The following is a 110,920-nucleotide window of genomic DNA, read 5'->3' as shown; positions in this document are numbered from 1 at the left end:
AATCGAGCTCCGTCTGTGTAAATCTAACTGCCTGCGCGCTGAGCAGGCATGTGTGTGGACATGAGTTTCGACAAACACACTGGGGCTTGTGGGTTCTGACAGCCCCCATGCTGCGAAGGCATGTGTGTCGCTAGATTCAGATCTTTCCAGTATTCAAAGTATCGATATTACTGGCTACCCTATACCTTCATTTGAGTTACACTTTCTGTGTCATGGCAGCCATATCACAAACTGTAGACCTTGATGTTGCTCAAATATGCAGGGACTTCCTCAAATCAAAATGAGAAAGGAAGAAACAAAAAAAGAATAAAGAGACAAACTGAAAAACCTATGTTGTTAAATGGTACACTTCAACATTCCTCATGTAAATGCTCACTGAAACAGCATTAAAGAGGATGAACTCCATGTCACTTAATTGAACAAAGTAGGAAATACATAGAAGGCAACCATAGGGATATTAATAAACAAAATTAAGCTTGCGCGCCATAGAACAAATGACACTCATGCCAGGAACCTGCCCTGCTTGTGCAGTGTGATGATCTATCATAAGCAACAGCGCAATGAGAGAAAAGAGAAACTGTAACAACCCTTGACAGACGACCTTAGATGGAACTATAGAGCACTCGTGATACTGTCCTGTGTGTGGATTCCGCATGATTCATTAGATGCATCTTGCTTTTGAGTTCGACACCGCAAATATTGCATTTGATCGTCTTGCCTTCTGGCCAAGGAGGGTTCAGATGCTTCCGACGAAGATGTCTGCTCAGAGATCCCAGCATATTATATACCTGTGTCCGCTCCGTCACTGGGAGTCTGGTGTCTCCAACGCAGAGGAAGCAAATCTTCAGTCTTTGGCGAGGTGAGCCAACCCGGACAGATGCAATTGCCTGGCGGAGAGCGATTGTATCCTCGTCCTCCTGTGAGCACTCTTGCCTCTTCGCATGGGGTGCGACGGCATCGGTTGTGGGACGCTTTCAGGACGGGCCAGGCTGTGTTGGGGCGCCCTCCATCACATCACAGAATGCAATTACTGCATTGATTGCTGCAATCCAACGCTGATATTCAGCTTCGATCATGGCACCCGGAATGGTCAGGATGGTGTTGATCAGCATCATATGCTGTGGTGTCATATACCCTGTTTGCTGCAACGCCCCGATCACCTCCTCATCTACCATCTTTCCAGAGAGCTGCCGTTCGCTGTCGATCACTGGTTGCTTGTTTTTATACCGCTCCAGGTTCTCCCGCACCAGGCGGTTGCATTGCCGCTGCTTCTCATTCCGCAGCTCACAGAGGGCCCGTTGATATTTCTGATCCACGCGGTCGTACTTATCCTGATACCGTTCCAGGTTCTGTCGCAGCAGTTCCTGTTGTTTCTCGTTTCGCTGTTCACAGAGGGCCTGTTCGTATCTTCCCTCTGCATGTTTGTATTTATCACTGCACCAATCCCGAGCCTGCTTACGCTTCTGAACCAGCTCCTGCAAGGCACACACACAAGGGAGCTCATTGATAGAACTGGAGTCTTCTGCAGACAGCTTATAGGGTCGCCAGGGATCGATCGACCGGCTCATGGAGCATGCGAAACGCATCAATCGTTTCTCTTGTGGCAGCCCCTAGATAATTGCCTGTGCATCGACATGGATGCCCACGCTATAGTGCTGAACAAAGGTGCTGATGCTGGCATGCTGCAACATCATGTTCTGGAGCTCATCTGTCACGTCCGCTGTTTAACCAGACATCCCTGTCAGCAACACTTGCCAAGATGGAAAGAGATAGCGGAGGGGGGAGGGGAGGGGGGAATGGGAAGGGCGATGGAGCTTACAGCTGTCATTGAATGCCTTGGCTGCTCTGTATCGAAGGCAGCACGGCTTCGTGACTTGTTCAAAGCCTGTGATTTCACCTTCCTGTTTCATCCGGTATCGGACGGTCGCCGACGACAGTTGCTGATCAAGAGCAATCCGAACCCCATCTGCTTCCTGAATCGCCTGGCAGAACACAAATTGATCCAATATTTCATCCTTCAACTTCAATTCCTGCTGGTTAAGCCCATCTAAAATGCCGAGGCTGTACAAGTTCTCTGGGCAGTTCACGACTGGGCCGTCCATGGATATATTCTTGAAGGCTCCGATCCGGAATAACATGCCTAGGAGGAAGACATGGGGGCTGAGGACCAAGGTCGGGTCATAGATGATCTCAGGGATCGGGAAAGTATTCCTGTTCAGTACAGTCAGCCCAGGGTTTGCACAGGAGACCTCCCCTTCTTTTCTCAATACTGCTCAGAAGAGCAAGATAGTGAACGAATAGATATTTAGCCGACTCATAGGGGGCAGCAAGGAGACCATTGCAAAAATATCAGAAACGACAAAAAAAAGGAAGAGAAGGAGGAGGAGGGTAACTCACAGCTCCTTCTTGCCCAGGAACGTCTTTGTAAACTCCAGTGTCAGGTAAATGAACAGTCGAGGACGCTCTCCATCTGGATCACAGATCAGGTTCAACCGGAGGTGCCGATAGCGAAGGTCCAACAGCGCCTACAGACGGCTACCAGTAATGGCTGCCAGCTGGCAAAAGAGCAGCAGCTTAATCTGGAGCCAGCTGCAGGTAAATGTCATCTCAGTAGTTGCAAGAAGAACTTGGGCAAACTCTGCCACATCTTTGATATATATGACTGCTTTCGGTCAGTGCTCGAGGAGGAGATTCTTTTCTGCTGCAACAATCGCAAGCACCTACAGATCATCAGCCAGGGCCTAGTGTGTCAGGAGACAGAAACTGTTACTCACATCCTCCACCTGTACGATAGTCACCTTGTCGAGCCCGTGCCCGACTTCGCGCTTGTAGACTAGATGCCAACACTTCCAGAAGGTCTCCAAGGAGCTCTTATACTTGATTCCAGGAGTCCTGTGTCCATTCTTGCCCCGTCGTTGGTCGCAACGCCAGCTGAAAAGCCTTTAAGGTATCGGACAGTCTCCTCAGGCTCAGAGAGCGAGTGGAAGCACTCTACCGGATCACGACTCTGGAATCGACAGAATCTGGCCGGACACAAGGTAGACAATGTTAGCTTCAATGAAGCATGATGCTGAGGTTGTGCTTCTTACCGGTCCCAATAGTCCCTCGTCTCCTCCAGCTTCTTCCGAGTCTTGGAGGTTGCTGTCAGAGCTGAGAGACATCCAGACGGTCTGCTTCCGCAAGGTAATACTCTGGGGGATGCTGCTCTTCATCGTTGAAGAGGGCGTCATCATCTGAATCATCGTCTGAATCGTCCTCCGAATCGCCATCCGAATCGTCACTGTCTGGCTCCATATCACTGCCGGAGGTACCTTCAGAAGGGTCGTTCGAGAAGATGTCTGGGAGGTCAGCACTGGCATCGCTCTTGTCATCGGAGAGAGTGACATGCTCATCGGACTCAAAGCGACGAGGCATAATCGTCATGAAGCCTTTCAATGCCAGGGTGCTGAAGGGGAAGGACAAAGAGTGAATGCACCACGAGAGCAAGTGAGACAAGAAACAAAAGTCTCAAAAGATAAGGCAAATTCTGTCCGACTAGTTATATGGGGGGAAGGCTGTGTGGATAAGTGACAAGAAGTGTGTATCCAGCAATCAGGGACTGGAGGAAGAGGATCCTTCGTTCCTCCAGAGCTGGGACAAGCACTCTTAAATAGGGGGAGGCGTAGTGCTCAAAAGAGGCACGCAGAATCGCAGCGAATGATTGTGTTGAGGAGGGAAGCCAGTTCTGGCTCCCCTCCCCTCAGAAAATGTGGTCATCGCTGGGGCAGCGCTGCGGCAGGCAATGGCAGGGTGAGTGTGAGGTGAGTAGATGAAATGGATGAACGGGTCCCGAGGGAGCAGCCGCGCGCGAGCAAGCGCGGGCTGGGCCAGGCACTAAGGGGCAGCCAATGGGTCACGTGATGGGGTGAGGGTGCGTGGCAGGAAGAGGGAATGGGCGTGGTGGGAACGGGCGGTTAGAGTGACGCGAAAAATGGCGTCGAATGTCGCCGTTTCCGGCAGCTGGCTAACCGTCTCATTGATTTATGAAGTTGCGGTGTGAATGCTGATGAAAAACTAACCAAAAAAATGAAGCTCTTAGTTGTATTTTTTAACCTCTAGATAAGGCCTCTAGGCCTTATAGTCTAAAAAGCTAAAATAATAGACTTAAAAAAAATTTTTAAATAAGTACTCGACGAGATGGCAAGCAGGGCTCCAGAATCTGCTTTACTGCCTGCCAGCTTGGGAGGTGATGTTACTGGAAGCAATTCGAGGGTGACAGTTGGGCTGGCTATTATCTTGCTGCTTGTAGATTGTTTACTGAAACCCCGGGGTGTGTGAATGTGACTTCTCCTCAGGTCCTGGGGATTCTGCGTCGTACCAACCATACAGGCGGGAGAACAATTCGGCTTCCATTCTTTGTGCTGCTTGGGGCCCTTGACGAATTTCGCCCATCATGTCCGTTCCAGGCGGGAAATCGAATTCAAATGAGGCTTCACCAGCACCACGCATATTGCATAGAACTGCCTGTTCAAAATGCCAACGCAAAAGGGCATCAATGACCCTTTGCGGATGGCCAGGCTGCCGACAGGTAGGATGCAGGACATTATTATGGTATTTCCATGCGTTTGGTCGAAAACTTTGGACCCTATAGCCATCATTTGGATTGACCGCAATGGAATAGTCATCCCATAACTTATGAATGTCTGAGCGAAGTAGAAGACCGTTTTGAGGAGAATTGACACCTGGTGGGTGGTTATGTGTCATGAAGTGCGCATATCCGTGATCAACGAAAATTTGGTCAAGTGCAAGCGGAAAGATATGAGCAACCTCGAAGCCAGCCCATCTATTATCAACAGCTTCATAGTTCTCATCGCCAGTAATGACACATCGTCTGTCACGTTGTCTGACTTGATCACGGAACGCAGTTTCTCTATTTGTACTTGACAACGATAGGGTGCGGGGATAAAAGTGTTCATCATTGATATGGATCTGTTCTCCTGGTGTTATTGGAGACAGGATGTAACGGCCATGTTGAAGGACTTGATTGGTAGCAGCTAAGGGAATAGCTGAGCCATACCGGCATGTATGGAAACCACCTCTTGCTGTAAATATCACATTGAGCATCTCAAGGAACTGAGTCTTAGTAAGGTTATTTGCAGCACACAGTCCTGCCTGGATATTACCAGGAGCTGAAGCAAACTCAATCCAAACATTTCGAGAGCCTGAACGATTGGGCGCCATTCTAGTGACCTAAAATGTGACTTTATACGTTAGGTAAAGGCGTTCTTTTCCCTGGAACCAGAGCTATTTTGGATATGGTGGCTCACATTAGAGGGTCAGAGGGGTAAGAACAGAGGTCAGATGAGAATGCCTCGAACAAACCCGCAAATTCGCAGGGTTTAGCTTCAAAATATAGGAAGAAGCGACTCAGTCACAGGCTTGGGGACCCAATCAGACAATCTTGCACTTTCATTCTGTCTCTCCAATCTACAAGATCGAGTAGTAGTGAGAGCTGATAGTGATTGTGTTCCTATGGTAATACTGAATTCAATGCAAGACGCAGGAACGATCGATACAAGAAGTTAGATTTGCCGAATCAGTGTGAAAGGCCAAACTCTTTGCAATGCCAGCATCCTAGGACTAGGATGCTGTGGCCTGTGTATGCATCTTTTATTTTTGATTTTGATGTTTTTATCCTTGTTACTTAACTTTTTATCAAGATATATTTCACGATGGCATCATCGGCCGAAAGTGATCACGTGGGGTCGATCCATTAAAGAAAAGCGGGAAAGACGGCACTTAACCTATTTTAGGTAATCACATGACCATCAAACCTGAAACGGTAACCTCTCACTTACAGTATACTGCAACTCCCAGGAAAAAAAAAATAACTGGCATATTGGCTAGATAGCAAGCCCATATCACACTCATGCAAGTCTTGAAGATTCTCTCGTGCATGAACAGCCACAGCGCTGTCGGAGGTGAAGGTGAGACGACTAGTGTCTGATGTTGCCTATTACTCCTTTCTTCAAGCCAAGGCGTGGAATCAGGAGTTTGTTAAAGTGTCGCCGGCAAAAAAAAATTAATTGGGCGGAGGATCGTTAGAATTCCCTTTTTCCTGGTGTCAGAAGGCTGCGGCTCGCTGCGGTCAGACCACCGCTTAGTCGGTTTGAAGGTCTCACCTTTGTTTAAGAACTTCAACTCCTTGAAAGGAGCGTATCAGGCACGAGCGATAAAGAAAATATAGAATGTGAGGCATAGGTCGATACTCATAGTTTCGCCAGCTATTACCCAACTATGAGATACAGATGTATCATATTAATAGTTTCAGGTTTGCTCTGCTCGAGGCAATACAAAATATATTCGTATAGCTAATGCCTTTTTTTTCATCATGTTCACATGCTAAATGTATAGCCATGCCGAAGGGAATTCATTGAGCCCTCGCGCTGCACGCACTCGTCAAAATGGAAGCTATCGGCCAACTCATCCAGCTTTTCTCGTCCATCCCCTCGAACAGCGCCGCAAACTCGTCCGCGAAAGACGCCGCCAAAAACGTCTGGAACACAGCCCGTAACATAACACATGCTGCTCCGTCGCCAAGGGCGTCAAATACGTCGCCTTTGCTGCCGGACTGGACTGACGGTATCAATCCACCGGACGAGCGGTTTGAGCACCGCATCCACCTCTGCTGACGGTCGGGTTCCCCATACATCTAGCCACAGCAGCTTCTGCTTCTTCTTCTTCTTCTTCTTCTTCTTCTTCTTCTTCTTCTTCAGGAGAAAAGGCTGGATAATAGTCCGGTTCCACTTGCTGTCCGGACTGGTGTGGATCATCCCCTGCAGCCCACAATGTCCTTGTACAGTACAGTACAGCCAGATGGACCAGTGGATCTGGTCCTTGTCGTAGATGCGCAGCTGCTCTCCGAGAAGGTTGTATCGCTCCTGGTTGATGGTCTCAGCGGCGGGTCTGCGTAGACAGGACCGAATTCGCCGTTCCAGACCGGCGTGCCGTGCTCCTTCATGAAAGTCGCCTTGCGGAGATATTGCCGTTCAAAGACCTCCTCCTGCTCCGCTGTGCCTTCCACTCCATAGCAAACGTATTCCCGTCAAGGAACAAAATATGATCCAGATCAACCCGTCTGATCGCCTTTTTCGATGCGCTCGTAAAAGGCAGGCAGTCGCACATGATCCAGGTCGCAGGGCTCGTTGAGAGGATTGTATCCGGCCACCCACCAGGGGTTTCCCCTATACCGAGCGGCAATCTGCTGCCATAGCCACACTGTGCGGTCCTGGTGATCTTTGTAGTCCCAGAGTGCAGCATATTTGGTAGGGTTATCCGAATGCCAGTCGGGGTCCTGGCCTCCAGGGACGGTGTGCATGTCCAGAATAGTATATAATTTCTCTTTTGCACACTATCCAGAGCAGCAATAAGTCAGATTCGCTCCACAAAAGAAAGGTTCATTATCGTCCTTGGCCAGGCTGGCGACAAACCAAATCAATAACCCGGTCCAAATGCTTGAACCCAGATTCCTTCAGTACCTTCGGATTCATATCATCTTCGAAATGGCGGTAGTTAAAAAAAAAACGGAATCCGGATGCAATTCAGGCCCAGTCCCGCAAAGAACTTTGCATCCGCCTCGGTGAAGAAGTTACTCGAGCCCATCTGTCGAGGAAGAATTCGTATCGTTCCGGACCGAGGGCTTTAACGCATTGCGGCGCGATGCTCGGATTCGTACGAGGCCGGTGAAGCCGGTGATGAAATTCACCATGCTGTATACAACAGATTCTAGGATTAGCAATTTGATAACCAAGACGATATCGATATCGTCTTATGCACAACACAATGATATAGTAGTAGAGAGAATAATGGGATTTTTTTTTACTTCAGCCATCCTCCAATCGCCGCCCCGCGAAGGATGACAGTGTCGCCATCCCCGTCGACAATCTTGTCACCTTTCACCTTCAGAATCCCTGAAGTCATGCTGTCTTCCTCTGTCGCTGTTGATGCAGAAGGAGCAATGAAATCACTGTCACTGGTAAACTGCGTCCCAAGTTAAAATACTGAGGTACTTATCAGCCTTGGAAATTCGAGGAGAAGAAGAGCAACCATGCCTAAATAAATAAATGTCTTCCCTTGCCCCTCCACAACGACAAATGCTCCATTTTATCCAGACAGCTTGGCGATGCTGCCATTGCGGACCCCGCAGCGATACAATTGGCGGGGAAAATTCCCCGTCAAGTCAAGAAAAAGGTACCTAAATAGGTAATAATAATAATACTCCGGGCGGTGCTCATCAACAAATCTGAAGTTTGGAAGGGAAGCTGCAGGACCACTTGCGTCCATGTGAGAGTTAAATTTAGGCTAATGTGTTGTTGGTCGTGCTGTTGGAGAAGTCAGCTCCAATACGTACCGAGTAATAGTCGCAAGTGAGAACGGTATCCCGTGATCTATCTAGTAGTTGGACTTGTATTTACTGTCCACAACCGTGCTCGAGGCTGAATAGCTACGTGCAGAACAGCAGTAAATAGAGACAGTCCACGTTCATAACTGAAACAGCAGTTTTACACAGACAGTACATCCACCGTCAAATACAATGCGTTGGGGTATCTGCCACACATGACCCGAAAAATGCGAACACATCGCAATAGCCGCGAAACGCCTCATGATGCTAGCTCGTCATGTCAGTCACCATAAACCCGCTCGTCCGGACGGAAATCAAACGATGGATAAAGCAACAAATGCCCGATCATCGACTTCTACCAATCCTGCCCGCGGTCTCTCATCAGAATCTCGATCGCCTCGTCTTCCGGAACAGGGTTGTCGTTCAATTCCTTCACACACTCGGTCAAGCCTTCCGCCGCTTCATCCACCTGTTCGGCTGTCCATCCCGTGCAAGCCATCACCACACGACGGTAGTTCTCCCCCAGCACAACGTTCCGAGACTTGAGACGCTCCACCTCCTCCAAAACCTCGCGGTTGTGCTCCTGATAACACTTGAGGCGCGATTCCAAGACGGCCACCGACGGCAAGGCGGAGAGGAACGCAGTCTGCTCGGATGTCATTCCAGCCGAAGGGTCGAATGACTCGGGGAAGAGGTTGTCAAATTCCGTCACATCAACCCCAGAATCCTTGTCAGCGTCGCCGATGACAGCCAGTTTTGATTCGTCAAAAGACTCTCCATGCATCCCCTTCAGCGTGGCCAGCAGCTCTTCAGAATCTCGCTCTAGATTCTTGATCCTCCTGTCCAGCTCCGCGCGCTCGGCCTTCTTCCGCTTCAACTCGTCAAGTTGGTTCTGCTCGATCTGCCTGGCTCTCGCACTTTCACGGATCTTCGCGTGCCAGTGATCAAATTCCGCCTGCTTCTTGCTCAACTCGGATGTTAGATCCCTGTCAATCCCTCCGAGAGTTTCCTCCACCAGAGCTCCTATCTGCGACAGGGTTGCTAGTCTATCGTCAGTAACAATCAGTCACTAAGGAGAGAACGCTTCTCTTACCGTCTAGGATCTCCTTCTTCGTTTTAGCGAGTTGGTCGATGAATGAATCTTTCTTCCCGTTCTGCTGTGGCTGAGAGCTTTCATTCACCATGTCAACACCCACACCGTAGTCGGCGGGACGAAGACCAGTATGGTTAGGAATGTATGGATCGGCTCCAAGCTCAAGGAGCTGAGGGACAAGCACCGACCGCGCACGTCCAGCCAAATTCAGCGCCGTGTCACCCTGGTCGTCTCGCAGGTTGACAATCTCGGAAATGAATTTGCCCAATCCAATGATTTCATACTTTGGTCCTTCCCCGTTGCCATTCACACCATTGGGGAGACTGGCGGGGGTGCCTCCATGACGAACAATAAACTCCAACAGCGACTCCAGGTAGTGCTTCGCCGACACATGCCCTCCACCGCCGGTCGCGGCCATGACTGCAATATGGTGAAGTATACTACGCCCGCTATTGTCAACCATGTCGATGGTTGGGGCCAGCACTTGCAACAGCTTTGGGAAACTCCGGTAGTCGAGATTATTCCTCGTCCCCACAGCCTTCTGAAGAGCCGTCTCACCGGCCAGATTCACACGAAAAATACTGACACCTCTCTCAACAAGGGCATAAACCAAGGGCAACCGTGCGAGCATCGCTGCCCAGTGCAAAGCGCTGTTGCGATATTCGTCCAACGGAATCTCAAGATCTTCACCGGACAACTGCACAAGCGCAGGGTGATTCGAGAAGTCCTTGGTGCGTTTATCGAGGAATAGCGTCATGATCAACTTCATCTTCTGGAATCTTTCCGGAGTAGTGGCCGGAGGAAGCGGCTCGAGACCGCGCTTTGTTCCATCCACGGCAGACACCGGCCCCTCAATGTGCTGATAGAAGGAGTCATTTGGCTCGGTTGGCGGTGGTTCGGAGAGCGTACTGTCTGCCCCGAAAGAACGTCCTTGATTCGAAGAAGATCGGACCCGTTTGCGCGGCGGCTCCGCGGAGTCTTCCTGATCAAGTCCAGAAGGATCGTGACCAGTGAGGTGACCACTATTTAGAGCATGGCTTGCAAACCCACTATCCGACGTCATGCTGTGCGTGCTCTGGCTGTTTGGGAGGCCGTTTGAGAGGCCGTGAGATTCCTGGCTGCTCATCTGATGAGATGGCTTTCTCATCCCGCTGGACTGCCGGCCGTCGGCGCCTCTTGCTGAAGGGGAATCAAAGCGGGCCTTGCTGATCGCATTCACGGCACTGGCGGCGGTGCGAGAGATGTTTTGGAAGAAAGTGCCCTGGGGAGGTTGGCCAACGCCTCTGGATTCGGCATTGTACAGGCGCTTTCGCTGAAGAGCCATGGCTTGCTCCTTTGTAGGGGTCTCGAGTGAGCCCTGTCCCGAATTGCCAGACCCGTCGTTATCGTATTCGAGGAGTGGTCTGAGCAAGTCTTCAACGTGATATTCCCGACACAGCTCTACACCTCTTTGGAAGTTCACCCAGGTGCCCTGGTACTTGCCGTAGCCTCCCTGAACTTTCTCGTGTTCGCCAGCAGCGATCTCCTTCTCCAGCGTCTTGGTGCGTCTGGCCTTGACGACACCAGCGACTTTCAGAATCTGGGTCGCATTCAACCAGGAATCAGAAATGCGTTTCATGACTGCGATCCCGTTGACTTCCATTTCATAGACTGAGACATTTGAATACACCGCCTAGGAGAAAAGAAGTTAACATCTGAGTTGTTCAGACTGATGACGAATGCCTACTTTGTAGATCTGAGGCTCCTGATATGGCACCATTGCCCCGTAGCCGTTCGCATCCTCATAACCCCCGAAGCTGGATCGGGAAATTGAGTTGTGGGGGAGGCCATTAGGCATACTGAAGGACATAGAATGTTGCGAACTCCGCGGGGGAGTGGCAGCCGGGGTGGACGCGACCGACTGGGAGGCATTGAAGGAACCCATGTGGGATTGAGAGGTGGGCAACCCATTGGCAGACCCAATGCTGCTCTGGGAGTATGACATGGTGATGCTGGGGTGCTGGTTGTGATGGCTGTTGGAAGCCATCGCGCCAGCGGATGCACGCAGGGAGGATGGTCAAGAGGCGTTGATGCGAGATCTGGAGGTGGTGAAACGCACATTGTCAGCAGCAGGCGCAGATAGGCAAAGGAACTAGATCCACAGCACGAAGATCGCAGCCAAGGGGGGTTGGGCTCACAGAGCATGCACCTGGAAAGCGTGGAAGAAAGGGCGGCACAGTGGCGCGTAGCGTAGCCCACGGATCGCGAAAAGGACACGGGTGGTCACGACGGTGGCTCAGCACGATGCTGCAGGCTGCCCACGCTCGGAGAAATTCGCAGCAGACAAGAAGCGGGTAAAGTATGATTCGCAGAGATAGAAGGGGTCGTGGAAATGGGGCAGAACAGCCAGAAACAGCCGGAGTTGGCGACAGGCAGGCGTGAGGCTTGGAGGATGCGTGTTGAGTCGCGGGGGTTTGCTCGCGTTCTGCTTGGCGCGCCCAACTATTGCCTGTTTGGGAGCCTGGCCCGTGCAGCAAGCCCGACACTGCAACTTCGATCTCGACGTTATCAGATCGATTCAGAGAAAGCTGCTCTCGCTGACATCTAGGACCCTCCATGCCCCGTCACATCCTCGTTCCGCCCGAACAATGGCGACACCTGCTCCGAGCCCTGCTGCGCGAATGCTCCTATCTCCCCGATCCCATTGCTCGCAAATACATGCACGATCATGTGATGCTCCGCTATCGCGACTACGCTGACAAGCACCGCGAGTATCTTGACAAGTGCCGCAAGTACACGGAAAAGTACCATCGGCCCCCGTCGTTCCCTCCGCCCAAAGCCCTCAGCATTCTACGGCAGGCCCGTCTGCGGAGGGCGGCAAAGCAGACACTCTCGCTGCTGGTGCGAGCGAATGAAGGATACCCCAGGCCCCTGGAGAGAGTCTTGCTCCTGTCATACGGCCGGATTGGGAGACGGAGGCATCGACTACTGGAAGCCCTGCTGGATTCAGAAGAGGTGCCCTCAAACACGGATGCGGTGGCGGAGGCAGTCAAGAAACCGCGGATATGGGACGACGGATGGAAACCTCCCAGGATCTTGGTGGAGCTTCTGAAAGCGCAAAACCACGCTGCCATTGTTGCTCAGTCCAACGTACGAAATCAGGTCAAGACCTTCGAACCCAAAATACCGGCAGAGAACAGCTGGGGAAGGCCGGTGCCGTTGTGCCGTCGTCGGAATATCAGGAGGAAGTGGTACACAGCGGCGCTGAACAGTGCTCTTCCCCCGATCCCAGAGGACGAGCTGAAGTTATTACAAGGCTTGGTGTCTGGAACACACTCCTGGGCGCCGGTGCGACGGAGAAAGGCACCGGCCCAGCCGGCTCCCTCGCAGACATCGTCGCTTGATGCGAGGTTTCTGGCCGAGGGACCGAAGAAGGGTCTTACTTTCAGGAATTTCACCGACGGCCGGCCGCACAAGATAACGCGGCGGTTGATGGAGAGGCTCTGGGACCGGATCCACTGTCTCATCCCCCGGTTTACGATGAATCCGGCGCGCAAGAAACCGACGTTTGAATTCCCATTGCCTCGGTATCGCCGCGAGGCGGCCCTCTCTGTGGACGAGCAGAAGGTGCCTGATTTGTTTGGCGGCCTTGACGAGCAGGGACGGAAGCCCAAAACGGAGCCAAAGGAAGTACAACCGAATGTAACATAAAAGCGTTAGAATATAGATTTCAATGTACAGTACGGAGTAATTCTGGGTGACGGTGGAAAGCGTATGGACAGGTCGTGGTGTTTGAAGCCAATTTCGTGGCATTTCCGTATTCTAAAATTTCAATGAATGATAATCTCTATTGATTCTTCGAAAAACGTCGGCGCAAACGATAAAGATGATCAATTTAATTAACTAGACGAAAGAGCTGGACAACTAGACTAAGCGACCATGGTTCACAGTGATGGAAGAAGATGAGAATCTAGGGAGAATCTAGAAGACAGATTATTAGTATGTCCCAATCATTGAGGTCCACCGGCCTCCATGTCCTTGTCTCTGCGTCCTGTCTCGTATAACCGTTTGCAAACTTCGTGGGTGAGATGGCCTTTTTTTCCCCAAACTCCCAGAATCTGAAACAAAAACCAAGACCGCTAGAGGTTATCTTCCAACGTGGTTGCCTAGTCATTTCACACTGACAAGAAATGTTCTCGCTCTATTCCTTGATCACTTTTCTCCTTCATTTTGAGGGGACATGTTGGCAGTCACTGCCTGAGGCTAGGTAGACTGCCTGACCTGCCCATGTGACCCGCAGACATCAAAGGCTGCCTCTGCCTCTCAGATAGAGAAACCAAGCATCTTCATGCCGCCTCACTCCCCTGACTGCTGAGAGGATTTTTTTTTTCGATTGAAGGCCTTATTCGTTAACCAGTTAGTATGGCTACTTCACCACCATCCGAACCGTCACAGCCAAGATACCACCCAAGATAAAAAGCTCTTGACTGTCGAAATATGTCATCTGTGGAAGCGAGTCCACGAGACAGTCCGGAAGAGACTGAGGAGCAGATGCTTGCCAGAGGCTGCCTAAGAGACTGGAAAAGCCTTAATCTGGAGCTCTTTGAGCCAGTTTAGATGTCTGGGGAAGAATATCCTGGGGAACTACCGGATGAGATCAAAGAGATTCTAGGAGACAATTTCCGTGAGTATCGCATGAGCCATACTATAGAGTATCATCTGACCCAGTTCAATAGGAGGCATTGAAATGCTTGGCCTTCAAGAACAATCTTCTGGCTGTGCGGATATGACGACCTTATCGAGATGATTGATGATCCAGGGTACACCTTGGAAGACGAAATGGTCATTATTCCTCCTGGTGTTCACCCAGGCGCTTTCCTCGTCGATAGATACCATGATGAGCAAAAAAATTCCCAGTCACATTGTTCTTGAACGCTTGGGCTACGAATCAGCCAAGCCACCTCTACCTAGAATCTGGGCTACTACGTTCATCATGCCCTCGCAAGTTACGACCAATGTCTCACAGTACCATATTGCTGACCTTTATCCTCTGAGTCAGTCGCAATGTTTTCCTGACACTGTGAGGTGTGTTAAGATCGAAAACAACAACAACACCACCACCGACAAGTTTTACGCAGCTGCAAGAAACGCATTTGGAGATGGCCTCATTGACAGCCCTAACCTCATTTTCCGAGGCTTGTCGCTTACTGCGCTAGAACTGTCGATGACATATTTCATTCCAGTGATAGACACAAAGTCCATTGACAAGGATTCTGCACCAGGGATCTATGCCACAGACAGTTTTGCGATGGCCAAAAGCTATGCGCAATCTAACGGTGCTATTATGGTGTTCAAGGATACGGACTACTACCGTGATATGACGGTGTGGAGGCCTGACCAAGACGAATGGAAGCACCTGACTGCCGCATGGCTGCTCCGACTTCCGCTAAACGATGTCTCTGTTTCATCGAAATACAAAACGGCAGACACCATCATTGGACCAGCGTCGAAAACTCGCGGAGGACAAAAGGCTTTCCAGAACAAGGCTCGGAGAACCAGATGGTGTTTGTTAGCTACAAGGGATGTGAACGCTTAGCGCAGTCACTGGTGGCAATCATTTATGTGGCTGACTAGCTGTCTGTGATTCCGATATGTTGTTAAAAAAAAAGAAGAAAAAATATAGGTAGCAAAACAGTAAATAATATTTTACTTTCTTCGCAGTGAAGCCAGCGCTCTTTCCCACTTGTTAACCCTTTCTTCAGCGGGACAATGTTGACGGATAGCATTTCCAATCCCTGCGGGTTGGGAATCCGCTGGAATCACGTGATTCTCGAATAAGCTCTTCTGGATCTGTGGAAAGTGGTGGAGACCGTAACCCTCGTACCAGCCATCTCATCTAGACGGGGCGATCTGGCGATGGTTTTTTGCTGGCTGTGTAAGGGTGGATCAATGCAATCGACAAACCATACTCCGTCCTTCCTTTTGTCCTCGGGAGTATATTTTTTTTTGCAGGATCCGGTTCGGTCCAAGTTCCAACTGCACCAAGTACCTAGTTGCTGATGCCGAAAACCTGACTGAAAAACTGACTGCATCCCGAGATCGGACGGTTAAAAAGGCCGTTCTTTTTTTTTGCAGTTGCTCCACCATCCTTCCTTCGGTCAACCCATCACACCGGCAGGTTGAAAAAGGAAAATCTTTTCACAGCAATGCGTCGACTTCTCCATCCACACTCGGTATTATTGTGATTTCGTAATGCCGACCACGGCCAGCCAGTGGCATCGCAGTCAGGCAGGAAGCGATTGCCCAATGTCAAGCTGGCATTCGAGCATGGCCAAGACGCTGCATGCAATCCAATCGGTCAATCTCCGAACGCTTTTCTCCACGCGAGTCGACGGCTGAACGGAGAATTTCAGTCATGTGACCGGAGGAGCCGATGACGTGCAGCGATTCGCTGGGACGAGTCGATGACTAAACGCGCCCGCGATCGGCGGCGTCTAAGCCGGGGTGTGGGCAGGCCGGGGAAGCGCACGGCAGAATGCAATCTGGAGTCTGCACGGAGAGCTCGTATTATTAATATTCGTCTTTTGCAGAGATAGGATTCTGTAGAAATAGGACGAGTCAAACGTAAGCCTCAAGTCCAAAGAGTAGTTTGCTGGCCTTGTTCAGCAGCTCGTCGAATTCCACCTTCCTGTCTTGGCTCCCCAGATTCTCCCCGCATTTTCGACCGTGCTTGGCTGGGCCTTAGCTGCGGCCACAACGTGCTCGTGCTGATGAAAATTTCCGACATGACCCGGCATGGAACAGACGATGAGCTTTTTTCTCTGTGCGCATGGCTGACAGCCCGTTCCTTGCCCATACTAAGGCAGTTGCCACCTGCGCAGCTGCAGAGCCTGGAGCGGGCAGCCGCTGCGTCGTCGGTGGTGCCTTCCGTCCCCCACCAACCAGCGACGCGGCTAATCGCTTCCCAGCTTCTCGCCCGAGCGCTTTGTCGCTTTGTCTTCAGCGGGGGTTGCAGTCGAGCTAACAGAACGCCCTTCTCAGACTAGTCCGCGTCAGAGCTCTGTCGTCCAGCTATTTATTATTTCTCCGTGCTTCCCTGTCTCTCGCCTCCCCAGCTCCTGTCTCGTCCCTGCGGCACCACTTGCCTGATCCTCCGCTGCCTGTCTCACCCTCTGCTGGCCAAGGATTGATTCGGGAGCTGCACTGCGCTGCAACATGGCCGACTCGCACGAGGGAAAGCCTCACGCCGTCGAGGTCAGCTCTCCGGCCCCAGAAGAGCATACCAGCATCGGCCGCTACCTCGTCACGCGCGTCACCTCGCTGGTGCCGCCCATGAACCGCGCCCCCAACCCCATCAAGGCCCTGATGCTGCTCAATCGCCAGAACTGGCTCTTCTTCCTGGTAGGCTGTCCGCCGTCCTTGCTGCCCTCCGCCTGCTGACCTGTTCCAGATCGCCTTCCTCGGCTGGACATGGGACTCGTTCGATTTCTTCTCCGTCTCCATCTCTGTCACCAGCCTGGCCAAGTACTTTGGCAAGTCCAACTCCGACATCACCTGGGGCATCACCCTCGTGCTGATGCTCCGCTCCGTCGGGGCCATCATCTTTGGTATCGCGTCGGATCGCTACGGTCGAAAATGGCCGTTCGTGGTCAATAACATCCTGTTCATCGTCCTGGAGCTGGGCACCGGCTTCGCGCAGACCTACCAAGGCTTCCTGGCCTGCCGCGCCCTGTTTGGAATCGCCATGGGCGGTTTGTACGGCAACGTTGCTGCCACCGCCCTGGAGGACTGTCCCGAAGAAGCCCGTGGAATCGTGTCCGGCATGCTGCAGCAAGGCTATGCCTTTGGATATCTGTTGGTCACGGCCTTTGCCCGTGGTCTGGTCGACACCACCCCGCATGGCTGGCGACCCCTCTTCTGGTTCGGTGCTTGCCCGCCCGTGCTGTTCATCATCTTCCGTCTCTGTCTGCCCGAGACCAAGGCGTATCAGAGCCGCGAAAGGGTGCGGAAGGGATTGACCGGCGGCGTCACCTCGACATTCCTGTCCGAAGGCAAAGTGGCCGTCAAGCATCATTGGCTTCTGCTGATCTATCTGGTCCTCCTGATGACGGGCTTTAACTTCATGGTGAGTAGCATCATTTGTCTTTCGGGTCTTGCGACGTAAACTAACGGGTTTCTCTCAGTCCCATGGCTCTCAGGATCTGTACCCAACCCTCCTCCAGGCGCAATTCAACTTCTCTTCCAATGCCGTGACGGTAACGCAGGTCGTTGCGAATTTGGGCGCCATGGCTGGTGGCACGCTCTGCGGGTGGGCGAGCCAGATCTTTGGCCGACGCTTTTCGATCATTGCCATCTGCATTGTCGGCGGCGCTCTGCTGTACCCCTACACGTTCGTGACCTCGACCTCGGTCATGGCGGCGGCCTTCTTCGAACAGTTCTGTGTCCAGGGCGCCTGGGGGGTCATTCCCATCCATCTGATGGAACTGGCTCCGGGTCCGATCCGGACATTCGTCGTCGGTACCGCGTACCAGCTCGGCAATCTCGTCTCCTCCGCCAGCTCCACCATTGAATCGACCATTGGCGAGCGCTTTCCGCTGCCGCCTACCAAGTCCGTGCCGCACCGGTACGAGTACGGCAAGGTCATCTGCATCTTCATGGGCTGTGTGTACGCATATACGATCATCGTCACCTTCATTGGACCGGAACGACTGGGGAGGGAGTTTGATGCCCAGCATGACAGCGATTTGGCCGAGGTGGCCCAGAAAAGGACGGCACACGCAGATGACATCGACCCGGAAAAGGCGACTAGCACGCAGCAAGCATGAGAAACGAAGTAATTTCTGCGGAGCGATTACTATGCTTGCGACTCTAGTTTGGAACGATTCTACGCTGTAATGCCATTCAACGGATGTGGATAAAATTCGCTGTTCGGATTACTCTTGCAATAAGGTTATGAGTTTGGATACTGAAATCTGAAATGGATCTATCTGGTGGGATTTTGTGGTGACTCGGGCAGGGGCCTGTCACAACGCATCATACATAGTTCGGGGGAGGGGGGCGCATATGATCTCCCGTTTTGCTTGTATTTTCTTTTTTTTTCTTTTGTTCATAGCTTTATAGTCGACCTCCTGTAGCGAAAGGAGGACACGAAAATGAAGATACCCATGGAGACACCACTTGCTATCGTAAACACGTGCCAACTACGGTTCTGCTACTATGTATAGAATTTTGATGGGTAGTTCACAGCCTGGAATACTCTGTAATCACAGGCTGATCGAATTGAGAGCATGATCGCTTCGATGACGTCCATGCTGCCATCCTACGGGAGCAAGGATGAGACCTGGCCTATCATATCGATGGATCTGCGGGGAAGAAGACATGATCACATACCTACAGACATGACATGTACTTAACAGGATTAATTAATAATCAACTGTATGGGAAAGCTCTGCAGATAATTGTCCTCCTGATAGATAGGTGGGGGTTTATGTCGAAATTATTAACGCATATTTTATTAATTGTCCTAGACTTTACTAGAACTAACACTTTATGCAAATGAGTAATCCCCCATTCCCACTTATGTAGCTTTATCAAAGTCGTAGTACGGTAAAAGCGTTCAAGTTATGCTGTTGTAACTGGCTCCTACTTTTTTTTTCTGCTAAAAATAATTATTTACACATACATAAGGAAGGTACACACGGCGAGAATTAGGGCAAAATTTATGGAAAGGAATAATAAAATGGTTAGGAAAGACTGTACATTGATAGATTCATGCTCAATCGATATGCTAATCAATATCCTTCGATAGACTAATCGATTAAATTATTGATATGCTGATACTTCGCTGAATCTCCAGCTAGCGCGGTCACCTGACCTGCGTCCGCTCCCCTTCCGGCGTGCAGCATGAGGTCAATTGCAGTAATCGAAGTGCTGCACACGCATCGACACCACCGCGAGCGCCGTCCAGGTGCAAAGACTCGCCTCTGGCCATTGAGTCCCTGTCGTTGACCGTCGCCAGCCCGGCTCTCCGCGCATAGCAGCTGCTCGTGCGCCGTCGCTCGGTGGACTGTTGGGGAAAGGCGCCCTCCAGGAGAAGCTTCTGCCAGCCGCCAATCGCCGCGTCTCCTTCTCCCTGCACTGGCACCCCGACTGTCCTGCTCCCAGCTTCACCTTCACCTTCGCCGTCGACCTCGACCTTTCGCGGCGCCCCCTTGCTTCCTCGCTCGCTCGCTCGCTCCCTTCGCATTCCGGCTGCGGCCCTCTCCCCCAGCATCCCCTCAGTTCGACCGTGGTGCCGTGCTGGATGACTGCTCTCCCCGCCGCTTCAAATGCACAGGCGCTCGTCCGGCTTCTCGGTCCAGGACGAGGCTGAAGATCCCTTGGTCTCGCGCGTCTCGACGGATGATGGCCATGGAGCCAGCGCCCCCGTCGTCTCCGAAGCATTGCGGTCGCCCGTAACCGCGCCCGCCGGCTGCGTCGACCTGCGCCCCGATCCCCATTCCTCCACGCCGCGATCAAGGAATTCCAGCGCCTTCAGGACCCCGTCGTCGTCGTCCTCCTCCTCGCATGCTCCCTCCTCCTTATCCTCCTCCTCCTTCTCCTCCTCCGCGACAAAATCCTCGGCCGCCATGATGCCATTGGGGTCTCGGCAGCTCTCCCTCGAGGGCTCGCCAGAGACCCTGCGCGGTCGACAATCCCGCTTCCGCAGCCCGTGGTCGTGCTCGCTGCTGACCCTGTCCGTCGCCCTGTCCGGCCTGGGCTTGCTGCTCTTCATCCTGCACGCCTTTATCCACCGCCCGGTCGGTGCCGATGGCTGTGACGTCCCCGTCATGAGTCCGACGTACATCCGCATGGTCGAGTTCGACGCCGAGCACACGCGGTTCGCCAGCAAATACAATCTCTTTCTCTACCGGGAAGAGGGTGTCGATCCCTACACGCAAGACAATATCGGGGTATGTCTCGCTGCACTGTAATGCTCCTGCTCTGTCCATGCTGCTAACGCCTTATCCAGCTCAATGGTGCGCCAGTCCTTTTCCTTCCCGGAAACGCCGGGAGCTACAAGCAGGTCCGATCCTTGGCCGCAGAAGCCTCGAGGTATTATCGGGAGGTGGTGCAGCATGATCAGGAACGCCTGAAGGCCGGAACGCGCAGTTTGGATTTCTTCATGATCGACTTTAATGAGGACATGGCGGCGTTCCATGGCCAGACACTCTTGGACCAGGCAGAGTACGTCAACGAAGCATTGGCCTATATTCTGTCGCTGTACCACGACCCGCGCCGGTCACGACGAGACCCCAACCTTCCCGACCCGAGCTCGGTGATCTTGATCGGACACTCGATGGGCGGCATTGTCGCGCGCACGGCGTTGACCATGTCCAACTACCAAGCCAATTCGGTCAATACCATCATCACCATGTCCGCGCCGCACGCCAAGCCTCCCGTCTCCTTTGACTCGGACGTCGTGCACACCTACAAGCAGATCAACGACTACTGGCGAGCGGCCTACTCGCAGGAGTGGGCCAACAACAATCCCCTGTGGCATGTCACCCTGATTTCCATTGCGGGCGGAGCACGAGATACCATCGTCGCATCCGACTATGCCAGTCTCGCGTCGCTCGTTCCGGAGACGCACGGCTTCACCGTCTTTACGTCGACCATCCCGGACGTTTGGATCGGCATGGACCACCTCTCGATCACCTGGTGCGATCAGTTCCGCAAGACGATCATCAAGTCCCTCTTCGACATTGTGGACGTGCGGCGCCCCAGTCAGACGCGGCCTCGAGCGGAACGGATGCGCATTTTCAAGAAATGGTATCTTACGGGCTTGGAGCCTGTCGCGGAGAGAACGCTTCCTCACAAAGGTACGGAGGATGTCGACCCCAGAGAAGAATATATAATGCTAACTATCCTAAGAACCCAATACTCTCCTCACTCTGGAAGCAAACACGAACAAGATCCTGGCCCAAGGTGAAAGACTGGTTCTGCGCGGACTCGGCAATCATAAGGAGCCTGAGGCGTATCTTCTTCCCATTCCCCCCCAGGGCGTGCCGGGAAAGAAGTTCACTCTCCTTACCGACCAGCCGTTCGATCAATCCAATGGCAATGGCAATCTGGAGGTCCTTTTCTGCAGCGTCTTCCCTCTGCAGGCCGGCCACACCACTGCTCTATTCTCCATGAACATGGACCTCTCCCGAGGCGGCTCGGGTTCGACCCGTCTGGCATGCAAGAACGCCGCCGAAGACGGCATCCATCTCCCCGCATCGACCCCCTCGTCCAAGCACCCATTCGACCGGGTTCGTCCCTTCTCGTACCTCCAGTACGATCTGGAGGATCTTGCGGAGCACCAATTCGTGGCTGTGGTGGACAAGGCTGACTCGCCCAGCGGCGGATGGGTCATTGCCGAGTTCTCCGACAGCTCGGACGCGGTGATTCCCACTCGAGTCGGCTTGGGTCGTCTTCTCAGCGCGGGCCTCCATATGAAACTGCCGGCCAACCGTCCCATGCTCACCGAAGTGAAAATCCCTTCGCTGCATTCCAGCTTGCTTGCGTACAAGCTGTCGGTGCGGACCAAAGGATGCCAGGAACATCCGGCGCTCTTCGCGCCGCTCTTGCGGCAGTCGATGCCCGAGCCTCATGAATCGAAATTCTTCGTCAATGTCAAGGACGTCAATGTGAACCTGCACGGGGTCGCTCCGTTCATGCCGCCGCCGCTCCGGGAGCAAGCCACGTACGGCGGTGTATCGTTCCAACTGTGGTCCGATCCAACGTGCGGCTCCGGGGTGGATCTGTCGTTGACGGTGGATATCCCCAACAGTCTCGGAGAGCTGGTGATGCGGTATCGAACGGTTTTCGCGGCGTTCCCTCTTCTGGTCATTGCGCTCGTTCTGCGCAAGCAGTTCAAGGTGTACGACGAGACGGGCTACTTCATCCCGTTCATGGAAGGGCTGAATCTGTGCCTGCGGTCGTCGTTCCCATTGTTGCTGCTGGCCTTGTCGCTGTTCGCGTCGTCGCTTGCGTCGTCGAGACGACTCCCACCGAGCGATGACCCGTTCCACTGGCGGACCAATGCCACGGAGACGGTGATTGATTTCACGAAAAACGATCTGTTGCTGGGCGCGCAAGACGCCTTTTTCTGGTTCCTGGTCCCTCTGTTCGGTCTGATTAGTGTCGGGGTGTGCGTCCTGGTCAACTATGCCAGTCTGACCATCCTGTCCATCTTTTCCTTTTGCTACGGGCTGTTCCGGACCAAGACGGGCTACATTCGACGCGACGAGAAGGGGTGGGTTACTTCGCTGGCTCTAACCAGTTCGTTGCTGACGTTTCACAGGAACCCGCCAGTATTTTCGATCCCGACGCCGAGACGACGGATCATCAACACTGCTATTCTGCTGCTCCTCGTCGCGACGGTCATCCCGTATCAGTTTGCATATTTGGTTGCGTGTATCGTGCAGATTGCGACTTGTGTGCGGGCGCAGTGGCATGTCAAGGAGACGGTACGATCCTTCTTTCTTCTTTCCTTCCTTCCTTCCTTCTTTCTTTCATTCTTTTTACTAACGTCAAGCAGAGACTGGCGGCGCATTCAAGCTTCTTCAACTATGCGCACTCGATCCTCTCCCTCATGCTGTGGGTGCTTCCGATTAATATTCTGGTGCTGGCGGTCTGGGTGCACAACCTGACGGTGCACTGGTTGACGCCTTTTTCGTCACATCACAATGTGTTATCTATAATGCCATTTCTCCTTCTTGTCGAGACCATGACGAGCGGTCTGATGATTCCGAGAGTCCATTCACGGTAAGTTGGCCGAACCTGCGGGCGGGAACCTCTGGCCGGGGACGGGACAGCGCTGACGACTGCAGATTTAAACATGTCACGTACATCCTTCTCTTCTTCCTCGCCGCGTATTCTGCCATCTACGGCGTGTCGTACGCCTACCTTCTGCACCATCTCGCTAATATCCTTGCGGCCTGGCTAGTGGGCATCTACCTCAGCAGTGGGGGTTTTTCGTTGCGCCGTCTGTTGAGGATCTTGGAGGGAGACGATGGCAATGGCTCGGAGAGTAGCGAGCGCCAGAAGAAGAAGCCATAGAAAGCCATAGCCTTTGATTTGTACAGCATTATTAGTTTTATAGTTGAGCATGGAACGGCGATTGATTTTCTTTCTTCCATTGTTTCACTTCATTCTTACTGTGTCCTTTTTGTCCTTTTTTGTGTCCTTTTTAAGGATATGCATTTTATTGCCTTTTCTTTTTTTTTTGTTATGTTACCTTTCTCGATATACATGTTAGCGGTTTGGAGTTTATATAGGTACATTACATGGTACATTGTTTCAATGCCCGGAATCGCCATACATACATAGGTCTAGACATGTTTCTATGTTCTTTTCCGTTGGCAGCGAGTGAGGGTGCATCTGATAGAGTGGTGAATGTAGAGCGAGCTGGAATTAATAAGCTGGCAGCCATTGGACTGATCTATAGATGGGCTGGTAGGAACGTAACGAAGGTATCAAGCAAGAACTAGCATCCAAAAACAAAAGAAAGAAAGAGAGACGTCATCTGCAGTATAAATCAAATCAAATCTTCTACAGAGTATAACCAATATCCTTATCGAAAGAGACAGATTCAATTTTAATCAAGCCAGCGTCACCTTCTCCCCAAACCACCTCTTCCCCCCCGTCTTGATAACCTCCTCAAAAATCCACTCTCCGACATCCGCCCGATCAACCGTGTACCCGAGAGCAGGTTTCCTGGCCGTGCCAACCCTGAGCTTCTGCCGGCCCTTCTTTTTACCGGCGGTGCTTTTTCCATCACCAGTCAACAGCGTCGGCCTCACGATGACCGTCCCAGCAAACAGGTCTCGATTCGCATCAATAACGGCCTCCATCTTCCTCTTGTCCTTGTGCGGCTCTGCCAGGAGCGTGTGGTACATAGCCCGCATGAGGAAGGGCACGTCGGGAGGCTCGTTGTCGTCGGTGAGGCCTGTCGTGGAGATGCACGCCAGAACAGGCTTGTCCTGGTCGTGGTTGTTGAGCTTTCTCTCAGAGTAGATTTCTTGCAAAGCAGATACCAGTGCTGAAGCAGTCTTCTCTGTGATATGCGGATTGTCGAGCTTCACCGTGGGCACGAACAAGCACTTCCTCATGTCCATATTCAGTGACGGCGTCCCGCCGATTCCAGAGACGATGATGTCGACAAGACTGCCACCCTCATTACTTCCAGATAATAATATCGTCTTCTTGATAGAAGCAACATCCATCGCATCCCCCCTAACAATCCGCAACTGCGACGCGAGAATCTCCTCCGTGATGCCGTCTTGCTGCAGCAGTAGACTTGTTAACTTGCTTGGTGTTCGTGCCAGGGCGATTGCATGGTAGCCGGCTTTCAAGGTGTGTGCAAGACAGGCGTTTGTGCAGCCGCCGGTGGCGCCGAGGAAGGCTATTGTTTTTGGTGACATTTCGTTGGTTTTTGGTTGGTTTTTGGTTGAAGATTGTTTGGTTTGAATGGGTTTGAATGGGCTTTATTTCGAGTGTTGCGATGTTCGATGCGCGGGAGAATTAATTGTTTGCTTGGCAGATATCGAGGATACTCAAGCCAAAAAAAAAAGAAGGCAGTTGTATAAATAGAGATAGATATAGAGGTAGAAATAGGGAATAAACAAAGAATCGGGACTTGTTTGTTGCAAAAAGATATTTGTTAAGTTGTTAAGCTTGTGCTTGATCAAGCAAAGCAATGTTGTTCTGTTTCTTGTTCTGATTCTGTGTCTTGTTCTGGTGGTGATGATTCCATCCCTTTTATATTTATATATATTCTATATCTATATCCTCTATCAAGGCGGGCATTGTCCTTCCATTGGAAGTCGCTACAGTACATATTTCTCCCATCCCGATGGCCGTCGGGGATATGACACAGAGTGGTCGGCTCCCGGGTTTTCTATATGGAGCACGGAGTACGGAGCGTAGAGTACGCTGGCACCAATTCAATTCAGCTCAACTCAATTCACTCCAATCATATGAATATTACTATTATTATTACTATTAGACAGACAGCAAGAATATACTCCGTATGGGAGGAATGGAACAATTCTTTCCAAATCGGGTATAGTACTCTTTTCTAGCGGAGGAATATCCCTCCGCGTCGGAGGAACAGAATTTGCGCTGCTGAGTGTGAGGGAGGTGATTGGTTGGGGACGGGGTAAAGGAAACTTGTCTGTCAGCTGTCTATAGGTACACTAATAGGTATAGGTACTTAGTGCCTTGGAGTCTGTCTGTAGGTACCTATTATTAGGGAGTGTCTAATATAGGTAATGGCTTGGCGTTGATTTCTAGAGCATACTCTGTACTCCGTAGGGCTATATTGGTAGGTAGGGTTACTAGGGTAGGTAGCCTGGATAGAATGTAATACACGATATTGTCAAACAAACTGGGGCACAAAAGAAAACCTAGGTTATCTAGTGAACCCCTAGTACGATTGATAGCTGCCGGTTGACAGATATATATACCATTCGGCAATCATGATTCCTGCTGGTGGATTATTGATAAACTGTCTGTACTGTACAGCACGAGTAGCCAGAATTGACTAGCTTATACTGTTGATGTTACCTAGGTACCCATATGCTTAGTTCTGTATGGTCAACGTACTGGACAAGGAACAACTTCCAGATCTCTCTCCAACACGGCATATTGGATATATGCCATATCTTGTACTTTTCATCCCCTTCGTCTCTTGTGTGTTAATATAAAAAAAGGACTGCTGCTGGCTAGTATTTTCCATCTTTCCTATGACCTGTCCAATCAAGTTGAAAAACAAAACAAAAGCAAAAAAAAAAGAAAGAAAAGAAAAAGAAGAGAAATTTCATTCACGCCGTCGATGATGACAGCTTGCTTGACATAATCCAGCTGTATAATAATACTTCGTTACATATCTCCCCTGTCTTGTATGTACTGTATGTACAGTACAGCTGTCACACATTATTTATTTATTTATTAAGGATTGTTTGATCGAATTCACTCTTCCCACAAATAAACAAAAATAAACCAAATAAGCTACTGCTGCAAGGCTGTTTCCAGATTTTCTCTGTTCTAATTCATTGTTAGTTATAATATAAAAGGCTCTTTGGCGTGTGTCATATTGTGTCAGCTTCCTAAGTTCAGGCAAGAAATCTTTTTATTACAGCAAGTGATAGATAGGAGATACATTGTATATGGCCTGATTGCAATCAGATTCCTTATACATTTTGAGGCAGCACAGAAGATGGATACATCTCTGTGAGCCACAGTGCCTAGCTGTATGGTTGCAGCAAGCTTAATTCTAGCAGTCTTCAAAGCCCACTGTAATAAGATACAGCTCTGATTTTGGCAAAGTCCCTCTCTTTCACACCAGCCCCCTAGAGGCATTTACAGCTGACTTTCAACCAATCCTGTTGCTGGAATTATTGTGTTATGTGTGGTTAATACTTGTTCATACCTTGGAATCTGTCAACCCTATTCATACAAGCGTCTATGCCCAGAGCACACTCCATCTATATTGCAACAGTTTCAAAAAGTAGAAGATCAGCCATCTAGGCAACTCTCACCTAACCCCTATATTTCAGGACAACTTATCCAGAACTGGCTATCCAAGGGCATATTATAAGAATTGACCAAGAAATGCTCAGCAGCACCCTCAGACAATAGAGGGCAAGGAATGGAATTGGCAGCCACTCAGCTAGCTGATGACGTTTACCCATTGCATACTGGGTTGTTTGGAGATATTAGGTTCCTCTCCTGACATGGTAGTCTAGATCTGTTACCTAGACCTAAGATGTATCCGCACGGGATCCCTGGGGTTTTGAACTACCGTCAATCGACAGTGTATCGACCGTATGAAAAAAAAAAAGTCAGACATCTTAAAAAAATATAACCTTGGATTGTTTCTTGAGGAAAAACTTAGATACTTCCATACACCCATAGCGAATCCTAAATAGCACGGAATAACAGAGCAAGAAAATATCCATGTCGTTTCTACTCGATATGCATACACTGTCACAAGCAAAATATCACTCAACATTGAGTACAGTCATCCCATGATAGTCTCCAACTTCCGCTCCAGCATGACATCCAACCAAAACACCTCCAAGCCCGAGTCCGCTCTCTCCCAAGTCTCGCGCACAATGTCCGAAATCCTCTGAATGGGAAGCTTTGGCAGAATCTGCATCAACTCGGAGAGCCTCGTGCTGATCCAGCGCCTGGCCTGGGCTATCTCCACGTCCAGCGCATTCAGGCTCGTTAACGCGTTTGCTGCAACGCCAATGAGGGATCCCATGGAGAACACGAGATCGCTTGCAATACTTGCAAGGAGGACAAGCTGCATGCACCGCGTGCCGGATGTTGTGGGCAGCTGATCGAGAAGGGATACGATGTGCAAGGCTAATGAATGGCGCCCGTCTCGGACGGTAGGTGAAGTGGAATTAAATGTTATCTGGAAGAGACGATAGAATAGGTCAGGTACATCATTTTCCGATGAGAGACTAAGTCGAAACCGCTGGGCCAAGATATCAGGGAAGATGTGATAAATCTGCAACAGCGCAACGCAGCGGTACGCTTCTGCCAATGTGACAAAACGGGATGGCGGAGTGTTCTCGTCCCCCGCTGCGACTAATAGTCCAGAATATGATGATAATAAATCCAGTGAGAGCAATTCCTCTTCGAGTTGTTCGGCCTTGAGCCTAAGCTCCATCTCATTGACGAGATGGCGAGATCAAGCGTAGAGAAATCCAGGTGGAATGTGATGTCCGTGTAGCCCGAATCAGTCTCGCTGTCCTGTAGAATACACCCAGCACCTTCGACAGAGAACCCGTCCAGGGATGAGAAAGCAATTGGCCATTGACAAAGTAGAGGGGAAGATCTGGCTCAGGTCCAGCTGTGTTCTCCACGTCGATCGACAGCGGCGCGTCCTCTGCCACAAAGGCCACCAACATGTTCCAGTAAAGGAGACACTGTTTAAAGAAAGGATACTGTTTCGCGAGGACAGAATCCTGACCCTGGCATCTCTGCTGCTGGCCAGCGATATGGTCTCTTGCAGCTTTGAGATGGCCAACCCCTAGGTCTCCCCCATTGTGCCAGGCTGTTGTCGACCCGATCATCAGCAGTGCAAAAAAGGTCTCGTCATTGTCATCCACCTGAGACGATTTTGCCTGAATCTCCTCCTGAAGACAGGCGAATGCCTGCTTCTGCATCTGAATCCCGACAGCCCGCATGCTCGGAAAGTCGTTGGCCAACGAGGCAGCCGCCATGCTCTGGATCGCAAAGTAGATCGCGGCGTTGCGACTCCAGAGACGACCGATAATGCTACGAAAGGGATTCAGGGCCGAATCAAAGGACGAAAATAGCTTGCAGGCGTAGTCGAAGTAGTACTGTACCAGGATAATGATGGGTTGCCTTGGGAAGGCTGAGTCTCCCATTATCGTGACAGAAAGGCATTGAAATAAACACAAATGTAGTGGCTATTGATGCTGGTAATTGTTTCCAGTCTAATTACTGCGGCCATGCAGGAACTGCGCTGAAGCAACGTCATCGAAGCAAAAAAGCACGAACGAGACATCGTTTTAATGATTGGTTAGGTGGAATTCAGGAACTACTTCCTGATTGTTACAATCCAGAATATGGAATCGCGTGTAATCTTTAAACACGACTCTCCATAGCCGCGGCTCGTTCGGGTCTGGTTCCAGATATTAGCTATGGACTCAAAGAAGTTAGGGGTAAAAGGAGTATTACACTTTCTCCGTGGGTTGTCGTGCCGACAATCTAATATGAGCCGGTCTTTGAGAAAGCCGCACTGAATCCACGAATAATATACACCATTCTGACGAAACCGTTTGCAGTGATCTGTAATTCTGTCGCCATCACGCAGTAACTCAATTCCCCACCCAGGTTCAACGATATGAAAGTCAACACGGCCCTGTTTGGTACCTGTCCATTCGCTACAGATCCCAACACCAGGCCCAACTTCATACCAATAACACCTGTAAAACTCATCTTGAAATGCTGCTTCTGGAGGTCGTGGCTGGCCTGATGGACCGATTCGTCGGCCGTCTCGAGTGCTGCATAGCATTAATGTTGAAAACCTTTGTATTACTTTCAAGCAAAAGTCCTTAAGATCTTGGTATTTTGCAAGCGGGAACGGGACAGGATCGACTCGGCCAAAGTAGTATTCGACAAACCTAGGCCAATGTTAGAGCGGGAACTATACCGTTAGATAGAAAAGAAAAGAAAAGGAGGAGAGACAGCAAAGAAGAAATGTATTTACCTAGCATGTAATGGTGAAGGAAAGACACAATTCAACTGACCGACCTTGTCCTCCTCAGTATGTACCCACCCATTTCGGAAACAAAGTTGGATTCCTCGGTTGTTATGATCGAATGTGATGCTGCCCTCCCGCAAAATATCAAGAAGCACACTGACAATGCTTGGATCAATAACTCCTTTTTGCATCTCCCTTGACGGTAGAGATCTACCAGCAGGAGAAACTGTAAGATGATTGAAGAGTTTGTGGTCATCTTCTAAGGCCTCCTGGATCTCATTCGGAGTAATCGCATATACGTTGAGGCGTTTCAGATGGGATCGGTGAAACTGCACTGCCAGTAAGACTCATTTCTTTATATCTGCCCAGGGTTTTGTTCACATACATTCCGGATATACGTTAGAATCGAGTCAATCATGCCAGGGTGGCCGTTTGTGAGTGAGAATATGTAATTTTGAACTTCTGTATTGAGTGTGAACTCAATATCTGAACGTTTGTAAAATCTGCCCAAGAAGTCCTGATACTCAGGTAAATCGTAGAAGAGACAGATGTCTGGAGCAGCTGGGTGACCGGATATAGTAAGGGAGACTCGTTGGCTAAAGTGAAGGATAGGTGGTGTTGTGGCTTCCGGGTAGTCAGGAGCGCCTGTTGTCGGACTACCGTAAGAACTGAAAAGGCAGAAACGTGGTCCTGCCAAACCCTGACTCTGAGATTTGATTAGGTTATACCATAGATCCGGATCGACATAGGTCTGCTGCGCTTCGTCTAAGATGAAGATGAAGTCACTTTTGAGAATATCACTCTGCCGCACCTCAGTATAGCCATAGTCATGACATTGCTCGGCCAGGAATTGTGCTGCAGACCTTTTATTATCCCACTTGGCTATGAGTATAACCTTTTCTGTCTGAGCCAAGAAGTCGCATAAGAGATTTGAGAGAACGGTCTTCCCTGACGCAGGGGTTCCCCGCACGTGCATTACTCTATGCTCGTCAAGAAGAGGAGCAAGTGTCCGTACAGTTCGATCTCGTGGGCATATTTCGGGATGTACTGCCGAGTATGATGACTGAGAGACCGAAGCTTGTTGGAGAAAATGAGTAGATGAAGCCGTACTCGCAAGACCATGTCCCAATGCTGTTGGAGGACGAAGTGATTCTGTGAATACGTGTCAGGATTCCAATGTACCAAAGATTCGCGAGAATAAAAGTGTTACCATTGTAATCATCGTGCACAGATAAAAAATGTCCACATTCCGTGCATGGTGAAGTTCTGTCCAGTATTCCAGTGGCTGAGATATATACCCCAGCCTCGCACTGACATTTGTACTTTGGGACCTACACTGTCCAAGCATCATTCTGACAGTGGGCCCCTCTCTGTGCTGAGACGAAGTGGGCTGTGGGATGAGGTTTGAAAACCGTCCAAGCCAGGTGAGCATAGTGAGTGGGGGAGTGCAAGTGAATTAGTTGAAATTCAGCAGAGTAAAGAATCAGGGGAAAAAACAGAGACAGGCAAATTCCACCTCGAATAGGAAGGAACAATTCATATCAGCTTCGATACGAAAAGTTACGCATATAGCTTATCGCACGGAATCGTAGATATTCAGCAATGCATACTAAACTTGGAAGTTTCCTTGTGACCTGGCATACGTTGATGAGTTCAAGCGAGGATAGTAAAGATTTGAAGAATCTGACCGACAGCCCTAGAATTGCTGGCTAGGAATCGCATAATAATATGTCGGAGAAGTGTGTCTTCCCTGATTAGATGTTACAATGTCCAAGACAGGTGGTAACGCAAGTGCAGGCGATATTTGCATGAGGAGAATCGTGGACATAGGAATGACATCTGAAGTTTGGTGATCTTAATAGTCACCGTCGTCACTACTTGATAAGACATCAAGGAAGGCGCCTACGCGATAACTAGTTATCTAACGCCTTACCTCGGAGACCCAGGGTCTTCCGTTCCGGGGCTAGCCCCTTAGGGCTTAGCGGTGCTGATTCAGCCAGCCCCCCCTCCTCCCCCCCTTCCCCAACCAAATCTGTTTTGGACAGAGTGGATCTTTGACATGCCTACTACTATACCATCCATGTCTGTTATCCATTGGTCGTAATTATCTTCAACCTAGAGGGTTTCTTTCTCAAGGGGGAACACATGATGAGCTTCAAATCCAGACTAAATGTCCTAGGCAGCTCTGATATTCATAGCTCTAGTGACCACACACTATCCTGCGCGCGGACCCTATCACGAAATCTCTCGACCGGAAATACTGTGACTGATTACACGTGCTACCTATGGTTTGTCACTCACGCGAATACGACCTAAATGAGTTGAGGCCCGCAGTCGATATCATACAAGGGAATACCTACCACTGCTATAGATATCATATTCTCCGAGCCGAATTAGATTGTTTGTCAGTCCGATGATCTAGCCAGAGCTTCGGTGTCTAACACTCCAATGATCCTCTACAACCAGAAGGATTTGGTCGAGGACTGTAAGAAAATTTGCCTGTGTCATAGAGCCATTTTGGTAATTCCTCCTAACATTTCTCCCGTGGAAGCTTCGTAGAAGTGAACGTTCCGCCAAGCAGCTCGGTCCATCGGCATGGTTCGCGTTCTGCTTGCGCAGGTCGTCCTCACCATATCCGGCGAGATCAAGTCATGAGATGCCCCTCAAGGGAAAGAGAGGGAAACGGTGGCAGACAAAGCAACTCAGAAGGACTACAATAGCCAGTCAAGACAATGTTGATATCTTTGATCAAAAATTCACATGCCAGTGGCCCCGTTGTTAGCACTAGGTATATTCCGCCAGTTTGGCCGCCGTCGATTGGCAGGAAAGAACGAGAGAGCAGAGGGGGAGGAAGAGAACAGAATGACTCGATGTTACGCCTTATTTTGAAAAGCGTGGCCCTAGGGCAGCCTTTCAAAAAGTGTAGAGGGCGGTATGCTGAAAGTGGCCTTCTGATGGTGCCATTTTTACTGACGCTGGAGGAGCACAATGGAAGCGCGAAGAAAGAGGGTTGGCGCTCAGGTGAGCATAAATGTCTAGTCGTCCTTCAGTCACATGACTGAATCTTAGGGCGGCGCGATCAGACCAGGAGAAGTCGAAACTGGGACCGTCAAGGCTCACACAAGCACTCTGCGGCCTTCCTCTGCCCCTGCGGGTCAGCTAGCTCTTTTCCGTCTCTATGCACATAGTTTAAACCAAAATGGAGATAGTGAAAATATTCAGCATAGCCAATAGAAACGGCCTTGACGTCAATGGTTCCCTTACTTTGAGCATCACTCCATTACTTTCACCAGAAGAATAACCTCCAGTAAAAATGCCTTGGATATTTGCTTCGCGCCACGCAATGTTAAAAAAGTTATGACCATTGCGCCTCTCAGGATTTTCCTCACAAGTTTGAGGATGTCATATCATCTTAGCTTCTTGGTGGACAAATAAGGGTGTAGTAAGCATCTAGACTTTGCGACCGCTCTCCAGTACCAGAAATTTGCTGCAAGCCAGAAATCGGCGATAAGCCAATTTGGCTCATATGTATGTTCTGCAGTGTTTTTCTGGTGCACAGCGAATTTCCGGCGTGTGCCAATGCTGTCCGCCATCTTATCCGCCATCCTACCAGCCATTTGGCCGCAGAGCGGTTTTTGGATTCACAGCAATTTTCCGGCGTGCAGCAATTTTTGGGCATAGAGCTTGTTTTCAGCCAGAAGCGAATTTTCGGTGTGCAACGATTCTTCGGCATGAGCGGGCCCTGGGCACACAGCGTGTGTTTGGCGGGCAGCCAATTTTGGGCGTGCAGCGATTTTTTCGGCGTACAGCAATATTTCGGCGTATAGCGCGCATTCGGTCAGCAGCGATCTCTGGGCATACAGCGTTTTCCTTGACTGCCTCCTAGCAGCAGACAGGGCAGTTTTTGCACAAGCCGGAGTTTCGGTGCAGAGCATATTTTTGGCGTCAGCCGATCAGTCCTTGACATTCCTAGTGGGAGACCGCCAAAAAAATCCTCATATAAAATATACAATGCTCCAATTTAATAAACTCTGTAGAGACAAATAATTATCACAAGCTGCCTTCTCACACTTGTCTTCCACGTAGACAGATTAATGATCCAGGAGAAACAAGCTCAGGGGGGCTTGACAAACCAAACCTTCAGGAAACAAGGCAAAGTGTTTGTCTTTCTACATGCCCATTACCTAATCAAATGTATTACACAAGTATGAACTGTGGTGCAAAGCATCACAAGTGACACCTAAGGCAGATTCGCATTGTTTGAGACTCACTAAGCGCGCCTGGCTGAGACGCCGCCCAAAATAGCTGGTGCTGGTGCTTCAAGTCTCTTACTTTTGACGAATGAGCTATGTATGCGTGATGATATCCCAAACGCGATGAGTCCTACATAATTTTCGTCTCTATTCGACGCTTGTTCTTTTTTTTTTTGCAAACTATGAATGGACCATGTCATACTGCCCATCTTTGGACTTAGGGGGCGAGGATTAAATAATGTACATACTAACAGATTACTCCTAGATATTACTCAAAAGTCTCTTCATTGCAAGTCCGAATATGACCTAAGTTATAACCATTTTTAAGAAAGAGCGTGAAGCGCCATCTGATTACGAGCGTTTAACCCGATATCTTCTTGAGGCTGAGTTCTGCACCAACGACACTAATCACACTAGTTCCGCTTTCTACGTGGTGTTCCTCAGTATGGCGAGCCATTAGTAACCCTAACCCTGATAATGTGTCTAATACCACTATAATGCCCTATTTCTTTATGTGCGAGAAGTATTTGATAGGAATTAAAATAAGGTACATGATCTTTGATGGAATTTCAGCTAGGTATAGAACAAATAATATATTTTCTTTTTCCGATATCTCTTGGGGCTGTGGTAGTTCATCACCAGGTAGTAGATACAAAGATAGAAAGGTCTTCAAAATAACATGCTCAGCATTTCACAGATTTCAAATTTTAGCCTGTTGAGCTCTGTCTTAGACATCCTGCCGTGGTATATTGGCCTCTTTTTCCTGACAAATGGTTTGATTTTGGCGTTGTTTGTGCCAGAGTCACCTCCATATCTTTCTCTGTCCAACCCCTTTAGTCTGTTCTTCGAGGCAGTAAGCCGCCACATTTAGTTTCCTTTCACTTTAAATGTCCCTGTCCGGCTCTTACGCTCTCTTAAGAAAGTTGGCAGACTCGAGCCTCTGGTAGAGATATCCGGATCTTGAGGAGAAATCGTTTCTAAGTTCTGGTTCTAACATCACGTGGAAATAAGCAAAGGCACTTTATGTTTCTTCTTTTGTTAATCTAGAAGACATAGCCAAAAGCTGCTTACTATGCCACAAAATGGGAGACAGTGTTGCAAACAAAGGCTTTTTGTGTGTTTAAGCTTGACGGGGATATCCTGGCGTTCAATCTGATGTTGTCGCAAGCTCTTGTTTCAATGCTACCCAAGTCATCCAATTCCACTTAATCCTTGGAGTGCGAAATCAATCTGATCTTTCATCTGGTCCGGAATTGACACCTTACCAAATAGTTGAAATAAGACTCCATTCAGATGTCGTTTCCAGACTTGGCAACGTCCAGTTCTGGCATGAATTCCTTCAGAAGTGATATAAATAGCTAGTTGATCATTATAAATGGAGAAGATCGTGAGACTTCCATATCTTAGTGGAAACGGCCTTATACACAATGTCAAAAGTCAGTGGTAAGGAAATTTCCCTCCTATGGAAAGAAACCACTCTGTGACGTTCATATCATAAAGTTTGCTGTGGAATCCGATAAATTCACTATTCTGGCAGTTAGGAAGACCCTGACAGAACTATTCATAATACGACGTCTGCTACGACATACTACGAGCTGTATTCTAGACGTCCGTATCTTACGACACCAGAATCTGCTGTATATCCGTAGTCCTTCCGATGCGAGAAAGAATGGTATGTGGTCTCGAAATATGTTTCCATCTCTGTTGCTCAAATCTTAGATTGTCCCATAATCCCTACCGAAGGCCAGGTGGCAGCCTTGTTTCAAAGGTGAGTTAAAATTGCCTGGGCTCGGCTTTTACGACTTGAGTCTGATCATTTCGGGTTATCGACGGAATGACATTCTTAGCGTCATACAACTTGGCCTACGTTTATCTGGATTATTTGAATATCTTGTTGACACAAACGGGCCAAGTCAAAATTGGTATGTGGTCTCTGTCTGTTGTCGGATTCTCATACTTACAGCCTGACGATCAGCACACTTTGATTGATGCCATCTATATTTTCTACCGAGTGATGGTGCCGTTCTCGGCTGCATAAAGGTAAAGATCATGCAAAAATGGACGGACGAACGGCTTAGTAGAGATGATATAGGTTAATAGGCAATGACCATGGAGGACTTTCTATTCCACTGTTTCTTAAAATGGTCATGGGATGGATTAGCTAATGTAAGATATATATATATACTGTTTATTAGTCGCACCACACTGACACTTCAGCAGCACGAATTCTTGACCTCTGCGCCGGAAAAGGAATCTCTTATTCGGTCGGTTGGCTTAATAATAAGCATCTAGCATCGCATGGGTCCACAAGGATATAGAATAAATCATAAGCCTTCTCAAACCCTCACAATGGGAAAGGAGAGTTTTCAAATCATAGAGAATATTTGCCGGATATCAACTGTTCCAGCTCCGAGGTCTAAGAGTTCTAAAATGGAAAATGAAAATCTGGTGAACCTCTTATCTCCGCAGAGTCAGCCATGGGTCATTAGGTTCCGTCTCCGGGTTCCTGGATCTTTCATAGTTCTGGCCCTGCATGTTTTCGGGCATTGGAAGTCCATTTGAGCTTTTAAGTCTGATTTTAGAATGTTTCACATAATGTGGAATTCTTCTGTGAGTGCAATTTCGACCTCTAACACTTCCATTTTGGGCCTTTATTGGCTTGTATTAACGTCTCAGCCTTTTAATTCATTATTTCTCAAGCTGTGAGATCTCCGGCTTACTTCTCTTTACGGTTATTAAAGCCCTGACTGCTGCTCTTATGCATATCTTTTCCAAATTTTCTTTCAGTACATATTTTACAGTCCACTTGCCGCACATTTTAATGGATATCATGAGGATATACACCTAGATGATAATAATAATAATAATAATAATATATTAGGAGAGCAACTAACCCCTGCCATATCTAGTATATCTTCATAGTCTAGTATTGTTTTATCTAGAATTTATGTAACGTCACGGCAATCTAAGTCATGGAATTGATAATCCTTCTCTCTGAGGTAGCTCCCTGCTATCTACATTTACATATACCTAGGCCATGTAGGTAATAGTATTTATGTCCTCTGTATAGATAAAGTACATATACTAAGAACAGATAAATAATAGTTGTAGAGAATTGCAGCAATGACTGATAATGATGGTAAGAATGAACTATACATATATCGTAATATACATTATTATATACAGCAAGTCTATCAATTCTCGACAGGTCCAACCTTCACATCCCCCCTCCTGCGCAGCTCCTCAAACTCCAACCGCGCCGCTTCCTCGCGCTCTCTCTTCTTCCGCTCCGACTCATACCGCTTCTTCGTGCCGAACCTCAGCTTGGTGATGATGTCCGCCGCCTGCCCCCTGGTCAGCTCCCCCGGTTTCAGATCCTGCTGGCGCAGACGCTTCTTGTTCAGGAAATCGAGCTGCGCCTGCGTGGCGGGCAACTTCCGCCAGGGCTGCAACGCCGCGATGGCGTACTCGTTGAAATGGCTGCTGGCGAACGTGTCGGCCGCGTGCACGGCTTGCTCCAGATCCGGGGCACGCGCAACCACCCGTGGCCGTGTATGCACTGGTCGCCCCGTCTCCTCGTCCTCGAATTTCTGCACTAATCGCACCACAAAGAGCCCTTCCGACTCGCTGCCGTCCCTGTCGATCGTCATCCAGCTGGTCTTCCCGGCCAGCACGTAGCGGTGCTCGTCGACTCGCACCCACGCGTTCTTGCTGAGCGACCGGATGTGCTGGTCGGATCTCCTGTCACTGAGCAGGTCGAATATGCTGTCGTACTTGGTAAACGTGACATTGACGTCTTCCTCCCCTAGCTCGGGGCTGCTATATGAAACGCCGGAGAGATATTCTGCTTTTTTATCCCTCATTGCTTCCAGATCCTTCACACTCGACTTGTTCAGAACCTCATCCGGGTCGAGTCCGAACAGCGTCGGTGTAGAAATGACTCCCGTCTTCAGTGTCGCGACCATGTCAATGATATGGCAGTTCTTCTTCCCGGGATAAAGTCGAAGGCCCCGTCCTATCATCTGGATCAACAGGCTCTTCGACCTTGTTGGCCGAGCAAGAAGCACGCAATCGACATTCGGGATGTCCGTTCCCTCAGTGAAGAGACCACAGTTGAGCAACACGGGGAATTCTTGGTTCTTGAATGCCTGCAGCTGCTCATTGCGCACATGAGTCGGCGTCGATGCCGTTATATACCGTGCGTCGATCCCATGCTCTCTGAACGTATCGGTAAGCCGCCTTACATGTTCAGTGTCTACACAAAAGACCAAGGTCGATCGGCGATCACTCGCATTTGCCAGCCACGCCCGCACAGTGATATTGTTCGTCGTTTGTGTATTGACGGCTTCTGATAGCTGTCCAATTGCAAAGTCACCGAATTTGTCCTTGCGGACGCGCGACAGATCGGCCTCGGACTTGACCGTGGTGAACACGGCATCCGCGAGCCACTTCTCCCCAATCATGTCAACATAGTCTTTGTGATAGACGATATGATCAATAGCGGCGCCCAGCTTCAGGCCGTCGAATCGGAAGAACGTCGCAGAAACCCCGACGAGGGTTGGAGAGTTCTCAGAAGCTTGGTTCAGGCCAAAATGCCCCAGTGCCTCGCGGTAAGACGGCGAAACGATATGATGCGCTTCGTCAACCAGAACGAGCTTGAACCTGTCGGGATCGAATTTCTTGATCCGATCTTTCGACAGCAAGGTCTGGATCGAAGCGATGGTTATGTCGGCCGCTCCAGACGCCTTGTTGTTGGCCATCTCGATTTCCACCATTTTATCCGGGTACGCGAGACGGCAGTGATGCGCCGCCTGCTCGACAAGCTCTTTTCGATGGACGATGATCAGCGACTGGTCTGCAGTGCCATTGCGCGGAGGAATGCGTCCGATTAGCTGTGTAAAGATAACCTGAACCGGCGATCGTTAGCAGTCAGCAAGACATAGTAGCTCCGTAGATGCGAACAAACCGTTTTTCCTGAGCCGGTGGCCAGGGACACACCAAGGCGCTTGTGGCCTTTGGCGATGTGATCGAGAACAGACTGAATACATTCTTCCTGGTATTGTCGAAGTCGGATTCCTGTTGACGGCTCACCGTCCGGTGACCGCGGTTGAGCGTAGGAGCTCGTAGAGCTTGTAGAAGTAAAGCGGCATGGTCGGAGGTGCAGCTGGACGCTTCTCCGGGCTTGAAAAAGCCTCCGAAAGCCCTGCGAGAGTGGTCGCAAGCCCCATCTTCGCGTCAAGACCTCCATGCGAGCGACATCGCGTCATGGCTTGTCGGACTTTCGATGGATCGACAGGCAAACGCGGCGGAGTGGAAGCAAACAGTGCAAACACGAATCTTATCGGACAGTAATAATTTCTCTGGAAAACGTTGATCAGCGAGATACGAGCTGCAGGGCCGATGAGCACAAGATAAGCTTCCTTGCTTTGAAAATCTTGCGGTTGCTGATTCATACTTTATGTGATTTTGTAATGTTCCATCAGCCAGTTTTGACATCTTTCGTGGTTCTGCCGCGGAAGACCTGCAGATCCAAGACTTTGATATGAGCACGACCAGTCTGTACGAGCCAGACGAAGACGACGAGGTATCAGATTCTGATGCGAGAAGTCCGCCTGAAAGATCTGGTTCGTCTCTTTCACGACTGAGGCAGTCTTCCTCACCGGAGCAGGATGAAGAAAATGACCCCTCTGCGACTCTCTCGAGGGCGTCTCAAACGGCCAGTTCCAGGCTCCGTGCAATCCGCCGAAAAGGGTTGACAGCTGCAGCAGCAGATGCATACCGTGCTATCCTCAGGGAAGCAGTCGACGATCTCTCGCCGCCAGCCTTTGAGTCGCTGGAATTCGAATACAATCCCCGCGTCTGCTACCAACTCGGGGTCGTCACGTGGAACATCTACGAAAGGGAGATGTTCTTCAATCTACTAGCGCGGAAGGGGAAGAATGCCATCCGCGAGATTGCAGATGCGATTCCGTCGAAATCTGAGTTAGAGGTCCAGGAATACCTCAAGCTTCTTCACAAAGGCTCGGAACTCCAGCAGCTCCATGAGCGGCACCACCGATCTACTACTTTACTTGACATCCCAGCTGCCGCAGAAATCAGCGACGAATGCTGTCTGGCCTTGGACGAGTTCTCGGAATATGTAGCCTTAAAGGAGCAAGAAGCCGACGACAAGGCCGGAACGAAAAAGCACGGAGATTTTTGGATCATCGATGGCGACAAAGCCAGACAAGTTGAACAACTGATGGCTTCACATGACAGTCCGCCGCCAGAATCAAGCATCTTTCTCACTGCGAGCTTACTAAACATCAAGAGGTGGATTCAACTGTCTGAGAGGTTCTTTATGAACTTCGGTGGTTCAAGATTCGAAGACAACTGGGTCAATATCGCCTTCAAAGACGAATCGCCATCGCTCACAGCCGATGCGTTTGCGGATTTCTACGCCCTTACGGTCAGCATCACCCGACGCATCGTCCAGTCAACGCTTTTCTTCGCCATGTCAAGGATCCGCAACGTCAGCTATCACAAGGTGAAGAATGTGAAGCCCCGAGACGTCAGAGCGGCCTTAGATGTCTTGAATATGAAGCACAACAGCTTTGATTTTTGGGTGGGCCTTGCGCGCCGATGCAATCTCGAGGTTGCCGATATCCGCCACAAGAAGGGGTGGAAGGCAGTTTACATGGGTTATGATGAGGTTGAGGATGCTCTGTCTGGACGGCGCCTTTTCTCAAAGTCTCGTGAACGGAGCGCCTCTCGTCAACGTATGAATCAGAATGATGAGAAGGAGGAGCATGATGACGAAGAGATCGACGAAGATGACGACGATCCCATTGACGATGAAGAGGATGAATATGTGGAAGAAGACGACGACGATGAATCATCACCACCGCCGTCCCCACGTTCAACTCACTCGCTAGCCAGCTCCGTGTTCGACGAGGAAGCTCACGCAGACGAAGAGGACATCTACACGGAGTATATTGACCAGCAAAGGAGTCGAGACGAGGAACTCCGCATCCGGGAACTCCTCCAGTGTCCCCTGATGGATACGTTTCCGCCGATAATCAAGACAGAAGACGACCACGCCGCTGCGCCGCCGAAGCCCGTCGCTGGGCGCAAGCGGAAAGAAGACCTCGTTGACTGGAGGGAGCGTACGCTTTACCGAAGCGAATGGGAAGAGTACGGGCGGAGCCTGAGCGCCATCAATGAAGAGCTGGCTGAGAATCGCAGGAAACGACGCCGCCTTGAGAATCCTACGCCGTTTACACGGTCATCGCGGCGTGAATTGAGGAGGAGCTCTGTGCAAGAACAAAGTCATAACGATGACGATGACGATGACGATGCCAATATGCTGGACACGAGCGACGGAGAACTCGGCGAGGAATCGCATTACGAGGAAGCTCCCGATTCTGAAGCTGAGGCTGACGTTGAGGTTGAGGCTGGATCTGAGGCTGAGATTGAAGCTGAAGCTGAAGCCGAAGCCGAAGCTGAAACTGAAATGGAAGCCGCTGATATGACCGAGTCTGAGGAACGTCCTGTCGTTGAGGTCAAAATGGAAGAGGATGCGCGTGAGCATGAAGACACTCATCTACCTCTATCATCAGGCCATGAAAGCAGCCCTCATGGTTCAGCAGCACAACAGGAGGACTCCGACGACGGCGGGTGAACCTTTTCCTTCGAAGAAGATTTACCTCCGAATCCACACCCAAAAAATTCGATTCTTGACAGATGTTTGTCACCATGATGTATCAATGTGTTTGTATTATAATTGCATGCATTGTACTTGATAACTAATACCTGTAATGGACATTCATATTACGGACAGAATTATCGAGGGACATTTAAATACACATGTGCATACATACTACCTACAACTGCTCCAGAAAATATGCTACAGAGCAAAGCGAAGCAGTAGAGGAGAATCCTCAGGTCAAAAAAAAAGGAAGTCAAAATAATTGGATTACTCATACCTAGATGAATAACACGCAAACATAATAATAAAACACATTTAGCTTCATAACTCCCCACGATTTGCGCCTGCCTGCCTGCCTGTGAGAAGAAATCACCATGGTAGATTCCTGGATCTAGCGACCGAGATATTCCGGCACTTCTTCTTTTTGTTTTCAAGGCCCCATGTCCACACTCACCCTTTTGCATATTTGTACAACACATGAATCGGAAATAAAAAAAGCACTTCGGAGGGACCTCGCATAGCTCAATAAAACCACAAAAACCCAGCAATAACAACCTACACCCTTCTCACTCCCTACAGCTCAAGGTTCCTGTAATCTGCACCAGGTTCTGCACTCAACGGTTGGACCCCATTTGCGTCAGCATTCAGAGGCTGGAACTGGAAGCGGTTATCAAGACCTGTGGTGGCAGCACCGGAGAGTAAACCGTTCATCTCCTCACCGGGGCCTTTCAGACTCGCCGCCTGCAACGCATCCTGCACTTCCTTGACCCTCTTCTTGAACGCCAATCGGTCGAGGAAGAGCTGCCGACGAGCCTGCTCCAGCTCTCGCCGCTCTGCCTCGATGATCTCTTCCATCTCATTAAACTGAGCCAGTTTGATTTCAAACTTCTGAAGAGTGACGTTAACGGCAGCGGAGACCAAGCGGGTCATCTCGCGCTCTTCGTGCGAGGCAAGCGCACCGGCACGAGCTGCGGCGGTGCCGAGAGCAACCGTCGCGAGCGACTCGCGCTTCTTGGACGTCCCACCCGTTGCCGCAGCTGCAGAGTCTCCCTCACGGGTACTATCGATATCCATCGAATCCTCGGCTTTCGTCGCTTCTCCTTCCTTTCCTTTCCCTTTGTCCTGGGATTTATCTCCGTCCCTGCCAATTTGACGCCGAAGTTCCTGTCGAATCTCTTCAACGGAACGTCCTGCTGCCGCCGCTGCCACCGCCGGCTCGGCCATCTGCGCCAGGAAGGCAACTACCGACAGGACCGGGTTCTCCAGCTGATTGACTGGCTCTCGTCCTCCAGGTGCCCGCCCATCGCTAGTGCGTGGGAGATCTTCGAGGTATTTGTCTTCAATCTCCAACTGGAGGAATTTCATAACACATTCTTCCTTTGTCCTGGTTCCAACATGTTTGGCAATCTGCTCCCAGTCGTCATCGAAGTTCTCCAACCCTTCAAGGAGCAGCACAAGCTCCGAATCCGACCATGGTGCGTCCTTGTCAGGAATGTTCGTGTGCTGCTTCTCCTCCAGCTTAATAAAGTCTGACGCGTTGTGGCTGGACGGCATCCTGCCTTGCAGGAAACAGTTGGGGCACAAGTCGTATTTCGTGTCTGGAGCATTAGGGTTAGACGAGACAGGAGCGGATTTTGCATAATGGAAGCGTAGACGAGTGCAATCAATGCCGCATGAAAAGCAGTTGAAGGTCTTCCGCGGCTCTTTAATCGCACTTTCCATCGCTTTCGTCGCAGCTTCTCCGTTCGTAGCAGCCGTTTCTCCATTCGTCTGTTTTTCTTTGTCTTCAGCCGGTGTGACCTCTTTTCCTTTGTCGTCGTAGATATTACGACGGATCTCGAGATTCAGGTCCTGTTTATTGGCAGGAGTTGCAGAAGCTGCCCGTTCGGTCGCTGCTAACGGCTTTCCCTGGGTTACGACAGTATTAGGTCCAGGTTGGAATGGGTGCAGTCCGCGAGGGGTATCGGCGATGACGCGGAAATGACCAGTAAAAGGAGGCCCGATGCTCGATGGGCGTGTTGCAGGGTCAACCTACGAAACAGGTCAGCGAGAACTCATCAGACAGGATTCAGCTGCACGTACTTGATAGTTGATCAAACCCCACTGCTCAAGGAAGGAGTGGACTCGCATAATAGCGCACACATCTCCAGCGAGATTGCGCCGGCAAGCAGTCACCGTTAGATACTCAAGCGGATTAAGGCGGTAAGTATTGATCATGAAATCTCGGTAATCTTTGTAGACTGCGGGGGTCTTGCTTCGGTTGCGACCGTTGAAAAACTCTGCCATCGCCTTCTTCTCGATGGGGTGAATGGAATGCATATCAAACCATGTCGAATAACTGGGGAGAATGATGGCATGGGTCTGATTAACGAGATGAGAGCGCGCGGAAGCCTCGAGTGACGACTTCGCCTGCGCCGACTGCTCATCAGCAGCACCATCCGCTGCTTGCTGTGAGCCCTCCGCATGCTCTTCTGCGGCACCATTCTCCTTCTTCCCATCGGTCTCCGTGCCGCCCATTTCCTCATCCTCGGGCTCTGCATTTTCCACCTGAGGTCTCGGGGATGCGGGAGCGTCCATGGGGTTATCTGAAACACCGGAATTCTCGCTCTTCTTTACAGGTGATCCCTGGCGCGACTGTGACGCTATAATAATATCCACCAATGTCAGCATGCACGCATGCACAGGGCTGGACAGCACCAGATCATCCAAGGGAGAACGCACCGGATGCATTGCCGGACTCACCAGGCACATCTTGAGCAGCTACAGGGGCCTGGCCATCATCGCCAGCTCCACTCATGACGACAGGCTTGTCATCCATACTGGCGCGTCAGGGTTGAGATGGATCTTTGGTCACGGACGATGGAAACAGGCGCCTTGTCCGTCTGCCGAGACAACGCTCCTTAGAGGACCAGGCGCGTGTGCACTCTAGAACGCGCCACGACTAGGGTTGCAATCTAGTTCACACCTGTGAGATACACAACCAAGCTCAAAGAAATGCTCTGGGACGGAAACTGGAGTTGGCGTGGTTGATGTTCTTGACGGTCGCGAACACGCACGGGTTGGATGCGATGCTTGTCCCCCGAAAACTCGCGCGGCGACTTTGGCGCTTGCCCGATCGGGTTGCTCGTTCGCCACAACGCCAAGCCCACCAGCCACAACACATCAGCAGTATTATGTAATCAATGCAGCAACGCAGCGCCTCAACGCGTCCAACGCGTGGTCGCGTCTAAGCGCCTAACTGATAACCCCCCAATTGATGATACAAGTCTCCACGTTTACCAGATGTAGCACTTGTCAGTGATGTCAATTAGGATCTATTCTTTTGATGGCAAATAATTCGCCTCCACAAGTGCCATCCTCTTTCGACCCGGCTTTGTATTTCCATTCAGAGCTCCCTGATACCGCGCCATCCGAGTCCTTCTCCGACGACATCGAGGCATTGTATCTACAACGTCTAGAGACGGCCCACGAGAATCGTCGCAAGGGAGTCGTGATCCAACATCGTGCTTGGAATCTCTCAGACGTCTTTCGGAGCGACGACGACGTCCAACCTGGTGTGCAAGTCCCTTGGGCATTGTACAGCCCGTAAGATGCATCTAACTTTAACCCTCTCTAGTTACTCCAACCAAGTCCCAGAATCTCCAACCAAACAAAACTCTTTCTATGCTCGGATCAGACTCCCTCATACCGTCGACGCCCCCAATTGCGACGATGCCGTTCATATCCTCTCCAGTTGCCTATCCCCCGAGCTCATCTCCCCCGACGGAGGTCCAGAAAAGAAAGCTTGAAGATCCCGCAACATCGAAGGAGCCAAAAAGGCAGAAAACAATTGGTGGATTTGTCGAGGATGATGATGATGACGATGACGAGCTCGAGGCCCTGCGGGATGCGCACTTGAAGAGCGAGTTTGCGCTTTTACAGGAAAACCCGCCCAGCCAACATGCAGCGGTTTCTAGTGCGCCCTCACCTTTACAACTTCTATCCTCCCAGGCCTCTGGCCCTGGCGTTAATTCGATGCCCTCGTCGTCCGATGTCCATCGTCACTCACGTCAGACGAGAGATACTGTCTGCATCAAGACATGCTCCGGGAAAGTGCATAGTGTGCGGACCAGAGATGTCTCCTCTCCCGTCACGTACGAGAGACTTGTTGCCAGTCGTTCAACCACCGCTCCTGGGAAAGCTCAGAGAAGTTACTATGGTATCGAGATACACAGACTTCTAGATGAGGCTGCAAAGGAAACTAAACGCGACACTTCCTTGCAAACATCTAATCGCGACGTTATTCAGCCATCAATCGAGACGCCGCTTCCAGATCGCCATGGGAAAAAGGCGTCTAATTCCATGTGGACAGAGAAGTACCGTGCTCGAAAGTTCGCCGACCTCATTGGCGACGAACGGACTCACAGGGCAGTTCTGCGATGGCTCAAGGGATGGGATCCCATCGTATTTCCTGGTTTAGCCAAGCACAAGCAAGCAAGACAAGGGAACGAAGATAGTGAACGGTCCCATCGAAAGGTTCTATTGTTGACTGGACCCCCAGGCCTTGGAAAGACAACTCTAGCACATGTCTGTGCCAAACAGGCGGGCTATGAGGTCCTGGAGATCAATGCTAGCGACGATAGAAGTAAAGATGTCGTCAAAGGCCGGATTAGAGACGCGGTGGGCACTGAAAATGTGAAAAGCGTGAACTTCGAGGCCGACGGGGAGAAGCTTCGCAAGACAGCTCGCCCTGTGTGCGTAGTCGTGGATGAAGTTGATGGTGTTGTCGGTGGATCTGGGACAAGTGGAGAAGGAGGGTTCATCAAAGCATTAATTGATCTTGTCCAGCTGGACCAGAAGAACTCAAGTCGATCTAGCGGCCAGAGCTCTACAACCCGGCGAAAGAAGAAAGGCGATGATTTTCGGCTGTTACGTCCTCTCATTCTCATATGCAACGACATTTATCATCCCAGTTTACGACCGCTCAGGACCGCGAAAATCGCCGAGATCATCCACGTACGGCAAGTTCCGCTGGAAAACGTAGTCCAGCGCATGAAAAACATACTGGAGAGAGAGGGGATTCCTTACGATGGTGACGGCGTAAGGAGACTGTGCGAAGCAACTTGGGGCTTGAACGGCAGGAAGGACCGCGGGCTACTGAATCGCGGAATTGGAGAAGGAGATATACGAAGCGTTCTTGTTGCGGCCGAATGGGTAGCTCATAAGCTCAGAGCCACTTGCTCTCCCTCGATTCCTCGGCTCACCAAAACTTGGTTGGAACAGAACATATTGGATGATTCTCAAGATGGGTCTTCCAGAGGTCTCGGGAGGGGAGGAGTTCGTGAAATCGTTGATCGGGTCTTTATGGATGGTGCAGGCTTTCCAGATGCCCCCGTGGGTTCTGAATCTTTCCGAGATCCTTTTACCGGGGAGCAAGGAAAGACTCCTGTAGGAGTAGCAGACCTTCGGAAGCGCCATGCTATTAACCGACTGCGGGAAATGGTTGACACCAGCGGCGAGTACGACCGCTGCATTACAGAGTGCTTCGCCGTTTACCCGACTCAGACCTATCAAGATGATACGTTTTTATCCAAACCCAATGCGGCTTACGACTGGCTTCATTTTCACGATATGATATCGTCGAGGGTATTCTCGAACCAAGACTGGGAGTTGAACTCGTATCTCAGCCAGTCAGTTGTGGCATTTCACCACCTTTTCGCCAGTGCTACACAGGATAGGGGCCTCAAGGATAAGAATGACCTTGACGAGGACGAGAATGAGGACGAGCATCCTTTCTCAGGACCGAAGGCGGATTTCGCGGCATTTGAGGCTCAGAAACAGAATCGTTCAATTGTCACTGGCTTTCAGGCGTCCTTTTCTGCCTCTCTGATGAGACTTTTCCGCTCAACGGACTGCGTGGTCACTGAGCTCATTCCTAATCTGGTACGGATGCTGTCGCCAGACGTGAAACCAGTTGTCGTCCGAGGCAGTGGAGAGCAGAACAGTGTAGCCAGTGTTCGAAAGGAAAGTGAGCGTGCCTTGATACGTTCCGCGGTCAGAGTCATGAGCGGACTAGGCGTGACGTTTGAAAAGGCGCGAGTGGAGAACGAAAACGGTGCCCACGGTGGGTGGATCTACAGAATGGAACCGTAAGTATAAGATGCGTGGATTGCAGTGGTACATAGCTGACGTAGTCGTATAACAGGCCTCTTGATGCACTTGTCAGCTTCTCGAAAATCAAGGGCACGGAACTTGAATCTGGTAGCTCCGCGCCGATCCGTTATGCGGTCCGCCAAGTTCTAGACCAGGAGTACCGCAAAGAGGCACTGAAAAAGCAGTCCGAAGCTTCTCAGTCGAAATATGGTGGTGACTCGGGCAAGTCGAGGAAGAAAGGCAACGGCGATGAGGACAAGGATAATGATTCTGCCAAGTCATCGCGGGATGACCATGGGGTCAAACGCGATTTCTTCGGAAGAATCATCAACGAAGCGTCGCCCGCACCGGCAAAAGATGCGGGTAACCGTCCGCAGAAGAGAAAATCCGACGGACAGAAGATTGAACGGAGAGTCTGGGTTACGTATCACGAGGGCTTCTCGAATGCTGTTCGGAAGCCGATCTCCATGAGCGAGTTGCTGGCTGAACTATGACTGCCTTTAAGAGTGCTCTTAATGACTATATGTATATAGCGTGATGAAGTGATGGATTGTCTAGTCTAGTTTTTTACCAAGTCTTTCAGCGAGAGTTTAGGGCTAGTGAGTATATAGTTAATACGATTTACTCAAGTATATGAAATCCTCTAACAGGACGGCTTTATGGGTATTCGCGAAGGAAACTTGTTAAAAAAGACAACCCATTTCGATATCTCACCATAGAGACTTGCATCTTGCATGTAATAATGTCTATACATCACCTCGCAGTAGCTCCAACACAAACCGAAATATTGTTGTCCCTCACTCAACAACAGCAATTGACATTAAATATTCTTTTCTCATTATTCCACTGATCGTCCATTCGATCATGCTAGGTATATACTGCACATATTCAGTCACCTAGACATTAATAGTGTTCTTATTCTCAGTAGTATACCAACTACATGTTCTCCGTACAGACTACTGTACAGTACATACATCGGATATGTTACCTTGAATTTTTTTTCGTCTAAGGTTACTTACTTGCTTACTGTCCGTTTACCTAATATTAAATACATAAATCCATAATAATAATAATAGTAATAATAATAATCCCCTAGAATCCTAGACCGCTCCTTGACGCTGATGGAGCATTGACAGTCGTGCAAATTAGCTAGCCACTCTACTCCATAATAGCTCGGTTAGATTCGGCATCTTATGGAGCAAGTCCACCAAGAACTGGAGCCCGCGTACTCCGTACATATACGGAGTACTTACTTCATAGTTCTGGATGGATCTACGGATACTCCACTCCGTACCGAAGGAGTGGATCTTATTCCGTATACATAAGGTGTGTCTTAGATTTTCATCGACCTGTCACCTTCCAATGTGCAGGTGCACAGACCAGGCCTGGCCAGACTAGGTGGATCGTCAGGTACCTACTACGGTACTACCTTAGCCCTATTGTGTTTTTTTTTGATTAGCTAAAGCATACTACGTTCGATGTACTCTGTACTGTTGTGTAGTATGTAGTGTAGTTAACAGTCAGTGTTTGCTGAGCTGATTGCCAGGATCCTTTGATTGAGACTTAGCAAGTAAGTAAATATCTACTTCTTGAACTGTATAGTCTACTCTACTGCTTCGAAGTTTAGGATCATGAATGAATGAATGACTATAACTAATGTTATCATTAATTGGGGTGTATTTGCAGGCCTGATTAGAACATTAAATACTGTAGCACATCGTTTACAAGAACTACATTTGGAGAAGGTGGAAGCATTAAAGGAGGAAAGAAAGAAAGGAGGAAGGAAAAGGACGACAGGATATCCCAATGACATTATTATATTTATTATATTACTTGTATAATTCCATTCACATCAAATCCAGTCAAGCCAATCCAGTCCATCTCTCTAGTCCCGAATTAATTATTTTCCAACAATGAATACACATAGGATATCATTGTCATTCGCTCGCTCAATCCCACACAATCAATCTCAAGAGAGAAGAGAAAAAGAAAAACACCGCCAACTTTTTTGGTATCGATGCTTTTTTGGTATCAATGACAACAACAAATCAACCGTAACCCAAACTCCGTATCCCAGTCGTCTATCTATCCAGTCGTGAAGGATTGATTGATCGATCGATTTTTGTTCATGAGAAGAAGAGGAAGAGGGAGGAGAAGAGACGAAAATGGTATCTTGCGTAGGCATGTCGTATGGACGGTTCGTTCGATGCTCGTTTTTGTGGTTTGTTTTCTTGTTTGTCGATGATTCGAGAGTATTAATGACTGCTCGCCGGTCGATTCATTCGAAACGAAACGAAACGTGAATTTCAAGTCAGGGTTTCGCATTTATTTCAGAGGAAGAACCGTCGTCAACGCCTCAAAGAAGCGAAGCTTGTCCTTTCGGCCCGTCGTCCCCTTGGACGACAAGTTGAACGGCTTCTTCAGCGTGCTGGCGGTGGACAGGCTGCTGCGAGTGGAGGCGGAGCTGGTGCTGCTGATGCTCTTGTTCCTCTTCTGCTCCTTGCGCTGCTTCGCTGCCAGCTCCATCTGCTTCATCTCGGCGAGGTACTCGCGTCGAGCGGCCGGAGATGCCTCGATGCCCCACATCATGGAAGTGTCTTGAAGTAGACTTTGGCTTTGTTGATGGATTTGGAGGTGAAGGAGGAGGATGTCGAGTTCAGATGAGGGAGGTAGGTCTTAGTTCAAGTCTTGAGAGGTTGCACGGTGTTCGACTCTTTGCAAGTGATTGTGGTGATTGATGTCTCAGTCAACTGATTGATGGTAGCGAAACAGAGAGTCCATCCTCGAGGCTTCACCTCGTTTATATAGACACTCCTGTCTACACATGATGCTCCGTATGGCAATGGCAAAATTGTTCACGACCCACTCTTGTCTAGAGACGTCAAGCACAGCCCAGGCAGCATCTAAGGCCCACGAGCATCCTCGTACAGGGCGTGAAGCCTGCCGGGGTCCCGATTGGGTAGGTGGCATTCCGACCGGTCGGAGTATCGTTGGCTTTCTCGCATGGCTGACTCCGACTAAGAACGCCGAGCCAATAGACGTAGCGAGCAGACGCATTCTGTGATGTTTTGCAGCCTTGCAGCCTTTCGGGATCGGCTCTGCCGTCGATTCTCTGTTCCAGACTTCAGTCCTTTACTCCGACACAAAGTACTCCGTGTCGGCAAGTGGGGATGCCGAAGACATCAAACATCGCGAAAAAAAAATACTCCATACCAAGTACTCCGTACAAGGTGCAAGTCACCGTGCAACGCGTCATTTGTCTCGTCCAATCGAGAGAGCGCGTGACGTCTGCACATAAGAAACAAGGATTGTCTAGAATTTGCATGCAACAAGTCTAATATTAGCTACGTGCTCAGCCCTGCGCGTTCCATTCGAAGACTCGAGCTCATCTCATGACTCAGGCAGTCAGGCTACCAGGTTTGCATGCAAACATGCATGAGTAGTGTCAGACTGTCAGCAGACCTAACTAACATCTACGAGCTCGTACTCAACGTCTTCCTAATGGCTCTCTCTGTACAGAAGATGACTCAATAAGAATAATCCTTGAATACGAGTCTTATTCTCACCATGATTCATCACAGTTAAGCCACAAAAAATAAATCTAAGTTTATTCGATACTAAGCCGATGCTGTAGATCGTCCATCTACTCCGTAGGTAGTTGGCCGTGACAGCTATTCCGAGTCGGAGAGACGCCTTCGGAATAGCTTGCTGTTTACTCCGTACCTAGGCGAAAGTTTGTCCAGTCCGAACTCCGACTCCGAACTCCGACACTCAGCCCTGTGGCTATGTATACAAAATTTTTAGCAACAGTCTACTACTACATCTGCGACATTGAAGAGGCAATAATATGGGTCGATAATTCTAGACACTTCTCCTCTTTTTTTCCTTTTGTTTACAGAGTATACTTGCCACTGAACAGTTACAGTTGCAGTTGCAATTGCAGTCAATCTTCGGAGAGAAGAATTGAAAGATTTTTTTTCGGTCTAGAGAAAAGAAACTATTTCGATTCAAGTATACAAGGGAAGAGATAACTAGTCAGTTACTCAGCCTACTCAGCTAGTCTTTGGATAGTTGCTACTGACGTCACCCATCAACCTGCCAGCCTAGGCACATAGCACATAGTGTATCCCAATCCCACGGGATTGGATAACATCGGCTTCTAAGGTACCTACAGGGATCACTCTTCAACCCTAGGCATCAATAACTTGATAGCCTAGAAGAAAGCTAACAGAGCAAAGATCCCGCACTACGCGAGGAAGGAATGTTTGCTCGGTTTGCTCAGTTTGATTATGTCCATCATGCGCCTAAATTATCTGACAACATGTAGTTCACTGATTGATTGATTGATAATCAAAATCAAATACGAGGACGAGTGACCTCTGCCTGGATCACGTCAAGTCTGTCCTATAGAAATGAGGAGATACCCGTATTGTATGCTTTTGCCTAAATAATAGAAATAAAATCTCCTCATGGCGAAATTGTTCTGATTGGAACAGCACGGGCATCTAGCTCATCAAACACTCAAGGTCCTCCTCTCTCTCTGTCTTCGAAGACGCGCCTCTCCCCACCCCTTCCCCCGCTTTTTACTGAGTCTGACTGAGGTGGAGTGGGGCAGGACATTGATAGATATCAATTGAGACCCAGAGTCATTCATTCATTCATTCATTCATCAATTGAGATAGGTAATCAGTGACAACAGTACTAGTAGAGCTATTAATCAAGGTTCGAAAAGGGTTAAGAAATGAGTCAGTCATTTCTTCGGTATTGACCCTGTCACCTTAGCTATGATGACAAACAACATCGCTGTTATTAATTAGTAAGCTCCAGTCCAGCTGGATAGTATGAAAGACTACATAGGTAGGTAATAGTGACATGCGAGCAGGATCTTGTTCTGCTATCGTATCGATTCTGCTGCGTCTTAGCCCTCATACCCTCTCCTCTTCTACGTATTAATTAATGTGTCCCTGACACTGACACTCCGCTATATTTATTTATATTTATATACATTGTCAACTTTAGTTGAGATAGATGCCTCCTAACCGGTTACTGCGGGTCATTTCGACTCTTCATATAGATAAATATCTATTTAGATAATAGTGAGAGCTCTTTGAGGTATTATTTGTTTGTTAACTCTGTACGTTTGGTACTTGCTTTATTTATTTTTTTTTCTATCTTGTACTATAGTTTTTTTATCCTACTTTAGGTACTTTCTTTTCCATGCTATCGTTTTACCTCTTTCGGTTATTTTTTTTAATTTCAAGTCCGATATTCTAACCCAATACATACCTCCTAAAAGGAACTTCTTGCAAGGAGGCCTTGAAAAAGAATACACAAGGCATTAATGGCAAGAAAGTCACCAGTAAATTTCTAGTCAAAACAATAGTAGGTTATAAGGATATATTATTAGATATCTGGCGAGATTTAGTCTATTACTATTATCTCTTTGGCATACTCAGTCGCTACTACCGGTGCAATGCGACTGATTACGCAATGACAGAACGCAAAAGATATAAAGACACACTGACTGTCCTGTTTCCTAAAGTTTGAAGAGACGTGCTACCACCATAACAATCCATTCATGGTACAAAATGAACAAACGTATATATCTATTATCTATTTCTTCAGCTTTTCCGTCAACTCGGGCACTTTCTCGAACAGATCGCCCACCAGTCCCACATCGGCCACCTGGAAAATAGGCGCCTCGGGGTCCTTGTTGATCGCCGCAATCACCTTGCTGTCCTTCATTCCCGCCAGATGTTGAATGGCCCCCGAGATACCAGCGCACAGGTACAGCTGAGGAGCAACGTTCTTCCCCGTCTGGCCAACCTGCAGACTGTTGTCTGCGAATCCGCTGTCGACGGCGGCACGAGACGCGCCGATCGCTGCGCCCAGGGCATCTGCCAGCGGAGGGATGAGTCGGTCGAAATCCTCCTTCGACTTCAGACCACGACCACCCGACACGACACGGGATGCCGTCGCCAGGTCCGGACGATCCGACTTGGCAAGATCCTCAGATACCCATTCCGTAGGAGAAGGAGCCTGGGGGTCTGCTCCGTCCACAATCTCGGCGGAGCCGCCTTCGGTCTCAGCACCCTGGAAGGCCGTGCCTCGAACGGTGATCACCTTGATGGGGTCCTCTGACTGGACCGTGAGGATGGCATTTCCAGCGTAGATCGGACGCACAAAAGCTGGTTGACTCAATTGTCAGCTCCGCAAATTTTCAACCCGTCTCTAAAACCTCAACATACTGTCTTCGCTCTCAATGGCCGTGATATCCGAGACCTGCTGGACATCCAACAGCGCGGCCACACGGGGCAAAAGGTTCTTCCCGAATGCCGAGTGTCCAGCAATCACATGGGTATAGCCGCCCTTCTTGATGTTTTCGACGAGAAGAGGAGCGAAATTCTCAGGCAGACCCTGTAAAGATGCGACGACAATCCAGTCAGCTTATCAATTCCTTAAACACCCCCTCTCTAAAGCGATACCTTCTCGTATGCGTCATTCTCCACCGCCACGACTTTCTCCAGGCCCTTGATCTTGGCCGCCTCAGCAGCTGCAGTCGCTTTGACGCCGCTGCCTGCAACGAACCCCGTTATCGAGCCGCCGAGCTTCTGTGCCGCCGCAATCGCAGAGAGAGATGATGGCTGGAGCTTGCCATTTCGCTGTTCCAGGACTGCGAGAGTCGACAGGAGTCGCGCGAATGCCGAAAATCGGGTCTCGTGGACAGCCCGCGACGGGTAGAGCTGCGACCGCGCCGCTCGCAGGACCGAAGGTCTCGCAATGGAAATCATGCTGAAAGATAATCAATGTCGCTGCTGCTGCTGTCCGAAATGTCGGCCCTCAATGTGGCCAGGAACAGCAAAACAAACTGTCGCACAAGACGCTTGCTGCAGTCGGATTCGGTCGAGGACCTTGCTCGGTGGTGATGGCGAGGAAGCGGCACCGGTCGTGGTTATCGTCGGATCCGATCACGGCCAGACCCGCCATCCTCGGAAATCGGTTAAGCTTACTCGCGCATCGCGGGGCTCGACAACCCAGCACATGCTTGCTCTTCTACTCGAATATTGAAAGATATCATTATAAATGACTTTTTATGCATTCATAGAGGTATCGGGGATCCTCGTCCCAAGAGAACAACTACTACCTACATACAATGACAAAATCTTTTTGTGCGCCGCCAGACCCAAAAATGTATGCAAAGACAAATAACCACAAACACCAGCAAGAACACCCATTAAGAAGTCGACTTTTTCTTCTTCTTCCCTGATGCTGAGCTCTCCTGCGTTGCTTTCGAGATCGCCTTGGCTGCGGAAGAGTCCCCGTCTTCGAGTGCTTTCGCCTTTTGCTTCTGCAGCTTTTCCTTCCTTGCAGCGATCAAGGCGGACTCGTCGTCATCTTTTACCGTCTTCGATTTCTTGGTCTTTTTGTTTTCCTCCACTGATGGTTTCTCATCCTCAGTAGCCTTCCTCTTCTTTTCGTTTTTGGCGCCTTCAATGGCTTTAGGCTGCTCCTGTTCGGGTTCTTCTATAACATCCGCCTCGTCCACCCACAGCTCGCTGGCCAGCCAGATCGGCATCGCCATGGTGTTTGGTCCCTTGATGTGGATAGCCTTGACATTTCTCCAACCCCTGCTGATAAACTTGTCCGTCAAGCCCTTGACGACGGCTTCCACGTTCTCCGCCAACTGCTGAGGTGTAAAATTGCTGGTTCCTACACGAACCGCTGACGTAGTAGCCGGAGCAAGCTGGACCGGGGCGCAGTTGAGGGCCTTCTCGATCTCCTTCGCGACAACCAGCGGAGATGCGAAAGCGGCCTGGCGCTCCTCCTTGGGCGGTTTTTTCTTCGGATCCTTCTTTACCCGCTTTCCGTCGACCTTCTCAATTGCCTCAATGCGAACAGGAATTGGCCGCTTGCTGGACTTGTAGAACGTCTTTCCCAGAGTGGAGACCAATCGCATGATAATCCGGTCATCAGCCAGGAATACATCATGCTCAGCCAGTAATTGCCGTCTGCTCTCAAAGCTCTTATACCGGGCTTTCAATTTCGAGTAGCCAATGATCTTGTTGATGCGGGAGGAGAGCGAAGTAGGGAAGGAAGGGTCAGCAACGATGTCCTTGACGGAACGCTGGGGATCGGCCGTTATCAGGCAAATGCTGAGCGAAGGCGACGTATTAAGCGAGTGTGGGATACTGATTTTGCCGGGTTTCAAGCGATTCTTGTCCACCACGTGCTTCTTCGTTGTGACAACAAGCCAGACCGGCTCGTTGATGGTAGCAGCGTCTTCGGCGTCGGACGCATCATCATTGTCGCCAATAAGGGTCTTTTTCCCCGATGCCTCTTCCTTCTGCTTCTGTTTCGATTTCATGTGCCGCAGAAGGGCGGTCGAAGCTCGAAGGACCTGTAAAAATTTCCAAATTGATCAGTGGATGCTTTCAAAAGTAGCATTAGAAACGTGATCATACCTGGCCATTTTCCAGCTGATAAGGCGAACCAGACGTCACCTTCGTCGTTACGGCATCCGTTGAGGAGACCATCCTGGCTGGTGGGCACTGGCTATCGAGTTCTTGCGATAGCAAATTCAAATAAAAAAAATATCGCGGAAGGCGGTGGGTGGATTTCGGCCGGTCTTGGCATGCAGGCTGGAGATTGGGCTGCATGACCGCTTAGTCATCAACAGGACACTCCGAGACAAGTTACCACTGGACTACGAATAGCCTTACAGAAATCTAGAGATGATTATGTCTACGGATGCAACAATTCTCTTCCTTGCTTTGTAGAGTTACAAGCAGAGGTCATGATGAACTACCCCACCGTGTGAGGTCCGTATAACATGTGGAGATTGTGAAGATCAGGTGCCAAAAAATCTTTTTATTTGACTTAGATGAGAGCATTCTATTTCTATATGGACAGTGAAGCGAATGAGGGCGCCCTTCCTGGTAGCACACAATTTTACCCTCCCCTGCCAACAGCGCCAAAGGTGGGGGGCTACCAGGATAATGTGAAAACGCCCATGGGTTCAATCAAGAGCGAGGGTGCAGTGGGGACAGTAATCACCAACGTTCCACCAACCTACCATGTGATGTAGCCTCAGTAAGATACAGCCCCTAAAAAGCAGACGAGTCCGGGTTTGCCTAAGAGTATTAGCACTCACTGAGAAACTGAGGCTGGGAGCCCTCTCAGAAAGACGTCACCAATAAAACTTTATGTTGACGTCTCGCGCCGGGTGGTCATCTGCCTACGAAGCCTTTTCGGGGGTGATTCGGTTTCCTTTTTCGTCGAACTCGATTTTCTTGCCTGTGACCAGACTCTCCTGCAGAGCCAAGGCAATGCGCAAAGAGGTTAAAGCGGTGCTGAGCTTCATCGGAAGCTCGGTGTTGTCCAGGACGGCAGCCGTGAACTCGTTGAGTTCGGTGACAAAGGCGCCTGAATACCGGTCAATCCAGCTGGGAAGGGCTTCATGGCGAACCCCATGAACGTCCGAAATTTCGACACGATTCTTCCGTGGGACGGCATTTATGGACAACTTGCCGTTGGTTCCGTAGATTTCGGTGACGTTGTCGTAGCCATGAACGGCTGTTCTGGAGTGATAGTAGTATGCGATCTTGCCACCCCAGAATTCGACAACGCCAACTGCGTTGTCGGCGTCGTGGAACTCCTCGAGCTCCTTGTGCATAGCCGCAGTCCCAGTCGCCCAGAGCGCCTTGGGCTGGATATCGTCACCGAAGAAGGAAAGAGTCAAGTCAATGTCATGGATGGTGGTATCGACAAAGATGCCACCGCTGACCTTGGCGTACTGGACAAAGAAACCGCTCTTGTCCAAGGTCTCACAGCCCTGTGAACGTATCACTATCGGCGTTCCAATGTCACCAGCCTCGACCTTCTTTCGGGCATACTGGTAATCATCGTCGAACCGCCTAGTGAACCCAACCATGACCTTGACATCGGGTCGCGATTCTGCCTTTGCGAGAACCATAGCCAGCTAGTAGATAGGAGCTTTAGCATCAAGCAACTATCACGGAGGAGTGATTACCTTGGAGAGGGGGGGCTAATTCCAAACGGACGCTCTACGCCACACAGGGGACCGGGGCAGAACAGTTTCATGGGGCAAGCCATGAGCATGTACTGTACCTACCTCATCTAGGTCGGTGGTCACGGGCTTTTCGCAAAGAACGTGGATGCCTCTCTCGAGAGATTCGATGGTATGCTTGGTGTGCAGCGCGGTCGCAGAAGCAATGACTACCGCCTCCAGACCAGGGGTTTCAATCATTTCCTCGAACGTCGCGTAGATCTGGACTCCATAGGGCTTCAGATGCTGATCAGCCCATTCGAGATCGCTCTTGGCCGGTGAGCAGACGCACAGCAGATTGGCTCTGGGCACGCGGTGAAGAATATTGAGGGCATGGCGCTGACCCATCCGACCGATGCCAACGACGCCGATGTTGAGTTTCCTCGGTCCAGAGGAGACGCCGTTCGCTGGGGGAATCGCCATGATTAGCCAAGCACCGATATGTAGGCGTTTGGTAAATTGGGCTTTTGCTGTTCCTGTCCTGGGAAGTAAAGGGGAGGAGTTCGTCTGGGGACGGGCAGCAAGAAGTCGTCGATGCTTGGGAAGGAAGAGAGGCTATCTACGTTCTACGAGGCAAAGACCCCGAGGGAAGAGGAAAGAAGCGTCCGAAAGCAGGGTTTACGGCCTATTAATACGATCTTCTGTCGCAGCGGTCCCCACTCGTTTTTGCCGTCGCTTTAAGTCACGTGACTTTTGCCGCAGTTATATTGGGCTCGCTAACCTAGTTTGGTTTCTCTGGCTTGGCAATCCGACTGAAAAAGGAATCCCAGGGATTTATTTTGCAATGGCACTAACGAAAGCAGCGTGTTGGACTAGCCAAAATCATACGAGGGACAGGTAAATCCTACGAAGGAGATGTCCATCCTGTATGGACTGATGGGATGGACTCCGTGTTCACATTACACGGACTGCCGGGCTCACCAGAGAGGCTGGGGGAGGCAAATTCCATGGGATTCGATGAGGGGTTCAGACCAGAGTTTCCGTTTTGGAGCTATGCCCTTTCAAACCGGGAGTCGAGTCGGAGAGGGGTTCCCGGTTACCCATCTAGGCAACCACGTCGCACGCTGATGCTGCCGCTTCAGGATTGATATGCGGCCTGCGATAAGTAACGCATCCACCTCCTCCGTAATAATCCTACAGTGCCCTGTCAAGTCAACCCATCACTTTCCCGCAAAACCCGTATAGCGATGGCGTCATTTCGCCACGAAACTACACATGAACAGTATTGCTAAGTGAGATATTAACAGATTATTTTACAGCTAGAAGATCAAGTAAACTGACTTCTTGATAGGAATTCTTTTAATTAAACTTTATTAATTGTAAGTTTTCCTTAAAGTTTCTTAATTTTTGTCTTTAAAAATCTTTGTTTTTAATAAAAAAATTCTATAGTACATTCTTGCAGTTTAAAGAAGCTTTTTTTTTAATATCCTTATACTGTTGTTGAGAAATCACGTTACCGAATATACACCGTATACGTTGTGCGGGTGGTGGGTTGACACCTACTCCGGAGTACGGAGTAAGTACTCTACTACGGAGTATCCCGCAATTAAACTCAGGGCTTAGACATAACACATAGTGACTATCAATATTTGCATTCACGAGAATCTTCTGCCTTAAAGTCAAAATGAGACCTTTTGTCTAGTTGTATAAATAAGGCACATGAGGCACTTGCAAATGGCATAGCTGACAAGGCAATGTATTTGTCAGCCCTATAAGAATCAAGCCCAGCACCAGCATTGCAATTATTGCTCAGCAGAGCTAAACTACCCGACGACTAGCAGAGTCAAGATTAAGTTATTATCCCTGCAGTCGGGAGCCCGGAGATCGTGCGATCGAGAACGGCGCGTGTCTTATCTGATAAGTGATGCAAGTTCGAGAAACTTGCAGTCAATTGACATCTAGGTACGTAGCATTATTGAATTCCATCATGTCTCTGGATGGGCCCAGATTCCCATGGAACCCTCAGGGCTGTTTAGCCGCAACATACCAATGCTGTCACTGACAGCATGTGATAATTCACCATATGTGCAACATCTACCATGACTTTGGCAGTCGTGGAATGCCACAGGCCTTGCGGTTAGAGTACATCGATGCTAGGTAGCTATGAAGAGCGTACTCCGGAGTAGTGCGTACTTCGCCCCTGGTTTCTACCTGTTGTTTCCAACTGACAGATCTGAAAGCTGGGGTACCGCCACGTTTCTCAAGATACGGTTGCCTGGAAGGCACGAGTCCCGGGTATATGCAGCCATGTTGTGGCGCATGTCGCAAACAAAAAAAATAGACAGTCAGTCCATGATACTCTGTATGTACACTCGGCTGTTTGCAATTCGTTCCTATCAATCACGAGAGATATCCAGAATTATGATTTCCTATAACCAGCAGTAGCTAGTTGAGAAGCGCAAACAAGGAGCCTCCGAATCTTTCCGCGAATGAGTCGAGGTACAGCGTACGCAGTAGGTCACGTGTATTCGTCCGTGGTTAAACGGGCCAAGCCGGCGAGCCAAAGAACCTGAACGGTGAAGCTACGGAGTACGTTAAGTTTTAACAGTGCAAGGAAGTTTCTCATTTAGCAATTGCCCCTTGGTCTTGGCCCTCTTGGGTGAAGTAAGACCAGTGCGACGATCAGCCTCTGAAAAGCGTGGATCTGCTGCGGGGAGCAGTCGATTGCAGAATAATACGATCCACAGGATCCGAATCTTGTTGCAGTCGGTGAGTCCGACTAATTGCACAGTTGCACTCCGTCCTCGGTACCGAGGATGGCGTCTTCGTCGATTAACGCGTCGCCAAGGTGAGTTGGAAGATTCACCCGTACTCTGGATACAGAATAATATTAGCCAGGGTTCTAAGTTTTGTGGTTTCGTGTCCGTGTGTCCCATGCTAATATGATTGCTTACGGAGTACTCTGTATATTCATTTCACAAGGACCGCCCAGTCCCACTCAAGGCGCCCGGTGGACGCCACCATCCGGAGTCCGTATCCCGTACAAAGTATAGCACGAACCACGCAACGTGCGTGTTATCGTCATTCTCGATGCGACCTGTCCGAAGTCTGAACGGACAGGTGGTCGCAGCGAGAGGACGGGAGGCCCGATATCCTCATGCGCGATGAAGTCGAGGTTACTCTGATGATGCAACAGCCGGCCCATCTTCATATGATGGCCAGCAACACACGCCCAGAGTGACCAATGCTGGGCAGACAACGCGCAGGAAGGAGCAATTTATGCGCCTGGGTGACGGTGTGGGCAGGCGCTCCCACGTTCGGGGCGCTGATTGGTGTTCCTGGCTGCGCGTGTTCGATCCGCCGGGCAGCGGCCGCGCTGATTGGCCCGCAGCAGCCGACAGCAATTTCGGGGCGGGCCCGGCACAGGAACAGGAAAGGGCAAAACAGACCAGCGGGCAGCTGAAACTGGGCTGCGCCTTCCCTACAGCGCACGCCGTTGCTGCCCGGCCTGGCACCGGCTGCCCGTTCCACCCGGCTTGCGATGCCCCGTCCAGTTGCCACGCACCCAGCCGCCTCCACGCCGCCAGTCGATCAGCGCCAGCTCGCCCTCCAACGCCTAAGCCCTTGTTTCCACCCACCGCGCTGCCGCTACTAGCTAGCCTGTGCCCGTCGCAGCCCCTGGTTCCTGCCCCCTCCCCCGGGCAGCCGCCTTCTTCATCTCCTCCTGACTCCCCTTCTCCCGCTCTCTTCCTCGACTTTTGCTGGTCCGTCCTTCTTTTGCTGTCTCTTTCATCGAGTTCCCTTCCGACCAGAGAGTCATTGTGCTCTCTACCACGCTCCTTACGGAATCCCTTTCGCTCGTTGAAATCGCGCTTTCTTTCGTTGCCCATAGTTTCCCAATTCCCCAATCCGCTGCAAGTCGGATTGACCCCTGATTGTGCGATCGCGACCATCCCGTTCTCCTTCGTGTACAGTTTTCTGTTGTCAAGTGTGCGACGGCCGTGCCCGTAGGTTCTCAGTATGTGGTGTTCTTTTTCTCCCTTGGTTGATACTCTTCGTGCGGACCCAATTCCGGATTGTTTGTTGGCGTGGTCGCCGTGGTCTGGGTCTGCTGTTGCGATCACCTGCTTGTTTGAGAATTCTGGAGTTGCTTGCGAATTCAGTGTTATTAAGTCAGCCATGCCCACTATCATGGTGCTGCAACAACGTCCTGGACTCTGCCTGCCAACCTTGCCGGGTGCATTGGGATTGGGAAATTGATCCAACTATCAAAGTCTGGAAACCGGGCAATGATCTTACTAACAAACCGCATCTTTCGGTCCAGATTTACCATTTTCCTTCGCGATCCACTAGTCCTCGCTGTGACGGTTTTCGAAGCCAATTGTATAAGAGGTCTTCGACAGATCTCGTACCAGCCCTGACAGCCCGTTCGACGACTTGACGCCAGGTCATTATATAATAGCAAAGGCATCGCTGAGGAAAGCAAATCGCGATGAAAATTACTCCGATTGCTGTTTCCCTCGCCGCTGCGGGTTCGCTCGTGGCGGCCGAGCAACACCACCACGCTCACCGTCACCACCACAAGCGTGAGCCCAACGCGGTCACTGTCGCTGTGCCCGGTCCCACCGTCATTGCCTACCAGCTTGATGGCAAGGAGATCTCCGCCGAGGAGGCCTGCCAGGGTATCGCGGATGGCACTCTGAAGTGGGCTGATGGTGTCGCTCCTCCGGGTGCCTGCGCTTCCAGCTCCAGCTCGAGCCCGACCCCGACCCCAACCCCGACCACGAGCCTTTCCGTCGCTGCGGCCGAGTTCTGGGAGAAGACTTCGAGCTCCCCGACCCCGTCTTCGTCTTCGAGCTCGGTCTACACTCCGCCACCAAGCTCCTCGTCCCCCGCGGCTGCCGCCTCCACTCCCAGCTCCGGTTCTGGTGCCACCGGTATCGATGCTGAATTCCCGGATGGCGTTCTCGACTGCTCCACTTTCCCATCCGATTACGGTGCGGTCGCTCTGGACTATCTCGGCCTCGGTGGTTGGTCTGGTGTTCAGAAGGTTACCTGGGGTCTCCTCGACGAAGTGATTGAATCCATCGTCACTGCCGTCAGCGGCCAGACTTGCACGGAAGGTGACATGTGCTCCTACGCCTGTCCACCGGGCTACCAGAAGTCTCAGTGGCCTACTGCTCAGGGCGCTACGGGCCAGTCTGTTGGTGGTATCCAGTGCAAGAACGGCAAACTGTACAGGACCAACCCCAACTCCACGACGCTCTGCGAGCCAGGCGTTGGCAATGTCTACGTCCAGAATACCCTCGGCCAGCAGGTGGCTGTTTGCCGTACTGACTATCCTGGTAAGTTTTCCGATCAATGTCTTTTTTTTTTTGACATGATTTGCGGTAATACCTAACCCTCTTTTTTGTTCAGGCACTGAATCCGAGACGATTCCTTTGGGCGTTTCCCCTGGCGAAGTTCAGGAACTCACCTGCCCCAATCAGAATACGTACTACCAATGGGAGGGCAAGGCCACTTCGGCTCAGTACTACCTGAACCCGAAGGGTGTTTCGACCCAGGAGGGCTGCCAGTGGGGAGATGGCAGCCAGCCCATTGGCAACTGGGCTCCTCTCAATCTCGGTGTCGGCGCCACTGGTGGCCAGGTTTGGTTCGGTCTCTTCCAAAACGAACCTACCACCAACGCCCCGCTGGACTACAACGTCAAGATCACCGGTGATGGCATCCAAGGGTCCTGCAAGTATGAGAACGGAGTTTTCTATAGCGACTCTGGCAGCAGTAATGGATGCACGGTATGCTTTTTTTTTCCTCGCCTGCTTTATGATCCACTTGACTAACCACCGTGAACCAGGTCTCGGTTCCTATTGGCAACAAAGCCACAGTTATCTTCTACTAGATGGACTGAATACCTTGTCAAGCTATGGTCGGCCAGTCCAGTCTGATCGTTGTAATTAAGTGATTTTCTTTCTCATTGCCGGCCTTCTGTGGAGACTGCGATTACTTTTGGTTTGCATTTACCAATTCATGATATGCGTAGTGTCAGTTGATTTGTCTTCTTTTTTTGTGTAATTTTAATGTGTTGGTTTTTTTTTTCGTGTTGAATTCTTTTCTTTACACCTCCCATGTTTGACTCTGTGGAGACTGTGCGTAGGTGTGTACACGGGTCAGCTGTGATTCCTTTTGCTGCTCCTTGTCTCGGTCGTCCCGCCATCCAAGTCAAGCTGATACTAGCGTCTCATGGGTTGGGAGTTGCAAAAAGTAAATATGTGAACCAAAATGCGAATCTCTTGTCTCCGGGAGACAGGAAGCGGGTGATTAGCCTTATACCCAGTTGTACTTGTACAGCAGGAATAAATATAGTGTGGATAGTGGATAAGATTGCAGTTCAGCTTTTTTTTTCCTTCCTCTTCCTGCCCCATATTTTTTTATTCTGCAGTTCTTTCGTCTTATTTCTAGGAGGACATCTAGATACCTTGTGCCTGTAGGCCCTTTGACTGTTGTGTTAATATCAGCTAAAGTAGCATGCATGTCTGTGTTGTCTGTGTTGTATATATACTCTGTAATATATGCCAGATAAGAACCATCTAAGAACCACTTGTCTGCTTGCTATGGCTTATATATAACCGAGGATCCATGTCTGCTGCTTCCTGATGAGCACGTGCTGTCTTGAATTGCTATATAATTATCTGGGTCAGTATGTAGATTCTCTTCTGTCTATTCTGTTCATCTGCGTATTTAAGCGTCTCTGCAAACTGCCTGTGAGCGTTAATAACTGTACTACGCGTACTATATTGACAAGACCATATTGACTGGATCTAATCTACTGTTCGTCGATCTGGAAGTGTTTTTTTATTTATTTCTTTCTTCTTTTTCTTGAATCAATGAGATTGACGTGGGTATCCAATTGATAAGTAGTTTGGCTATATTACCTAGTTCGAGAAATCCAAACGTATACTCCGTATATATATAACAGTATTTCTACGGATGAAATGCAATGGAATGAAATAATGCTCTTGCTCTCTCCTATTGACTCCCCGCTTCCTTCCAACCCTTTGTTGTCTCTTTCCTCTCTCGCAAGGGACTGGTCGACTGACTCACTGACTGCACAGGATGGATATCTCTAACTCAGAAGCAAGTCTAGCAGACTTAGGACCCATTCTCCGTATTAGAGATAGTCTCGCCGACCACCTGCGACGACTGGCCGTACACGACGTAGAAATCGATGTTATTCGCCGGCGGGCCGTATTCGAACCACGTCGCGCTGATGTAGTACTCGGAGTAGTTCCCCAACCCGCCATCACCATCAGGGTTGATGATGTTCTTGAGCCACTGCTCCTTCTGCGCTGTTGTTGCTGATCCCTGGCTTGAGGTCTGTGTGCCTGTCTCGGCTATGGCGAAGGGCAGGCTATTCGCTGCCGCGTAGGTGTCGTAGAACTTGCCGTAGGCGGTGGCGAAGTCTGGAAAGCCTTCGTCGGCGTTGGGGTAGTAGTCCATGCCTACGATGTCTACCTAAAAAAAAATTTACAGTCAGTATGGTGTCGATATGAATGTGAATGATGCTCATGTTGGATGGATGCTGACCGGCTAGGGTATATGTACTTACATACTCCTTTCCTGGCCACCAGGGCGCTACAGGCTCGCTGGGGGTATCGACATTGGGAGACCAGAACATGTAGATTTTGTCATTGTCGGAAATGGCGTTGTACACGTTTTTCCAGGAAGTCAGGAAAGCGTCGTAGTTTTCTTGTAGACAAGAATTAGAATTGAATCAGTCTGACGAGCAAGGATGGAAAAGAAAAGGATCCGATCTGAACTCACTGCCTCCAGGATATGTCCCCGAATCAGTATAGTAATTCATCTCGTGGGCATAGCGCAGCCAGACCGTGACACCCTTGCTAGTGAAGGTATTCGTGAAGTAGTCCGCGATGGACTGACACAACCCCGGCGTGATATCGGTCCAGTCGACCGTGGGCATCAACGAGGCGATCAGCACGGCGCCGGAGGAGATGATGTCCTCCGTGTCGTACTGGTCGTTGCCGTCGTAGGAGCCGGATTGGACGTTGTCGCTCCTGATCTGGGAGTAGACGTTGTATCTGTAGTATGTGCCCATTCAGCAGATTAAACTGTGTAGAAGCGGAGAGATACCTACGTAGCACCCTTCTGTCCCGTAGCCGTGTTCAACTCTGCCATTGTGACTTTGGGGTCGTAGTTGGGTGCAAACCCAAAGTAGATGCCGGCGTAGCTGATCATCGAGTCTGGTTTGATGCCGTATTTCTCGCCGAGGGTGTTGTTCAACTGTACCAGGTTCTTCTGGTTAGGGTTTGTTTTTTTTTTCTGCGTGTTGAGATGGTGAGTGCGAATGAATATTCATACCCTTTTCTCAATCTTGGAAGGAGAGGCAAGTGATGAAGTCGCGGAGAAGATGAGGCCTAGGATGGCCAGAGTCTTTTTTGACTGGAATATCATCTCGACAGGCTGAACGGAACAGAGGTGCGATCAAGTTGATGAGGATGTTCTTTGCTGTCAAGTACCCCAAGCTCTAGAGCCGTTAGCTCTCTTGAGCTGTCCTTTTAAGTGAACGAGAAAGAGAGCAGCTTGGCAGTGTAGTAGTAGATATACACATACCTAGAAAATACTACTACTACTACTACTACTACTACTACTACTACTACTACTAGTCCAAGAGATGGTAGGCACGAACAGGCTAAGCTTGTGGGATGCTAAGTAGTTAGTGAGAACTATATTTCAGTACATATGTAACGTCAGACAAGGGACTGTCGTGTTTCATCCAGTCGGATGGTTGATAGGCCACACTTTCAGTCTACTCAGAAGGCGAGCTTGAGCCTAGTTTCACAACATGCCTGCAAGTAACAAGTTACATGCGTATGTATGTACTGTACAGTATAGTGCAACTGCACAGTGCCCCCGGTCTTGGCTTTTCAGCTCAGATGCTAATTCTGCCAGGATTATATTAATATGTTAATAACGGTTTGAATCGCAGTTACTGCGGAGAAGATGGTGTGCTGATGATGATTAATGACAGGAATTAAATCGCTCGTATAGGGCGATAAAAATAGTGACAAACTTAATCGCCCGATTCGCCCCCAGACCAGACGAGCTTATTATCATTTTCCAATCTGGGTAATTCCCTGGTCATAAGACCATCCGTCAAAGGAGGACCTATGTAATGTACATATGATCTTGATTGAATTGAGACCTGCGAAAAAAAAAAAATCGAGAGATGAGGCAAGAAGTCGAACCTCGAGCATGTTTGGACAACTCGACGTGCTGCCGAGTTATCCGTTCTAGCGGGACATGTAGCAACTGATCTTGATGCTATAAGTAAAAAGAAAATGATAACTGGTTGCACAGGCTACTGGAATATATCGAGGATACGATAGAATCTTGTGCAGGTTGTATGTACACTATACTGATGTAGATGATTTGGTCCTCCATATATATAGTTGCTCGCCCTCTTATATATTTTCTAGTACTGCCCAGGCAGATGTAGGACGAACAGTGACCCTTCTGCTTTATATTTCGAAATCTGGTTGATCAGGAGTTTTGAAAATCTTAGAACTCGCGATAGAGTTAGCTTGATTTGAACTGATTACCTGGTACCTGGGAAGGTGCCCTAATCTACCCACGGATCGGTATGGACACAGTCCTCGGGAGAGTTCCAAGGATCGAGACTTCAGTACGTCAATCAAGGAGAATTCCTACTGTCTGTAGGACAGACAGGTCTTTGTCTACAAGAATCCTTCCGCCCTACGGTCACTCCTTGTTCGGAATTCTTCGTTTCTCGAGAGTCTTTTTTTTGCCTCTACCCTTGCAACATCTTTTGTAAAAAAAAATAAATAAATAAAATAAAATAAAAAATGGAATTTCGAGTGAAGTTATAATTAAAATATATGGATTTGGACGATGGATTCAAAGAGATACAGAATCGTGGCCTAAATTATGCTGTCGACGATGCAATGACTGACCAAGTTAGGGCTAGTGATAGTGCAATTATATATTTTGCAGGAGATCTATCTACATAGTAAACGTGTATCGGGCCAACACGGCTTCCAGGTCGAAATTCTTGGACACAGGCGATGGAAACTGTTCTTCCAACATACATAGCAGAGAAAAACACACCAGTTCGATATCTTAAATACCTGACCTGGCATGGAAGTCCTTTATGTAGCTGACTTGGCCCCATCCGGTAAGCTGTTGACGCGGGACACGTGACGTATAACCAACGCGGAGCGCGCATCGTCTACGAGATGTCCATCTCGACATGACTGACCGCATTGAACGACCCAATTGAACTGGCATCGCTCCTGCTTCTGATTTTTAGTTCTCGCCTCAATTCCTCATGCACGAGGCTCCGCCCGCGCTGTAATTCGGACGTGTGAGGAGGCGCGAACAGCTAGTGGAGCTCGTTGGCGGGCTGGAGAACGCGTCTCGAGTGGGCAAGCGTGAAGCGCAGCGTGCACATCCGCGGTGCTCGTCGAGACGAGACGCACCGTTCCGGCAAGGCATTCCTGCACCTCCCACGAGCACCCACCTTTTTTCGACTCGACCCTGCAATTCTTTTGGACGCAAAGCATTTTCCCCTCCCAGCCTCCTGTCTTGTTTATAGTAGGCCTTCTTTTTTCTCTTGACCCTCTTCCTCCTTCCTTATCTCCCCAGCTGTTGTCTCTCTCTCCCTCCCTCCCTCATCCTCTGCCTGGGGTCTCCTGCCTTCATCTACTGACCACATTGATTGATACAGCACCTGATTCCTCCTAACTGGAACAGTTTAAACGTCTACGACTTCAATCATCCAGCAACACTTAATTGCCCGGCATGGAGTCATCTCCTCCACGGGACGCATCCACTGCTGCAGGCACGAAGCGTCCCGCGTCCCTGCTGCCGGCTTTCGAGCCATTGAGCTCTTCTCCGTCTCTTCCTCGACCCCAGAAGCGTGTGGCACGCGAGGCCAATGACTATCCCACACCGTTGCCGACGTCTTCAACCCATATCTTGTCGTCCTCGCCGCCTCTAACACGTCCCAAACTGTCGCGTAATGGCTACTCCACGACCTTGGAACGCGCACCTCTCTCGGCCGTTCCCACCCTGATGCTTCCAGAATCCGGGGAGCCTATTTTGATGGGAAGATCGAGCGCGTCATGCCATCATCAGCTTTCGGCGAACCGGTTGATATCCCGTGTCCACGTCAAAGCCACCTACAAGCCGGCGGGCAACCCTTTCGACCGTGACCGCGTCGAGATCATGTGCTTGGGATGGAATGGAATAAAGCTCCATTGCCAGGGAAAGACCTATGACTTGGCCAAGGGCAAGACCTTTACGTCTGATATCAAGGATGCCGATATCATGATTGATGTGCAGGATTCCCGTGTCTTGGTCCAATGGCCCCGAAATGAAAGGAAGGACTCTGCTTCTGCTGACTCGGACCACACATGGGATGAGAGTTCTCCTCGACGGAATCTGCCATCACGGCGTGATATTCACGATAGTCCCTTCCGAGAGCGATCCCGACTGGTCTCGCCCATATCGCCGTCTCCTGCAGTGCGCTCCATCTTTCCCCCATCCTCCCCGTTTACTCCAAGTCGGTCACATAATCCTGTGGTTGTTTATGAAGATGAACCGTCTCCTACACGTGTGCGTGCCGAAGACAGCCAACTCACGGCGTCAAGGACAACGCAGGTTGCTACCCAGCCTGCTGCAGACGGAGCTCACAGTTCACAGAGTAGCTTGAGCGAATTGTCCCAGTCCTATGAAGAATTTTCAGATCATGATGAGGAGAACGACCCGATCGTTCACTCTTTCGGTCCTTTTGGCGACAATATTCTTCCACGCATGGCCTCATTTAATGCCGGAGACTCTCCCGTTCGGACTTCTCGTTCTTCTCGTGCCCAACCCGAACCTCTCAAACCCACCAGGTCTCCCCCGCAACCCTCCGTAGCCAAGACTGATGAGACTGAAAAGAAGGGCGAGGAAAAGAAAGAGGATGTGAGGGAAGATGTGAAAGAGGAAGCGAAAGAAGAAACGAAAGAGGTGACGAAAGAGGTGACGAAAGAGGTGACGAAAGAGGAAGCGAAAGCGGATGATCAGAGGGAATCAGCCATAGCGTCTATTAAGAACCACGCAATCAACCAGCTGGCGTTCTCCCGCCTTTCGTCAACGCCATTTTCAACCATTGTTAATAATCTTCCGCCCAGTCTGTGGAAGGAGGGCAGCCCCGAAACGCGGTTCTCACGACAAGAGATCCTATCCATTCTTGAATCCACTAAATGTATTGGCGAAGTCACCCGGGAGGGTAAAGACGCCGCCGGAAAGCCGCTGGAAAGCGAATTCTACTATATTCCTGATTTCGACGAGGACGAAATGCGTCGCCAGGCCGTTGTCAATGATCTCCGGAAGCCGGGTCTGCGGAACTGCAGAAAACAACACAAGGTTGGCATCTCCTGCTTTATTGTTCGTTTCATCTATGCTAACGTGAGGTCGCAGCAATACTACTGGCGCAAACCCAAATAGAAGCTTATACATGAAGTTCATGAAGACGCCCAGATGCTCAGAATTCTCATGCGATTATAATTCGAAAACTCAAAATACCGATTGCTATTTTCTTCAGTATTTTACCTTCTTGTCACATACTTTGTCCCCTTACATTTGTGTCATGTTTCTCGCATAGCATTGCGCGGGGCGGGGTGTACTGTTGTTTGTGTTTCTTATTTCTTATGTCGACGTTTCGGTGTATTATGACCCCCTAGAGCTCCTTTTGCTTCGCTTTTTACCCATGCAATGTTCTGAATATGTCGTCACCCGAATTCCCATGTATTCCCCTTCCCAGTTATCTCCATCACCTCTATTAACATGACCTGTTTTTTTTTCCTACGCGAGTTCCCCTTCATATATCTCATCCACATTCAAACGATCACCTGCTGTGGGAATATTTTCTTAATTTGATACCCTCAGGTGTGGAAAACTGAATTAATTCGATGTCCCTGAAAGTCACTACCGCTATGGATAAACCGTCTCTGAGAGACGGCCTTATCCATCATCACCTCCAAACCTTTAACACCTGCCAGACATGTGCTGTATGATTGGCGATTTTTTTTTTTAAAAAAAAAAGTTAAAAGAATTGAAAACATATTTGTCGAGTCTTTCACTGAAATGTCAAACATTTTAGCCATTGAAACAGCCCGCAATGACAACCTGGCCGTCTGATATCAAAGAATATGAATGTATTGGAATGGACATTACGAAAGTCTTAGATATGGACGGATTAAAACAAGATTTTGCCAAGTAGCAAGGTATTTTCGATTCATGTCATTTTCTAGATTAGTCGAAGCAAGCGACTCATACAGCTAAGACGATAGGGTATGGATTCGTAACAGACAGACAAAGAAGGGAAAAAATCCTGATGAGTTCGCTCCCTAGCATTTCGGCAAAGAGAACTGTCTGCACAGGATTTTTTTTGTCGTTAAAAAATCGTCTCAAGACCCCCAGGATGTTCTGTAGAAAAACCGAGCTTCCGATTAGATCATCAATCTCTCGACACGGTCCTTCACGGCGCGGATCTGGGGAGTCAGGTCGCTTGCTTCGTTGGTAGTGATGCTGGCCGCGATGACGGGACGGGACACGCCGCATGCACGGCCCAAGGCCAACTTGCTGGGGACGTAGACGTAGGGAACGTTCTTGTCCTCAGCCAGGAGAGGGAGGTGCAGAAGGATCGCCAAAGGAGAGGTGTCTGGAAGGAAAGAAAAATTTACGGGTCAGCTTGGAGATTTCTTTCTTTTGGCAGAAAAAGAGAAGAGAAAAGATAATGACATACCAGCTGCGAGAACGATGAGCTCCGAAGTACCACGGTTCAGAGTCTTGGTGGCTGTTGCGACAGTGGTTAGTTATGTGTCCTCTTATATAGGAAGGGTATTATTGTCAACGCGAAATTCTAGAAAAACCTACCTTCGTTGGCACCCTTCTTGAGCTGACGATAGTGAGATGCCTGCTGGACGAGGTCCAGGATGGTCTGGCTAAGCGCCTCATCAGCGATGGGCCAAGCTGTGCAGACGTCAGCGCAAGAGACTCTTTTGACAGAGAATGTACTATGTAGTCTTAAAAAAAAGAAAAACTTACCGGCCGAGGTCTGGTCCGCCATGGTGTCTGATGGAGTCCGAAGAAGAAGAAAATTCGGTTCGTAGGAATCAGGAATCGCTTGTCTTTGCCGAAGGGTTCACGGCCTCTGCGGTGGCTCGCCCTTTGTGCGACTTTGGAACGAGAGAGGGAAAAGTTGAAGGAAACCGCGCGCGCAATGGAAGGTGAGATCGATACCTAGCCTAGGTCTTTGAAGCTTTTCTAAAAATTATCTCCAGTCAAAATTTCGGGCCGACGTTGGGCCGGGACCAGTGGCTTAGTCATCCATTGATAACATGTGGTCATGTGACCTTGATATTGAAGAGAACTATCGCTCTTTTTTCCTGATTCGAGACTGTCGATGAATAATCTGGTTGCCGGAATTGGGTATATTGGTAGAAGAAGATAATCAGTTATCTTTCAGAGAGACTGAAACTGTGGTGTTTGCGTTCTGACTCTGTGTTTGGTCTCTCGACTAGATTTCACTAGAAGGTATATTCATACGTCAGTGTGCATACGTCGGACAATCAGATCGCCAGTTCGCCACAGCTTGTGCTTTTGTTACCTTTGTGGGTAGTGATAGTTGCTTGTGATGATTAGCTACCTTGGGCAGGAAACTTGATTTCCAAGTTTCTAAGCATGTCTGATTTTAAGTTCGCCCAGATAATTATATTTAGCGATTATCTGCACCGCGCTGATCTCTACACTTGGCTCGTGCCACTCCAGCTAATAACCAAGGCTAATTGCACCGAGTCTTCGTTCCTCTCTGTCTTGGGACTAATCCAACCAAAATGACATCTACTGGCCACGACGGCCCATTCTCCGACGACTCGTCAAATGAGCACACTCTAGTCCTCCCGTCTGAAGGGACTGCGACGCGCTCGAACAGCCGCCCCTCTTCCTCCACCACTAACCCCGCTGACTCCGCACCTTATCCTACCGCTGGCGGAGACGAGCAGAAGCCATGGAAACCATCAGTCGATCGCCAGCAGAGTTGGAGCGCCCAGGACATGAAGCACCAGATGCAGGCCAGGCTTCTTCGGACCGAAAAGGGCAAAGAATCCGGCTTCTCTGAGACGAAACCGTAAGAGGCTGCTAGCAGAGGAAGTTTTGCCCCTATAGGAAAGAGACTGGGGGAGCCGCCTGCTGTCGCGATACCTGCGTCTTGACGCCCTTTGCAACTAGCGATGTTACTGCCTCAGTTCTCCTGTACAACTGCCTTAGGATGCCCACTAATTAACATACGGACGAGAAAAGGAAATGCGGAAAGATGACTCAATAATGCATGGAATCTGGTTTTCTTTTTCTTATTTTTTGACACTTTTCCTCACTTAAAAGTCGCCCCGACTGGTACACTGTATGGAGATCTTTTATTTGGCGGATCGTATAGGTCATCTACTTCATGTTTTGTTGAGCTGGTGAGGATGACACATGGTCTGTACAGACATAGTATGTGTATTTTGTCAATGACAGCCAGGTAATACAAGCAGACATAATTCCATTACATACTTCTTCAATTCCGGCTATCATAAATACAGAAATAAACAAAAGAAAAGAAGTAGGAGACTCCAAATTTGTCTTGCTGTGAATTTTGTCCAGTGTCTGCACTGTGACTGTTCAAGATAGGCTCCGCGGAGAGGCGCCCACCGCCCGTCGCCCTCAACCCCGAGAGGGAACCCACTTCGCCGCCGCAGAGCACCTTCTCCCATTTCCCAAGTACTTTCTCTCCCTCACTCAAAAAAAGCGCTGGAGCTTTAAAGGAGCTCTCAGCTTGCATCGACACAGCTTTCCACGTCCCATCTTCCAAATCCAATGTGGCGTTCGGCTTGTGTCTGGTATTTCCTTTCGGAATCTCTGAAAGGACCTCACCTCGATTGAACTTTGAAGCACTTCTCGCGACAGACAGCGCATGCGACACTGGCAGCAAGCCATGGATCACAAAAGAAAGCGTATGTCGCTCCAGCACCTCTGTTAGCGTTTAGCGTTTTCAGAAAATCATCTTCTGACTTTCCATGTCTTTTAGGGGAGCTCCGCGATTTAAATGAGAGGGCTTGGTCTGGCGAGAGTGGTATGACAAAACCCCTCCACTGCCTCTGGGACCGTGTGTGCAGCCACATCTAATACTGTTTGCATCTCTAGATCTCTTTCCTGTCAACAAGTCTCTCGATTCTTCTCTGAAGAAGAACACTGCATTTATTAAGCGCCTCCGGACGGGAATCACTGCTGCCGCGCTCCCGACCTTCCTCACGGACATCCGTACCCTGTCCCTTCACAAGTACCTCTCTGAAATAATCTCTGCCTGCTACGAAGGTTTCTGCAAGCTCAAAACTCCCGGCGAGATAGCTGCGGGGGTGGAGATCGCTAGCGCCCTCCACCAACGATTCGGACCAAATGAGTTTACGAAGCAGATCGGATGGCTGTTAGGACGGGGGTTGAGTTCGCCCGACAAGTCGCAGTTGAAAAATCTCAGTCAAGAGGTCCGCGAACGGGAGGAAAAGGAACGCCTTTCCAGACATCGGGTGCTGCTTAGGCTCGTTACAGAGCTCTGGCTGGTGGGCTTCTTGAAGACCTTGGATGATATTGAACGTCCGGACGATGTTGGTGGCGTCAAGAACAAAGATGGACCTGCGGGTGTTGGAGGCAAGGCCGTTGATGGACCCTCCAAGTCCAGGGCGCACCCATCCACAGCGAAAGGCGACCAGGAGACTGACCCGTTCCCCTTGGAAGTCTTGAAGGACCTCCTCGGCCACGATAGAGAACACACTAATCTCCCTCTGGCGGTGCTCTTCGCCAAGACATTCAGCTGGGACGTTTTGGGTGTGAAGCCAGTTGAAGAAGGACGGAAGAACGTGGATGCGGACGGAACCACAACCGCTGCAACTACGGAAGCTGCACCTGGAGGCGAACCTGCTGCGAATGGTGAGGTTGTGGAAGATCCACCGATCACGCCGGAGAAGCTGCAGTTACGCTTTAGGAGTATCTTGACCCGCTATCTGGAGGACGTTAAGGCCCATGTTGTTCGCGACCAGAAGGCGTTAGCGGCCCAGAGCCGCCGGAATGCGGAAGCGTACGTCAAGAGCGGTGAGATTTTCGAAGATCGCCAGGCGAACTTCGAGAAACAATCCAAGGCCCATGAGAAACTTGTCTCGAACACTCAGGTCCTGTGTGATATCCTCGGTGTTGAGATGCCAAATCTAGCTGAGAAAGAGGCCGCGGACTCTTCTGTGAGCGGAGGCATCGGTCTTGTCAAAACCGCCGAATACTTAAGAGGTCAAGGAGAAGGTCCTGGCATCTGGGAAGATGAGGAGGAGAGGCGCTTCTACGAGAACCTCGTTGATCTTAAGGGAAAGGTGCCGGCCGTTCTCCTCGAAGATGGCAAGAAAAAGAAAGGCGAGGGCGATGACCAGGCGAAGGCCAAAGCGGACAAAGAACCTGCTCCAGACGGCACAGGAGACAAGCAAGCTCCAACTGAAGCGCCCAGTACGGAACCCAAGCCATCCACCGAGGCAGATGATCAATCTACTGCTGTCGTGAACAAGAGTATTGGTGCCCAGGTGGATGCACTGCTAGTGAGGCTTCCAGAGCTGCAAACAAAAGACCAAGTCGACCAACTAGCGTTGGATTTCTGTTTCTTGAACTCGAAAGCTTCTCGGAACAGATTGATCAAAGCTGTGCAGGACGTTCCCAAGGGTCGCACCGATCTCCTGCCTCTCTACGCGCGTCTGGTTGCGACACTGGGCCAGTACATGCCTGACATTCCTCAGGGGGTCATTTCGTATCTCGATGAGGAGTTCAGAAGCCTGCAGCGTCGCAAGCAGAAGGACTTCTTGGGCCAGGTTCGAATGATCAATGTCCGCTACCTTGCAGAACTGACCAAGTTTGGCGTTGTACCGGAACATGTCATTTTCCACTGCCTCAAGGTCTGCCTTGATGATTTCTCGCGCACGAATATTGAAATCATGGGCAATCTGCTGGAAAACTGCGGACGCTATCTTTTGAGAAATCCAGAAACCTGCCCAAGAATGGCTTCATTCTTGGAGACTTTGACTCGAAAGAAGACCGCAACGCATCTGGCACAGCAGGAACGGATGATTATTGAGAATGCAATTTATTATGTCGACCCTCCCGAGAGACCGGCAATTCAGCAGAAGGAACGCACTCCGATGGAGTTGTATATCCGGAAACTGATCTACTTGGACATGAACAAGCGCAACTACACCAAGATATTGAAAGCTATCAGGAAACTTCATTGGGAAGAGCCAGAGGTATTACCTTCATTTCATGAATTGGCGAATTCCTGCTAACCTCATGCAAGGTCGTCGAAATCTTAGAACGCGTCTTCAGCAGGCCTGGAAAGGTCAAGTATGGCAACATACACCTGTTGGCGATTCTTGCAAGCGCCCTGTATCGGTATCACCAGGAGTTTGTGATCGGCATTGTGGACAATGTCTTGGAGTCGATCACTCTCGGACTAGAACAGAACGACTTCAAGTTTAACCAGAAACGCATAGCCGAGGTGAAGTATCTTGGTGAGCTTTACAACTACAAGATAATCGACTCTCCGGTGATCTTCGATGCGCTTTATCGCATTGTCGCGTTTGGTCATGGTAGGTGTATTCGGTCATTGCGAATTATCGGCTTCTACTAATACAGATTTAAGAAAATGGTACACCAACGCCTGGCAAATAAACCCGCTTGATATGCCGGACGATTTCTTCCGTATTCGCTTGGTGTGCACGCTTCTCGATACGTGTGGCGTCTGCTTTGATCGCGGCTCTGCGAAGAAGAAGCTAGACTTCTTCCTGACTTTCTTCCAGGTATATTTGTGTTATGACTTTGTTATTCTTGCGACAAGTATTGACTGACATGACGCGAAGTATTACATTTATACAAAGGATCCGCTGCCGATGGATGTCGAGTTCCTTGTTCAGGACACTTATTCGTTGTTACGTCCGCAGTGGAAGATAGCCAGTAATTTGGAAGAGGCTGCGCGTCTGTTCAGTGAAGCGATCGCCCAAAACTATAATCTTCAGGACGGCGAGAAGGCGGCAGAGCCCGAAGAAGATGAAGTGGAGAGCATGTTATCGGATGATGGAAATGCGGAAGAGGGTCTTGAAGAGGACATGGTGCCGGAGATAGATGAACAGCAGTCGTCGACCGAGGATGCTGAGGTAAGTGTTGGGTTAGTTTTCATCACTGAATAGGGTCCTGACGAGAATTCAGGCATCTGGCACCAATGCAGAGCAAGATGGCGACAGCGACTCGGAAGAGGAACAGATATTCGTGGCTCGTCAGGAAGAAGAACGCGATCCAGAAGCGGAAGCAGAGTTTGATCGGGCGTTCCATGAACTGATGGCCGAAAGCCTGGAATCGAGAAGATTCGAGCGGAAAACACTGTTTGATGTGCCTCTGCCCATGAGACCATCTCGTCGAGACGCAGCTGGTACCGAGGACAACGCTGGCGAAAATAAATCGTCGAATACAATGGCATTCTCGTTGATGACCAAGAAAGGCAACAAGCAACAGGTTGGATTGACTGAACTAAAGATTGGATTTATTAGGTGCTGACTTCTGTATAGACTCGCACTATTGAGCTGCCATCTGACTCGAGCTTCGCCATTGCCATGAGGAACCAGCAGCAGGCAGACCGTGAAGAGCAGCAACGGATCAAGAACCTGGTTTTGAACTATGACCTATCAAACGACAATGAATCTAACGATGGTGAGGATGACCCTTCTTCCCTGGACCCCTTTTCTCAGAGGAACCCAAATGTGAACCCAAGTACTAAGACACGTCAAGGTTTTGAGAAGCGAAGCTCTCAACGGGAGTCGAAAATCGACAAATCGGCCTCCAACCGCGCTGGATACCGTGCAAGAAGGCTCCAGCTGAGCGATGTCGACTGGTATGATTGATCCCGGACAACCCGAAAAACCCCATATGGATACAGAAGGACGGAAAAGCTGATGCGCGTGCTGCAACCTTGCGGCGGTTTTTATCGATACAGGACCTGAAACTACTTGACGTTGATATCAGTGTCTCCAATTTCGATAGCACGATCGATGTTATTCTTGATAATCGGACAGTCCCGCGGACTCGCAGGGGTCTTGAGAGATTGTTCAAGAATGGACTTTATCTCCGGTGATTGGAACAAGTGATTCCACAAGACAGTTCGTCGGCGACATCAAAATTTCCACCGGTGGCAATGACCGCGCGCTCTGACGCCGCTCGAAAGCCAGCTTAGATTTGTGAAATGCGAGACGATGCAACATGGCTGGTGATGCAGCAGACGATGAGATGCGCAGGTCGCTATGAATTTTTTCTTGAGGTTGAATGTATGCTGCTGGTGGGTTTGGACCGTGAGGTCGTATCTCTATGACAGTAGAAGGAAGCCCCGGCGGATGTCTTAGGAAACCAGCGAAGCAGATCGCGGGACGACAGGACGGCTCCGAATGGGATTCAACTCACCTATTTATTATCTTTAAAAAAAAGCCATCATCGAGTGTCTCTACTTCAATTGCCTCGAGATGGAAATACGTTAGTTTACCACTCACGTATTAATTTCCAGACCGTGTTGTTTGAATATTCATTATCTCTTGATTTTCTTCTGCTAGGTAAATTAAATTGATTAGCTTGGGCATTTCCCTGCTCATGCAGAGATCTGTCCAAGCTTGATTGATATCGAATATCGATCTGCTAGTATCATCTATCTATCTCCATTGTAGAGTTGTAGAGTTACCTAGCTACTCCATATTCAAGGTCTCAAACCCAATTAAATTCGATCAGATAGATATGCTGACTTAATTCTGGAACGATACGTACCTGGTACATAGTAAGAAGTACTAGTACAGAGCATATGTGCGTAAATAGATAGGTAGATAGTGTACATACATTGTCTAGCAGCTTTTTCTTTGTCTATCGTCTTTTTTCTTTTCTTTTCTTTCTTTTAATACAATAGTAAGTAGTAGTTAACAAGAATGGTGGTATACATGGATGCTTAAAAAAAATCCAAAAGAAAAAAAGGAAATTGAAAAGACGACGTCATAAGTGAGTGGAAATTAAATTGATTCGACCGATCCATCCGTCTATCATTGATTGCATTTGTGTTGCGTTTGCATTTGCATTTGCACAATGTTCGTCCACCCACCCATGCATGCTTTTTTCCTTCATGTCTATTTCTTTCGGTCGGATCGATCGGCTTGTCTCGTCTGGCTAGCTGGCTGGCTTGTCGGACGTCGTCTGTCCTGAAGGAATGTTTCGCACAAGGTTCATTCTCGACTTTTGACTTTATTTCTCGGTCTTGGTGCTCTTGGTGCCAGTTTTCCGCTCTGCCGTATCGATCTCAGCCTTGGGCACCAGTTTCTCGCTCTCGCTCAGCTCCTGCTGCTGAGATTGTTGGCTCTCGACTTGTTCCGTGGCTTCCTTTGCCTCTGCCTGTTTCTCGGATGGGGTCGTGGAGGCATCGACCTGGCGGGCTGAGGCAGCGTCGCGGACTGCTGTTGGGTCTGATGCTGACTTCTCGTCGGAAGAGGTGCTGGCGATGTGCTCCTGCAGCTGCTCGTCTACTTCGTCCTCTTCGAGCTCGGAGCCGTAGACGTCAGGGTGCTGGCGGAAGCAGTCTTGCATGGCCCTGTTGCAAATGTTAGTTCCGGCCGGAGATTCACGTTGCTGCAACATACTTGAACTTGTCAATGCAGTCCATTCCCTTGGGCTCTTCCGTCGAGTAGACGAAGCAGCTAAACGCCGCCTTGAACTCCTCTCCACATGGTCCATGGGCCATGCCGCCTAGGCATGGGCAGTCCCAGTTGATCTCGCCAGTCTCGGGATTGAAGGCGCCTTGCTGATCCGCCTCCTGCTCCAGGTCTTCTGGCGAAGCGTAGCCATCAGAAGATTGCTCGGCCTGAGGTTCTGCGACGGCGGCGGGCTGGGAGGCAGCAGGCGCGGACTGTTGACGTTGTTTCCTCTGGGAGCTGATGGATTCGATGGTAGGGGCGTTCTCATCTTCTAAGGGCTGAGGTCGGAGAGAGACTGCAATGCAACCGCATCAATGTGTCAGCCTAGACAAATACTCTATCTCCCTCTGCAAGACCTTCGCAGACGGTCAAGCTTTTTTTTTGCTTCAAGCGCTTCTAGAGAAAATTCACATACAGGTTGGCTCCTCCGCAAAGACGCTGCTTGTGTTGTAGTAATACACCACGCCGACCGCCAGACCCAGCCTCACCAGCCAGTTGCTCCAACTCCTCGACTTCTGCGCCGGCGGAGCGGTGCTGATCAATCGGCTCGTTGTTGTCGGTACTCGGATGCGACTCGGTGCGGCGACCCTGCTGGGTGCGCGGAGGAGGGCTCTCGACGCGGGCCGGAACATGATGAGAAAAAAATGTGCTATAAAAACAGGAATTGAGGCATGAAAAAAAACAAGAACACGAAGGAAGAAAGAAGAGAGAGTGGGATTGGAACTGGATTAGCAAGCAAGGTCGAGCTCGGAGATCGCGAAGCGGACGGAATCGGATCCACGCGAAGCAAATCAAATCCGCCTAGTTTGAGTTCTGACATAAGCCTCCGCCATGATTCAATGATGGCATACATATGCACATACATGTATGGATCCTGTGCAGATGAACGATGTTGGCGATATTGTCGCAAGGTTCTTAATTGACACTGTACATTATATCGCGGCAATTAACATTACATCCCTGGCCAGATCGCGAGATCCCCGTCGCACAGCATGGAGTGGGATCCGACCCAGTTCTTCCGGAGCGACAAGGACCGCCCCCCGCGGATTCCCTACGCAATCCTGGTGCTGAACCAGCCCATCAACCAGCGCGCCTTTGTTGCCATCAGAAGGCACGGTATGTACTCGAAACCTATACTGGTTGAATGAACCTATGTCCTATCAGCTGCTCTGCTTGATTGACATGAGTCTTCAGATTCTTTTATATATATATTTCCGTAGTTCTGGCAGTTTCATTTATGGATCTTGAGATAATGACACTTTTCTTCCCATCTAGCTTGCTTTATCGTGTGCGCTGACGGTGGTGCCAATCGATACTATGATTTGATGAAGGCTCGGGGGAAGTTGGATACAGATGTAAGCGTTGTTGTCGATTAGCAGAACAAATGCCCTTGTAGTCCAATTCTTTTGTCCTTCTTTCTTTTTCCCTTGTATTACTGGGCATGTATACTTGTCGAGCGATAATTGCTCTGGCATATACGACTTCCTTTGAATTCCTTGCAAGACCAGACTGAACTGATTTGACAAGCTAGCTACCGTCCGCCATCGTGGGAGACCTCGATTCTATCCAACCTCACGTCCGCAAACACTACGAAGACCGGGGCGTCCCGGTCGTGCATGACCCAGATCAGGACTCGACCGATTTCACCAAATGCCTCAAGTATCTCCGAGCTCATGCAGCTGAGATCGTCATAAAATGCAGACCCCCAGCCCAGGGTGGTGATATGTCCCTGAAAGAAGGGCAACAGCAGCAAGGGCAACAGCAGCAACGAAAACGCGCCCGTCTCGACGTGCTCATCCTCGGCGGTCTCGGGGGACGCGTCGACCAGGCCTTCTCCCAGATCCATCACCTGTACGCCATGACGCAGAATCAACAACAAGGAGAAGAAGACGGAGAACCCAGCCAGGAGGAAGAAGACGAGGACAACAGCCGGAAGCAAAATGACCTATACCTGATCTCGGAAGAAAGCATCTCCTTCGTCCTGCAACCAGGGAAAAACACCATCTACACGCCGGGGACGAATCGCCCGGGTGTGGAAGTCCCTCCCCCGACAGCCGGCGGATCACCACCTCCACCACCGCCGCCGCATCAGGCCCTGCCAGAGGAAGAATCCACCACGCCGGCGAACAAGATCTGCGCGTACGACGACTACTACCTCGAGGAGAACGTGGGCATCATCCCGCTCTGCGGACCCAGCGAGATCACCCTGCGCGGCTTCGAGTGGGATGTCACCAACTGGCGCACCGAGATCGGAGGGCAGATCAGCACGAGCAACCACATCCGCGCGGACGTCGTGCAGGTCGAGACTAACCGGCCGGTGCTGTTTACCGTGGAGTTGGCGAGTCGGTTTAAAGTGGGTGGGAGAGCGAGATAAATTCTATAAAAATAAAAATTAAAAATAGAATTCGATAGCTTGATTTTAAACAATAGAAAATGACCCTCGCTGGACACACTACGAAATAATTACTAAGTTTGAATGAATTCAAGTATCTTCTACAATACTTATCTCGTAGTAATTTTCCTTATGAGATGGATGGGCTTTGGGATTACTTTATTTGTTACACGCCATTGGATTTGGAGTAGATAGATAGATAGATCAAGCTAAACAAAACAGTTCAGATTACTCACTCACTACTACCACGCAGAATAAATACTAAAATATAGGAAAAAAATTAAATAAAAACCCTTAGCGTCCTGACTAACCACCCAGGAAAGAAATCCCAAAAAGTCGAAATATCCCAAAAACAACAAACAAACAAAAAATTTCCATAATAAATAATCAAATACCAAATAACAACAAAAACAAACACTTACCCATCAAATCAACCAACTAACCGGCAAACACAACACAACAGGCAAAGCAGGCAAGGGTGCAGGGGAAAAGGGATAGATACACGATTTCGCCGGACGAGTGCGTCCTTCTCGTTTACCTGGATATGTGATTGGGGAGGTGAAACAAACGCACAAAAAACAACATCAAACGACCCTGCAGGCAAAAACTAGAATAGAAGGACCGAACAGGATCTACCTAGTCTGGCCTTCTTTAAACGACACCTGGTACCAAAAAAAAACGAGTCACACGACTCGACACTCTCCAAAAAAAATGTGTATAATATCGTAGAAACGAGGGGATATCCGAAGAATGTTAAAAAAAAAGAAGTAATAAATAAAATAGATAGCAAGAAAATTGACCGTCATCAACTCCTGCCGAGAGAATTTTTTTTCTTAAAAAAAAGACAAAGACTAGGGAACCCTTCCCTTTCTGGGTTTTCTGCAATTCCACAGACAACTTACTTCAACTTCGGCTTGCTGTTCGTCAGTTCGTCAAACCCAAAGAGCCAGACGCCCGTAACATGCTTCGCAGAAGAGAAAACGGAGCCGAAGGGAACCCAGGAAACGAGAGTAGTGAGAAGAAAACTGAGAATAAATCCAAACCAGATTAGATATTGTAAAAAGAAAAAAGATGGGCATCCAAATTCGCGCGACAACATAGCGCAATTACTCCAACACAGACATACCAAACTTTCGCTGTCTCAACCTTCATATCGTATCTCATACAGCGGGATATTGTCATCACACCAAATCGCCCCTTGGTCGGGCGAGGATCCGGCCATCACCAGGAGATACTGGTTTATTTCTTCAAGATGGCCTCATACAGGCTGGCAACGACGCCAATAACGGCGCCGGTGACGAGACCTGGCCACTGCCCGGGAATCGCCACGTTCACCCTTTCAACAGACAAGGGGCTGTAGATGTCCCAGAAGGTGAAGTTGTTGGCGTACACCAGGTACGCGACGAGTGCTTTGGCAATATTGTACACGAGCGGGTCAAAGCTCGTTGCAGCGGCCGTCGCCGAAGTCGAACGGCGAGTGCCGTAGGCATGTGTGCCGGCTTGGGCTCGGTGGCTCAGGTTGAAGAAGTACGCGAACGTCAGAGGCAGGACGAGACTGGTGAGCGCCCACAACGAGGCCGGTGCCCAGAATGAGCCGCTCAGCAGCACGAACAGATCGGGGACTTTGATGCCGAACTCGGGCAAGCGCAACGCGTCGAGCGCGGGCACTGTCGTCAGGAAACGCAGCGGCACCAGCTCGCGAAGCAACCCGAGCCCTTCCAGGGCGATAATCACAGTGTCGATCGACTTGACACTGCTCAGTGTCGCGCGCAGCGCATCGGAACGCTCCGACACTCCGGACGCCGTCCATGCGTCGGAGAGGCTCTTGCGGACAATGGTGGTCTGACGATCAATGGCTTCGGTGACGATGGCCGGTGACGGCGGCAGGGAGCTCGCAAACGACAGCGGGGAGCGAGCAGGGGTGCGCGACGGGGCCACCGATGTCGACGCGGGGGTCTTGTCGGCCGTGTCGGAATCGTCTCTATTGTCACGGTGGTCAGCTATCAGGCATATCTGTTCCACAGCCTTGCGAAAGAGGCGACGCGACGCGTCAGGGTCAAGGTAAGGCTTGGCGCAGAGGTGACAACAAAGGAAAAGATGGGTACACACGTCGCATCAGTTTCTGCCTTGGTCTGTCGTCGGCGCGAGGGCCTTTTCGTCTCGTCTCCAGGCGCGGTCGTGTCGGTCTTGGGCTCCTTCTTCACGGGCGACGAGACACGACCGGGCTGCGATAGGCGCCGGTAGTATTCAGCAAGTCTCTTGTCTCCCGAAAAGATGGAGCTGTTGGCACGCAGATGCTCGTCCAAGGCGACTTCGAGATCTGCCTTCTTCAGGTCCTCGTAACTGGATAGCACCGGGTTAGTCAACAGGCCGAGTAGCGATCGCGCGCACGTACTCCTTGAGGTCAGACACCTCCGCAAGCGTGACTAAGTCGACCTTGCGCAGGCTGCGCAGATAGGGCATAGCAGCAGACATGATGGGCGAGCAAAGAGGAGCTTCTGGATCGCGTGGACCATGCGACTGAGCGCGTCAAAGCGGAAGAAAAATCTCGAGGATAGCAGCGGAGAGCAGCAGGACACGGAGGCGGCGGAGGGGATACAAGACGCGATGCTATCAGGGGGGTGATGTGATGGTTATGGTTCGTGGAGGAGGGCAGCGAGAACAAAGTCCGGCGACGGCAGAGAGCTCGTGGGGCTAGGGGGGATCAGCCAACCGGAGCCGGCGCCTGCGGACGGCTTGTTTACATGCTGCTTAGCGTGTTTTCCTCCGCGCCGCAACGCCCGCCTCGTGAAGACGTGGAGTAAACAGAAGAAGTGTCTTACGGAGTATTCATCAAATATGGCATATAGTCATTACCTATGTGGTTGCTATTGTACGCTGAATGACCAGCTAAACAATGGACTCGCTCCAGCTCAATTAATCGATACATTCAAGTAATGCCAATGGGAGATCTATGAATGCCCCTATTCAGCCCTATAGTACAGACCAAGAAAGAGAATCTACAACTCTATTCCCGTAACTGGACGGTGCAAAAATGATGGCCGATTGCTGGCAGAAATGACCATCCCCTTCCCGGAACGCCCAAGTATGCCTCCACCGTGCGCGAAGTGTACGTGCCTCTCGGCTGCAGGTAGGTGGTGGGTAAGGTCCAGTCAAAAAAGCCCATGCGAAAGGTTACGTAAGTATACAGCTGCCGCCGCCAAGTCCGGTTGCAGATCGAGAGTTCCTCTGCTGCATACGCAGAGTCCTTATAGCAGGCTCAAGTCCTTCAAGCTTTGAAGTGACTCGAGCTTTTTCAGTAGATATTGATACAACACCAGCATTGTCCCACTCTGGACGCTGGTCCACAAGGCGCGCGGCCCGACTCCACGGAACCAGCCCAAGACGCCTTCGGTCTTGTAGATGAGTTTGAGACCGGTGATCACAGACGACGTGTCTAGTATGGCAGCGCCAGGCTTGACCGTCGCGGTTGACGGAGACGAAGTCGAAATAGGTCGCGAAGGAGTACGCACTGTGGAAGGACTTGATGAAGAGGAGGAGGAGGAGTGGGACGAAGGCGGTTTCGTTGATGTCTCCTTGGCTGGGGACGACACCGGCTTGGGAGTAACCGGGTTCTGCTGGGTCTGGATCCTGGTCTTGACCACATCCAGCGGACAGGTCAAGACCCCTGCCATGCCACCGGCCGTGGTCGCGGTCAGAATTTCCAGACCAAGACCGATATCCCGGTGGCCGACCCATTGTTTGGCCCATTTCTGTTCCTGCTCGTAGAAGGCGAACTGTAGGGCTGAGAAAGGCAGATCTCGGAAGAGAGTCGCCTTATAGCCGTAGAACATGGCCCCGAATCCTTCCTCACGAACAATGGTCCGGAACGCGTCGGCTGTCGACCGGTAATTGTACCCGGAATTGAAATAGGGGTTGTTGTACCTCCCCTGAAGCTGAAGACGTGTTTTCAACACCTCAGAAGGGACGTAGATGACTGAGGCAGCCAAATCGGCAACAAAACCTATAATGAAACAAATGATTGACGTCAGGAATCGCCATCACTGTTAACTCATGTCTCCCCCCTTCAACACCCCAACGATGGAGAAACCTTACCACTAGTCAAATACGATATGCTCGGTGCAATCCCCACGTCGATCATATGTCTCTTGGTGTACTCATAGACCCCAAAGAAAATCACCGTCCCGGGAAACGAGCCCAGCAACGCAGGAGTCACTCCGCTGTATAGTCCTCGCCGGATTCCTTCTTGTCGGAAAATGGTCATGTACGAGGATGACATCGAGGTATACTTGGGCGGGATATGGGGATCGCCCTGCTGTCGCGTCTTCACGGTATCGAGGGAATGCATCAACATATCCCCGCTGGTGCCGCCGATGCCGCCAGCCAGCATGGACTGTAGTCACCAAGTTGAGGCAGTCAGCCATGACAAACTTTTTTTTTTTTGAGAGAGACACGAAACATCCACAAGGGGGGCAGCAGACAAAAAAGGTGCTAGCAGGGTAATAATCGATCAAGGTGTAGTTGAATTCTGGCGACTGAGGAGAGGCAGAGCAATCGCCCGTCTCAGGTTACGGACGGGATGGACATACATGTAAATATGGCGGACGATGGTCATCTTCCACGTCCTCTATTTTCACCTTCCTTCGCAGTGTCCTGTCGCTTCCATCGTGAGCCCCAGAATGCGGTCCATGGCCTCGAACAACATCGTGTGACGTCTGTCTTGTCGTCGTCGACGGCGTCAATTGCGTGACATGACTGCGATCGCCGTCCGGAGAGGGGAGCGGCCCGGACGAATCCGCCGATGTCGAAGGAGGCTTCGATGTAGTCAGGAAATTAGTCGTCGGCCGCGAATCGAGGCTCATGGCAAGAGAGCGTCGCGGCCCGTGCCCGTTTCACGGTGCGTACGGGGGCACCAAGGCGAGTGCGACTGTGATTTTCGGAATGAAGCGGCGTGCCTGGTGACTGAGTAGGCGCCACCGGCGGAGGTGGATTGGAGTGGATGAGAGGGATATAAACAAGGGAAATGGAGAAAATAACAACTAGTGAAAGCCGGAAGAGAAATTAGATAACATCGTATTGACAAAGATCGGACAGAAAGACAGAAGAAAGGGTCTATTCGCATCACACGCGAGCGCCGTTTTGGCTCATCTTCAAAGTCTTTTTTCGAGAATTTTGGTCGACCTCCGGCTCGGCACGGCGATCGATTTTCTCCGACGGCTCCTTGACCCTGGGCCCTCTTGCCCAATCAGACAAGAGCTATGATGGCATTTGTCACCTATCTATCGACTTACGATGGCAGCTTCTGCCGACCAAAGCCATCTATCTCGTTTTTCTCTATGGCTCTGATCACTCCAGAGAGACGCGCAGAATTGCACAAGCACAAAAGTTTCTGTACAGCACGCGCCCAACGGACGTGGCACGAGGATTTCGAACAATCGTATACGAAACCGCAAACCACAAGGTCAAGCCAAACCCTCACACACGCAATCAACACGCCGACCCTTCTCTGAAACAAAACATGAAGTAGCAGACCAGCTCAGGAAGAACTGTTCTTTGACAGGACACAATGACAACTAAGTATGACGCTTCGATTCCAAACTCCAACTGCGAGAAGGTTTTCCTTCATAAAACATAAGCCATTTGTAGTAGCAAGTACAAAAGTGACGAAGTAGCCCCCCAATTTTCATCGCAAAGGTAGTGTCAGCCATTTTGATGCTCCTTGCAAAATGACCATCCTCTTCAATCCCCTTTGGAAGTCTTTCCAATCACGGAGACTAGATTGATTGATTGATATTATATTCGTTGGCCGTTATTAATTTCGTCAAGAATTGCTTAAGATTGTCCAGGCGGGAGGTTGAAGCTGCGCGCAAGATAAAAGCCGGACACAGATCGTGTTCAGCCGTCAACCCCCACCTACGTGGCGAGCACTCTACTGGGGCTTCTTGCCGGCAGGCGAACCATAGCCTCCAACATAGCGTTTCACCTCTGTGGCCTCATATGCCTGGCGCACAATGCCCTTGAATGTTTCCCATCCCTGACGAACCTGCGGAGGCGTGCTTTGGTGGGAGATCGAAGTGTCAATCCTCGCAGTGGTGTGCGCGACAGCACTCTGGACGAAAGTGCTCTGAGAGTATCTCGCACGGAAGAAAGACAGGTAGATCAGGAGCAGAACCCAGCTTCCCCTGGAGAAGGTGAGTGCCGACAGGACGAGGCGGAGCAGAAGACCGAGCTCGAGTGATGCAACGAGGTACATGCTGCTGTCATAGTACTGCTTGACGAATTTTCCAATGGTATCGGCAAGAGGAGACTGCTTGGCAGCGGCTCTGGGAGAAGTGGGGGAGGCTGGACCGGCGGCATCCTGCTTTGGTGGCTGCAGAGTGGGAAGCAAGTAGGTCCGGGTATACGTAGCGACGTGGAAGACCGAGTACACGCTGAAGGGCAGGAGAGCCAGAGGAATCTGGCGGGAGTACAGCCACACGAGGGCCATTCCTGTTGAGCGTTCATGAGCTAAGGGCACTTGCCAGTTGCTTGGAGCCAGATTTGGGGGTACCTACCGAGGTACTGCACATTTTCATCGCCCAGCAACTTGAAAACGATGTTGGGAATACCTCCCGTAAGCTTCCCTCGGGCGATATACTGTTTGTAGACGACGATACCGTAGGTCACCGCCGCAGCAATAAACGCCAAGCGATACGAGATCTTCGTCGAGTTGGAGTAGTAATTGAAGGTGAGGTAGGACAGGGAGTAGCGCAAGACCGAGAGAAGCAAGGTCAAGTGGCTGTAGATAGGTCATCAGCGATCTCTTGCATTTCAATCGGCAAGCTACTTGACGAGACTTCGAAGTAGGGAATTGGCTACCCGACTCAGAAGCCTTCAAGGTATGGCAAAAAACGAGTGCGGAACTGGAAGCAAAGACATACCCTACAAACCAACCGAATCTGGTGTCATATTGGTCAGTTTCTGGGACAACAAATGCAAAGATTATGAGGATTATGGTAGGAACATACTGCAATGTCTGAGCCAAGGCCTTGAGTCTCTCGCCCAAAGGCAAGCTGGCTGGAGGTGGAGGAGCCATGATGAAGGTGACACACGGATGGACAGCTTTACAAAGTGAGGACAGCCAAGGACAAGGGAAGAAGAACCACCAAGAAAAAACGACTGGGGAGGAACAATGGAATTATTGACTGAGGACAAAGGACACAGAGCGACAGAGAGGAGCAGACGGGGCAGAAACTTGGGTGGTGTCTGCTTGTGGGCTTCCTCGTTCGCTTTGCTGTGCTGAGCTGTGCGATGCGGTGCGGAAGAGAGAGGCTGGCAACATGGTTATGGATGCATCGGGGAAGGTGGCCCTTCCGGTCTTCAGCAGACGCGGCTGAGCTGGGCACCAGCAGCAGCGCTGATTCGCTACCGACAAACCTACATGAAATCTGGCTGATGCGCACGGCACTCCAGCCACAGATGCGGCGATGATGCAACCACTCCGATCTGCTCATGCTGCAGCAGAAGTGTCCATTATACTCCACATGAGCTCTTTTCTCTGCAGGACTAATCGACTTGCAATCTTCTGCCAGTCTGTGTCATACAATCTATGTAAGATAATTAAGCCGGGATTAAGGTTCAACGATGGAGTATCATAGGATTAATGATAGCATCAGAACCTCTCCTGAGTCTCCTCGTTTTCAAACCAATGAAAACCGTAACAGCGAGAATTATAGCAAACTAGCTTCCTATTAATTAAGTTTGGTGTGGCCTCGATCTGCAGAACGGTCCTCGAAGCCCATTCGTCACAATTTGAAATCACAAGCCCAAGTACCTAACACACATCTATCTTGCCAAGGTTCGAACAAGGTAGATATAGATACTAGGCAAGGTGACAGTAAAATGCGTACGTGGACTCAACTGGCACCAAAGGATAAAACATAACTACGCAAATACTAATGATAGCACGAGACAAGGACGGTCACGAGGGTGAGGATCAAAAATGATGTACTAACACCTTAAGAACACAGCAGGAAAAAAAAAGGAGAAAAAAAAGGACCAGACAGAGGAATAGAGGTATAACATAGGCCAAAAGTACATGACAAGAAGAAAAAAAGGTGATCGGACGTCGGGCTTGAATAGAGTCTGCAGCAGTATCTCCCTGGGGATCGAGACCGCCCACCACGCATAAGATATGCAGAAACGACTCTGAAATGTCCAGCTCGTCTCATATTGACAACCCTAGTATTAAAATCTTTTCTCTTCGAAAGACGTTCTTTTTCTTCGGTCAGCCCGATTCAGAAACAGTCATTACCGGAAAGAGATACGAGGAAAAGGAGAGGCGAATGAGCGTAAGTGACAAGGAAAAAGAAAAAAAACGAAAAGGGAAAACGATTGACAAGGAGTGGTCGATCAATCGACAGATGGGAAGAATCAGGCTGTAAGCTCCCTGGCGAGTTCCATCCGTAGCAATAATCCACACCCTCGGTTTGCTCGTCGCATTGCAGGCATGGTTTTCGGAGGTCCGGCGGTTCGGCCTCTAACGGAGCGAGAAACCCTTCCTCTTGCCCTTTTCTTCGAGGGGTCTTCCGCTCTCGAGACGAGCCTTCTTCTCTTCCAGTTCCTGTCGCTGCCGTTCTAGCTGTTCCTTCATCTCGCGGTGGCGAGCGTACAACTCGTCCTCGCTCTGTTTCAGCTTGCTTTCCTTTTCGCGGACCTTCTGTTCGAAGACCGCCTTCATCTCGGCCTCCATCTTGGCAAGCTTCTGTTCGTGCAGAGCACGCTCTTCTTCCTGCTTGACCGCCGGGTTGACCTCCTTGAACACGCTCGGGTCCTGGGCAACACCCATCTGGGTGAGCTTGTCCGAACGGTAGTTCTCGTACAGAACGTTGTTGGTGTGCTCCTTGAGCTCCTCCATGTGGGTACGGATGAGCATCTGGCGCAGCTTGACGAAGTCGCAGTGTTCCTCGTTGTCGACCTCGATGACACCCCATGGGTAACTACGACCACGAACCTTGCGGCCATCGGGGGTAGTGACTTCGGTGTTGGCACCAACCACGGCGAAGGGCACTTTAGACATGATCTCCTGGTTCTCGGCAATCGTCTCTTCATCGTCGAGTTCGTAACGAGGGCCCTCAAAGATCTGGATGTTGTGGTGCTGGATATCGGCCAGAATCTATAGTAGAGGTTAAAAAAAAAGTCAGTTTGAGCACCACAGATTGCAGACAAAAAGGGGAAACAGGGCCGTACTCTCTGCTTGAACAGAGCAACCTCCTCATCCGTCAGGGTATCAGCCTTGGCAATGACGGGGATCAGGTTCACTTTGGTGTGCAGACGACGCATCACCTCGATGTCGAGCGGCTTCAAAGAGTGGCCCGTGGGCTGGATGAAGTAGACACAGGCATGCACACGGTTGTCAACAATGTTCATCCGGTTGACCCTGTTCTCCGCCTCGAGATAAGCATCGAAGCGCTGCTCAATGTTCTCGACAATCGGGCGCCAGGAGTCATCGTTGTTGACGAAGTCACCGAAGCCAGGAGTGTCCACCACGGTCAAGCGGAGACGGACACCATTCTCTTCGATGTCGGCGCTGATGGACTGAATCGACACGGTCTTGGGAATGATGTCGTGGCTGGGGCCCTTGCGTTCCTTAGGAGGGTAGAGAGACGTATTGAACAGCGTGTTGATCAGAGTCGACTTTCCCAGTCCAGACTCACCTACGGAGAGAAAGACGGAGTCAGCTAAACAGCCAAGGCGCCCTTAGAACCGACCTCCTACTTACCAACAACCATGACATTAAAGTTGAATCCCTTGCGGACACTCTTGCGGTGCCACTGGTTGGGCAGGTTCGCGAAACCGACGTAGCCGGTCAACTTACGGCGGACGACATTGCGCATGTCGGTAGCGGCCTGAGCGACGGCCTTCGGATCTTTGGAGCTCACCGTCTGGGCGTTGCCTGCACCACCCATAGGGTTGCTTCGTTCGACATAGGGCGAAGTGGGCTTGCTAGAGGTGCTGGAGGCCTTGTCGGCCTGCGCCGTGGAGGAGCCGTTTGCAGTGGTAGCTGTCTCGACGTCAGCATATTGATCCATGTCGCTCTCATCAGTATCCAGCAACGTCGGAGATGGGAGAAGAGGCGCAGATCCGCAAGAAGATGATCTGTTCAGTCTGGGGATCCGAGAGCGGGGACTGTGATGACTATGGCTTCCACCGTCTGCGTTTGAGCGGATCTCTACGACGACACGGTATTTGGAACGGCCCATCGTCCTCCAATCACGCAACAGGAGAGCTCCCCCAGACGGGCGGTATACAGCAGCAGACAGACAACAAAATCACCGACAATCGCAAGGGGCACAATAGGTGGATAACCGAAACAATGGTGGTTAGGAAATATTTCGCAGGCTTACCCATGACTGTAAGGGAAGTAACCTAGGTCAGCTGGAAAACGAGCGTCGGGAAGGCGAAAGTGCGGAGTGCAAAGTGAGATCCCCTGAATCGCAGCTTCTCCGTTAGCCACGAGTCTGCAGCAGATATATTTGGAAACGGATGAAGAAAGTGTGTTCTGACAAACACAGTGGAATGCCCGTTCTGAGACAGAGGAAATTTCTAAATGAGGTAGGAATGATGTTGAGACTGCTGGGGGTGAAGAAGCATACGTCAACGCCTGACGACTTACCGTGATGGAGAGAACACGGAGTTCTAAGACACGATGCACTCAACAGGGGACGAAAGTTAAAAAAAGTAAAGTCCGGACAAAATCTCACGCACCGTGTGTTGAGAGATTATTCTCCAACGGTGCTGTTGACTGTCTAAACGGACAAACAGGTAGAACGAAAGGGGGGGGAGGGGAACGGAAGAGAAAGAGAGACGGGCACGACTCAGGAGAGCGAGGGAGTGCGTGTAGGAGTTGTCAAGAACAGGAGCGTTCTGTTGTGAAGAAACCGGGCGCCTTAGTTCGATTCCTGGACGGCGCTGGACCGCGGGTGCTCTAGACAAGAGGGAGGGCGAGAGAAAGGGGCTGCGTCTGCTGCGGGTGCGCGAAGCCGCTTGACCTTGAGGGGTAGGAAGGAAGGAAAGGGAAAGGCGCTAAGGGCCTGCCACCAGCTCCAATGGAGATTGGCGGAGCTGGCAGCTTGCAGAGCTAACAAGTGACCGTCTCCAGAGTCATCCAAGTCACGGGGTGGGTTTGGACAGGATGCAGGTTTCAGTGCATATGGACTACAGCAAGTAAAACCCAACCGCATGCGATTTTTAGTACCCAAGCATATGTCGACATCATCGATTCTGTCCACTGGCCCAGGACTGAGCCCAGCATCTTAGCTTTGCTACTTGCAGCTGTCAACAGCTGTGTAACGCCAACAAATCCATTGTTTTCTCCCCTTGGGAGACCATAATTAACTAGATAGGTAACACCTGTCAAAATCCATGGATATACAAGCACTGTTGAGGCTATAGCATACTGTGTACCTTATGCCTCTCAGTGGACGTGGGAGGGTTAAGAACTCACCTGCCTCCAGGATATCAAGGGTCCACTGGGTGAGGCTCTCGTGGAACTGGAATGCAGCGTGGAGACACAGCATGGCCATTGCCATCTTGACCATGATTCTTGATACTCAGCATCTACAAGATCATTTTTTACTGGTGCTAGAATAATACTACAACTGAGCAAGAATATTACTTTCCTTCTATTCCCTCTCCTCTGCTGAGTTGTTTCTCTCTCACTTCCAATTTTTTTTTTACTTTTTTCCTAACTCTCGAACAATAAGAATTACCCCGACTCAGGGGAAGGTTGAAACGTAGAGTTTCCGATCGTAGCTTTTTTTAATTAGCACTTGCGTTCTCGGGTAGAAGCGTTCAAAGCCAGGGGGTGAAAATCATAGAAAAAATACCTCCAGAAATTCGGGTCTGGAAGCTTCTGGCCCAATCAGCAGGAGGTCACGGGCTCAGACGGTTCAGGCCGCCCGCTTGGTGGGCGGAGATCACGCGTTGGCCCAGCGGCCAGCGACCAGAGAGGAATGGGCTGGGGCGTGTTGGCCAGTGAGGAAGCAGCCTCTAGGCCAGCCGGGAATAATAATAGGTCTATCATCTTTTGCCTTACCTATCTCTACTAAACTCCAAAGGCTAATTTGAATCCTGACCCTCCCCGTGTTCTGAGTACTTGATGTATTTATGACGGAATATATACTCCGTACGGAGTACTCTGTCCAGATGTACTGGACATAGTGAAATCAACCCTATGGACAACTATCAGCTATCAACGGCACACTTGATAATTCACTACAGACTTCTTGATTAATTCTGGCTGTAGATTTTCATCCTGCCGTCCTATATACATAACCGTATGAATGGGGTTTTTACATACGTGTCCTGCCATTTCGAATCATTTACAACAAATCTGATTCATCCACTACATCTGCAGTGTAGCCTGCAGCTTGCCGCTTTCTTCTCCCTCTTTCTCATTTTTTCTGTGAAGGGTCAGGTGCCAGTGCCACCAACCCCACTCGAGCGCTATTGACAAGAATGTTTCAGATTATTTTGCGAGGCTGTCATTTTTGTTTGACACTTGACGATCTATATGGAATGCGCTTTGATAAATACGTACATTCATGCAGGTTGACATATATAGAAAAAGGTATCTGTGTTCGCGATAAGTGAGAAACGCAGCAACCTCTCGTGAAGGAGTCGAGAAATATAGGCAAGGGAAAAAAAAAGGTAAACACCAAGTTGGGAAATTTCATGAAAATCGTTTCAGTTTCGTTCCTCATTTCAGCAGCCGTTCCCAGAACCAGTGGTAGAGTCTGCGCCATTCTTCCGCTTCATCCTCGACATATTCGCCCACCATCTCGGCCAGCTCATTCGTGTCTTCTGGTGAATAGGAAGATCCACCATCCGTGGTGATATCCACTGACACAGTCGGGACCGTTTCGCTCTCTGTGACAGTGACTACTAGATCTTTGGCCCCTTCTCGAGCTACGTCTGCGTACTCCTCTGCCTGCTCGTGGACTCGCTGCAGGAGCTCCTCTGGAGTAGGGTAGCGGCGTAGGAGAACAAGAAGGGCGTAGTAGGTGTTAACGATAGCGGAGTGCACCACGTCCTTGGTCAGCATAGTAATACCGTGAGAGAAGAAGCCCTTTAGAACTTCGCCCAACAACCCGTCATAGAGAGCCCCAACGCCTTCCTCAAGAGCGATGGTGTGAAGGGTCGAGAAAATGGTAGGAGAAACGGACGACCGAACTCCATCTCGTCCATTATCTTGAGTCGCTGTGTCGTCTCTAGAACGGGAATCACTGCCATCGGTCTGTGCTCGCGTCTTCGCCAGTGAGAATGGATATGTGATGGCTGAGGCAATCGCCTTGCTCACTGCCGCCAGTAAAAAGGTTACTGCGGCAGACGGCTTACGACGCCGGTGACGTGGGAGCAACAAATACTTCAGCGTTTCATTGAGGAAGAAGGTGATCGATGGGTTGAGGGTCAGGATCAGTGATGCCGAATATCCAGACCAGAATCCAGCGAGTCCCTTCTCCGCACGGATCTGAGCTGCTATCTCCCTAGTGGACGCTGACGACGACCTGGAATCTCCGATCACTGCTGCCGTCTGCTTCCTCGTGACGATATTTGCGAGCGGAGTCGTCCACAATTTCGCGAACGCGCCCGCGATGATCCCTATAGCCAGCTCATCCAAGACAGGCAGAACCGCGCTCCTTTTACCTGCCGCGCGAGCCCTCGACTTGAGCCTCCGCTGTCGCAGGAAAGTATACGCAAGGAAGAACAAGAAGGAGTCTGCGATGGTCTTGCCCATATCTTGGCCAACACCGGTATAGAAGCCCGCAATCCCTCCTTCATTGGCATAGATCTTGCGTGCAGCATCCAAGAGGCTCGAGTATTTTTCTCCTTGACCATTATCCGCACCCGCACGTTCAGCTTCGGCTCTCCTTTTCTTTGCCGCCATCCGCTGCGCCTGCATTCTAGCCACAATCAGGCTCAGCGGATACGTCGCCAAGTTCGATACTGCTGCCCCCGCGGCACCAGCAAGGGCATGTCCCAATGCAGGGAGGGCTGGACCGCGGAGGGCTGCAGCTTTCCAGTCTCCATTCCGTTTTGGGCGCTCTGGATATCGGTAGTAGAACTCAAAGACATCCTGTTCCCAAAGGACAGAAGGATAAAGTCAGTCATGTTGCGCTTGCCAACCGCACAAAACGCAGAAATTGCTTGAAGACATACAATCCGTGTTCCGTAAATCGACTTATCGTCCGCCATTGTTGTTGTGTTCTGAGTAGACTCTTACCAAGCAGGTAACAACCAGCAACACGTGCGTTGTGAAAATCGATAACGAAAATGCCGAGGATGTAGCTCGACAAGCGAGGTGGATCCGAAAATTGCTGACAGCACACTCACTCGCAAAAATGAGCTCAGCTGCAAATGAATTCCACACGACAATAGGCGATGAGGGGGATGCGATGGCAATGACAAATGATGCCGGTTCAGTAGCGTACTACCGAGGAGCTAAAAGTGGATGCTTGCCTTCAGCAATAACATCCTCTTTTCGCGTTCGATGTCAGGTCGAACAGCAGTGCAGGGCTAATTAGCTAATTATTAGCCAGTCCAGAGCAAGAGAGAAGGTCATATCAATCACACCCACTTAGAAGGGGATCAAACGGTCGACGACTGTGTTGTCAAGCTCAAGGGAAGCTGGGAAGGTGGAGCGGTAAATAACGTCATTTGCGGGTGGAGGTGGCCTGTGCACAATCAGCAAGCTTCTGGGGAAACAACACCGAGACAAAGAAGTGCTTCTAGAGTCTAGACCAGACCACTATACAATTTTCATAATCACACAACCATCGATGTTTACCTCTTGAATTTCCAAAACAGAGAATCCTTTATCAATTGAAGCTAACTGATGATGATAAAAGTAATAAATATTAATAACTGGGCAGCCATTGTTTCGATGACCACCCGGAGATGATGCTTATGGTATCCTGGTACCGGATCCTACCGTAGAGCAAAGAAACAAAATAAGCGAAACCGGAGGAAATGAAATAAAATAAATAAAATAAACAATAAAAAAGGTAAGAAAAATGAAAAGAGCTCTAATTCAAGATCAACTGCGAAAGATTGCAATATATGGCAAAATAGAGAGATTCGTCAAATCAGGATTCCCGTCCAATTGAAAGAATTCTATTGAGGACAAAGGCAGGCAACCCTCATATATTGGCGATCATGTCGTGTCCAGCATGATCTCCAATCTTGAATGTGAAATGGGTGGTCAGGTCCATTGAGAGTAGCATTTATCGTGAACATGGGCGTTTTCGTCTCTAAGTCTTATCCGCAGTAAGACCGATGTAGATCGTTTCCAGGAAGGAGATAGATTGCATCCGCTCTCACACCGTCTCCATCATCTCGCTCCCTGTTCTTCGCGATGACTTGTTAAATGTCGGATTGACATGTCTGCATTAGTTGCGCACAGTTCGTGCATAGCAGAAGTCCACAACCCACGGCAGACGGTGAAGATGGACAAACAGGTTCCTGGAATTTATCGACGGACTGGATAGTGGTGCAGCCGAAGAAGGCCGGATTCGGACACAGCATGCACCAGGGGTTGATCTGTTTTGGCCCTTGAGGCCTGCTTTTGTCGCCGCTGTTACCGCTGTCCGGAAGAAGTGGAGCTAAACTGTCGAATGCCGCGTCGTAGTCGAAGTTCAGCGGATCGTATCCTTGCAGCGCAGAAATAGTGTGTTCGCGGCAGTTGACGATATGAATTCGCTCCAGGGCACAGATGGCGCACATTCGGCTGGGTTCGTGGCCCTGGCCCACATGCCCTCCCTCAATTTCGACGAGTCCATCCTGATCCTCGTATTCGATCACTTCAACTTTGACCTCTCCCAGACCAAAAATGCCGTACGTGAAATCATTGCACCAATGGCAAGGTTTCGAGTCGTCATCGTCCGGAGGCTCGTAGGCAAAGTTGATAGGGTGTGCAAAAGACATCGTGATGACGCGGGTCCTGCCTTGCTTACCTTTGGGTGTGTTGGTGACATGTGGAGGCTGTAACTGAATCTTCTCCGGTGGCTGCTGCGGTGGTTCTGGAGTGGCTTTGATCAGATTGTTAGGATCCCATGGCTTTGAGAGCATAGACTCTAGCCGCGCTCGACTCTCTTTGAGGCGATGACTCGGAGTCTTAAAAAGGCAACTGGTTGGCTGAAACCCTTTGACACCGGGCAAATTTGCACAAACCGAGAGCGAATGTAGTGAATTGATCGAATTCGTCTCGGAGAGAGATGACTGCGAAGATTGCGGCAGTAGGGAAACGGAGGAAAAGGGCGAACATGGCGATTCTTTGTCTGATGCGTCCACAGTCGATGGATCAGACTGGTGCCTATCGTCTGCCGGTCCAGCAATACATTGCAATTTGGCCTTCTGACATTGCTGACAAGGAAGACGGTGATCTTCCTGTTCCTCGTCATAGGAACAGACGAGCCCCTTTCTTTTGCAATTTTCGCAACCACGCTTCTGTCCTGGAGGAATGATGAGGTCACAGTCCACTTGATCTTCTCTACATACTTGGCAACGGTAGAACAGAGGTCGATCTAGAAGCGAACACTCCTGATTGAATTCCCAACAATTCTTACATCCTCGAGCTGCGGGATGGTCGGGATCTAGACTCAGTAGACTCCGCGTACTTCGAGGCTCAGATCCGCTTCGGGCGTTCCGGGGAATGGGAATATTGTCACGACTGCGAAGTGAGTGCCGTCCTGACGACAACGTCGTTGGGAGATAGGGTTGACTACCGGCAGAGAAATGACCATCATCGTTGTCCAGACCGCGGTTGATGGGAAAGGCGATTTTGGAGAGAAGAGACCTGCCTGTAGCGGATGACAGCTTTAATGTGATTGGAAGAGTGTCACGTTGTCTGGTGGACGACAAGCCATTTTCTTTCCGTCTTTTCGCGGGTCTCTCTTGTGCCGAATTGGTAGGCGCAGGTCGCTTCTTGCGCAATGCTTGACGAGGGTCATAATCGACGTCGGAATCGTTATTATCAGTTTCATCAAGCAAATCTAGCACCTTGTCGTGATATGGTTCTCTAATACGCAAGTCGTACTTGGATTTGATGCAGTCCTCGAGATGCTTATGCGGCAAACCGCACTTGCTCAGCCTTCGTTTAGACTTGCGGAAAAGTCTCAAGGCTTGTTCGAGTCTCTCCATTGTATAAGCCATTGCACAGTGGTGACCCCGAGTGAACATGGTGGGATTCAAAGCGCGGAGTGCAAGAAGTTCAGTTGATAGTAGACTGATCGTAAGATGAGTGGCAAGGGTAGGGCGAGTCGACAATCGTCCTTCTCACAGCGCATCAAGTGGAAGTGTGAGAGCTGCCTCAATCGAAACTGAATTACTGACTCAAATGTCTCGTCTCTCTCACACATCTCTGTGTTCTGCTTGGACATTAGGCGTTGTAGCTCTTACTTTCCAAACCTAGTCTGATACTACTGGTGGCCAGAACTGATCACTTGGTTGAGAATTCTGTGGGAAAGATGGCATTTTTCATTGATTTAAACTAGAATTGTGACTAGAGGTCTTGAAAGTAGGATCGGACAGAAACCTAGTGAGTCTTCCTATAGTTCCAATCGTACCTCGACCCAGAAAGACTATAACCCAAGACCGACCATCCAAAACCCCCGTACCCATTGCGGAAAAGCCAACCCAAGAAAGGAATAATCAAAGCCGAACGTTAACCCATAGGAAATCAAGCCGTCGACCAAGAACTGAGAAAATACGTGAAAAGAACGCCATAGCCATGTTATACGTTGACAAAAACCAAGACTAGGCGCAGAAACGAACAAATTTCGGGAGGCAACGCGTTTAGCCACCGAAACCGTACAGAGTACGGCCCTGGCGCTTCAGAGCGTAGACGACATCGAGGGAAGTGACGGTCTTGCGCTTAGCGTGCTCAGTGTAGGTGACAGCGTCACGGATGACAGACTCAAGGAAGGACTTGAGGACACCACGAGTCTCCTCATAGATCACTGAATTCAAGTTAGTTAAGAGTAGGCTAAACGAGAATGGATCGCGAGTCTACATACTGGCAGAGATACGCTTGACACCACCACGACGAGCGAGACGACGAATGGCGGGCTTGGTGATACCCTGGATGTTGTCGCGCAAGATCTTGCGGTGGCGCTTGGCACCACCCTTACCAAGGCCCTTTCCGCCCTTGCCACCTGTTAAGAAAAGAAAAGGGTTAGCTTAAGAAACTACACGACAGCACGCTTTGGCTATAATCATCTCCCGTAACAACATCATCGTCGTGATGAGTGGTCACACATGTATGGGCATTGAGGTGGACAGGAGAGCGCGTGTAGAGATGATTATGTAATCAAGAGCGCCGTGGCGTCGCTCTCCCGACACGCCTCATTTGGGAAAGCTTCAGGGACAACGACCACAACCATCGACGACAACGACGCGTAGAGGACAACGATAAGGGATAAAAGTAGATACTTACGTCCAGTCATGATGAGAGATGTCTAAGCTGAAAAAATCTAATGGAAAATGTGATGGAAAGATGGTAGATCTGATGATTTGACGCGTTTCCCGGATTGGCTGTTGCAGGTGTCGCGATATGCGGGAGGTAGAAAGAGGGAAGAGAAAAGGTGAGAGAATTAGGAGGGGCGATAGCTTTAAATATGTTTTCCGGGCGGCAAAGGGGAAAGAGGTGATTTGGACGGGCGGGAGGAATGACTAAGCGTACCTAGTTGAGGCGCGAGGAGGAAGTTAAATGGAATGAAATGATTGGCGGGAAGGGACGAGAAAAAAGGGTGTTATGAAGAGCTGCTTTCCAGCCTGTGTTTAGGCATGTTAAGTTAGGCGGCCGCCTGTTCACGCGTGGGCGGGTATCCATGTCTGACAGCCGTGGATTCGGGTCACCTGGCACTAGCCTTGTTGGGTTAGGGGGACTTGGCGCCACCCCATCAAATCTGCAGATCACTTTATCTGTACCTCGTCGGAGTAGAGTGAACACCTATAGAGTGAATATCATTCAACATTATTCTTTTGTATTTTAGGGCTGGTTTTATCTGCTTTTGATCCACCATCAGATCCGCGACCAAGAGCAACACTACCCCTGGCCTGCTCAAGTCATATCCATGCCCGATCACACATGCCCTTTTGGCAGAAACTGTGTACATACATAGATCCTTTGTACATGATTTCACTGCCCGTATGGAAAACCATGACACTGGGACACAGACTGCGTGGCATCTCCTGGTGTGCCTCTGTACAGCATCCGAGTCGTCAAAAATTGGCGAACAAGTTGCTAGGATAGTGACAGGAACCCAACAACGGGTTGTCAGAAACACCCAACGCCAGAACGCCTCAAGGCAGAAAAGTTATCAACTCAGGACAGAGGATGGAGTGCATGCCATAAAATATAGAGCACAATATAACTTTTGACCTCGACTCCGGAAAACTAGAATGAAGTACTGCTGAAGAATAATGCAATCATGTGAACTGCTAAAGAGGAAAGAAGAAAAACTAGCACAAGAGTAACGCACAAAAAGAAACTGAATAAGGAGAATAAGCACGACAAACAACTCAAGCCGCCGAACCACTATACTAGACCAGCTGGAAAAAAAATTATTAAACAATAGATGACTGGAATGCATAGCAGTCATAGTGAAGTCCCACTGTACTTCCCATATAATCTGGAAAGAGGGACCATTAATAAAAATAGGGTTGCGCAGTCTAATGGGTGCATTGCATGATGCAACCAAAGTCTTCACTCACAACAAGTCCAGAGCGGAAATGAATCGACGCGTCCAGTTTGAGGTGAGTCGGGATTAAGCCATTCTGGGATCAAGCGCATCCTTTTGGACACTGGCAATGAGCCCCTTGATTAGGAAAACATGAAAATAAGACAAAAAAAAGAACTCAGCATGGACATCGGTAATTCAGAATCATCCACGGATAACATCTGGAGTTTGCGGCTCGGATAAGAATCCATTACACATAGGCTGATGGTAGGGGAAGGAGAAGATAACGGGTGAGGATGCGTCACTGGATGATGCTGATGAAGCGCCCAAGCGTGGCGAAGACTCGATGGAAATAGCGGAATCCACTTGCGAGGTAGATTCGTCACAATTCTGCCCCGCCACGGAGGAAGAGGATGACAAATGAGGGCCCTCATGATAGAAACGGGAGGGTTTCATCTCTCGAGTGGGCACGGTCCTATCTGAAATAAGCGCGCTTTTGGCAGAGCCGTACTACGATCAGTCAGTTGGCGGGGAAAAGGCTTGGGAGAGAGGAGCGGGAACACGTACAAAGCAATATTTGTCCACCAGTTCCTTATACACAGACGATTCAAGGTGTGGTTTGCTCGAAACAATGGTAGAGGGTTTCAAAGACTCAGGATGCGTCGTGTCTTTGGAGTTCCCATCCATCACTGTGGTGGGGTCTGAAGAGAGCTCGCTGCTGTCCTGCCCCGCTCCATCATCATTATGACCATTCGATCCAGACTTCGCCTTCTCAGAAAGCGTTGTCCGGTCGATAGTATTTTTACTCTGCATCACTGCAGACAATGAGACCCCAAAGTCATACCGATTTCCGAATGCCTGTCGAGTCGGCTTTTCTCTCCGTCTAGGAGCTTCCGGGAGCAAGTCATGCGAATCGGCTTGTGTCAGGTGCAATGGTGACTCGGTATAGTTTTCGCTAGTGCCTTGGGCTAAGGACGGGAATGTAGGATCGATCTCTGACGCAAAGCCGTCAAAGGACGGAGGCATCGATCGAGGTCGAGCAGCACTAGAGGTAGGTAGACTTCTGCTTCGCGGAAGCGGATGCCCATGGCGACCACTGGTGGGAGAAACTCCATGTTTTCCAGAAATGTTCTTGTATTTCTTCGCGAAATCAACTTGATAGTTCATGGAAGCATTGTTGTCCCAGAACTCCTGGCCACTGACATTGTAGCGGATGCAGACGAACATCGTCTTAGACTCTAGATTTGCCTGGTCCGCTAGTTTGATAGTGAAGTTGAACCGATCGTATCCATCCTGAGCGTGCTTGCGACGAACGTCATGGTTGTATTCCGCCGCCACTTCAGATACTGTCTTCCAATAATCAAAGGTGAACCGTGCCGCAACCTGCTTATGAAATGCAATGTTGGCAACGGCAACCACGCCCACCAGATTCTTATTGTCGGACGAAAGAAAAATGCGCTCCAGCCGAACCGGCATATGGTCTCGCGACGTCGTGTCTTTGGGGAAGTTGGCTAATCGTAACTCCCACTCGAAGGCTGGAGCTTTCGATCCACCCTCCAAGTCACCGCTACTGAATGGGAACTCCGAACCCCCACTGTAGGTCTCGACCGGGGACGTATCTGCACTCACTGCCAACGGTTTGTCAAGTTGGAGGAAGTGTTTGATGTGCTCTAGTTGAGTATCAAAGTGCACGTTTTTGGCATAGGTTGGAGTGCCTGGCATGCTCGACGGGCGTCGCCTCCTGGACGCTGGACGCAAGGCCGGCCGAACGAGCTCGCCAGACCTCTTGCAGACCATGGGAGGTTTCGGGAGCAGCTCTTCTTCCTCATCAGAAGCGCTAAGGGACTCTCCGAGCTTTGAGATGGAAGACTCTGTAGAAGACCGTGAATGGGAGATATTATGGGCCTCCACCGTGAGTGAAGGCTGGACATTGTGCGACTTATTCGGCAATTTCTCTGAAGATGAGGTCGCTGCCGTCTTTCCCACAGATCCTCTCTTATGCGGTTGCTCTGCAGTAGGAGACTGATGCACTTGTTGACAGGACCCTATCACTGTATTCAGAACCTGCCCGCTTGTGAGCTGTGACGTTGTTCCCTCTTCATCACTAGAGTTCGCGCCAGAATCCGGCGGAGAAATGACGGCTCCAGTTGGGATCATTGCATTGTTGACTGGGGATGGCGACTGCCGTAGACTCGCATGACGATTGACAGTGCTTTGGAACGGTGAAACCGCACGTTCGGTGCTTTCCAGAACTGACGGAGGGACTGGCAGGCTCACAGAGGGGCTTCTCCGGTGTCGGCGGACATAAGATGTAGAGGAGAAGGAGCAGGGACGAGGAGGAAGCCCTGACGAGGCTGAGATCGACACCGATAAGTCTTCTCGGAGAGAATGAGGATGCGGACGATCGAGGCGGGACGCGGGAAGCGACAGCTGAGCTGGCGCAGTGTAGGGCATCCGGCCAGCTTGTGGTTTAAGAAGACAGGAGCTTGTTGATACCCCTGCCGTGGAAGGAATCGAATCGGTTGCAGACAAGATGAACTTAAGAATCAGAGAAAAACTGGCAAGGAAGGCAATGTCATCACAGCCTAGGTCCAAGTTAGTGGGGTTTGTTCCCATTTCAGAGTGAAGTGAAATGTTTGTCGATATCGGATTGTTGATATCGGACAGACGAAATGTTCCATGGTGAAGGGGCGAGTACATGTAGTCAAAGAGCCAGGGGGTCACGGCGCGGACGACTGCTATGCTCTAGCGACAAAAACGGGGAACGAAACGAGGCAGGAAGATGGTTCTTATAAGGAGGAGAAAGGCAAGTATAGGGATGGTGAATTGACGGATTTGACTACCCAGATCATACGATCGGCAGGCTTGTTCCTACCCAGTTCGTACGAGAGTAACTAAAAGCAGAGCTCTTCCACGCCAAACACATGGCACAAAAGACGTAGCTGATGCGTTGATGTGGAATTTATTTCAACAAAGGACGGAAAATATCGGCGAGGGCTGTGGTGAAAGGACCCATATGGTAATGCTCCACAAAGGAACAAAGGGATAAAAGCAACAAAGAGCAATTCAATTACCTCATAACTCTGCCAGATACATAAAGGGCCTCACTTTCCAGGAGAGAGATGGAAGATGAACAGAATTGAAGGCCAACCACCCACAGACAGAGGGTGTGCGGCATTGAGCTGCTTTTGAGGCGAGCAAGTTGGGGATGAGGCGACCAGGATAAGTGATCGCCGTGCAGAGGCGGGAGGCAGGTGCTGCTTCCATGGCGGGCATCATGCGATGCACTGTGACTACAACCCAGCTACCAAGTCACTACAGAAGCTAAACTGCCCATGAAGGACCTCGATGCACCATCGATCTGGGAGCTTGGATCTTCCCTCCAGGACCGTGCGTTTCGCAGGTGGGACGCACGACTTGGTTCGCCTCCCCAGGATGAAGAAACTTGCGTGCAGCGTGGCGGGGTATCTGCGACCCGCTGCAAAGGCTGGTAAGGTAGGAGCTTTTCTTACCAGGTAACCTGTCCAGAGCCCTAAGGCAGCTGCTACCAGCAGGAGCATCCAGTTCCGGACGACCCGCCCAGCAGGTATCCGTGATACGCTCTTTCCTGCTCTGCCTCTGACCGCCAAAGACGCTTCCTGCCAATCCCGAACCAATTAATCGCCATCGTCGCCGTTCCATGAAACGGCAGCGCCTCCTCTCCTGCCAGCTGGGTTGAGGGACCCTTGGCACTTGAACATCTTCCATAGTAGCTGAGATTATTTCCCAGTATTCGCACCTGCTCTCCGCATGCAACTTCGTATAGTGAAGTTCTATACCTATATTAGGTATAGAGTCATTGCTACTAGCGATGTAGCTGCGGAGTTGCGCCATCACATCATGCTCTGGATTCTACTATCACGGCAGATTCCAAGGATCTGCCGTTTCTCGCAAACTCTCCAGCCATTTGCAGGAAAGACTTTTTTTAGCCCCCGGCCTGCGTTCGCCACACCCCAGCAGAAATCTGGACTCCGGACGGTTCGACAGGGCCTGGACGTTTGGGGGCGCTTTTACAGTTTACCTACTCGCCAGTAGGTAGTACTGTGTGGTTGTTTTCTGACAGCACACGGCATGTGAGTTTCGGCGCCCGTTATTCCTGTATTGTCTTCGGTAGCATCCCAACAGCTCTGCCGGTTCACCGTGTTTCCCGACAAGGCAAAAGCCGGCCGAAGCCGGAGATGCAATCTCGGGTCGGAACGAGATGAGCTTGGATGAGAGAAGAGGATTAGCATAGAATTTGTGGCGTCGACAGTTCTTAGCACTTGCGTCGAGATGTGCAATCTGATTAGCATACTGATGGGGATCAAGAATGCCTCCCGAGCGCCTGTGCTGCAAGGTAAACGCTCTCCACGCTGAATGGCCAGGGTCTCGGGAAAAAAAGACTAGTTTTTCTCACTATGAACAGTTGGAAACCTTCGCAAACAGCTGTTATAGGCATTTCAACCTGCACCTGTCCTTGTTTCTAATAGGAGACCCAGGAAGCCTGACTACTAGTACATAGCAAAAATATCAATCGCTCCTTATTTTTTTCCCTGTCAAGTTGTGAGGCGATTGATATAGGGCTTGTTGCATGAGATCAGGCGAAAAGAAGGACTCGTGTTGCAAGGTCTCAAGGCTTGTTTGTCTTCTATCACTACGGTTACTATAATAAGCAAGTGAGAGTCTCGTAAACCCGAGGGAGGATCAGCAAACAGGTGCAGATAGGAGTGGCGGTTTCTATTTGAGTTATCAGCACGTCACAGTGGTGACTTCGGATAGGTCAGCTTAATAGGGCTTCTTTAAGATTTTCCACTGCTGGGATGATTTGTTGGCTGGCATTACTTGCATCACTTGACTTGCTGAGAGCGAGCGTGTTGCCAAGGCAGGTGCCGCCAAAATATTCCCGGTCGCGACACCGACAACATGCAATGGATCCATCATTTGCAGGCATGCCAGGCTCAGTACTGGAGAAAGCTGTCAGCCGCCCTTTGAATAAGATCTTCGATAGCTTGGCCCCACTTAACGATTTCTTCAACGGCCATGTCGGGGAGCTTTGACAGGCCAGCTCCACTATCTGGAGTTCGCACGAGCCGTCTCTCGGTTGTCGTATCTGTTATCTTCGGCGAATTAAAATCAGTGGCTGCAGGAGAGATGTCGATCCCTGTGCTGACTGCCGTTGGATGCTGCCAACCACCAGCACAGCCGCACATTCGACATGGTCCGGCTCTCTAAAACAAGGCATACAGAAAGTTTTTCACAGAACACTGTATGGAGATTCCGATGGGGATTCAACTAGATCATTTTTGATTTTCGGTGAGAGAAACCTGATGTCAACTGGTCTCTTCTAAGGTTCTTTTACAGAGGTTAATTGTTGTGATCTTGGATCTTTGACAGGAAATCAATCGATCAATCCGCAAAAGCACGGAAGCGAAGGGGAGTGGGAAAAAAATTCTAATTTGCCTCTATTATCGGAAATAGGCACTGTTCTGAGGATAGTCGCAGTGGAATGAGCTACAATCATTTACTGTTCTCGCCACTCTGAACGATGTAAGTTTATGAGACGTCCTTTCTTGATACTTTTGCTAGGCTCTAGCGCTCAATACGGCCGAGATCCATGCTCATTATTCCGAGACGCTTGTTATGCATGGCCCTCGAGAGAATGTAATTGTCTCGGCTTCTACAGACATCAGGACGTATCACAGCGTGCGACTTGGCCAAGACCAAGACCGGCATTCAGTTGTTGCCTACCACCCTGTCAAGGACTCAGGGTGTACAGGGGACAGAGAGCATGTTTGCTCATTTCCTTCTGCGAATAAGCCAACTTGCTCATTTTCGTTCCTCGGTTCGAACTAACGTGCACTACAGAATATAGACCCAGTCTATCTTTGGTGATCAGCCCTGGAGTAGATCGGCAAAACCATCTCCCATCTTCATTTCAGTGGATTCTAGCCCCGGTTAGATCTCGCTGGTTAGTGCGGAGGTGGGGCTGGTGCCGCCTTAGCGCGACAGCCTGTTAGCCCGTTGCTGCCATGATGGAATCGTGATTAAAACAATAAGGGATCAATGAAGAGATGGGGAAGGATGTGCGATTGCGAGTTCAGAAGTCCGAGATAGGAAGGACAGGCAACTGACTGCTACGAGCTTTGGTCTTGGTCCACTTTTCTCAAACACGATATTTTAAATCGGACCTACACACAGTACATACCACTGCTCGGTTAGCCATGAGGTTTGAGCTGCTGACATGGTTCATGCTTGCTCGTCGAGAGAGCAGTTGCAAATCTGCCCAGAGGAGCAAATCATCGCGCCAAGAGAACCTTAATAGAGGAGATGCCTCGACTGGCCCTTGGCGCTGCTAAATCAAGGAACGCCGTGGTCGAATGCCTTGATTCCTTGACAGCTTCCCTGCAAGGAAAGTTCTCACCATGCGTCTTTCTGCGTGCTCAACTTAGGGTGGACGCCTGTTCGCGGCCTAGTTTGCCAGGATTCGGCTCTGGACAGAGTGCGACGCGTCGAATCAGACCCGGTTTGCAACACGGGTGTGACTGACAACGTGTACCGAGCGAGGAGTACAAGCAGTTGCTGTGTATACAGTATTACCGCGGTGAATAGGATCTCCATTTACTATCAAATCATTATTCACCTTGGCTTTTTAGGGAGCTCATTGACCACCTTGTCGTTTACCGATCCATCCATTCCGAGACGACCATATTCAACCTCTGTTAGAAGTCATCTGCATACTGGTCGCATCATCATGATCCTCAGCGGACATAACGGCTGGTTTGCATGGCACGCCCACCTGGTCAACTGAGAAGGGCTTTGTTGAGCTTTGAAACCACGCGTCCAGCAAGGCTTAGCATGCTACAGTCTCCAGGCGGAGCATATACTTGTGTCCCGAGTAGGAGGTGCGGAGTCGGGTGGCAGACTCCGAAGCACGGTTAATAATCAATGGTAATCAGGTGATCGGCAATTTGCTTTCTTCGTTTCACTACTTCAGACGTTCACTGCTCTGCAGAATTGTCATGGACTCCGAAAACGAGGGCTGGTTGGTTTCTTCATAACTCTGTCAGACACGAGGGCATGCATTATGCTGGGACAAAAAGGCTATCAAATGCCCTGTGCTTACTTTCTACATGTGACTAACTGCTTCGGCTGTCAGAAAATGGCCTTTTCGTACCTCTGACCTGCATACAGTTCTGCGAGTCTTACCGACTTAATTTCCATTCAGACATCTCCCCAATTTCAATTCCGGCTTGCCAAGCTTCACAAGCGCATGTTAAGTCGACAATTTTCTAACCATCCTCCCTCCGAATCTAAGCGCTAGTTCTGCTATCTATCAGGGAGCTCCTGAAATGTTTGCGGACCCCGGTATGCTATCTCTGCGGGGTACAGGTATCCCCCTTGTCCCTGCCAACTCAACAATGGCTATGCGACACTGAGAAGAGGTTGATAGAGGGGCTCTCCGCGGAGGAACTCTGCAATGTCAGCACGGCCATTGCCAACTGGACTGAGCCTATTGTCTTCCTCGCCGTTATTCGCTGTCCCTATAAGGCGGGGTAACTGAGTTAGCATACCATGTATATGCTTTACGGAGAATTATATTGATTGCAACATGAGAAAAGAGAGGTTCCGGGGTTTCCATCTGACGATATCGCCTATTTTTGCTCAAAAAGAGTGGGCCGAATGGTTGCAGTCAGAAAAAATGGTAAGATTTGGTCTACATCCATCCAGCATACCCTGCAAATTCTTTATCCTGTTGACTGATCGTAATCAATCTATGCAGTATACAGCACAGCTTATTGTACCACTGCCTCCATGTGCAAAAACTCTAACTCAAGACCCGGAAGTTGACCGTATCCTATGTATCCTCGGATCTGCAGTATGTATCCCGGCTGTGCCTCTGTTACCTACCTACCTACATACCTCATAACACTAGCTTGCGGAATTCCCCGCACCACCTACATACAGTAGTAGTCCCAAGTTTCGGAAGACTCTGTTCGAGAACAGGGTAATCCCATCCATCCATTCATCCATTATCAATCCATCCCTAGATAAGATACTATTAGGCGAATCGACTCATCCCTGAAATGAATAGGCGAGGCTGACATGCGGCAGAACTACTCAAGGCTCACTCTCCCCACAATTCAAACAACTTGATCACAGCGCAGTCAGGTGGAATGCATCGATATTACGAATCAAAGTGATCTACCACCATAGCATCATGACTCCCAATATTCCCGCCTTGACGTTGCGGGATGGAACCTCGATCCCAATGGTATTTGACCTGATTGTATTATCTACAAAAAGAACATGGACTAACTCCGCTAGATGGGATTCGGCACAGGAACAGCATGGTATAAGGACGACATGAACGGTTCTTTTGTGCCGGAGCTGGTTGAAATGGTGAAGAGTGCAATCCGTCAGGGATACCGACACGTTGATTGCGCCGAAGCCTACGGGACCGAGGCAGAAGTCGGAGTAGCTATCAAAGAATGCGGAGTCCCCCGCGAGGAGCTTTTCATCACGACAAAGGTCGTCGAGACCATTGACGATGTGCCCCGAGCCATCGACACCAGTCTGAAGAAGCTCCAGCTCGATTATGTTGATCTGTAGGTTCTCTGACAACGGGCACTGACATTGCACCCCCATTTCTTTTTTTCTAACAATGTGTGTGCAGCTATCTGATTCACAGTCCCTATTTTGCCCAAAATGACGCCGATCTGCAAACAGCCTGGAAGGCAATGGAGGAAGTGCAATGCTCAGGCAAGGCCAAAGCCATCGGCGTATCCAGCTTCCTTTGTCCTCATCTCGAAGCCATTCTCAAAGTAGCCACGATCAAGCCGCTCGTCAATCAGATCGAGTTCCACCCTTATCTGCAACGAGCCAACAACTACGTCCCGTGGCTGCAGAGCAAGGGATCGTGGTCCAGAGGATTTTCGGCCTGCGCCGATACGCATGCAAAGTAGCGGGCCTCTGGATGGGCCGCTGCCGCTATCGCAAAAGCATGGAGTCGAGCCGAGCGCCATCTTGTTCAGTGGCAGCTAGATCAAACATTATTTCGATCTCGACCTCAAAGATCCCAAGCAACTGCCACAGTACTTTGCAGCCTTGGACTTGGAATTGACAGAGGAGGAGA

At 50.0% G+C, this 110,920-nt stretch overlaps 34 protein-coding genes across 34 annotated transcripts; 11 read left to right on the top strand and 23 right to left on the bottom strand.

Moving 5' to 3' along the window:
• Nucleotides 1-974: 974 nt before the first annotated feature.
• T310_3342 (uncharacterized protein) lies at nucleotides 975-3,414 on the bottom strand (the record flags this gene model as incomplete). Its single annotated transcript, XM_013473818.1, has 6 exons — nucleotides 975-1,610; nucleotides 1,647-1,720; nucleotides 1,820-2,211; nucleotides 2,398-2,525; nucleotides 2,775-2,931; nucleotides 3,191-3,414. 6 exons carry the CDS (start codon nucleotides 3,412-3,414, stop codon nucleotides 975-977), a joined length of 1,611 nt encoding a protein of 536 aa, XP_013329272.1.
• Nucleotides 3,415-4,293: 879 nt separating this feature from the next.
• T310_3341 (uncharacterized protein) lies at nucleotides 4,294-5,192 on the bottom strand (the record flags this gene model as incomplete). The annotated part of the gene is made up of 2 exons (XM_013473817.1): nucleotides 4,294-5,112; nucleotides 5,163-5,192. The coding sequence occupies 2 exons, from the start codon at nucleotides 5,190-5,192 to the stop codon at nucleotides 4,294-4,296; spliced, it is 849 nt and encodes a 282-aa protein (XP_013329271.1).
• A 1,432-nt stretch (nucleotides 5,193-6,624) lies between these two features.
• T310_3340 (uncharacterized protein) lies at nucleotides 6,625-7,747 on the bottom strand (the record flags this gene model as incomplete). The annotated part of the gene is made up of 5 exons (XM_013473816.1): nucleotides 6,625-6,815; nucleotides 6,850-7,056; nucleotides 7,114-7,390; nucleotides 7,470-7,517; nucleotides 7,715-7,747. The coding sequence occupies 5 exons, from the start codon at nucleotides 7,745-7,747 to the stop codon at nucleotides 6,625-6,627; spliced, it is 756 nt and encodes a 251-aa protein (XP_013329270.1).
• A 988-nt stretch (nucleotides 7,748-8,735) lies between these two features.
• T310_3339 (uncharacterized protein) lies at nucleotides 8,736-11,091 on the bottom strand (the record flags this gene model as incomplete). Its single annotated transcript, XM_013473815.1, has 2 exons — nucleotides 8,736-9,421; nucleotides 9,474-11,091. The coding sequence occupies 2 exons, from the start codon at nucleotides 11,089-11,091 to the stop codon at nucleotides 8,736-8,738; spliced, it is 2,304 nt and encodes a 767-aa protein (XP_013329269.1).
• A 977-nt stretch (nucleotides 11,092-12,068) lies between these two features.
• T310_3338 (LYR motif-containing protein) lies at nucleotides 12,069-13,289 on the top strand (the record flags this gene model as incomplete). The annotated part of the gene is made up of 2 exons (XM_013473814.1): nucleotides 12,069-13,154; nucleotides 13,194-13,289. 2 exons carry the CDS (start codon nucleotides 12,069-12,071, stop codon nucleotides 13,287-13,289), a joined length of 1,182 nt encoding a protein of 393 aa, XP_013329268.1.
• Nucleotides 13,290-14,445: 1,156 nt separating this feature from the next.
• Nucleotides 14,446-15,048, top strand: T310_3337 (uncharacterized protein; the record flags this gene model as incomplete). The annotated part of the gene is made up of 1 exon (XM_013473813.1): nucleotides 14,446-15,048. The coding sequence occupies one exon, from the start codon at nucleotides 14,446-14,448 to the stop codon at nucleotides 15,046-15,048; it is 603 nt and encodes a 200-aa protein (XP_013329267.1).
• A 1,619-nt stretch (nucleotides 15,049-16,667) lies between these two features.
• On the top strand, nucleotides 16,668-18,277 carry T310_3336 (Sugar transporter family protein; the record flags this gene model as incomplete). Its single annotated transcript, XM_013473812.1, has 3 exons — nucleotides 16,668-16,853; nucleotides 16,903-17,577; nucleotides 17,636-18,277. The coding sequence occupies 3 exons, from the start codon at nucleotides 16,668-16,670 to the stop codon at nucleotides 18,275-18,277; spliced, it is 1,503 nt and encodes a 500-aa protein (XP_013329266.1).
• A 1,503-nt stretch (nucleotides 18,278-19,780) lies between these two features.
• Nucleotides 19,781-23,093, top strand: T310_3335 (GPI maturation protein (Bst1); the record flags this gene model as incomplete). Its single annotated transcript, XM_013473811.1, has 5 exons — nucleotides 19,781-20,404; nucleotides 20,464-21,313; nucleotides 21,366-22,624; nucleotides 22,780-22,945; nucleotides 23,017-23,093. The coding sequence occupies 5 exons, from the start codon at nucleotides 19,781-19,783 to the stop codon at nucleotides 23,091-23,093; spliced, it is 2,976 nt and encodes a 991-aa protein (XP_013329265.1).
• A 986-nt stretch (nucleotides 23,094-24,079) lies between these two features.
• On the bottom strand, nucleotides 24,080-24,901 carry T310_3334 (Uncharacterized protein; the record flags this gene model as incomplete). The annotated part of the gene is made up of 1 exon (XM_013473810.1): nucleotides 24,080-24,901. One exon carries the CDS (start codon nucleotides 24,899-24,901, stop codon nucleotides 24,080-24,082), a length of 822 nt encoding a protein of 273 aa, XP_013329264.1.
• Nucleotides 24,902-29,228: 4,327 nt separating this feature from the next.
• Nucleotides 29,229-30,946, bottom strand: T310_3333 (uncharacterized protein; the record flags this gene model as incomplete). Its single annotated transcript, XM_013473809.1, has 5 exons — nucleotides 29,229-29,524; nucleotides 29,645-29,667; nucleotides 29,731-30,053; nucleotides 30,110-30,876; nucleotides 30,907-30,946. The coding sequence occupies 5 exons, from the start codon at nucleotides 30,944-30,946 to the stop codon at nucleotides 29,229-29,231; spliced, it is 1,449 nt and encodes a 482-aa protein (XP_013329263.1).
• Nucleotides 30,947-36,434: 5,488 nt separating this feature from the next.
• On the bottom strand, nucleotides 36,435-39,244 carry T310_3332 (Uncharacterized protein; the record flags this gene model as incomplete). Its single annotated transcript, XM_013473808.1, has 8 exons — nucleotides 36,435-36,604; nucleotides 36,698-36,821; nucleotides 36,872-36,915; nucleotides 37,002-37,007; nucleotides 37,057-37,127; nucleotides 37,278-38,884; nucleotides 38,976-39,030; nucleotides 39,069-39,244. 8 exons carry the CDS (start codon nucleotides 39,242-39,244, stop codon nucleotides 36,435-36,437), a joined length of 2,253 nt encoding a protein of 750 aa, XP_013329262.1.
• Nucleotides 39,245-39,519: 275 nt separating this feature from the next.
• On the top strand, nucleotides 39,520-41,637 carry T310_3331 (uncharacterized protein; the record flags this gene model as incomplete). Its single annotated transcript, XM_013473807.1, has 1 exon — nucleotides 39,520-41,637. One exon carries the CDS (start codon nucleotides 39,520-39,522, stop codon nucleotides 41,635-41,637), a length of 2,118 nt encoding a protein of 705 aa, XP_013329261.1.
• A 600-nt stretch (nucleotides 41,638-42,237) lies between these two features.
• On the bottom strand, nucleotides 42,238-44,482 carry T310_3330 (RSC complex subunit (RSC8); the record flags this gene model as incomplete). The annotated part of the gene is made up of 3 exons (XM_013473806.1): nucleotides 42,238-43,695; nucleotides 43,747-44,306; nucleotides 44,407-44,482. 3 exons carry the CDS (start codon nucleotides 44,480-44,482, stop codon nucleotides 42,238-42,240), a joined length of 2,094 nt encoding a protein of 697 aa, XP_013329260.1.
• A 507-nt stretch (nucleotides 44,483-44,989) lies between these two features.
• Nucleotides 44,990-48,290, top strand: T310_3329 (Sister chromatid cohesion factor (Chl12); the record flags this gene model as incomplete). The annotated part of the gene is made up of 3 exons (XM_013473805.1): nucleotides 44,990-45,218; nucleotides 45,281-47,792; nucleotides 47,870-48,290. The coding sequence occupies 3 exons, from the start codon at nucleotides 44,990-44,992 to the stop codon at nucleotides 48,288-48,290; spliced, it is 3,162 nt and encodes a 1,053-aa protein (XP_013329259.1).
• A 5,119-nt stretch (nucleotides 48,291-53,409) lies between these two features.
• T310_3328 (Electron transfer flavoprotein alpha subunit) lies at nucleotides 53,410-54,587 on the bottom strand (the record flags this gene model as incomplete). The annotated part of the gene is made up of 3 exons (XM_013473804.1): nucleotides 53,410-53,984; nucleotides 54,045-54,213; nucleotides 54,282-54,587. The coding sequence occupies 3 exons, from the start codon at nucleotides 54,585-54,587 to the stop codon at nucleotides 53,410-53,412; spliced, it is 1,050 nt and encodes a 349-aa protein (XP_013329258.1).
• A 443-nt stretch (nucleotides 54,588-55,030) lies between these two features.
• On the bottom strand, nucleotides 55,031-56,330 carry T310_3327 (uncharacterized protein; the record flags this gene model as incomplete). Its single annotated transcript, XM_013473803.1, has 2 exons — nucleotides 55,031-56,194; nucleotides 56,259-56,330. The coding sequence occupies 2 exons, from the start codon at nucleotides 56,328-56,330 to the stop codon at nucleotides 55,031-55,033; spliced, it is 1,236 nt and encodes a 411-aa protein (XP_013329257.1).
• Nucleotides 56,331-57,031: 701 nt separating this feature from the next.
• On the bottom strand, nucleotides 57,032-58,285 carry T310_3326 (NAD-binding Rossmann fold oxidoreductase family protein; the record flags this gene model as incomplete). The annotated part of the gene is made up of 2 exons (XM_013473802.1): nucleotides 57,032-57,775; nucleotides 57,929-58,285. 2 exons carry the CDS (start codon nucleotides 58,283-58,285, stop codon nucleotides 57,032-57,034), a joined length of 1,101 nt encoding a protein of 366 aa, XP_013329256.1.
• Nucleotides 58,286-60,800: 2,515 nt separating this feature from the next.
• On the bottom strand, nucleotides 60,801-61,995 carry T310_3325 (uncharacterized protein; the record flags this gene model as incomplete). Its single annotated transcript, XM_013473801.1, has 2 exons — nucleotides 60,801-60,983; nucleotides 61,033-61,995. 2 exons carry the CDS (start codon nucleotides 61,993-61,995, stop codon nucleotides 60,801-60,803), a joined length of 1,146 nt encoding a protein of 381 aa, XP_013329255.1.
• Nucleotides 61,996-62,294: 299 nt separating this feature from the next.
• On the top strand, nucleotides 62,295-63,701 carry T310_3324 (SUN domain protein (Uth1); the record flags this gene model as incomplete). Its single annotated transcript, XM_013473800.1, has 3 exons — nucleotides 62,295-63,147; nucleotides 63,221-63,597; nucleotides 63,657-63,701. 3 exons carry the CDS (start codon nucleotides 62,295-62,297, stop codon nucleotides 63,699-63,701), a joined length of 1,275 nt encoding a protein of 424 aa, XP_013329254.1.
• Nucleotides 63,702-64,951: 1,250 nt separating this feature from the next.
• T310_3323 (uncharacterized protein) lies at nucleotides 64,952-66,271 on the bottom strand (the record flags this gene model as incomplete). Its single annotated transcript, XM_013473799.1, has 5 exons — nucleotides 64,952-65,314; nucleotides 65,409-65,548; nucleotides 65,624-65,898; nucleotides 65,955-66,100; nucleotides 66,179-66,271. 5 exons carry the CDS (start codon nucleotides 66,269-66,271, stop codon nucleotides 64,952-64,954), a joined length of 1,017 nt encoding a protein of 338 aa, XP_013329253.1.
• A 2,367-nt stretch (nucleotides 66,272-68,638) lies between these two features.
• Nucleotides 68,639-70,330, top strand: T310_3322 (Transcription factor Tos4; the record flags this gene model as incomplete). Its single annotated transcript, XM_013473798.1, has 1 exon — nucleotides 68,639-70,330. One exon carries the CDS (start codon nucleotides 68,639-68,641, stop codon nucleotides 70,328-70,330), a length of 1,692 nt encoding a protein of 563 aa, XP_013329252.1.
• Nucleotides 70,331-71,334: 1,004 nt separating this feature from the next.
• T310_3321 (SnRNP and snoRNP protein (Snu13)) lies at nucleotides 71,335-71,954 on the bottom strand (the record flags this gene model as incomplete). The annotated part of the gene is made up of 4 exons (XM_013473797.1): nucleotides 71,335-71,546; nucleotides 71,631-71,681; nucleotides 71,762-71,857; nucleotides 71,933-71,954. 4 exons carry the CDS (start codon nucleotides 71,952-71,954, stop codon nucleotides 71,335-71,337), a joined length of 381 nt encoding a protein of 126 aa, XP_013329251.1.
• Nucleotides 71,955-72,720: 766 nt separating this feature from the next.
• T310_3320 (Nonsense-mediated mRNA decay factor (Upf2)) lies at nucleotides 72,721-77,841 on the top strand (the record flags this gene model as incomplete). Its single annotated transcript, XM_013473796.1, has 10 exons — nucleotides 72,721-73,013; nucleotides 73,320-73,378; nucleotides 73,556-73,764; nucleotides 73,832-73,997; nucleotides 74,069-76,194; nucleotides 76,245-76,536; nucleotides 76,583-76,746; nucleotides 76,825-77,100; nucleotides 77,153-77,455; nucleotides 77,509-77,841. The coding sequence occupies 10 exons, from the start codon at nucleotides 72,721-72,723 to the stop codon at nucleotides 77,839-77,841; spliced, it is 4,221 nt and encodes a 1,406-aa protein (XP_013329250.1).
• Nucleotides 77,842-79,213: 1,372 nt separating this feature from the next.
• On the bottom strand, nucleotides 79,214-80,291 carry T310_3319 (Mitochondrial intermembrane space import and assembly protein 40 Precursor; the record flags this gene model as incomplete). The annotated part of the gene is made up of 3 exons (XM_013473795.1): nucleotides 79,214-79,556; nucleotides 79,606-79,954; nucleotides 80,075-80,291. 3 exons carry the CDS (start codon nucleotides 80,289-80,291, stop codon nucleotides 79,214-79,216), a joined length of 909 nt encoding a protein of 302 aa, XP_013329249.1.
• A 360-nt stretch (nucleotides 80,292-80,651) lies between these two features.
• On the top strand, nucleotides 80,652-82,033 carry T310_3318 (Thiamine pyrophosphokinase; the record flags this gene model as incomplete). Its single annotated transcript, XM_013473794.1, has 3 exons — nucleotides 80,652-80,775; nucleotides 80,935-81,014; nucleotides 81,191-82,033. The coding sequence occupies 3 exons, from the start codon at nucleotides 80,652-80,654 to the stop codon at nucleotides 82,031-82,033; spliced, it is 1,047 nt and encodes a 348-aa protein (XP_013329248.1).
• A 1,257-nt stretch (nucleotides 82,034-83,290) lies between these two features.
• T310_3317 (uncharacterized protein) lies at nucleotides 83,291-84,526 on the bottom strand (the record flags this gene model as incomplete). The annotated part of the gene is made up of 3 exons (XM_013473793.1): nucleotides 83,291-84,032; nucleotides 84,161-84,394; nucleotides 84,447-84,526. The coding sequence occupies 3 exons, from the start codon at nucleotides 84,524-84,526 to the stop codon at nucleotides 83,291-83,293; spliced, it is 1,056 nt and encodes a 351-aa protein (XP_013329247.1).
• Nucleotides 84,527-85,299: 773 nt separating this feature from the next.
• Nucleotides 85,300-86,913, bottom strand: T310_3316 (Mitochondrial carrier protein; the record flags this gene model as incomplete). The annotated part of the gene is made up of 3 exons (XM_013473792.1): nucleotides 85,300-86,054; nucleotides 86,147-86,444; nucleotides 86,641-86,913. 3 exons carry the CDS (start codon nucleotides 86,911-86,913, stop codon nucleotides 85,300-85,302), a joined length of 1,326 nt encoding a protein of 441 aa, XP_013329246.1.
• Nucleotides 86,914-87,980: 1,067 nt separating this feature from the next.
• T310_3315 (uncharacterized protein) lies at nucleotides 87,981-89,126 on the bottom strand (the record flags this gene model as incomplete). Its single annotated transcript, XM_013473791.1, has 3 exons — nucleotides 87,981-88,558; nucleotides 88,606-88,829; nucleotides 88,972-89,126. The coding sequence occupies 3 exons, from the start codon at nucleotides 89,124-89,126 to the stop codon at nucleotides 87,981-87,983; spliced, it is 957 nt and encodes a 318-aa protein (XP_013329245.1).
• A 1,443-nt stretch (nucleotides 89,127-90,569) lies between these two features.
• On the bottom strand, nucleotides 90,570-93,621 carry T310_3314 (Septin AspB; the record flags this gene model as incomplete). Its single annotated transcript, XM_013473790.1, has 8 exons — nucleotides 90,570-91,205; nucleotides 91,280-91,746; nucleotides 91,812-92,197; nucleotides 92,437-92,550; nucleotides 92,706-92,728; nucleotides 92,798-93,001; nucleotides 93,288-93,469; nucleotides 93,537-93,621. The coding sequence occupies 8 exons, from the start codon at nucleotides 93,619-93,621 to the stop codon at nucleotides 90,570-90,572; spliced, it is 2,097 nt and encodes a 698-aa protein (XP_013329244.1).
• Nucleotides 93,622-94,790: 1,169 nt separating this feature from the next.
• Nucleotides 94,791-96,286, bottom strand: T310_3313 (Mitochondrial carrier protein; the record flags this gene model as incomplete). Its single annotated transcript, XM_013473789.1, has 2 exons — nucleotides 94,791-96,167; nucleotides 96,251-96,286. 2 exons carry the CDS (start codon nucleotides 96,284-96,286, stop codon nucleotides 94,791-94,793), a joined length of 1,413 nt encoding a protein of 470 aa, XP_013329243.1.
• Nucleotides 96,287-97,453: 1,167 nt separating this feature from the next.
• T310_3312 (C6 finger domain protein) lies at nucleotides 97,454-99,268 on the bottom strand (the record flags this gene model as incomplete). The annotated part of the gene is made up of 2 exons (XM_013473788.1): nucleotides 97,454-98,586; nucleotides 98,656-99,268. The coding sequence occupies 2 exons, from the start codon at nucleotides 99,266-99,268 to the stop codon at nucleotides 97,454-97,456; spliced, it is 1,746 nt and encodes a 581-aa protein (XP_013329242.1).
• Nucleotides 99,269-99,883: 615 nt separating this feature from the next.
• T310_3311 (Histone H4.2) lies at nucleotides 99,884-100,533 on the bottom strand (the record flags this gene model as incomplete). Its single annotated transcript, XM_013473787.1, has 3 exons — nucleotides 99,884-100,047; nucleotides 100,105-100,242; nucleotides 100,524-100,533. 3 exons carry the CDS (start codon nucleotides 100,531-100,533, stop codon nucleotides 99,884-99,886), a joined length of 312 nt encoding a protein of 103 aa, XP_013329241.1.
• A 1,440-nt stretch (nucleotides 100,534-101,973) lies between these two features.
• T310_3310 (Uncharacterized protein) lies at nucleotides 101,974-106,100 on the bottom strand (the record flags this gene model as incomplete). The annotated part of the gene is made up of 5 exons (XM_013473786.1): nucleotides 101,974-102,279; nucleotides 102,337-104,354; nucleotides 104,928-105,056; nucleotides 105,282-105,660; nucleotides 105,834-106,100. The coding sequence occupies 5 exons, from the start codon at nucleotides 106,098-106,100 to the stop codon at nucleotides 101,974-101,976; spliced, it is 3,099 nt and encodes a 1,032-aa protein (XP_013329240.1).
• A 3,296-nt stretch (nucleotides 106,101-109,396) lies between these two features.
• T310_3309 (uncharacterized protein) lies at nucleotides 109,397-110,750 on the top strand (the record flags this gene model as incomplete). Its single annotated transcript, XM_013473785.1, has 5 exons — nucleotides 109,397-109,489; nucleotides 109,568-109,663; nucleotides 109,880-110,059; nucleotides 110,113-110,393; nucleotides 110,462-110,750. The coding sequence occupies 5 exons, from the start codon at nucleotides 109,397-109,399 to the stop codon at nucleotides 110,748-110,750; spliced, it is 939 nt and encodes a 312-aa protein (XP_013329239.1).
• Between the last annotated feature and the right edge of the window lie 170 nt (nucleotides 110,751-110,920).

Source organism: Rasamsonia emersonii (assembly GCF_000968595.1).
Source record: "Rasamsonia emersonii CBS 393.64 chromosome Unknown ctg1118621760063, whole genome shotgun sequence".
Lineage (NCBI taxonomy): Eukaryota > Fungi > Ascomycota > Eurotiomycetes > Eurotiales > Trichocomaceae > Rasamsonia > Rasamsonia emersonii.
The sequence above is the reverse complement of the archived record's forward strand: the minus strand, read 5'-3'. Positions and strand labels throughout refer to the sequence as shown.